At 43.4% G+C, this 113,268-nt stretch overlaps 2 protein-coding genes across 2 annotated transcripts; both read left to right on the top strand.

Annotated features, from left to right (window-relative positions):
* Nucleotides 1-22,892: 22,892 nt before the first annotated feature.
* On the top strand, nucleotides 22,893-83,107 carry DNMT1 (DNA methyltransferase 1). Its single transcript, XM_087710948.1, has 34 exons — nucleotides 22,893-23,005; nucleotides 30,196-30,238; nucleotides 30,912-31,019; nucleotides 33,003-33,279; nucleotides 34,313-34,385; nucleotides 36,464-36,566; nucleotides 38,319-38,359; nucleotides 40,089-40,140; nucleotides 41,942-42,025; nucleotides 42,747-42,856; nucleotides 45,202-45,320; nucleotides 47,942-48,034; nucleotides 48,993-49,144; nucleotides 51,672-51,859; nucleotides 54,085-54,274; nucleotides 55,113-55,210; nucleotides 56,139-56,286; nucleotides 57,154-57,269; nucleotides 58,639-58,843; nucleotides 61,819-61,952; nucleotides 63,083-63,256; nucleotides 64,732-64,953; nucleotides 67,694-67,886; nucleotides 68,896-68,986; nucleotides 69,905-70,039; nucleotides 70,222-70,504; nucleotides 71,188-71,329; nucleotides 74,095-74,261; nucleotides 75,548-75,725; nucleotides 76,808-77,003; nucleotides 78,049-78,212; nucleotides 80,103-80,219; nucleotides 81,523-81,613; nucleotides 82,605-83,107. Exons 1-34 carry the CDS (start codon nucleotides 22,959-22,961, stop codon nucleotides 82,640-82,642), a joined length of 4,572 nt encoding a protein of 1,523 aa, XP_087567074.1. The 5' UTR covers nucleotides 22,893-22,958; the 3' UTR covers nucleotides 82,643-83,107.
* A 5,720-nt stretch (nucleotides 83,108-88,827) lies between these two features.
* On the top strand, nucleotides 88,828-104,801 carry EIF3G (eukaryotic translation initiation factor 3 subunit G). The gene is made up of 11 exons (XM_087710947.1): nucleotides 88,828-88,973; nucleotides 94,047-94,093; nucleotides 95,355-95,459; nucleotides 96,130-96,218; nucleotides 97,935-97,994; nucleotides 99,540-99,644; nucleotides 100,514-100,703; nucleotides 101,020-101,127; nucleotides 101,845-101,981; nucleotides 103,638-103,744; nucleotides 104,689-104,801. The coding sequence occupies exons 1-11, from the start codon at nucleotides 88,954-88,956 to the stop codon at nucleotides 104,702-104,704; spliced, it is 984 nt and encodes a 327-aa protein (XP_087567073.1). The 5' UTR covers nucleotides 88,828-88,953; the 3' UTR covers nucleotides 104,705-104,801.
* Nucleotides 104,802-113,268: the final 8,467 nt, after the last annotated feature.

Below are 113,268 nucleotides of genomic sequence, written 5' to 3'. Positions count from 1 at the left end.
GAGAGGATGGGAGTGAGGGTGAGAAGGGAGGGAGGGAGTGTACCGGGAGAGAGGAGTGGTAGAGGGGGAGGGGAAGTAGGGTAGAGGGGAATGATGGAGGGAGGATAGAAAGTTGGAGGGGTGGTGGAAGAAAGAGGTGTACGGAGAGTGGAAGAGGTATATTGGGTTTCTATTTTGGGGAAGTATTGTTGACAAGAGGAATTGCTGCGATTATTGTTTAATGTTGTATGGCCCCGGCTATGCACAGTATATATGTGACTGTATGAAAATGGAAAATGGAAAATAAAAACATTTTAACAATGGAAAAAAAAGAGAGATAAAAAGAAAGTGCTTTAGTCAGTGGGGTGCGTGCCGGGAGGAGAGGAGAGATTCCTCCCAGCACGAACCCCACTGATTAAAGCCCTTTCTTTCTTTCCGTGCCGGGAGGAGAGGTGAGAATCTCTCCTCCCAGCATGCACCCTACTGATTAAAGCGCTTTCAGTGCGGTGTGTGCCGGGGGGAGAGGAGAGAATCCATATAGACCAAATTTTTAATGAAGAACCACCCCCACCTACCCCATCAATGGTGTCCTGCTTTACCAATGTTAAAATCTGGTCACCTTATGCTGGGAGGCATAGGCCAGGACCCTCTGGTTCCTCCTTTCTCACTCCAAGGCTGTTTTAAAGTGGGGTACTTAAGAACGGGACCCCCATCCTAGTAAGTCATGCAATTCTTTCTTACGGGAGAAAATAATGCTTTGATAAAATGCAGCTGCTTATAGTTCATCTCCATTACTATTGGCTGGGCCCGGGCCTCTCTGTTAATCGTTCTGTAGAGACTTATAAAGGCTATTCATGTGCACATGATTGCACATCCATCAGATATGTCTGTGTCTTTCACATCTGAATTAGAGGCCAGATTCTGAAGAATAACTAGCCTTGTTTCTGCTAAACACATCACGAGTTTCACGGGGTGGGGGCTGTTTCCCCCCCCCCCTGTCTTTTACTGGAGCAGGGAGTGAAATGGGCTTAATTCAAATCTGGATGAGGTCAAAAAAAGAGGAAACCGTTTCCTCCTTTGCCGTATCTAATATGGCCTTTCAAGATTGACTTTTTAATACTTGGAAATGCTGTAAGGCACCATGTATAACTAACAGTATATACCGACTGTTTCTTTTAAATTCTGTGACTTGGTTTTGGACTGTAAATAAGTAAAATAAATACCACACATAAAAGGCATCTATAACAATTGAAACTATGACACATGTGCCATGATGTCATCACTCCAATGTCACAATTATGTAACAACACCTGATGCAGGTGATGAAAGAAATGTCCTTCTGGATTCGGCCGCAAGTGGGGAAAAAGACACTGGAGACACGGAGGCTGCTTGGAAAGATGGTTTATTGGTGGACAGGAACACATGGCTTGAGCCCTGAACAGAAAAGGGGATCACATGCTTCAATGTTGGTGGAGAAGAAGAGAAGGGCCAAGGGAGGGGCTTGCTAGGCTTTTTATAACCTGTTCAGTCCCACCTCTCTGTTTCCTGCTCCTGTGTAAGAAATGTATTCTGATTGGTTGTCAGACTCCCATGGGGCCATGCAGGGGCAACTCTCTAGGCTGCGTTTTGAATCCAGGTTTGGTTGAGTTCTCAGATGCCAATGTGGTGAGTTGGGGCCAATATTATCATGCTTTAATCCCATCCCCCCTGGAGGTGAAGTGGAGAAGTCTTTATTATGTAAAGGGACTACTTGGCCTTCTTAATAGCCCATTGACAAAGTGGGGATGGGCAGGAAGCTACAGGTAGCTATTCTGTCTTTTAAAACATGGTTCTTTCTTTTCACATCCAGAGAAATATTCTGCCTTTTCAATATTTCCTAGGATTATTTCATTTTTCTGGGAGAGGGCTGGGTGATAAACTTCCTACACAGGTGCACAAGTCTCATTCTTTGTATCGCATCAGGATGCATAAGTCACAATTTGCCCCATGAAGACACCCATGCCAGCCATTGGTTTAATATTTTTTTTCAAGTCTTTGGCATCCTCCAGCTGTGTTGGACTACAACTTTCATCACTCCCATGCTATTAGGAGGATGAGTGGGAACTAACACTTGTGGAAAATGGCAGATTAGCTGTCTAGAAATGAGTTCAGATAATTTAGATGAATTAAGTGGAATCAGCAAGAAAAATGAAGCATTGGGCCAGAAAGGTTATAAAAAAGAGATGTGTCGAGCAGGATATCAAGTTTCCCTTCCCTCCCCCTGATTTTAAATTGATTTTACAGCTTTAATTTACACAAAAACATGTAAATAGAAAAGAGAAACAAAAAGAACATTAAACTGTTTTGTTATTCTTTAAATCAATAAACTACTTAAGCTCATTTAAGTTTGATGAAAGGGACATGGTGGCTCAGTGGCTAAGACGCTGAGCTTGTCGATCAGAAAGGCCGACAGTTCGGCGGTTCGAATCCCTAGCACCGCGTAACGGAGTGAGCTCCCGTTACTCGTCCCAGCTTCTGCCGACCTAGCAGTTCGAAAGCATGTAAAAATGCAAGTAGAAAAATTAGGAACCACCTTTGGTGGGAAGGTAACAACGTTCCGTGCACCTTTGACGTATGGTGGGAAGTTAAAGTCATACTGGTCACATGACCACAGAGACATCTTTGGACAATGCTGGCTCTTCGGCTTTGAAACGGAGATGAGCACCGTCCTCCTAGAGTTGGGAACGGCTAGCACATATGTGCGAGGGGAACCTTTAGCTGCAAGTTTGATGAAGGAACAAGAGTGATTTGTGGTTATGGCGGTATCAAGATTCAATTTCAGTTCTGACTCTGAATTAAGAGCCAGAATCAGGATCTTTGCTGGAATTTCCCTTTCGTTCCTGGACATCTTCTCTGACTCACAAATCAAACCAGCAAAAAAAAATGTTTTTGGAGTAGTTTACTAAATGAAGCTTCGCCATGTGAAATGCCTGATCAGAGACTAAAAAGAAGATTTATGTAGTTCAGACAAAGACAAGGGAGTTTCCAGGTGCTTTTTATTTCTGAGAAAAAAAACCCATGATCCCTTTTATCAATGCCAAATTGTACAGCTTCATTCTCTGTCAAGCCAAGATCATGTCGAGCTCATGGTCAGGGATGTGGCCTGAACCGGACATAACGTTCTAAACCAGCACACTCTGGACAAAGAACTCTTCAGAGTGAAATAAACTCTAAAACAACAAAGGGGAAAAATAAGCATAAATAAAATAAAGACTGGAGATAGAAAATGCAACTGATAAGCTCTAGGATGGGAAACACAGCCTAGTTTCTAACTCCCAAACCTGGTATCTTTGGATCAGTGGTGGGATTCAGCCAGTTCGCACCTATTCGCGAGAACCGGTTGGTAACTTTCAAAGCAGTTCGGAGAACCGGTTGTTGGAAGAAATCTCCTTTTGTTTTTTCCCCACTTTACAGAGCTAATCCTGTAAGGAAGGCAGGAAGGAAACATTCTAGTGTTGTTTCTAGCTTAATCTTTGTTGCCCTGCTTACAGAAACTGCCTCTCCAGTTAACCCTTATTACCATTGTAACAGCTAAGGCGAAGCACCCATCGACCTGAGTGACGTTGAGTTGGCCATGCCCACCCAGTCACATGATCGCTGATCCCCACCTACCCAGATGGTCATTAGGGCAGAGAACCGGTTGTTAAATTATTTGAATCCCACCACTGCTTTGGATATATAATGTGGCTTCTCTGGGTTCCATCTGCCAGCCAATGCCGGCTGGCGACCCCCTGGGGGAGAGCCTTCTCTGTTGTTGCTCCGGCCCTCTGGAACGAGCTTCCCGTGGAGATCCGGACCCTTACTACCCTCCCGGCCTTCCGTAAAGCTACTAAGTCCTGGCTGTTCCGGCAGGCTGGGGGCTGTTAAAGCACCCAGCCCCATCTAAATCGTGACTGTTGTGGATTTTAAAATTGTTGTATTGTCTTATTTATTCCCTTCCCTGTTTATTGTGAGCCGCCTGGAGTCCTTCGGGAGTGGGCGGCATACAAAACCAATAAACCTAACCTAACCTTCTCAAGCGGAGGCCAGCCTTCCTGGAATTCCCAACACATCTGATGTTGTCATTTTAGGGAAGGCTAGTTTTAACCCCTGATAAAATTGTCAAAGGCATTAAAGATGAATACCCATTTCTGTGAACCTGTCTAAATGGTTCATCGATGCCCAGTGCATAGTTGTTGATGCAGCTTTGCTGGCTGAGGAACTCTGGGAGTTGAAGTCCACAGGTCTTAAAGTTGCCAAGGCTGGAGATCACTGCATTAGATGACTGATGTTCATAGCATGTCAGCCTCTGATTTGCTGCTGCTTCGGCTGCCATTGAAACGGGGAGGGGGGGCATGGTATTTGGGAGGGGAATACTAATTGTGCTGGAGGAAGATTCTGGAGTTTCTGCTGCCTGTCTTACTGCGCATGCGGAGGAGGTTTCTCGCCAAGGCCAATGGCACCGACATTCCATCTGGGTGATGCCTTTCGAAGTTATCTCACACCTGACACTTGGGAGAATTATGATTGGACTGTAACTGGGATGCCAAGGGGTGGGGAATGGGTTATTCTATATATCATTTGCTTTCGTGCCTCAATAATCAGTCTTCGCTTTGCTACGCTTCTAATCATTTATAATTAGTAAAAGTACACTTGATTTCTATCAATGGAGTCTCGTGGTTTTCTTTCCTAATTATTCAATGGAGGTGTGCTGACATAGCAATTCCTTGAATTGATCTGTTATTGATCTGTTATTCTAGCACGCTTGGTTGTTTTCAAAAATATGTAATAAATAGGGCAGCAGAGGGGGTGGTCAGACAGGGCCATGTCATGCATGTGATGGGAGCTAGGATTAACTGTATTTTTCTGCTTGGGGGTGGGTGGGTTGGCTTTTATCTTTTTAAAAGTGTGCTAAGCCTAGAGTTTACAGAACAGTTGAACGTATTTCCTGTCTCAAAATAGAGGAAATGGATGTTCAGCAATCCAATCAAAAGGATTTCTAGCTGGGGAACATACAAAAATGGGGTTGCGTGTGGCTGAGGCTTTGAGTTGCCCCTTAAGTGTTTTAATTGGAAAAACTACAGTTTGAAAATTCCTCTTAATGGCCATGTGGCGATTTCTCAAAGACAAATGCCAATAGCTGGGAATGCAGGCTCGCTGGCAGTACCTACAGAATCACCCATAGTCCTGGGAGTTAGGCAGCATACAAATTAAATAAATTGTTGTTGTTGTTGTTGTTAGCAACCTTGGCCATTGCCCTATCTCTCAGGAAACAGTCAACTGTGTGAAAGCTCTTATTTTACAAATGATAACCAGGACATTTACATATAGCAAATGAACTTTTGCAAACCTTCCATTCCTAAGACTTGCCCATACAACCATCCAAGTGGGTTTTATAAGAGCAAAAAAAAAAGAAAACAAATCAATGCCAAGAAATTAATATGCTATTTTCTCTAACTCAGATTTCGTGGCTGGTTTCAACAGTAGCAAGCTTCTCTTTGATTTCCTATGCCATTTCTTAGCTCTCGTAAGCATCCTGCTCGGATGGAATTATACAAGGGAATAAAACTCCACGTAGTAAACTCTAAGGTGTTCCTCCCTTCCCCCCCCCAAAACCAGAGTGTTTCTCAAAAGCACATTAGCTCATAACTTTGCTAGAAATTATATGCTGCTTGAATATTTAGCAAGTCAAGGTTTTAAGATCAACTCAATAGCCCCATCTTGTGATGGCAAAGCAGTATTTCAGGTTGTTCCATTCTGGAGCTCAACAAGATGATAATAACATATAAATGCAGCATGCTTATATCAGTAAATGCTTTTATACCGAATGCTGAAAGGGCTCTTGATCCAGCATACTATACAAAGCACAAACTTGCACAATTTCTGCAAAATTTTGCATTCCCCTCACTTCTGACTTTTTAAAAAGTATCTTATGAGAAATCCCCAAATCATGGTGCTAATCATTAAAAGTGGAAGTCTAAAGAAAGATATAAACTCCAAAGTTTAGAAAGAATTCGTATGCTGTTTAATTTATTCCACTTATCTCAGTTTATCCGATAAATAATAATGTTTTGACAATTTTATTAGGGTTTTTTTTTATCCTGCCTTTATTACTTTATAAATAAGTCAAGGCAGAAGGCATACCTAATATTCCTTCCCCCTCTTATTTTCCCCACAATAATTCATAGTTCCATCAACAATGAATGAAATTCTTACTAGGTATATGTACTGACTTTACAGTGGTAGAGACTAAGTTGATTCTGCACCTAATAACGGCAGCAAGACTGTTGGTGGCGCAATATTGGAAGAAGGAAGACTTGCCTACAACTCAAGAATGGACATTGAAAGTCACAAACTTAGCCGAGATGGCTAAAATATCGGCATATCTTAAAGATCACTCAAATGAGAGATATAAACGAGACTGGAAAAAATGGATTGACTATATACAAAATAAATACGGGACCAAGAAATTCCAGTTAGCCTATGCTTAAGATCAGAAATGATTTAAATTGTTTAAAGTTAGTTCAGCAAGAAGAAGCTAAGGTCAATGTAGAATTATTTTCTTTATTTCTTTTTTCTCAATAGATTTTAGACTGTGTTTGTTAAAAATCCATACCGTGTACGGGTTCTGGAAAGTCAGGGGGGAGGAGGAGGGGGGTTGGGGGTGGAGGGAGGGAGGGGTATACATTAGGCTAGAAACTAGAACTATCTTGACATACAAAAAATTGTACTTCGATGTTTTACTGATTGAGGAATGATGAAATGTTTGTTTTAAAAGAAATAAAACTTTTGAACCCCCCTCCCCAAAAAAACAATGAATGAAATGAATAAATCTGTTCCTATCTTTATCCACTAACAAATATTCAAAATGTGGTCCTTTCCCTGCTTCCAATTTAATGTATAGCGTTACCAGCCATTTTGCAAAATTTGAGATCAGGAAATCTGTGCAGGTCATAAAACATGCCTTTAGGAGATACAAACTCTCCTCCTTTCTGCTCATCAACTAGTTTCAGTGATTTCTCTCCCAGCCACCTTTTTTTTAGCTAGATCCCAAGCGTTTCTGGGCATCCCTATTTAAAAAAAACAAACCCTATCCACGTGGATTCTGTGCCATATTATATTGGGTGAAAGCAAGTAGCAGATATATGCAGCCCTGAAAATAATGGCACCAGCCTTAATCTTCCTTTTTGCAGCATCCTGAAAATAGGACAGTGGTGGGTTGCAGGCGGTATGCCCCGGTACGTACCGGAGCCAGCCCGGAGCACCAGATACCGTTCCGGTAGGGTGCTCCAGAGGGCCCACACACCCGTCCAAGCTCCTTACCTGTCTTTTGATAGATTGATTGATTCAGTTTGTATGCCGCCCTATTCCCGAGAGACTCAGGGCGGCTAACAATCAGAAGGGAAGGGGGTACAGAATAAAAATAAAAAGACAAACACATTTAAAAAACAGCAACAGTCATAACTGTTGAAGAGCCGGGGTGGCGCAGTGGTTAGGGTGCAGTACGGCAGGCCACTTCAGCTGACTGTTATCTGCAGTTCAGTGGTTCTAATCTCACCGGCTCAAGGTTGACTCAGCCTTCCATCCTTCCGAGGTGGGTGAAATGAGGACCCAGACTGTGGGGGCGATATGCTGACTCTGTAAACCGCTTAGAGAGGGCTGAAAGCCCTATGAAGCGGTATATAAGTCTAACTGCTATTGCTATTGCTATAACGTCGGATGGGGCTGAAAAATTCAACAGCCCCAGGCCTGCCGGAACAGCCAGGTCTTAATTGCTTTGCGGAAAGCCGGAAGGGCGGTGAGGGTCCAGATCTCAACGGGGAGATTGTTCCAGAGGGCCGGAGCAGCCACAGAGAAGGCCCTCCTGCGGGGAGTTGCCAGTCGACACTGGCTGGCAGATGGAATTCGGAGGAGGCCTCGTCTGTGGGATCTAATAGGCCTTTGGGAGGTAATTGGTAATTTTAAGGCTTCCGCACTTCCACACACGTGCATGGTGTGTACAGCGCCTGCGTGTCACTCGGCTGAGCAGCTGGAGCATCGTGGAGGCTTGCGGAAGCCTTGCTGACAGGTGGGACGCCTGCACACATCGCGCACTTGCGCACGCGCACTGTGGACGTGCATGTGGGTGAGGCTGGAGCCGTTTCAACCGTACCAGTTAGAACAGAATCTGGGACCCACCACTGAAATAGGAAGATGTTCTGACCTCCCCCTTGACGGCTCGTTAACAAACGTAGGTAGGCAACTTAAAAGGAAGGCTTTTCTTTATCAGTTTTCAGTTCAAACTGGCTTCGAGCCCAGAAATAACATAAACATCACTCTCCGATAAGAATTCAAAACAAAAGCTCTTACAAACGCAGCAGTTCTTCCACCCTCTGCACAGATCAGATTTACATGAAATCAGTGACGTGCGGTGAGCTTCATGGCCAGTGAGGCAAGCGTGAAAGCCCTGCTGAAGCCCCAGCGCCGCATCCGCCATAGAGCGGGGCCCTCACCGGCCATGAAGCTCACCGCACGTCACTCGGCAGTTCAAACTCTGCTCTGCAGCCCAAACTTTCTCCTCCCAGCAACTTGGCCTGTTGGACACAGTGGTGACGGGGGAGGAATGGGCTGGGTGGGCTGGCTGGCTGGGGAGGGGGGAGCCCTTTAAAGCCCTGCTGCCGCGCCTTCCCAGCAAGACTTCCTTTCGGCTCGCGGTTTCCCTTGCCTGCCTTAACCAAAGCTTGGCGCCCTGCCTCTGCTTTCGCGCTCTCCCTCTCTCAGCTGTGCAGCAGCTTCGGCGGCAGCTCTCAGCCTACGGCGGCAACATCGCGCAGGCTGTGGAAGGAGGAGGAGGAGGAGGGAACCAAGAAAGGCGTTTAACGGACGTGCGTCCCACAGCCAGGACCGTCATTGTGCCTCAAGCCGCGTTTCTTCCTGCAAAGCCCTTCGGGCATCAGGCGGAGCTCTCGGGTTGCCCTCTCGGGTTGCCCCCGCCTCCCCTGCCTCTAGTGACTGCACGTCCCTGCATGAAATACCAAAGCACTTTTCCAAGTATAACAGGGCATAAATCACGATTAGTAATCAAACAAGGTTTTACCAAACACGGAACAGACGAAGGAACGTTGACTCCAGCGACTGGGACGTGGCAGCATCTCTCCTTTTATCTCCAAACCTCCTCCCACAAGCCCCAGCTGCATACTGAATTTTGTATCCCGAAAAAACTCTCAGCAGAACTGCTGAGTCACAACAGGAAGATATATTTTACTCAAAGCATTGAAGGATTAGAAAAGCCTTAAATTTCACCTGCCACGGTCCACCAAGTACTTTTCTGGATTATGTACCAGCTTCCCTGTTGGGGGTTGCGTTCATGTTTTTGCCCAGTGGTCGTCCTGTTTCATTTAGCTAGATTTTGGGGACAGCAGAAGTATCTCACAGGAGCAGGGCTCTGATATTTTTTCTCTCTCTCCAGTAAGCATGTCCACATGTATCAAAATATACCTGTCCAAATTACAGGTTGTTTGGCTCAAAACCTTATTTAAACACACGCTTATGGTTCAGAGTCATCAGAAGGTGAGACACATGATCTTGTTTAACGATGCCTAATCTGCCCCTTTCTCATTAAATCTCCCTGATGAATAGGTTTTTCCATGCTGGCTGGTTGGGTGACACAGGAGAGGTGGAGACTAAAGCCAGAACTAGGAACCAATGACTATGACAAAAATCACATTTGCAAACAGGATATGTCAATAGCCACAGGATGGGGCTTCGTAATTCACACATTCATTTTATAACCTGGTTTTGACCACATAGAAAGTGGAGCGCGAGTGGAGAGTGCTGCATTAAACCACTGTAGAAATGGCAATAATATTCTTTTCACGTTGTAACTGTTTTAATGCTACATGTTTTAAACTACGGCTCTCCATGACACAACTACCACATAATAAAATGCTTCCTATTGATGAAAGAAATGTCCTTCTGGGTTCGGCTCCAAGTGGGGAAAAAGACACTGGAGACATGGAGGCTGCTTGGAAAGATGGTTTTAATGGTGGACAAGACCACATGGCTTGAGCCCTGAACAGAAAAGGTGATCACATGCTTCAATGTTGGTGGAGAAGAAGAGAAGGGCTGAGGGAGGGGGCTTGCTAGGCTTTTTATAACCTGTTCAGTCCCACCTCTCTGTTTCCTGTTCCTGTGTAAGAAATGTATTCTGATTGGTTGTCAGACTCCCATGGGGCCATGCAGGGGCAACTCTCTAGGCTGTGTTTTGAGTCCAGGTTTGGTTGAGTTCTCAGATGCCATGTGGTCAGTTGGGGCCAATATTATCATGCTTTAATCCCATCCTCCTGGAGCTGAAGTGGAGAGATCTTTATTATGTAAAAGGGACTAGCTTGGCCTTCTTAATGGCCCATTGACAAAGTGGGGATGGGCAGGAAGCTGCAGGCAGCTATTCTGTCTTTTAAAACATGTTTCTTTCTTTTCACATCCAGAGAAATATTCTGCCTTTTCAATATTTCCTAGGATATTTCATTTTTCTTGGAGAGCGCTGGGTGATAAACTTCCTACACTATATAATGCCTTCTAACCCCCCCCCCTTAAGTTTTGTATTTCAAACCATAGGCTTTTCAATCTCTCAGAGCCAGCGGGAAAATTAGGAATTTTGAATTCGTATTCTGGCCATTCTTAAAACGACTCTTGTTGGAGAAAGATACCTAGCTGGACCCAAAATAACTCTTTCTCCTAATCAAAGACTTTCCCCCCTAAACTCAGAGGATGGACTTGAAGTTCAAGTACCTGTTTTACTATCTGAAGGAAAAGATCAACAGGAAAAAGAAAAGGAAGTGACATTGCAGATGATTATGCAAGAAATTCAAAGAACACAAGTAAGAACAGAGAACATTGAAAAGAGAATAGAGAATATTGCACAAAGAACAGGGGGGAAAAAACAGATGGAAAAATCGAAAATATTCACCAAACGATGATGAAACATGAGGACAGGTTTCAAAAAATTGAAGAAAAAGATGAACAAAGAGATAAGAAAATTGGAGATATTGACAGCAGATTGAGCGTGGTTGAAAAAGACAAGAGTGGAATATTGGAATGGGAGATCGACAAACTAGAATTTTACCTCAGATTCCAGAGTATAGAAGAAAAAGGAGGAAACGTGGCAAAAGCAATGATAGAAATTCTGGCAGAAGCATTGGTGAAAATCAAAGGGAAGATGATGGAAGGAATAGATGAGGGATTTCGAGCCTTTACAAGATATGCAGCAAAATACAAGTTGCCAAGAGATGTCCATATAAGATTTACTAAAAAAGCAATTAGAATACAGATACTACAAACGGCAAGAGACAAAGGATTTTACTACTATTGGATGGATACAGGATGATGTAATGAAATGCTACAATAAAAATTAATTTGAATTTATTTAGAATTTAGAACATTTTGCATAAAATGAAGTAATAATAATTATAGTCAAATAAATGATTAACAATGATAATAATGTACACATGTATACTAGATTGGTAATATGAGATTTTATATAATTTGTAAGTGAGGACTATGGAGAGGATGCACAAAAGTTTTGTAACCAAAGATAAACAATTTTATAAAATATGGGACGTATCTTATTAATGGTTAGACGAAAAAAATATATGGAAGTGAAATATGCTAGAGAATTTTATAAACAAGTATTACTACTGGATGGACTTAGGATGATGTAATGAAATGCCATAACATAAATTTATTCAAAATTTAGAATATCTCACATAAAATGAAGTAACAATAGTTATAGTCAAATAAATGTTTAACAATGATAATAATTGTATACATATGCAGCAGGGGTGGGTTTCTCGCCCCGTTCCAACCGGTTCGGTTGGAACGAGGCCAGCGGCGTCCTCGCGCACGCGCGCAGTGCGCACGTGCGTACTAGCATCTGTGCGATGCTCCAGCTGCTCCTGGAGGATCGCACAGGCGCTGTATGCGTCCTGCGCATGTGTGGAAGCGCAGAATTCGGCAAAACCGGGTAAGGGCGCGGGCGCGTGCGGGCACGCGGGCGCGGGGGGGAGCCCTTCGCCGTTCCCGGAAGTTACTTACTTCCGGGTTCGGCGACCAACCGGATCGCAGGGACCACCGCGAACCGGTTGAAACCCACCCCTGATATGCAGTATATTAGATTGATAATACAAGATTCTATATAAATTGTAAGTGAAGACTATGGTGAGGATGGACAAACGTTTTGTAACCAATCGACACACTGTATGAAATTGAAACATGGTTTTTATGTTTTATGTTTGTCTGAGTTTGTTTGTTTAAAAATAATTTTTTTAAAAAAGTACCTATTTCAAAGAGACCCCATGATGTTCAGAGAAATGTAGATAAACATATGTAAAAGATCCATCTATACTACATATCTCTATCAAGACAAATAAAAGCAGGGACACCACAGTGCATCACTCTTACAAATACAGATATATCCTATTTGCCATATATAGAATCCGTGACCCGACAAATGTGCCAAAACGGCGAAGTCGAAAGCGCGCCCACTAAAGCGCGCCCACAAAACCGTGCCCACAAAAGCGCGATTAGGGTTTTTAGGTTAGGATTAGGGTTAGGGTAAGGGTTAGGCTTGTTACTGTTGTTACCGTTGTTTTTGTGTTGTTTTCGATGGCGCGCTTTTGTCGGCGCGCATTTGTCGATGGGCTTTAGTGGGCGCGCTTTCAATTTCGCCATTTTGTCGCAGCGGTTTTGTCGGCACGCATTTGTCGGGCGCGCATTTGTCGGTGAACCATGTAGAATCTAGATAAACCCAGTGTAACAGAAAAAGAGCAAAAGCATATGCCAGATATAGTCAAAATGTACTATGGGAAAAAAACTAAACTGCAAATGTCACTTCGGTTTCCAGGCACTTCCCCTTGAATACATTTTCCAGCATCTTAGGCAGTGGTGGGATTCAAATAATTTAACAACCGGTTCTCTGCTCTAATGACCATCTGGGTAGGTGGGGTTCGGTGGTCATGTGACTGGGTGGGCGTGGCCAACTCAAGGTCACTCAGGTCGATGGGCGCTTCGCCTTAGTTGTTACAATGGTAATAAGGGTTAACTGGAGAGGCAGTTTCTGTAAGCAGGTCAATAAAGATTAGGATAGAAACAACACCAGAATCTTTCCTTCCTGTTTTCTTCCTGCCTTCCTACTTCTGTAAAGTAGGAAAAAACAAAAGGGGATTTCTTCCAACAACCGGTTCTCTGAACTGCTTAGAAAGTTACCAACCGGTTCTCCCGAATAGGTGCGAACCGGCTGAATCCCACCACGGATCTTAGGAAATGGCCTAGTGCCATCTAGATATTATTATATTTTTTTCCTGGGTAGCTGGATAAGCTTCCGAACAAGGGAGTGAGCTTTGCCAGAGTTTTACAAGATATCGGTTAAGTTCACGTAATGTGCTTACTCACTGTTGCTTAATGACAGTTCATGAATAAACCACAATTGGTTGGGCTGAACTTAAAACCAAAGAAACCACATTGTATATTAAGCATTAGGCCAAAATGTTATTTTGAGGGTTTTTTCACCTATGTTCTTCCTCATTGAATCATCTATCAATGTGTCTTTTTTCTACTCTGCTAGCATGAACGGTCAACAAGTAAAATTTCTTGGAATTATATTTTGGTCAGTAATACTTATTAATTGATCCCATCTAATAATTTCAAATATGGAGCCATTCTTTCCGTGGTCCCTTCGTCCATTGTATTAATTGCTTAATGCCTAAATCTCCTTCTGAAGACTATGGCTGCATCTGCCAATATGTGATCCTAAAGACATTCTTGGAAATAAAGTTCAAGCATCATTAATCTGTGATGATGCCATGTTGTCCTAAGCTTCTCCTTGCTTAGTGAAGAGCCTTACAGATACTCACTGGTTACAGCAGTGAGGAGGCCGTTCAAATAAATAACAGGTTTTATAAGGAAACTGCAGAGGGGGGAAAAATGTTACAAGTGGCCCTGAGATATAATAAGAATTTTTAAATAAGTATTTTGGAGAGTCAGTCTGGTGTAGCAATTAAAGCACCAGGAGATCCTGAGTTCTAGATCTGCCTTAGGCACAAAGTCATCTCCGTGACCTTAGACCAGTCACAATCTTCCAGCCCTCAGAAGGAGGCAAGTCACTTCCAAAAATATAGCCAAGAAAACTTCAGGGACTTGTTCAAACAGTTGCCAAGAGTCAGCAGTGACTTGAAGGAAGAAAAATAATTGTTAAAAAGTGTTATATTAATTCCTGACCAGTAGGAGGCACTGCATGATTGGCTTCCTTCTTATAGGGACTGTTCAGGCATAGGAAGCTTCCATACTATATCTTCTATGTCAGGGATGGCTAACCTTTTTCGGATCGCATGCCAAAAGCGGGGGGAGTGCTGGGGGGGGTCGTGTGCAGATGGCCCCACATCCATAATGCTATGCGCGCAACCATCCACCCTCCCCGCACTTTTGGCACACGATGGAGCTGTTTTTCACCCTCCCCAGGCTCTAGAGGCTTTCTAAGAGCCTGGGAAGGGAGAAACCAGCCTCCCCTCCACTCACGGAGACCCTCCAGAGCCTTCAGGAGGCTTCCTTGAAGCCTCCGGAGTACACAAAATGGAATGGTGACTTCCGGTTTGTCCATAAGGCCATTTTTCGCCCTTCAGAGGACAAAAAATGACCCTACAGTAAGGTGACCAGATTTTAACATTGGTAAAGAGGGACACCATTGACCGGGGTGGGGTGGGGGGTTGATTAAATTTTTTTTTAAAAAAATTGGGATTTTTTAAAAACACTGCGGGACGCAGGACAAATTGTTCAAAATTGGGACTGTCCCGCCAAAAGCGGGACGTCTGGTCACCTTACCCTACAGGCAAACCGGAAGTCCATTCCTGAACTTCCGGTTTGCCTGTAAGGCCGTTTTTCATGCTCCGGAGGCTTCAGGGAAGCTTCATTGTTTGCTTGGAGATGTTTCATTACCACACTACATAACAAAATGTCTGCAAGCAATGCTCAGAGCAGCCAAGCTCAGCGAGCACTGAGGGACTCCACAGCAGGGATCCCCATCCCCAGGGCCACAGCCTACTAATAGGTCGTGGCCTGTTCAGAACTGGGCCACGCAAGCAGCTGGAAGGTGCATGTATGCAGCTTGAGTTATGTCAGCGGCAGGCGGGCCCGCACACATGTACATGTGCAACTCGACTTTCACGGGCCAGTTCCCCTCTCCCCCACTTGCCAGGCCACCAAACCATAATAAACGTTGGGGACCGCTGCTCTGTGGGGTAATCCTGAATTGCTTATATTCTGTTCTACTAGTATTAAACAGACACATTTAATTCATCATAGTGTTGAAAGGGAAAAAAATCAGGCTCGTTTCTCCAGCTAGAATGGACGCGAAAAGGAACCACTGTAGCAAGTGAGGACATGAAGCCAGCTGCTAGGAAGCAGCTCCCTTTTATAACTGAATTCAAAAGCGAAGTGACATTCACAGCAATCGGTTCTGGGACAACTGACAAAACAGTCTGGTGAGTGGATGGGTTTTTATGTGGTTTTAGGGCTTTGTAATTTCGATGCCCAGGTTCGTTGTGAAATGTATTTTAATCTGTTTTTGAGTGTGCCCTTTTACTATTCTAATTAATGTTGCCTGGCTCTCATTGTGGTTGGGAGGTCATGCCCTATCTTTGGAGCTGGAGGAGGGAATATAGATTTTAGTTGTCTTTTGTCTATTCTTTTTAATATGATCAATTCCAGTTTTCTATGGAGGTTGTAGCTGAAGGCATTTTGCTTATGAATGGAATAATTTGTCTTGGTGAATGGAAACTATCCATTCACGGCAGTGGTGGGTTTCAAAAAAATTTCGAATCTACTCTGTGGGTGTGGCCTCCTTTGTGGGAGTGGCTTGCAGGCCATGTGACCTGGTGGGAGTGACTTGCCGGCCATGTGTTTTCTTTCTTTCTTTCTTTCTTTCTTTCTTTCTTTCTTTCTTTCTTTCTTTCTTTCTTGCTTTCTTGCTTTCCTTTCTCTCTCTCTCTCTCTTTCCTTCCTTTTGTCTCTCTGTCCCTTTTTCCTTTTTTTCTTTCATCTCTCTCTCACTTTTTCTTTCTTTTTTCTTTTTTTCTTTTTTTCTTTCTTCCTTTCTTTCTCTTTCTCTCTCTGTGTGAGTGAGTGAGTGAATGTGTGTGTGTGTTTGTGTGTGTGTGTGTGTGTCAGTGGTGGGTTTCAAAAATTTTTGGAATCTCTTCTGTAGGTGTGGCCTGCTTTCTGGTGGAACCTCTTCTAACCGGTTCGGTAGATTTGACAAACCGGTTCTTTCGAACTGGTGCAAACTGGTAGGAACCTACCTCTGATTCACAGTGGCCGCCCACTTGAATGATTTTATTTCAGGGAAGCCTTTCCTCTTTTGGGGATGGGGAAGCATTTCTTTGGTAATATGGGGGCTTTCTTATATTAAAAAGGGGGGGAATCTCCCTACAATCCCATTTTGTGCTGCTATTTGTGAAACATATTCGCACAATCCTGTTTAATAGGTGGAAGTTGGTACTTTTTATCCATTTTGTACATCAATAGTGACACCTGCTTGGGGTCTCTTTTTAGTGAAGTGGGAAGGCAGTTTTTCAAGTTGTTTAAGCATGGGGGTATGCATTGACAGGAGCAGCAGAGAAGGATCTCCAAGGTGATGACGGCAGCAGCCCCCAAGAGGAGGCTTAGAAGGATAATTTTTTTTTCAGAATCTAATCTTAACCTCTGAAATTCACTTTAAATATGTTATACAAAAACATGTATAACAATATTCCCCTAATTCTAATTTTTTTAATCTATTTAATCTATTCTAATTCTCAATACAATTATTATTATTATATACTTTATTCATTAAACATGAAACTCAGCCAACTGAACATTCAAAAATGCATTACAAATACCAGTGACTGGTGCTAATGGTTGATACGGTTTGCTGCCAGCGTCCTAGGTATCAACCAAGGACCTTCTTAAAATATAAGATGTTCCGAGTAGCGCAGTTTTTTGCAGTTCCGCTGGTGTTATTGCAGGAAGCTGCAATTTGTTGATGTATCTTGTAAAATTCTTGGACATGGGGCCAAGTGCCCCGATGACAATGGGTATCACTGTTACATGCTTCATCCATAGCCATGTCGTTTCGATAGCAAGGTCGCGATGTTTCATTATTTTTTCTAGTTCTTTTTCTTCGACTCTGGCATCTCCAGGTGGTGGTGGTGGTGGTGGTAGTAGTAGTAGTAGTAGTAGTAGTAGTAGTAGTAGTAGTAGTAGTAGTAGTTTTTGTTTTTGTTGTTATTATTTAAAATGATCCTTTTTATTCATCATCTCTCACCCTTTTGGAAATTTCCCTTCTTCTCTTTTTAACTTGCCTCCCTAATTTCTCCCTTGGATCTTCATCTACATCTTTCATTTTCAATTCAATCATTATTTCCATCTCCACTATTTTCCGCTGCCAGTCCATCCACAGGTCTGCCCAATCCTCTGTCTTTTTTCCAGAAATGTTTTTCAATTTATTGACTTCCATTTTTCTACCACCTAATATATATTCTCCCAATTTTATTTCACCCCACTTTATTGTCTCCTCTTTCTTATTTCCTTGTTCTATTTGTTATGGGTTCTGTTCTATCTCGTTCTCTAAGCTTCCAGTTGTCTCTTCTGTTTCCCGTTATTTCTTTAGCTCGATTCATCATTCCTTGTTGCATATTTTCAGGCTTTTTGGTTATATCATGTAGTAAGTCCTTTATCTCCCTGAGGTTCTTCATCATAGTGTCATAGATGTTGTGCAGTAGCAACGTAGTCTCTTTCTGGAGTAACTCCGATTCTTCCTAAAAATCCATCTTGCTTTGTCTTAAAGAGTCCAAATAATACTCAATGCTCTATCAATAGTCTATCACCACTCTAGAGTCTATTCCTTTTTACTTCTTGAAGCCAGCAGATTCCAAAATCTAAACATTGTTCATCATAAGATACAATAGTTATGGTTCTTTATATCTCACTATTAGTCAATAGGTTCCATTATACAATCCAGGGGTTTTTCCAAATTCCATTAGACATTCTCCAGGTTTTCAAAGTTGAACCACTAGTAACCATAAAATAGATAGGTGTAGAACAGTAAATAATACAGCAAACCTCCAAGTATTGTTCTTCTCTTATGAGAAATTTCCAAGGCTGTTTTTATTATTCTAGGAGTATGACTTAATATACATCCATTCACCAGTAGGTGGCATCTCAGTTTAAAGATCAACGTTAAAAAGCCACTTTAAAGCAATTCCACCAATTATATATTTCAAGTTTATTCAAACAAAATATCCAATAGATCAGGGCTAGTCAACCTTTTTATACCTACCGCTCACTTTTGTATCTCTGTTAGTACTAAATTTTCTAACCGCCCACCGGTTCCACAGAAACGGTGATTTATAAAATAGGGAAGTATCTTTACTTTATAAAATTTATAAAGCAGAGCTACAGCAAACCCCTACCGCCCACCATGAAAGCTAGTGGGCAGTAGGGTTGACTACCACTGCAATAGACAGTCAGCTGTTCAGCGTTTTCAAGTGCCTAATCAGAGTCATGCCAATAGAATTTATACCTCCAGTCTTTTCATATTTTATATCTTGTACTTATTTCCTTTTAGGGTGCAATTTTTCTCTGCCTCTTCTTAATCGCTGCTTACAAATATTCCAGAGAGCCTCTTTTCCCAGATGATTTTTTTTAGAGGGGGGGGTTAATCCTAAACAGAAGTTAAGATTCACTTTACCCAGCTCCAATCACTGTCCACTCTCACCGCTCCAGCACAATCTTAGTTTCTTTGGCAGACCCTGCTTCACGGCAGCCATGATGGCCACCTTGTATAGAGGGAAGAGACCCTGGGTTCAGCTGGAGAGCCACCGCTCTCTGGAATGTGCAGGGAGCCCCTCCTTATTAGCCCCTCCCCTTGGGGGGGGCTCCGACGAAGAAGAATCGGTGTGGGGGTGCAGAGTCCCATTCCCCCATGTCGACCTTGCAGTGACATCTCCGGAATTTGGGGGGGGGGTAGACATTATTATCTCCATTGAGGTAAATTGGAAAGAAGGAAGGAAGGAAGGAAGGAAGGAAGGAAGGAAGGAAAGAAGGAAAGAAAGAAAGAAAGAAAGAAAGAAGAAAGAAAGAAAGAAAGAAAGAAAGAAAGAAAGAAAGAAAGAAAAGAAAAGAAAGCACATTTCTATAGCCCTCTACCTGATCTTATTGGGAGGCAAATGTTATTAGGAGAAAGCAGTTGCACAGATGCCCTGAATCATGAAAAGTTTCAGAGATGGCAACCCACAACTTAAATAGCATCCAGAAGTAATGGTGTTACTGTGTAAAGTACGTGTATAAAGGAGCGCAAGAACGGGTACATTCTGGACCAAGTGTAGCTTGACTCAGTCAACATTGTCTATTGTGTGCTGTTGATTGGACCCAACTTCATTTATATTCTCCTTGCGGGGTGGAGTCTGGCCAGCTGAATTGAGCTGAGTGTTTACTGGTTGGATGCCCTTCCTGTCGCCAAGGCAGAGTTTTGTTCAGCTGATATATCCTCATTGTGCCTGGAGAGAGAAATATTTGCCTCTACCTAGGATTGAACCCACAGCCTCCTGATTGTGAAGCGAGAACTCCACTTCTAGGCCGCTCGTCAGCTTCTCCTTCTAAATAGTTTTATTGTCGGAATTTTAAAGAATGCTTTTTTTATAGTTGGATAACATCCATCTTTATATTACTTTAAGGAAGTTTCCCTGATTTTCTTTTCTAATTGATTTTTTGTGGAGCACAATCGTAAAAAATTACTTGGCCTATATGAAATACATTTCTGAGACTGCAACATATATCCAGTTCATATTTTGTCCTTTGCTTGCTGATGCTGTATACACCAAAAATTATCTTGGTTCATGTGAATTTACATCATTAAGATCATTAAGATCTTAGGGAGGTTCTCTTCAGTTAGCTTTAGTAGCAATCTGAGAATGAAAAAGAAACATGCAGAAGATGGAAAAGAAGGACAACCCACCAAGGAAGAAGATATACAAGTAACTTAAAGATTGGAAAGAATATCAGAAAAGGGAAGGCTATACAGGTTTCATAATAAGGGGTTTAAGTTGCAGGAACAGTTGCCTTAAACACCCTAAAAAAGTCCCCAAACTAGAAATATTTTGACAGTGAAACTGAAATAGCCAGCTCCCTTTCACTGGAGTTGTACAAGTGAAGACTAGACCACCATTTATCTGCATGCTTGAGTTTGGATTCCAGAATGGAACAGGAGGTTGGACTCAGTGGCCTAGTGATCCTTTTCAATGCTTTCTTGTGCTGCTCCATCTGATCAGAGTTAACCCATCCCATATAAACAAACAATTGCTAGTTTAGCATCTTCGGATTAAGTTACTTTTGTTACTTGATCCTTTGTAGGCCATGGAGGTTGGTGGGTAGAGAAATGCTCTTCACATTGAGCACTTGAGTTCTTTTGCCTACGCAATTAGTCTTCAGTTTTGCCTATGGTGACCCTGCTTTTCCTCTGCCAGATGCCACATAAATGGAAGGGTGGGAGAGATACAAAGAGAGGCCTAAAGAAAAATGTAATTGCTGGCAGACCCAGGAAAGCCTTCCGCTCTTCTGTCTTGGGATGACTTGTAAAAGTCAAAATTGCTGTTTGGATTGTATGAAACACTAACTGGGAGCTCATGCCTTGGCAAAGAACAAATTCAGAATGGTGAATTCCGGTCTCACTGCTGATCCAAGGCAGTATCAAATTTTGGGTGCTCTCTGATCTTGGTTTTTCTTTGCACACATTTAATTACCTGATTAGGTAATATCATCAATGCTAGTGAGTGTAGGGTTTGCTCCGTTTATATATAGAAGCTTGGCCTGCCAGTGTGGGCGGTGTGACTGTTGCTTTGGTAGCTCCTTGATTAGGATTGTCTGCTTGACTCTTTGTCTACATGGTAGTTTCTTGATTAGGGTATTGTTTTCTGCCTGGTAGTTTGTCTGGTATTAATCCCTGCTTATCTGGATGTTGGATGCTGGAGAGGATGTGTTCTTATCTTTTGTTTCCTTCTTAGCTTTTATTATCTCTTTTGAATGTTGCATAAGTATAGCTAATCTCTATGTAACTGTTAATGGCTGATTTGTCTGAGTGCCAAATTTTTAGGAATTCCCTAGTATTTAGCTTTGTCTTAGAGGCTGATAAGTTCCCTAGCTGAAACTATGGTTAAGTCTGTCCATGTCTTGTGAAATTTTTATCCTGTCTTCTGACTGCTAGTTGATGTTCATGGATGCATTCAGCTAGTCCTCTGCCTCTCTATCCTACCTAGTGGCTGTTATAGTTCTTAAACTATATGTTGTAAATGGATCACTTTTTTTCTTCTTGAGCTGCTGGGTCTTATGGTTTATTTAAGACTAGTGCTGATAACCTGCTGTTGCCCTGATATTTATTTATAGGGGGGAAATGTCCGGACTAAATGTTCTAATGTTGGATTTTCCCCCTTACCAGAGGGAGCCCCCTTGTGGAGTACAGTGAATCCGTTACCATGGCAACTCCACTGGCTGTACAGTAGAATCCATTTTACGCCAGTATAGTAGAAGCCATTTTAAGGAACAATAGACTGTATCGTAACAGAACACACACGCCGAGGGGTGTTAGAGATGTCTTTCCACCCACAGTATATGTTTCCAGAGATAAGTCATCTGTGTACCAAGATTGGTTGAAATTGCTCGAGGTGTTCGAGTTATGCTGGAACACACACAGAGACAGAGCGCATATATATTCATTCATTCATTCTGAAGGACTTTAGTTGGTTTGTGTGCTATGATGGATTGTTTCTTTCATAATGGAGCACTTGGTTAGCGTGGGTCATTTTTCAATAGCATTTCTCATCTGCTGCCATTTCCTCTACCGATGAGGATATCCATTAAGAGTAGTGTTGTGTTGTCTTTACTTGTGAATTTTATCCCTTTAAAAATGTTGATTGTTCCCTGTGTTTTCTCTAGCTGTTCCTTTTTTATTATGACAAAGATGTCGGATCCATGCGTTTGGTTCTATGCACGGGAATAGTATGATTTCCGGACATTGCATTAGTCTCCGATATGAGTTCCAAGAGCGGTGATCCCAATGAGTTGTTCCTCTTGATTTGTTGGCATATTTTGTCTATCACACTGAAAATAGTGAGGCAAAGATGAGGTCCATAATTCAGGGTATTTTTTTTTTAATCTAGTAATGAAATATCTGCAAATAAATAACCAAGCTAAGAGAGCACCAAAAAAACCCGACAGTTCAGCTCTGAGGTACAGATGCTCTCTTTTATTAGTCAAATGTAGCCCAAATATATATTAAGAATATTAGCACAACGTGAATCACTGAGCCCCAAATAGCTCTTTTCTCGTCAGGAAAAACGCGAATGATCCGAATGTTTGGAACATGTTTGGAATATCCAAATACTGTGGGAAGAAGCTGCGTACGTTATTTGAATTTCCCAGGCGGTGAGGGGAAGCAGAGAAAGCGCCGAACTGAACTGAGGCAGCGAAATTCCCTATGCTATTATTATTATTATTGTTGTTGTTAGCTAAAATCGGGGACGGCATGGTTGGGGGGGAGCCGAAATGTTATTCAACCCCGCGCCCTGCAAGCCTGACTCTCCCTCAGCAGCGCCCAAAAAACTAGAAAAGGCGAAAATAACGAGCGAAGCTCCCGCGCGCGCGCGCGCTCGCCCGTCCCCCCACCCCCTCATCTCACACACACCCCCACCACAAACCGCCGTTTGGTTTCTCCCTCTCCCTGAATGGAGGCTTCATAAGTTCCGCCCTTTCCTCCCCTCCCTCCCTCCCTCCTACTTCTTACCCTCCCCCCCCGCCCGCTTTGCAGGATGGTCTATCCCGAAGCCGCTCCGCCCCCTCCCTCCCCGGTGCGCGCCAAATCGGCTCCCGTCGGATCCTCGCCTGCTGCCCTGCCGGTCCCGATGCCCGCCCAGGCCGCTCCGCTGACCCCGGAGGAGCTGCGCAGGCGGTGAGTCCGTGCCGGCGCTACGAGGGGGTGGGGGGCTCGGCGCGGCGGATCCCCGGCCGAAGGTTATCCGCTTCCCCCCCCCCACTCCCGTCCTGAGGGCACGTTGACCTTACAGCCCCCCCCTGCGGTGTCCGGGGCTGCTCTTCGGCCACCCCGCTAAATCTGAGGGCGGGGAGCGCGGTTACCCCCCCTCCTCATAGTCCCTGTAGCGCCCCCCCCCCAACCTCCGGTTTCGGGACCAGGCGAGCGGGACCCCCCTCGTGCTTCCCACCCCTCTTCCTGTTTGATGGGGAAGCCGCTTCCAAACTGACAATCCCGGGGCTTTTCGATATTGGCGCTTCCTTCCCCCCCCCCCCCCAAACGTGTCCCTGCGGCCGTTTGGGGTTGCGCAGGGAGAAGGAAAAAAGTTCCCGCAAAAGGGGGGGGGGAGAGGTGCGACAAGGAGAGCAAGGAACTCTATGGAGAGAAGTTAAAGGAAAGGGGCTAGGTCTCCCCCCCCCTGCCCCTCCCCTTCCCCAAACTCCCCCTCCCCAAACTCCCCCCCCACTTTTAATAGCCTGCAGTGGATTTCTTGAGTCACTTGGGGGGAGAAGGGGGGCAGACTAGGAGGAAAGCATTTTTCTGGTTCCCCTAGTTTGTAAAAAAAACCAGATATATCCTTAATGGGGGAGTTTCCCCACTTTTTTTGGGGGGGGGAGAGATGACCAGGAGTGCAAGGCCTTTGAAATTCTTTACATAATACTGTATGCTTCCCCCCCCCCCAACTTGGAGGGAGAAGATATTTACTTGGATGTTTCTGGTTCATAGGATTGTTTGGCCACTGCGTTACTTTCCCGCTCCCTCCCCCCCTCCCCACTTGTCAAGTAACAAAAGTTAATCCAATTAGGTTAATTCCTAAAAATCAATTCAGATAATTATCTTATCTGGTTTTTAGATTTCCCCCCCCCCCCCTCCAGGCTTGGGATCTCTTGCATAGAAATTGCAGCTCTCTAACAGCAACTATTAAAAAAGAAAGAAAAGAGGAATCGGAAGTGGGGGGGGGATTGTTAATCTTTACTCAAAACATTCAAAGGTGCCAGCTTCTTTTTGAGTTGGGGGTGGGTGGGGGGGAGTGTAAGGAATATGAATCGCTGCATCAGACGTGAATTAGCCACTGGATATCTCACAAGGACACGGGCCTCATCTTCCTTTTTTTTTTTCTCTCCTTATGCCACCCATTGCCATCTGGGACAGGAAGTGAAAACGCGTTTCTTTTCCAGTTGAAAGCGCAACTTGGCGGGAACATTTGTTTGTGTTTAGGGCAAGGATCAACGCAGGCGCACACACGCAGTTCAGGAAGCATTGGTTAACATGCCCTGACTTCTGCATAAAAATAAAGGGGGGGGTGCTGAAATGGGTTGGGTTGTTGGCAGTCATGAGTCTGCAGGATGAGGAGGTGGCTTTCTGCTCGTTGGCACTTCCAGCAGCGTGCTGCATTTCAAAGGAACCCGGCTCTTTCTGAAGGAGGTGGGTTTTTGTTGTTTTTTGTTGGATCTCTTTCCCTGGGCAGAATTATTAATTGACAATTGCTCCAAATAATCATTGCTGTGCACATTTATCAACGTTGGCTCAAAACAAGTTATCTTTTTCCAAGTCATTTCAGCTTCCTCGCTTTCACTGGAATGGATAGCTCTCCTCCAACCAGAGAAACGTGGGAAAAACACTCTTCCTAATTCGTAATTTAATAAATTTATATGCTGCCCAATCCCATAGGACTCCGGGCGGCTTACACATACAAGAGTAAAATAAAGTAAAATATAGGGGGAAAAACAAAAACAGATTTAAAATAATACATCATGCACTCAAACCTAGATGGGGGCTGGACCTCATTCAAGGGTCAACAGCCCCCAGGCCTGCCGGAACAGCCAGGTTTTAGTGGCTTTTCGGAAGGCCGAGAGGGTGGGAAGGGTCCGGATCTCTGCGGGCAGATCGTTCCACAAGGCTTCCTCTCTTTCTCCAACCCAGCCTCCTCACTCCACTGGTGATGGACATGTCAGTTTTTTTGTACTATGGGAAAGCATTTGAATTTTACCATTCATCAGCTTTAGGTTTTAAATTCTATAAGCCCCCTTAAGGTTGATAGAAAATAGATGATATGTACAACTTTTTTTTTTCTCGGCAGAAAAATAAATTTGGAGACAGAATAAATGTTGGTCTCTCATGCTTCTTTAATTTAGAGCCAAGGTGGCGCAGTGGTTAAAATGCAGCACTGCAGGCTACTGCTAGATCAGCAGGTCAGCGGTTCAAATCTCACCGGCTCAGGGTTGACTCAGCCTTCCATCCTTCCGAGGTGGGTAAAATGAGGACCCAGATTGTTGGGGGCAATATGCTGACTCTCTGTAAACCGCTTAGAGAGGCCTGAAAGGCCTATGAAGCGGTATATAAGTCTACTGCTATTGCTATTGCTATTTAGTATCTGCTAAATCTTTGTGTTCTAGCTCTCGCATCTACTTTAGGTAGTTCTTCGGGCCTGCCTGCAAAATGGAGCCCAAAAATGGGTGCTTATTGGGAATGAGTTGACTTTTGTGTAACCATGGAGAGCTGGGAAGAAGGAAAGTGTTCCTTCTCTTTCTTTTTCAGCTTCTCATTAAATTGCCTGCAAGCTCCTGTGCTCCCTTTAAGGGTATCATATGTAAGCCTTCCTTACTATAACTGTTGTGAGCAAGCACGTTAAGCTTATACCACCTGGTACATCTATTTGGGTATCTCCTTCTGAGAGAGTTTGTGTTGCTGTTGTCTGGAGTCAGCAATGGGTGGGAACTTGCTTACCTGCCCTTCAGACAGAACTTAAGCACTGGGATTTTTCTCAATTCATTTATTCTCTTGCCCCAATTTTCATGACAGTTGTATGTATTGCAGGATTGGTAATGAAATCCCATCTTGAGTTAACATATCTAGCTGAATAAAATTCTTTCGCTTCTTTCTAATTTCTATTATGGAACTGTCACCTTTGGTTTTGACGCGGTTATTTATGTGGTCATAAGAGAAACTTGTAACAGCAAAGTTCTTTAAAAAATTTCCTTGTATCTTGGGGTGCTCACTTCCCCTGTCTTGTATTGACAGTGGGGAGCAATGAGTCCACCATAGAGAAATACAGCCACACAGTAAAACTTTGAACAGCTTTGGTTGAATGTTTTAAAATGAAACCTCAGCTACTTTGCTTTGGCAAGAAATTTACAAATTGCATGATTAACCAAGAAGCAATGTGAGGCTGAAGGTTTTGTGTTACTCTGGCGGGTCAATGGTCCAGAAGGTTTGTTTTCATTTAAAAATATTTTTTGCAAATCTGGAGAAACAGAAAAGTCAGAAAGAAACTTAAGTTTATTTTTTTTATTTTTTTTTTACAATTGCTGCAGTAATTGTTTGTGGCATATTGATTTTGTATTTGTATTTGGTTTATTTGTATGCCGCCCTTCTCCAGGAGGGACTCAGGGCAGCGAACAACTCAGAATGTAGAATGAAAAGGATTCATTTCTGAGAATTATTTAAATAACTTATTTTAACAATGGAGGGATGGTTCAAGGTTTGCCTTCATTATTTTATTTTTTTATAAAGTTCTGCTGACTGACCCTAAACAAATCTTATATTCAGGCTACAACAGTAAAGTAGAGCTTAATTTGGAGTGATCGTTTGTGCAGGTGATCAAGAACATAAACCAACTTTGCGGCAAGTTTAGCCATAGTGGCTGAAGATGAGAGGAAGAGCGTACACAGAGGGATAACTCCATATATTTTTTTTGCAGAAAAAATAAGACACCTGTTGCAATTTTAAAAGCTAGTTCTTTGGTAGTAGTAATAGTTTTAGTACTTGTGGAAACTCTTAGAACTATGGCCCAACTGTCAAAATGCATGAAGCTGAAATATTTTAATTACACATGAGATGAAGGTGGGGATGTTTTTACAAAGTAAAGCAGCATTATGAAGAATATGAATGAAAAGTTAAAAGGTAAACATGTTAATTGGAGTAAGTATGGCCCACTTTAAATGATGATGAATATTGTACTTAAAATGCTGTAATAATAACAGCTGACATCCTTCTTTGATGACCTAGTCTGTATTAGTTCTAGGACATGGTGTTAAATGTGGAAATTCTAACCTGAAACATATCTGGATTCTCCAGAGATATTTTTCTCCATCAGGGCAGTAGGCAAAGAGACCCAATGATGCTCAGAGAAACTCAGTTTTTGAATGAAGAGGTCTTTGTAAAAGAGCAGTATAGCCATATAGCTTGCTAAATTATATAATTGGAATATAAATTAGTACTTGCAGAATATACACGGATATTCCCTGGTATGCCTCCACAGAAAAACGTTTGCCTTCACTGGAGTAGTGGAAATATTTTGCTCTGGTATTGCTGTTGACGTTTTGGCCATGCTTCTGACCATCTTTACTCATGGGAGTAAATGAAATGTAATCCAAAGAGGGTCTTAACACTGTTGTCTCATGGGCACCAATCTCTTGTACGGCTACACAGTTGAATGATAAGATCCAGGAGAAAATATTAATATATTCTTCAATAACTGTTTACCTTTACTAGAAGGAATACCACTGTTTTGTTTTGAAAGAAGATAGGAAATCTTTGGCTCAGAATCTACCCATAATTTCTTTTTACCTGTTTACATGTCATTGTCTCTGGGGCAGTGTGCTCACTCTGAACTGTGAAGTCACTGGACAAAGAGTCCTTTGAGCCAGAAGAAAACTCTCTTCCCATGATACCCATATCTTGTGTTCTGTTTCTCATACTTCTAACTTATAAATACAGCTGTAGGTGAAAGCAGATAGAAAGCTAGGCATTCAGTTTGTCCTGTTTTACTATATTAGTAATCTAGTGGTGGCTCAGTAGCTAAGACACTGAGCTTGTTGATCAGAAAGACCAGCGGTTCGAATCCCTAGCACCACGTAGTGGAGTGAGCTCCCATTACTTGTCCCAGCTTCCGCCAACCTAGCAGTTTGAAAGCACGTAAAAAATGCAAGTAGAAAAATAGGGATCACCTTTGATGTGAAGGTAACAGCATTCCGTGTGCTTTTGGCATTTAGTCATGCCAGCCACATGACCACGGGGACATCTTCGGACCGCGCTGGCTCTTTGGCTTTGAAACAGATGAGCACCGCCCCCTAGAGTCGGGAATGACTAGCACATATGTGCGAGGGGAACCTTTACCTTTAATCTAGTGAAATGGTTATTTTAACTGGTGCTGCAATAAAGAAGGGATCAAAGGAAGTCAGGTAATTACACAAATTCAGTATTTCCTGTAAAAAAAAAGGTTGAAGCCCTAAGGCACGTTTTTCAGTCTATGAATAGATTTTGTGTTTGCGTGTGGAAATCATTACCTGGGCTTTTAATCGCTACCTCTGCCTTTATGTTGGCAGCTATAGATTTCAATCTGAAGTATGAGATGAGGCTTTGGGCTCCATTTCTATACCTCCACTGCATAGAAATTAAGAGAACTATTCTTGGTTGTGGAATTACTGTTGTCAATTTGGAAGCCTCCTCCAAGAAAAAGGGATGAATTGAATATTTCCCTCTATAAATTGAACTTTAATACCATCTTATTTTAGAGAGATATATTAACTGATGTAGATTTTTTTCCCCTCCTTTAATTTTGATTACTCCTATTGGAATGTTAAACTAGCTTTCCCCAATATGGGGGCCTCTAGATAAATTGGATTGCAGCCTCTTTCAAGCCCTTTGATTGCTTGAGGGCATGGAGGGATTTGTAGCCCAAAAGATATCATCAAGTTTAGGAAAGATGGTTTAAATCAAGCTAGTTTTCCCTTTTTTGCCTTGCTTGGCCTTGGGTTAAGCAAGTTACTTTTATTACATTAGCATTTACTGCCAGTTCAACTGCTTTACTCATACTAAGACAATGTGAGCTAAGTGGTTTTTCCAGTCAGCCAGAGAAGGCCTATTACTTTTTGGCACAGGTATTTTCCTTTGGCCTAACCTGAGGGATTTGCAGGTGCTCTGGATAAAGGAAGTTGTGCACATGAATGTAAGGTGTGCCCATTAGAATCTGGTAGAAGCAATATCAGAGGAATAATGTTAACAAATCCTATTGGTTTGTGGGTTTCTTGGATGTCAGGTTGATCAGCCAGCCTATTCTCAATGCAAGAAGTGATTTTTGCCTGACTTTAAAACACAAATTTGAGTTTACTGTGTGTTTTTTTCCCCAAGTGGACAGTTCAAATATTTTAACGGGGAAAAGGAATATATGGATTCCTTGTTTCCCTAGAATGAAGAGTGGGTCACCTATCTTATAGCTGGACCTTTTATCCTTAGCTTATGCCTGACAGGTGGCTGCATACTTCGCATACCTTACACTAGACCTATTGATATATGAGGATTACATTCTCAATCACCAGTTTTAATTATGTCCAGTGCAAGTACTTGAGGTGGTTTATCTTCTAAAAGTGTGACAATTCTTTCCTCAACCAAAACATCATCTAGTTGAACTGCTTTTAGCAAGATGCCCAATCAAAATATGTTTAAATTATGCATGCAGGGATTAAAGTGTAACACAAATACTGTTCCTGACTATCAGATATTTCCATTGATCTTAGTGCTAATGACTTCAAGCTTCATTTACTTTAGAAGCTGCCCCCCATCTAAGCACAACATGACAAATATTGTTGCAGCCCTAAAGGATATTTTTAATATGGATCTTGGATTCTAACAGTGATCCAAAGGAAGCCTTAAGTTTTACATACTCTCTTGCTGTCCTTTCCAGGATGGAAAAGAAGTGCACTGATGGAATGCTAATATCGTCATTTAGTGAAGGATCTCCTTTGATTACCTACAACAGTCTGGTTCACATGCATTGTACTATGCCAAACTGAGGTTTAGCTGTTCATGGATTTGTGTTTTTATGTCTATCAAGCCAACGTATAATCTGCTCAACAAACCATACTTAAACCTGGGCTTAGCACAATATGACAGTGTCAGTGAGTCATTTCTGAATTTGTTCTAGTATATCTTACTGTGATTCATTCTGCGACAAAAGTCACAGAAAATCAAAGGGCTTGTGTATATCTAAATTGGTTGTCGATCCTCTAACTTGGCTTTCATTTCAGAGGTGAAATTTCCCTCCAAAACTCAAGAGGTCAAAACAAAACTAATTTGTGGTGTCTTTGTGTTTTGATTTGAAAAAACAGGCTGAAAGATCTCGAGAGGGATGAAGATGGCCTTGGTGAAAGAGTAAGTCACAAACTTCTCACTGCACCCTTCCCATGATGAATCGTGAAATTCAAGATTGAAGATTTAATGCATTTGTATGCCGCCCAATCCCGAAGGACTCCGGGCGGCTTACATAAAAACAGTTTTTAAAAAATACTAAAAAAATTTAAAATAAAGAGACAAAGCAAGTTAAAAGGACACAACATGCACTCAACTTTAGTGGGGCTGGAACTCAATCAAGGGTCAACAGCCCCAGGCCTGCCGGAATAGCCAGGTCTTAGTAGACTTTCGGAAGGCCAAGAGAGTGGGGAGGGTCCAGAACTCTGGGGGTAGATCGTTCCATAGGGCCGGGGCAGCTACAGAGAAGGCCCTCCCCCGAGGAGCCGCCAGACGACATTGTCTAGTCGACGGCACCCAGAGAAGGCCCATCCTGTGAGATCTTATCGGACGCTGGGAGGTATGTGGCAGGAGACGGTCTCGTAGATATCCAGGTCCTAAGCCATGTAGGGCTTTAAAGGTGATAACCAGCACCTTGAAGCGCGTTCAGAGACCGATAGGGAGCCAGTGCAGCTCGTGGAGGATAGGTGTAACATGGGTGTAAATATCATTCTGCTTCTACAGCTTGGGAAGCTTCTGCAGACCTGGGTTGCTACCTGTGGTACTCACCTACTCTTTCCCCCTTTCTGGCTTTTAGGAATGTGTTAAAGAAAAACTGAGCTTGATACATGGCTTCTTGCAAGTAGATGTTCAAAATCAGTTGAAAGATCTGGAGACTAAGTTGCGCAAAGAGGAACTTTCTGAGGTGGGTAATCAGGATAAACAGATTCATCCCATTGTGTTCAACCGTTGTTTGTTTTGCCTGCCTTACAATTAATGTTCAGAATGCTAACCGTGATTTCAGGATGAGTTGGATACACAGTGGCTGCAAGTCTAATTTTGTTCCTCAAGTTTTTGTTGCATATCTCAACTTGCACGCCTGATCAAGGCACACTGCTAGAGAAAACAAATTATTTTGCTTTGTGATTTAAGCATAACTGAAAATGTATCATATATACCATCTATAATCTAAAGCAGTGGTTCCCAAACTTGGCAACTTTAAGACTTGTGGATTTCAACTCCCAGAATTCTCCAGCCAGCAGAGCTCTGCTGGCTGGAGAATTCTGGGAGTTGAAGTCCACAAGTCTTAAAGTTGCCAAGTTTGGGAACCACTGATCTAAAGGAAGAAAGACATGACCCGAGAATTGCTGTCAATCTATGTAGACATTTTCAAAGTAAATCTGGAAATCAAAATACAGACTTATGCTGCTAATCCATGTATAAGGAGCCCTGTTATAGAAACCTGATCATTCACAACCCCCAGAGCCTCAGTTTTAAAAGAGACTGTTTTTGAGCATCTTAAATTTGCTGGTATTGCTGCATATCTATAAAGTCTCAGTTTACTTCTGAGCATTTCTTTCTGCTCTTTTAGTTGGAAGAACTTCCAAACATGGCATTCTGTTGGCGCGCTTCTGCGCTCATTCATCGGCGTGATTTAGAACTCACAGTTTTGTCACCGCAGTTTCATCGGGCGCGCTTTTGTCGAGAGCGCATTTGCCAGGGAATCGGTTTATTTATCTTAAGTAGTTAGCCTATTTGTGGAATATCAAAGTAAAGATGTCTTTCACAATCTTCACACACAAAGACTGACACCCGATGTTCTTTCTACGTGTGGTGGAGTAAACAAACATGCATATTATCGGCATAGTGAGAACCTGCTCATAAATTTCCTAAACCAATACTTTTATTTGCTAACCCGGTTACCACGTTTGCAGTGGCAAAGTTCTGTGCTGCTGCAATGTCCATAAGAAAAAAATTGGCTACAGAAGTATAGTACCATCTTGTACCAATTATCTGGACATACCTTTAACAATCTTTGGACCATTATGTTATTATCCACTTTTAGTGTCAATACTTTTTAATTATATTTTAATGTTAGTATTTTTTAATATAGTGTAAAAACTAACTTGTATTGCTGGTCTTTGACCGTAATAAAGATTATATATATATTTGCTATTGGCAAACTAACTATTTCCATGAGTCACAGAAATGACTAGCCTTACTTCTTTTTTTGAGTGGAAATATGAACATTCCAGTGGTGGGTTTCAAAAATTGTTCAAACCTACTCTGTGGGTGTGTCCTCCTTTGTGGGAGTGGCTTGGTGCCCATGTGACTGGATGGGAGTGGCTTGCCGCCCATGTGACCGAATATGAAGATGCCAACGACACTTGTCAGAACCACCTTAAATTACCTCACACACAGCACTGGCCTGCATAAGAATATGGTGTAAACATGTTTTTTAAAAGGCATCTTTGGTTTGTGTTAAAACAACTTCAACACACGCAATGTTCTGATTGCACCACAAACGCAGTAGTCATCCTTACCTTTCACAGAGGCACTGAGTTTTATAAATAGGAGCATGATAGTGTAGAATAATCATATCCAAGGACCAGTGGTGGGTTTCAAAAAAGTTTGGAACCTCTTCTGTAGATGTGGCCTGCTTTCCGGGTCCACTGGTGGAACCTCTTCTAACCGGTTCGGTGGATTTGATGAACCGGTTCTACCGAATAGGTGCGAACTGGTAGGAACCCACCTCTGGAACATTCATAACCTAAGGGTTGAAACCTATAGAATTAAAATGGATTATGCTTAAGAGATGATCCTGGTAAGCTAGGAGGCAGCGTCTCATGGAATCACACCCTGATCTATAAACATGTTCAACCTGCTACTCTTTCCCTTCTTACCACAGGAACTCTACCTGGCCAAAGTCAAAGTCCTCCTCCATAGAGAACTCTCTTTAGAAAATGGAGACAACTTGTCATTTGGCCAGAAGCTCAATGGATGCTCAGAAAATGGTGGCTATGGCAGTGATGAAGACCCCGAGAGAGTGGAGAACAAGGGGAAGGAGGAAAGCAACATGGAAGTTGAAGAGGCTGCCTCCTCTTCCTCTTCAACACCGTTATCTTCACCATTTGTTCCAAAAGCTCGGAGAGGCAGGAAGAGCAAGTCCAATAGTGAGAACAGAAGTAAGATATGTGTTATCTACTTAACAGACATTTGCCTGGGGGAGAGAGGGTGGGTCAGTTGTAAATTTGGGCCTTAAAGGGATACCCTCCCAAATTATCTCTAAACAAGAAAGCTTAGCATTTAATACAAATTTGGTTGTTTCCCCCTCTCACACTAGGTCTCAGCTGGCCAACACAATGTTGTGTGAATAAATGGGCTAGTAAGCAACCTTACAGTTGGGTCTTTGAACATAGTTACCAAGCTCAGAACCATTTATATTAAACAAATTGAATGCATTGAAATAGTATATGAGAGCCGAGGAGGCACAGTGGGTAGAGTGCAGTACTGCAGGCCACTTCAGCTGACTGCTATCTGCAGTTCGGCGGTTCAAATCTCACCGGCTCAGGGTTGACTCAGCCTTCCATCCTTCCGAGGTGGGTAAAATGAGGACCCGGATTGTTGTTGGGGGCAATATGCTGACTCTGTAAACCGTTTAGAGAGGGCTGAAAGCCCTATGAAGCGGTATATAAGTCTAACTGCTATTGCTATATGATCATGTTACCATGTTTTGGAGGACTTTTGTCCTGTATTTTTTCTTTGTTTTTACTATCTGGAAATTATGTACTTTTATGGAAGCTTCTGTTTAATTTTAGCATAATTTTACTGCAATTTTCTTAGGTTTCCCTAAGAAGACTTTGTTTTGAAAGGGAATAAACATTTAAATTAATTGAAACACAATAAACATTTAATAATAAATAAGAATCTAAGAGGGGAGGTAGGCAAACATCTCCCATAACAACAAAATTGCTCCTTTTGTGCACCAGTGATCTCTAGATTTTTGCATTCCTTCACATATACATAGCACATAAACTCCTACCGCAGCCTAAACCACCACCACCCCTGCAATATTGCAGTAGACAACCTTCTTATTAGAACGTAATGCATGGAGTTTAGAAGTGTTCCTTTAAATCAGGAGTGCGTAGCCCTCATTAAGCACTTTTAAAACGACAGCCATAATATCTGCCTGGCAACATTTTTAAAATGAATTTGCAGGAACCTCAATTAGCTCCAGAATCACCCGAAGTTCTGGCAAGCAACCAACCATAACGGCTCTGTTTTCCAAAGGGTGAGTAAGTTATGTGAAATCCAGGTATTTTTCTACTTTCATCTGTTTGTGCCTCTTACTCTTATTATTACTGTAATGCGCTCTACATGGGGCTGCCCCTGAAGAGTGTTCGAAGACTGCTGTTGGTCCAGAATGCAGCCGCGCAAGCGATAATGGGTGTACCTAGATACACCCATGTTACACCTATCCTCCACGAGCTGCACTGGCTTCCCATTGGTCTCCAGACACGCTTCAAGGTGCTAGTCGTTACTTTTAAAGCCTTACATGGTATCAGACCTGGCTACCTGAGAGACCGCCTCCTACCACTTACCTCCCAAAGACCGATTAGATCGCACAGATTGGGCCTCCTCCGGGTACCATCGGCGGGTCAATGTCGGCTGGCGACACACACACACACACACACACACCCGGGAGAGGGCCTTCTCTGTTGCTGCCCCGGCCCTATGGAATGATCTCCCCGTAGAGATCCGGACCCTCACTACTCTTCCGGCCTTCCGTAAAGCCACTAAGACCTGGCTGTTCCGGCAGGCCTGGGATGTTGATCAGCATCCAGCCCCATTTTAAGTGTATGTATGTTGTGTAATTTTAAAATGATTATGTCTCTATTTTTAATTTTTTAATTTTTAATTCCCTTGTTGTCTGTAAGCCACCCAGAATCCCCTGGGAGTGGGCGGCATACAAATACCAATAAACTTCAAACTCTTCTGATTCTTTATTGACACCCATAAGTTCCTTTCATATTTTTTTTCTTTGCTCCAATTGTGACATGACTACCTGCATTGAAATGCTTAATGTCAAAGAGCAGGCAGTGATAAATACTGAGATATATTTCCAAAGAGGAATAAAACAGTAGACTGTCCTGGGGCAAAGAGTTAGGAGTCATCTTGCTGGTTCATAATCCGAGATTTCGGTAACAATATTAAGCAGTCCTGATTTAACAGTCGCGATTGGGACTGGCAACGCCGTTGCTAATGAACAATCATGTGACTCTGACTATGCTTACAGTTTTACTTCAGATTTCCTTTTCCCCATTTCTTTGGAATGTTAACCCTGGCACCAGGATAATTAGCAAGAAGGGAATTAATGTTTTTATTTAAGTTCATTGGAGAGGAAGGGATTACAAGAGAGTAAGCAGGCACACAATGGGGAATATACATTGAAAGGATGCATATGCTGGCTGTCTGCCTCGCGCTCACGGCCTTGAGCATGCTAGGCAAATAGCTGGCACTAGCACATTCCTTTCAATGTACATTCCCCATTGTCTGCCTGCTTATTCGTAATCACTTCTTCTCCAATCTCTCCATTTTTGTGAGGTGGGGGGTGGGATGAAAAACTAGTTCAGGCACCAGACAAAATGTACTGGCTGTAATGGTGAACAGGTGATGAGACATGTTGCAAAGTTTGTAAACGAATGTCTTGATTGCAAAGTTATTTTTTCAGCACTATTGTAACTTTAGTCACTGCATGGAACAGTTTTTTTAGGGAAGTCCTCCTGTAGATAATCTGTTCCAAGTACAGTACAATTCTGATTGAAGGCAGGTTTTGTTATGGTATCAAGAACATATTATTACAGATAATATATTAGACCCATACAGGGAGCCAAAGTACAGCATAGAGCCAAGGTGGCGCAGTGGTTAGAGTGCAGTACTGCAGGCCACTTCAGCTGACTGCTATCTGCAGTTCGGCGGTTCAAATCTCACCGGCTCAAGGTTGACTCAGCCTTCCATCCTTCCGAGGTGGGTGAAATGAGGACCCAGACTGTGGGGGCGATATGCTGACTCTGTAAACCGCTTAGAGAGGGCTGAAAGCCCTATGAAGCGGTATATAAGTCTAACTGCTATTGCTATAGCATGCTTTTAGCTATACATTACACTCAGCCGTAAAGAGCCTGAGCCTGATTTTTTTTAGAAAAAGGACTGGTTTGGGGAGAATGCAGCAAAGAAGTTGGGAGAAGGATGGGAACGGATCTCATTTCCCTTAGCTTTGTTTTTCTCTTATTAATATATACCGTACTATGAACAGCAGCTCCTTTGATTAATTTATATTTCATGGGTCCGTTTTATGGTTAATCAAAATAGATCCAATAAACGCAAATCAGATGAGGTGAATGGAGAGCTAAAACAAGAAAATAACGCAGAAAACGAGGAGGAAGAAGAGGAGGAGGAACTGCCAGGAGAAAAGGTATGCTTGCAACTTGGTTTTCTCCTATATGGCATGGGCTGGCTAGAACTTTCAACTTAACCCAGTGGTTCCCAAACTTGGCAACTTTAAGACTTGTGGACTTCAACTCCCAGAATCCTCCAGCCAGCTCTTCTGGCTGGAGAACTCTGGGAGTTGAAGTCCACAAGTCTTTTTTTTTTTTTTTTAAGTTCAAAAGTTTTATTTCTTTTAAAACAAACATTTCATCATTCCTCAATCAGTAAGACATCGAAGTACAATTTTTTGTATGTCAAAATAGTTCTAGTTTACCACCAAATTCTTGTCTAGCCTAATGTATACCCCTCCCTCCCTCCCTCCACCCTCCCCCCCAACCCCCCCTCCTCCCCCCCCCCCCGGACTTCCCAGAACCCGTACACGGTATGGATTTTTAACAAACACGGTCTAAAATCTATTGAGAAAAAAGAAATAAATTAATGACATCTCTACATTGATCTTAGCTTCTTCTTGCTGAGCTAACTTTAAACAATTTAAATCATTTCTGATCTTAAGCATAGGCTAACTGGAATTTCTTGGTCCCGTATTTATTTTGTATATAGTCAATCCATTTTTTCCAGTCTCGTTTATATCTCTCATTTGAGTGATCTTTAAGATATGCCGATATTTTAGCCATCTCGGCTAAGTTTGTAACTTTCAATGTCCATTCTTGAGTTGTAGGCAAGTCTTCCTTCTTCCAGTATTGCGCCACCAACAGTCTTGCTGCCGTTATTAGGTGCAGAATCAAGTTAGTCTCTACCACTGTAAAGTCAGTACATATACCTAGTAAGAATAACTGAGGAGTAAACTTTATCCTTCTTTTAAAAATATTTTGCATAATCCGCCATATTTTTATCCACAAGTCCACAAGTCTTAAAGTTGCCAAGTTTGGGAACCACTGACTTAACCCATCTGACAGTTGAGAAGGCTTATGAAATTCTTTGAAAGTTTAGTTTTCCCGTGCCTCCCCTTCCCCCTAAAAGCACCTGAATACCTCACTGTGAAATATATATCACCCAGGACAAATTAATTTTGGATTGAATATTAACAGAGTTACCCTTTTGTGAGGAAGATTTTTATTGATGCTAATTAGATCTAGCTTCGGCATGCGATTACAGGTAGTCTCAACTTACAACCATAATTGAGCCAAGAATTCCAATCGTACGTTATTGCAGTTGTTAAGTCAGTGTTTCTCAACCTTGGCAACTTGAAGATGTCCGGACTTCAACTCCCAGAATTCCCCAGCCAGCATTTGCTGGCTGGGGAATTCTGGGAGTTGAAGTCCGGACATCTTCAAGTTGCCAAGGTTGAGAAACACTGTGTTAAGTAGATGATCATGTCAACATGCCCAATTTTACAAGCTTCTTGGCGGTGGTCATCAAGTGAACATGGCAGTCATTAAGCAAATGTGGTCGTTAAGTGAAACCTTTTATCCAACGGCCAGTTTTTTTGCTGGAAACCGGAAGTAAATGTCAGAAACCAGCAAAAAAAACCATGATGATTGTGATCATGTGACATTGCAAATGGGTGAACTAATTGCCAAATGCCTAATATGCAGTGGCATGACCATGGGGGGGGAGGGGTTGTGTAGCTGCCATAACTTCAAAATTGGATCATAAGTAACTTTTGGAGAGACTCTGTCATAACTTCAAGTGGTTGCTAAGTGAGGACTACTTGTAATTTTAAAAGTATGTAAACTTTTTACCCTTTTTTTGTTTTGTTTTCCATTTCCCTCTCAAGGAACAAGATGAGAAAAGAATCAAAACCGAAGCCAAAGAAGTGTAAGTACTGTAAACTGGACACTTAAAATCTAAGGTACTTCCCTCTCCACGGCTTAGTAGCAGTTAACTAAAACAATGATCCCAAAGATGAATATGCTTGAAAGCAAGTTGCCTTTTTTATCGAGAGTGAATCATCAGGCAGAATTCAGTGTTAATTCAATGCAGCATCCATGGAAAAAGGGTCAGTGATAAATGGGGGGTCAGAGATTTCCGATTTTGTAAGGCAGGTAGCAATTCAAATATTGCTTGTTCTTCATTCTGTGGATTTCACTGTCTTGTGATCTCTAGGTTTATAAACCCACATTTCCTAGAATTGTTAGTCCTGTTAGAAAGGAATTATTGGCGTTTTAGGCCCAATCTCATTGAGATTCTTGATCACAAAGGCTGTCGCATTTTCTCTTTTTCATATCAAGATGCAAGAGATACATCCTTTTTCTTAGCAACATCAGAAGAGCCAACTCTAATCTTGCAGAACTTGCTGAAGTATGAAGGAGAGTTGGCTGCTCTGGTTTTGTAGCAGAGCCTTCTCCATTTGAATAGAGAGAGGGAAAAGAATAATAAAATCAGTTCTTAACATTTTTTTAAAAAAAAATTGGTAATCTTGACTGAGTAAAAGTGGCCCTTTAGTTATACTTTGGTGTTGTGATCCCCCCCCCTTCATACACCAAATATACTTCAAGGATTTATTAACACACAGACTAGACCTTGGCAGCAATCCAGCCTGCCAAGCTAGCCATGATAGCTTCTCCAGCTCTAGTAAATACGTTGATTCCTGCGAAAGTCATTCCTTTTATAGTCTTGAGAGGAGCCTAATTACCACCAGCTGAGTTCAATTATCTCCTGTAACTGTGTAACTGTTCTTTACGCCTATTAGCCCTCCATTGCCGGGCATCCAGGACCAACTCCCTTGTCTCCTCCCCACTGCTCCAATGCATGACGTCAGGATCACACTCCCTTGTCTCCTCCCCACTGCTCCAAGGCTCAAGCGCCTCCTGGTGGCCAACCAGCCTCTCTGTGCCCTGCTCGGAGTCGGAGCCCTGTCCAGGGTCCTCCACATCCTCCAGAGCCGGCTCATAGCGCCCCTCGCTGTCGGAGTCTGGTGGCAGCTCCAACGGCTCCTGCTGGGCCACAACACTTAGGTTCCATTGTTTATATTGATGTGACACTCCAGGAAGCTAGTTCAGAAAAGGAAATGGAGGGGGGATGGTAGAAAGCACGAGGGGAAAAAAGCATAGAGTTTACAAGGATGAAAGAAAAAGGAATGTTATGTTTCCATCAGAACAGAAATGGCTTCTTCCAAGTTTAATAAAAATTCAGCATTTGCCCAATACTTTATTATGCTTCTGCAGAGATTGAAAGTAATAATTATAAAACTGGAGCAGAACCACAGTCTCTTCTGTTTCCATAATAGTGGAAATTTACTATAATATAGCCAATTATATACATCCTTGGCAAACTTTGTTTTTAATGTGCTTATTTGTACAAAGAAATACTATGCAAGTGCATTTAAATTTATATTCCACCTTTATATTCCACCTAAATTTATATTCCACTAGAATATAGGATTCTAGTAAGCAATTTTGCAATAAAAGGCGCCACGGTAATCATAAATGTGCTACTGTTGGTTATTGGGATCCAAACACTTTACAAAATTATCAAATGTCTTAAACTTGTTATAATAGCCTGTAATATCCCTACTTCTGTCATTATGTATGTCCCTTCTCCCCAGGTCTGAGATAAAAGAAGAAGTAAATCAGATTAAAACTGTAACTCCTGTTAAAGTAAGTAGATACTTTGTTTGTGTGATTTTGTTTGTTTAATGAATAAAAAAACACCATCTTTACTATATTTGCTAAAATGAAGTGTTCAAAGTAATTTGGTGCAGATGAGCCCTTCCCTGTTGGGTGGCAAATCATATTGTGTATATGTACACAATTTGGCTGAGAAACATGTTTTAATTAGCTGTATCTGCTATTGTTTTGGTGAAAGCTAGTAAATATTACAATGGCCAAACATTCTAAACCACCCCATATACATAATAGATAACCTTTATGAGATAATGGTCCTCTCTAGCTACTGACAATTCAGGATCAGAGTTTTTGAATAAGACCAGAAGAAATGTAACAATCACCTGCATGGTTAAGTGGCTGCAGATAATCATGCTGCTGTTTGCTAATGGCTGTTTTATTGTGTGCTTAGCAATGTTCCTTTGTAAGTTACTGTGGAAATGTTTGGCATTACCTCCTGCCTGTCATGGGTAAACATTGAACTCTTTCCAACTTGAAGCCTTTTAACACCTGCAATCCTTCAGCCAACATGAACACGGTAGTGCATTATATCTGAAAAGCATCAATTTGAAAAAATCTGCAGTTAATTGAAACTAAACAATCACATAGGTTATAATGTGGTTTGTTTACATCAAGCAAAACCAGTGCATAAATTCAGCTGTGGTGCTTGTGTACTATAGAACGTGGCTTTAAAAAGCCATAGCTTTACATAATATATAAATCTAGTATCATACATCAAAATGTTATATAAATATAAATGTTCATAAATGAGGGACGAGGTGACTCAGTGGCTAAGACGCTGAGCTTGTTGATCAGGAAATTCAGTGGTTCGAATCCCTAGCGCTGCGTAACGGAGTGAGCTCCCATTACTTTTCCCAGCTTCTGCCAACCTAGCAGTTTGAAAACATGTAAAAATGCAAGTAGAAAAATTTAGGAACCACCTTTGGTGGGAAGGTAACAGCTTTCCATGCGCCTTCGGCGTTTAGTCATGTTAGCCACATGACCACGGAGACATCTTCAGATAGCGCTGGCTCTTCAGCTTTGAAACGGAGATGAGCACCGCCCCCTAGAGTAGGGAATGACTAGCACATATGTGCTAGGGGAACCTTTACCTTTTATGCTTTTAAATATTATTGCTCTTTGCTTGCATGAAGTAATGATTACATACTATTTGAAAATAGCATTATCTTATTATAAAATATCCAGGTTCCTGGTTACCTAAATTTAGTATTCTAGCTATGTACTTTTTCTAGGACATTTTACATAAGGCTCCTTTCAGAATGCTAATACCGCATCTCTAATTCACTTCCTCATGAGCTTTTCAATTAACATGAGACTTTTTTGTAAAATGGTAAACTTCTTTATTTATAAAAGAAGCTGACAGGGCAGCATAGGAATTTGAAAAGCTGTTTCATTTTACTGTCTATTCTTTATATAAATACCTACGGTCCACTTTGATTTGGAGGTGAGCAAAACAGAACAAACTGGCAACTAAATGCATAAATACAATAGCTAAAGTTATCTTGGATTTCTTCATTGAAGCAAGGTTGGAAACACCACATATAGCCCCCTCAAGTGCCATCCTGGACCTGCCACTGAATTTCAGCAGCATGCAAAGACCCACCCCTGAATTAAGAACTGAAAATGCAGAGTTCGTGCCTTCATGATAACTTCAATATGTTGATTCCATATTCCAATGTATTGTTTTCAAAATTAGATTCAGCAGCGATTCCTGCATTAATTACATATTTCTGATGTCTGAGTGCAGTTTTTCTGTCATGCATTTTTCTTCCAGACGACCCCTCCCAAGTGCATGGAATGCAGGCAATACTTGGACGACCCTGATCTGAAGTTCTTTCAAGGGGATCCAGATGATGCAGTAAGTTGGCCCACTTTTGCAGCCGAAAAACTTCCTCATTTGGAGGAAAAAAATAATACTAATTGTAACTGAACATATACTGTACAATGAAAGTGAGGTATTTGGTTATACTAGGTGAAAAATCTGAGATGGTAAATATTATTCGAGAATATGGATGTTAAAACACCTGTAACCAAACGACATGCTGTATGTGATGATGGTTTTTTGTGTGTGTATGTGTGTTTTTTTGTTTTGTTTTCTTTATTGTGTGTATGTGTTGTCTATGTAACAATATATATATATATATATATATATATATATATATATATATATATATATATATATATATATATATATATGAATATACATACAGTATATATGCTAAATGTAATAATATATAATTGGCATTATGTAGAATATGGTGATTGATATACAAACAATATACTGAAATATTGAATAATCAAATAACAAGTTGAATAAGCAATAATGGAAGATCTTAATGTAAGATAAATGTTGGTATTAATATTAGTTATTTGTCTGTTAAATGTAACAAATATGATTGATAATATTTTATTCACATCAAAAGATATGATAATTAAGATAGGGTGATTGGTTCAAAAATAGCATATTGAAATATTGAATAATTGAACAAAAAATAAAATTTAATATTAAGATGGGTTAAAAAAAAACTTCCCTCATTTGAACATTGTCAGGATGAAAACCAAATGTTCTTTACTCCTAGCTGGATGAACCAGAGATGTTGACAGATGAACGCTTGTCCATTTTTGATGCCAACGAAGATGGGTTTGAAAGCTATGATGACCTGCCACAACACAAAGTAACATTTTTTAGGTAAAACTTCATTCTGATTCCTAGTGAAGTGTAAATTGGAAGGTGATCTGATTTGGAGAGATTAAAAACGGTGATTTCTCCGCGGGTCGCCCATGAGACCAATGATGAAGGAAGACTCGGACACAGGTCTTTCTCCAGCATGAGACGACCCAGAGCATAGTCTGGATGACTCTTTTATTGAGCATAAACAAAGAAAGGGTGGAGTCACATGGTCTATGTGGACCAATCATGGTTGTACAAGTCTATGGTATATGGTAACTCATTTACTACCATGTAGACCTCTGAACCTAGAGAATGCCCATAGTCAGCAAATAAATCTTTTACTAGCATGCAAACTTCTGACCCCTAGTTAATACTGCAGAGTCAGCATGCAAACTTCTGACCCCTAGTTAATACTGCAGAGTCAGCAGGTGTAACCTCTGCCCTATTTAGTGCTGAGAGTTAACAAGTTGTAACCTCTGACCTTATGGTAAGTGATTACTGCTGATTCGCATAGTGTTCCAGCATACCTTTGCATGCCTACACTTATGTTACAACAAAAAACCACGTGGATTTTTCTCTTTTTTTATGAAGTAGGCTTCTACCCACAAGTTTGAGTTTCTTAAAAGTAATTTTATTAAAAATTACAATTCACCACAACAAAAACTAATGCAAACTGGAAAAAAAGGAAAAAAGAAAGAAAATAGAAAAAAGAAAGAATATATCAACGAAAGAGAAAATAAATATATAAAGGAGTGACACAAACAAGTATTAACAATTTTAATAAATTACCACCTTATCTTAGAATACAACAAATGATTTCTTTTTCCCATATCATATCTCTTATCTATAAACAAATCCATAAAACCCATCATCTCAATCTTGATGTCAGCAAAAAGTCATTAAGTGAAGTAGTGTGGTGTGTTGATAATTTTGGTTGTCAACTTTCCAGATTTACGACAAGATTTCTGAGGTGTAATAATCAGGAATATGTACAGTATGTAGAGAAATGTGATTGGAATGTATTCTTACTATTCTTATCATATTGGAGGTTTGATATCCTTTTCCCAGTCCTCTTGGACATCTGATTTAATAATGATATTTTTCTTGAGCAAACCCCAATGTGAATTTGGATGGATGGATTTAACCTCGAATACATTAATTTAACTTTGCTTAGATTAAGTTGAACTTGCCTTTTGTTCTCCCTGTTACTATGGATAGGTAACTAATCTTCAAGGTTCCTTTCGGCAGTTCTTCTAAGCCCCTTCTAAGTGCTGAAAATTGGCTGCAGTTTTATTCTCCAAAATCATGTCTAGAAACCCATTTCTTTTTTTTAATATTTGAGATCTGTGAAATTATTCAATGGTACCTTGTTCTGACCCCCCTCATCCTACACCAAAGCAATCAGGACCTTGGCAGCAATCCAGCACAGACAAGACGTTGGCAGCAAGCCAGCACAGACTAACCTTGGCAGCAGTCCAACCTGCCAAGCTAGCCACAAAAGTTCTCCAACTTTAGTGAATACGTTGACTCCTGCAAAGGGGCGTGTGCACAATCATTCCTTTTATAGTCTTGAGAGGAGCCTAATTACCACCAGCTGAGTGCAATTATCTCCTGTAACTGTGTAACTGTTCCTTCCGCCTATTAGCTCTTCGTTGCCGGACATCCAAGAGCAACTCCCTTGTCTCCTCCCCATTGCTCCAAGGCTCAGGTGCCTCCAGGTGGCCGCCCAGCCTCTCTGCGCCCTGCTCGGAGTCGGAACCCTGTCCAGGGTCCTCCACATCCTCCAGAGCCGACTCATAGGGCCCCTCGCTGTCGGAGTCTGGTAGCAGCTCCAACGGCTCCTGCTGGGCCACAACACTACCTGCCCATAAAAATAGCCCAAACTTAAAAGTAATGCAGGAAATGTTTGTAGCCTGAAATTCCCCCTTGTGTTAGCAGCGGCAAATGACGTTTTTCGGGGTGGACCCACTCTGCCAATACAAGTCTGCATTCTTGGAACAAAGCCAGAGTCTATAGCCCAGTCTGGTCTCTACCCAGCTGCCCAGGGTATATTTTTCAAGCTGTTTAGATTTGTTTTGGTGAAAGTGACAAAAGACCTTGTAAACAACAAATACACATAACATGCTATCCTCATGAACGTCATTCACTTTCCCTAACTCACTCCACCGTGGCCTTACTATCAGCGCTTCCTTTTGACTTTTTTCATTGCAAAAGCACAAGTCTTTAAATGTGTATTGCCTTGTTACATGGGAACTGTTCTGTGTATATATTACTCTTAGGCAATAGGTTTGTATTTTGCTGTAATAAATAGCAAGAGTACAATTGGATCGAAAAAATCTACAACCATTACATTTTCTTTTCAGTGTATATGATCGAAAAGGTCATCTATGCCCATTTGATACCGGCCTCATAGAAAGGAATATTGAACTCTACTTCAGTGGTGCTGTGAAGCCAATATATGATGATAACCCCTGCCTGGATGGTAAGAGAAACGGGGGCCTTGCTTAGTGCAAGGCTAAGGGAATTTGAACCCTAGATCTTTATCAGTGATCATTTTCTGCACCCTGTGATTTGTGTAAAACCTGTCTAGAATATTCAGAATGGTGATCAGATAAAGAGTTTCCTTCTGGCTCTACAGTCCTGGGATTCCAGCACTTCCTGCTGGCTTTATGGTCCCGGGATTCCAGAACTTCCTGCTGGCTTTACGGTCCTGGGATTCCAGAACTTCCTGCTGGTTCTACGGTCCTGGGATTCCAGAACTTCCTGCTGGCTTTACGGTCCTGGGATTCCAGAACTTCCTGCTGGCTTTACGGTCCTGGGATTCCAGAACTTCCTGCTGGCTAGTGTTAACAGATGGGGTCTTTTAAGTTATTATATCCAGATCTATTAGAAAATATCTCACATAATAATCTGCATTATTAAAAGAGTGGTGCTGAATACTGCTATTATGAAGTTATTTCTTTGTGTTTACTAAACACTTCTGTGTGCTGCTTGGGGAATCCAATCATGGGTTAACTTTGTCCATTAGCCTAGAGACTGAGTATGTAAATTTTGACCATGCTTCCTCTGACTGGACCTAGGCATTCACCAGGAGTCAACCCTGAATGGGAGGCACCATACCCAAAAAAATCTTTATATATGTATGTATGTATGTATGTATGTATGTATGTATGTGTATATGTATATTCTATTAAATTTTTACAACCCCCGGTATGCCCAAATATGGGAAGAAGATCACTACTTCCATTCTCTGTCCTTCGGCTCGTCACAAGAGACTATCCAGGCAGAAACCCAATATTTTTACTGTTGCCTTTTTGTTACATTTTGTTGTATTTGTGCTGATAAATAAATAAAGGGAGACTAGTATAGATCTATTTCAAGCTATTTAGCTCTCATCAGCTAGCCATACCCTTAACCTCTAATAGATACCTTTCACCCTGGCTTGGCTGATAACGGATAAGAGCCTGTGGCCTAATGGCTAAGATGTCTGCCTAGTATGTAATATAGCCCAGGTTCAAATCCCAGTAAGGGTATGGCTAGCTGATGAGAGCTAAATAGCTTGAAATAGATCTATACTAGTCTCCCTTTATTTATTTATCAGCACAAATACAACATATGTATATTCGTTAACATATAATTTACTATGATACTAATAGTGAAATGATAACCTTAGTTAGGATAAATAACCAGGCCATAGAAATGTTAATGTATACTTTTGGTGATTGATAAGTAGAAATGTTAACAACTCTTAGATTATCTTACATGTTTAACGTTTATTTCCTTAGCACGTAATTAACTAATTTGGGATTGAGGGAAAAGACCTATAAATCTTATTAATAGATCATTGCTTAAAGATGGCTATAAAGGTATAATATTGTGTGAGCCTGTGGAGAGGAGAGGTGAGATAAACAGTAAATAACTTTTAGTCAACTACAATAATAACAAGGAAACGTTAATGGATAATATCTAATGATATATACAGGTGTGTTATCTTACTTAACTGAAGTTGTTTTAGAATATGTCACAAAGGTGTAACGTTATTGGAGATCTATTGAAACTGCAAATGAATGCCAGTAGGTGGTTGTGTCTTTAAATATAAATGATTCTAGATAAAAAACATCTTTAAATAATGGTAATCAAATGAGAATTGTGGTACAGGGATAGTAAAATACACAATTTTTCTTTCTTGACTTAAAATGTACAACTCGATTTGAATGAAGTATATGTAAGGATGGTGGAAGAAACGCACAGAATATATTTGTAAGCAATCGATAACGCTTTCTACAAGGTGTAACGAAAGATGATTCTTTTTTGTCTGTGTGTTTTTGTTTAACTAAAACAATAAAAAACATTTCAAAAAAAAAATCTTCATGCCAACAAGATGTGAAGACATTTTACAAGACATTAAATAATTGGGCCTTTCAGTTTCATAAATACACAATTGGAAAGGAAAGTTAGGAACTTTCAAAGTGACACTTATTGTAATATACATTGCTTATGTTATTTGGGACAGAAATTCAGAAGTTGTTGTTCCACTTAAAACGTGAGATTTCAGACTTTTCAAGAGCCAGAGACAAAGTTCACACTTAAGTCAAGGCCATATTTGGAGACTGAATTGAAAAACTGATTAACTTTCAGGTAGACAAGGAAGTATTTTCAGATTTCTAAAGCAAGTATATGCAATCTCTTTTGAACCAAGGCTATATAGTTGCACTTTGAGTGCTCTTATAGTTCCCTACTCCAAGGAGTGGGCGAGACCAGTCATGAATTTCAACTAGGTACAGTTCACATCATTTCCCATGTGTCTCATCATTTGTACCACATTAAATATTACAGCTTGGTGGCAATTTTGCAACAGTTTCAGGAACCATGCAATGTTAGATTGTGCGCCTTTTTTCCTAAAAAAAGGAAAGGCTGAGAAAATAACACTACACAATGTTGTATTTAGTGATACACATATATCTGGTTTGATAACTAAGTTATAAAAATTCAGAAATGTTACTGATATTCAAGAGATGTGAAATAAATATTAAAACAACAACAATAGTCAGGAAAACCATGGCGATGGGTTAAATCTCCTTTGTATTTCTGTTACTGTTGTAGGGGGTGTCCGAGCCAAAAAAATGGGCCCCATCAACGCTTGGTGGATCACAGGTTTTGATGGAGGGGAGAAAGCTTTAATTGGCTTCACCACAGGTAAGGTCAATTTGGCAGAGATTAATTCTCAGAAGTGTCCATTGTGTTTCTCTTACATGCTGGGTTCAGAGGGCATTAAGATGCAATCAGGTATAAAAAAACGAGTCTGGTTGAACCAAAGTATTCCTTTACATTCTGTTGCCCTTCCCCAACGCACATTCCACACTGAGGTCATTTTAAATGCTATATATTAGAAACCACAAGTCTCCCCAATTCATGATGGTTTTGCCACACTGCACTTGTTTCATCTGATGAAGGTATAGTACAGTGGTGGGTTTCAAAAATTGTTCAAACCTACACTGTGGGTGTGGCCTCCTTTGTGGGAGTGGCTTGCCACCCATGTGACCGGATATGAAATTATGAATTAGTACTTAGGTCGGTCCAAGTAGCTATTCAGAAACTCTGGCATTGAAGCATGCAAGTCTTAAAGCCTTCAAGTTACAAGATCCTTGCACCCCTAACTCTTTAGAAAAAAAAACTAGGGGTCTTCAAACCTGACAGTTTTAAGACTTGTGGACTTCAACTCCCAGAATTCCTCCTCCAGTCACATTGGCTGAGGAACTCTGGCATTGAAGCATGCAAGTCTTAAAGCTGTCAAGTTACAAGATCCTTGCACCCCTAACCCTTTAGCAGTGGTGGGTTTCAAAAAATTTTGGAACCTCTTCTGTAGGGTGGCCTGCTTTCCGGGTCCACTGGTGGAACCTCTTCTAACCGGTCCGGTAGATTTGACGAACCGGTTCTACCGAATAGGTGCGAACTGGTAGGAACCCACCTCTGGTATAGTACATGCTCTACGAGGCATGATAGGTATGTTCTTTGAGAAAGGTTCAAAGCAACTGATTTCAATCCATCATGGTTGCGTGCTTATAATTTAAAAAATAATAGGCTACGTTCCTAGTTATGTTTATGTCCCCACCCAGGTCCCATTAACTGGACATGCATTTGCACTGTCTTCTAGCCTTTGCAGATTACATCCTGATGGAACCCAGTGACGAATATGCCCCCATCTTTGCACTGATGCAAGAGAAGATTTACATGAGCAAGATTGTTGTTGAATTCTTGCAGAACAATCCTGACGTCAGCTATGAGGACCTGTTGAATAAGATAGAGGTTAGTCTGACTAAGCAGGGAAGCTCCATTTTTTTTTAATGCAGTGTAAAAGAAAATGCCAATATATTGCTTGTTCACAGAAGGCATAAACCAAGCTATGGAATTATAGATACTTGTTCTGACCCCCTCCTCCGTCCAGTAACAAATGCCGAGACAAGCTTAACTGGAATGTACTTTAATAGCAAGACACCAAGACCTCGGTGGCTGAAAGCCAAGCAGAACAAACAGATAAGGACCTTGGCAGCAACTCAGGCAGCAATAAACACAGATAAGGCTCAGCAGCAATCCAGCCTGCCAAGCTCCCAGTACTGTCCTCCGACATTCAATCCTGCGTTGACTTCTGCAAAGAGGGCCGTGTGCACAAGTAGCTTTTATAGTCTGGAGAGGAGCCTAATGATCACCAGCTGAGTGCAATCACCTCCTGTAATTGCGTAATTGTTCCTGACACCTAGTAGCTCTTCAATGGCGTGCATCCAGGAACAACTCACTACTGGCCCCCGGCTCACTCTCCCTTGTCTCCTCCCCACTGGTCCAAGGCTCAGGTGCCTCCTGGTGGCCAACCAGCCTCTCTGCACCCTGCTCGGAGTCGGAACCCTGTCCAGGGTCCTCCACCTCCTCCAGAGCCGACTCATAGGGCCCCTCGCTGTCGGAGTCTGGTGGCAGCTCCAACGGCTCCTGCTGGGCCACAACAGATACTATACAAGATTTGGCTTATCAGATTGTTGCTTCCCAAATGTAGAAAGAGAGACCTTGACAGGAATATTAAAGAACTTCTACCTGGCCAAAGAGAGCTAAAGGTTGATGTCAACATCGCTAGGTAAACTTGTCTAGAAAATCAATTCTATAGGAAAACTAAAACTATAATTTATTGCAACAGCCTGTAATAGCAGAATCCTGCAAGTCTGATTGAGGTTTCTCCTAATTATTACATCAGTGAATTGGGGAAACATTTGCCTGAGCCACTTCCAAATATTATTTGGATTCCCATGACTTAAAGGATGTTTCAGCCTCAGATCATGGAATGCTGTGTCATCAATCAGAAAAAAAAGCAAATGAACAGTATACACTCCTTGTTTCAAAACTCTTTCAATAGTCCATAAATCAGAATAGGTAAGTGTTTCTCTTCAGATTTTGCTGAACTACAGCTTCCTGCAGCCTCAGCCTACAAGGAGTGCTTGGAATATGATTTCAGTAATATTTGGCGGGCCTCTGTTCCCTAACAAACTTACAAAAACCGTTTGGTGCAGTTAAGGCACCAACTTAAGCCAAGAGACCATAAATTCTAGTCCTGCTTAGGCACAAATCCAGATGGGTGGCCTTGGGCCAGTCAATCTCTCACCCCTACGAAAAATTAAAGGGCAAAGCACTTCTTAAAATGTTGTCAATAAAACTACATTGTCTTGTCCAATTAGTCAAGAGTACTCAAGATTGACTCAAAGGGACCAAAAAAAAAGTATACATCATAATGACTTGTGGTAGTTCGTTTTTTTTTTTTAATCACTGAATTTTGCTACAATAGTATTCTATTTCTAAAACTTTACATTCATTAAATAGTTGAAGATTCCATTGTGTTGCTAATTGAATTGGGCGGTTGCAAAATGGTATCGAGATTTGTTTCCAGAGTGAGGTGTGCGAGGAGTAACCAATGGGTATTAACCCTGCCCTCTTGCCCTTGGAGTCTGAGGATAATCCTTTGAAGCCACGCCTCTGATCCTCCTCTTGCTCTCCCAGATTAACCTCAGACTCGAGCCCAGAAGGAGTGTTTCTCTGACTCTCCCTCACCTGGAAAGTTTAGGGTTGTTGTTTTTTTTTTGCCTTCAGGTTTTTCTAGGATTGCAGCCTTTTCCCCTGATACTGTAGTTTAAAAGCATAAGTATTTGGGGGTCACAAAGTTACCAAATGCAGATATCCTGCTTTTTCTCTAAAGAATTGAAGACAGTTTATAAGGCAGTTTTTCTGCTTACATCTTACAACATTCCTGTGTGTTGGGCACACCTGAGGGGGAAAAAAAACACCTGGGAAAATGGGGATTTGAACCTGGGTTTTCTCAATCCTGGTTTAATAAAGCATCCCCTGCTCCAAACTGCCTTCCCAAGCGTGACCCGTCAAATGTGCGCTCGACAAAAGCGCGCCGACAAAACCGTGGCAAGAAAACAGCGAAGACGAAATCGCGCCCACAGAAGCGCGCCGATGAAAGCGTGATTAGGGTTAAGGTAAGGGTTAGGGTTATTACGTTGTATTATGTTGTTTGTTGATGGCACGCTTTCGTTGGCGCGCATTTGTTGGCGCGCTTCTGCGGGCACGATTTCGTCTTCGCTGTTTTGTCACGGCGGTTTTGTCGGCGCGCTTTTGTCGAGCGTGCATTTGTCAGTGAACCCTTCCCAAGGCCTTTGAAGATCAGGAACCTTAGAGAATAGATGGGACCTCTGATTGGGGCGGGGAGTGTTGAGGGAGGCAGCTCATGTGTGCCTTTCTTCCTGCATAGCTTATCTGAAAACCATAGTTAACTCCCCTTGATTTTCTCCAGACCACAGTTCCTCCTGCTGGATTGAACTTCAACCGTTTCACGGAAGATTCCCTTCTGCGACATGCCCAGTTTGTAGTGGAGCAAGTGGAGAGCTACGATGAGGCTGGGGATAGCGATGAGCCTCCGGTCCTCATCACGCCTTGCATGAGGGACCTGATTAAGCTGGCGGGAGTCACCTTGGGGAAAAGGTAGGAGGGCAGTTGGGCTCTGTGTGTGTTGGGGGGGGGGGTTCACTGGCTCAAAGGAAACGTCTGTCTTGTAACAAAATACATTCTTTGCATTGGTCTGGCTTTAAGCGATGGCAAATTCTTTACCATGAACTGCAAGGTTTTACTGGTAGTCTTCCAACCATTAGTGACCATTCAGAGTTACAATGGCGCTGAAAAAAAGAGACTTATGACTGTTTTTCATACTTACGACCATTGCGCAATCCCTATGGTTACGTGATCAAAATTCAGACCCTTGGCAACTGACTTCTATTTATGATGGTTCAAGTGTAATCATGCAATCACTTTTTGCAATCTTTTTGACAAGTAAAGTCAATGTTACTAACTTAGCCATTGCAGTGATTCACTTAACAATTGTGGCAAGAAAGGTCATGAAATTGGGCAAAATGGGATTTGGGGTTAAATTGGGGTCATAAGTTGAGGACTAGTTATATTACACTGAAACAATTTACGTAATTTATTCAAAACTAACTCTTGTTTGGGATGAGAAGGAACTCCTCATGGCACCTGGGCCAGGTAAAGATCCAGCTTCCCACTGATCAGCTGTATGGTAGCTGAGAAAATGGCTGGACAATTTGAAGAAAATCCCCCCCCCCCAAAAAAAAAAACATTTTTGCCTTCCTATCCTCAAAATCAAGAGCCAAGGTGGCGCAGTGGTTAAATGCAGCACTGCAGGCTACTGCTAGATCAGCAGTTCAGCGGTTCAAATCTCACCGGCTCAGGGTTGACTCAGCTTTCCATCCTTCCGAGGTGGGTAAAATGAGGACCCAGATTGTTGGGGGCAATATGCTGACTCTCTGTAAACCGCTTAGAGAGGCCTGAAAGGCCTATGAAGCGGTATATAAGTCTACTGCTAAGTCTACTGCTAAAATGGGAGGATAGGATCCAACATGCATATTGGTCAACGTTTGAAAATAGATCATGTCATGAAGTGAACTAATTTATGAAAAGAAAAGCTTATTTCAGAAAAACCTTCAGTTTTCCAAAGTTTGCAAAGAGGATAAAAGTGGGGGGGGAAGTATGGAAAGAAGAGTAATAATAAAGTGTTTTGATTGAGGATAATGCAGTTTGAGCCAGCATTTTGTTATGGAAAAATGCATAAATTGAATTTTGCTTCCTCCGTTCCCTTTTTCAAAATACAAAAAATTATGGCTCTTCGTAGCTATTTCATACTCTACAGCAGTGGTTCTCAACCTTTCCAATGCCAGGACCCTTTAATATATAGTTCCTCATGTTGTGGTGACCCCCAACCATAAAATTGGTGTCTCAGTTCCTAAGACCATCGAAATTACGTGTTTTCTGATGGTCTTAGACGAACCCCTGTGAAAGGGTCGTTCGGCCCCCAAAGGGGTCCCGACCCACCGGTTGACAACCACTGATCTAAAGGATAAAATCCAAAACATGTAATTTCCTTTCCTTTTCTCTATAATGATGATTTTTTTTCCTGTTTTCAGCATAAATCTCTTGCCTTTCTGCTTCGCCTAAGACATAGACAAAAATGAGGAGCCAGCTGTAACTCCTTTTAGTGCAAAATTTGAAATCACTCAACCAATTTTTAGTCCATGGCTTTCAGTGCTAATATTGTGCAGATAGTATGTTTTACTTAATACTCCAAAATACTTTTAACAAGAAAAATTAAACTATATGTAGTATTATCACGTAACAACGCAGTGATAAAATATGCTAACATAACAACGCAGTGATAAAATATGCTAACATTTAAATATTGTTTATCATATATTTTAATATTATTCTAAATATGCATATTTTTAAGAAGTAACACCTTTTCCCTCTTGCTTCAAGATTTCTAGAAATAGCAATAGCAATAGCAATTAGACTTATATACCGCTTCATAGGGCTTTCAGCCCTCTCTAAGCGGTTTGCAGAGTCAGCATATTGCCCCCAACAACAATCCGGGTCCTCATTTTACCCACCTCGGGAGGGTGGAAGGCTGAGTCAACCCTGAGCCGGTGAGATTTGAACAGCCGAACTGCTGAACTGCAGTCAGATGAAATAGCCTGCAGTGCTGCATTTAACCACTGCGCCACCTCGGCTCTCTATGTTGCATGTCCAGTGAGGATTTTTGAAGCAGTGTTTCTAGTTGTTTCATTTCGGCCCAGTGCTGCCCTTACGCTGCTCCCAGGTAAGTCCCGCAAGGACCTAATCCTTTCCGTTTTCTTCTCCAGACGAGCCGCAAGGAGACAGGCTATCAGGCATCCCACCAAAATTGACAAAGACAAAGGTCCTACCAAGGCCACCACAACCAAGCTGGTCTATTTGATCTTTGACACTTTCTTCTCTGAACAAATTGAGAAGAATGAAAAAGAAGAAGACAAGGAGAACGCTGCCAAGCGGAGGCGCTGTGGAGTCTGTGAGGTACGGGGGGGGGGTTAGGTGGAGGAGGCTGGCATTCAGATGAAAAAGACTTTACGTCTTCCACTCCTTTCTGATCCCTTTCTTTTGGTCTATTAAGTACATTCACATTTATTTGTTTATTAATAGAATTTATATGTCGCCCAATCCCGAAGGACTCCGGGCGGCTTACAAAAAGAAGAGGAAGAAAGAAATTATTTAAAAAAAAGACTTAAAAAAGATTTAAAAGCACCACACATGCATTCGTTCTAATCGGGCCTGGACCTCAACAATGAGGTCAACAGCCCCAGGCCTGCCGGAATAGCCAGGTTTTAACAGCTTTCCTGAAGGCCATGAGAGTGGGTAGGGTCCGGATGTCTGGGGGTAGCTCGTTCCAAAGGGTTGGAGCAGCCACAGAGAAGGCTCTCCTCCGGGGAGCCGCCAGCCGACATTGTCTGGCTGACGGCACCTGAAGGAGGCCCAATCTGTGGGATCTCACCGGCCGCTGGGAGGTATGTGGCAGTAGGCGGTCTCGCAGGTACGCTGGCCCTAAGCCGTTTTGGTATCTGATCATTTATATTTTACCGCCGCGTTGCTTCTAGCCAGGATATCCCAAATTGTGCCAGCATCCAGCGGTCACGTTCACAGTATAGACCACAAATTCCGGTAAACTTTTCCGGAATTTTCCTTATGTGTCGTGCGAATTTGAAGCATGATGGTTGCTTTGGATTGTGAGATTTTATCCAGTCCTCAAAGCATGCAGTAGTACTCATTCAACAACAGTTTCCACGTGAAGGTTGATAGGAAGATTTCCTCCGTGATCTAGTTGCACACACACACACACCTTGCTTTTTTCCTGCAGGTTTGCCAGCAGCCAGAGTGTGGTAAATGCAAAGCTTGCCAAGATATGATTAAGTTTGGAGGGAGTGGAAAGTCAAGACAAGCCTGCCTGCATCGGAGGTAATAATTATTTTTATTTTCATCAGCCAATATTGAGGGCAGAGCAGCTGCTAGCTCCTCAGTTTAGGTGTTAACAAGCAAGGGGAAAGGCAGTCTGAGAAGCCTTCCATTAATTGGTTTACGAATAAGTTTGTTTCTGGACTTCATAGTCATAAATACAGGTTCTGGTATGCTGACACCCCCATCCCAGAGAATCCTGTTTACACTGAATCATTGGGGCTTGTAGGAAAACAGAATATATTCTGTTTCTCCAGACATTTATGACTACAAGACTCAGAATGGGGACATTCCTTGCTCATTTAAAGCAATAGCAGTTAGACTTATATACCGCTTCATAGGGCTTTCAGCCCTCTCTAAGTGGTTTACAGAGTCAGCATATTGCCCCCAACAACAATCCAGGTCCTCATTTCACCCACCTCGGAAAGGATGGAAGGCTGAGTCAACCTTGAGCTGGTGAGATTTGAACCGCCGAACTGCAGATAGCAGTCAGCTGAAGTAGCCTGCAGTACTGCACTCTACCCACTGCGCCACCTCGGCTCTCATATACTATTTCAACGCATTCAATTTTTTTAATATAATTGGTTCTGAGCTTGGTAACTATGTTCAAAGACACAACTGTAAGGTTGCTTACTAGCCCATTTATTCACACAACATTGTGTTGGCCAGCTGAGACCTAGTGTGAGAGGGGGAAATAACCAAATTTGCAGATAACAGTCAGCTGAAGTGGCCTGCAGTACTGCACCCTAACCACTGCGCCACCTCGGCTCTTACTAGCAGTGTTCCTCAACCTTGGCAACCTTAAAATGTGTGGACTTTCACTCCCAACCAGCAAACGTATAGAACTTGGTGGCCCTTTGGGGAGAATAGAGGCTAAATTGCTGGGCTCTTTAGTTGCCAAACTTCATATACATTTTTGTCTTAACTTCAGGTGTCCCAACCTAGCTGTGAAAGAGGCCGATGAGGATGAAGAAGTGGATGATAACATTCCTGAAATGCCCTCACCCAAAAAGATGTTGCAGAGCAGGAAGAAAAAGCAAATCAAGAATCGAATTTCCTGGGTGGGAGATATTATCAAGGTATGGTCTCTGCATGAGAAACACCAATTAGAATTCAGTTCAACTTTGAGCTGTACCTTGGGAAAATTCCCTCTTCAGTTTCACAGCTGTTATCCCAGTTTTGTGTAAGTGGATGGAGACGTAGACGACATGTATAAGGAGCCTGATAGTCCTAGATAGTTATCCGCATCGTTTGCAATTGAAGAGCCAATTTTTGCCTTTTTAAAAGGGAGGAGTAGCAGTAGTATTTCCATAAAGGCCAGAGGCCGGCTTCTAGCACAAAATTTTTATCTGAGCAATTCAGAAAAATGAAGGCCTTTACTTCTAGTCAGATTTTTTTTTTTCATTTGTAATACAGTAATACGAAGGCAAACTCATAATTCCTTTTCTGCTGAGATATAGTGACAGTGAGATTTAAGATTTAAGATTTAGTTTATTTGTATGCCGCCCTTCTCCGGGAGGGACTCAGGGCGGCGAACAACTCAAAAGGGGAAACAGGGATACAAACACAATACACGTAATTAAAATACACAAGAGTCATACAGCCATACAAGTCGAGAGGGGAGGGGAACTCATCAACCCCAGGCCTGCCGGCACAGCCAGGTTTTGACGGCTTTCCGGAAGGCCTGGAGAGAGGTGAGGGTCCGGATCTCCGCGTGGAGTTCATTCCAAAGGGCCGGAGCTGCTACAGAGAAGGCCCTCCCCCGGGTGGTAGCCAGATGGCATTGGCTGGTAGACGGAACCCGGAGGAGGCCGACTCTGTGCGATCTAACGGGTCTGTGGGAGGTAATTGGCAGCAGGCGGTCTCTCAAGAGAGAAGAAGTATGGCCGAAGTCTTGCTGTGCTTTCTTTTTCCTGTTATCCCTTTTGGTTTGTCGTTATCTGCAGAGCGATGGCAAGAAAGATTATTACCAGAAAGTGTGCATTGATTCAGAGACTCTGCAAATTGGTGATTGTGTTTCTGTGAGTCCCGATGACCCCACCAAGCCTCTGTATCTTGCAAGGTACAAATAAAGCATTTTACATAGATTTTTTTTAAAAACTGTAGAACGGATTGTATGTTTTGTATTGTACTCCATTGCTTCGTGTCTTTCAAAGATATCGCCTATACTGATTGTTGCATTTTGCTTTTTGATAGTCGGAAAATGATACCTGCTTCATTGTGTAACTGATTGTATACATCATACTAAGCTGTTCTGACCCCCTCCTCCGTCCAGTAACAATCCAGCCTGCCAAGTTAGTTACGTTCTCTTTAGTCAATGCGTTAACTTCTGCAAGAGGGGTGTGTGCACAAGCAGTCTTTTTTATAGTCTGGAGAGGAGCCTAATGACCACCAGCTGAGCGCAATTACCTCCTGTACTTGCGTAACTGTTCCTGATGCCTATTAGCTCTTCGATGGCGTGCATCCAGGAACAACTCACTGCTGACGTCAGGATCACTCTCCCTTGTCTCCTCCCCACTGGTCCAAGGCTCAGGTGCATCCTGGTGGCCAACCAGCCTCTCTGCGCCCTGCTCGGAGTGGGAACCCTGTCCAGGGTCCTCCACATCCTCCAGAGCCGACTCATAGGGCTCCTCGCTGTCGGAGTCTGGTGGCAGCTCCAACGGCTCCTGCTGGGTCACAACACTAAGCCATGGCTTCTTTAAACAGGGGGTTGGAGACTTTGAAGGAGCTACTTGGATTTATACATCACTCTTAAGTCAAAACCAAACCAGTCTTATTGCAGCTTAGTACAGTGGGCAGACCAGGCTTCATATCTGAAACACTTGCAAAGAAGTGGTTGTGAAGCTGAGCAGTAATCCAGAAAGCCTTATATTTCATGCCTCAGTCCTAGGCTCCCTGATGTAAACCCTTCTCTTTCAGCCTCAGCACATGGCAATCCCATTATGGGCCACAGTAGGAGAAGACAGCCCTGTTTCTATACCGCAGTCCAGAAAGAATAATAGGCAGTATGGTATGCCTCCCATGCACAAGCTTAGGTGTTAAGATTCGGAAAGCCTTCTACTCCCCAGGCCTGAGTGCTCTTCCAAGTATTGACAGCCAAACTTTCTAAACAATGGGAAGTCTTTCAAGTAAATGAAAGTAGTAGTGAGCCAAGGTGGCGCAGTGGTTAGAGTGCAGCACTGCAGGCTACTTCAGCTGACTGCAGTTCGGCTGTTCAAATCTCACCGGCTCAGGGTTGACTCAGCCTTCCATCCTTCCGAGGTGGGTGAAATGAGGACCCGGATTGTTGTTGGGGGCAATATGCTGACTCTGTAAACCGCTTAGAGAGGGCTGAATCGGTATATAAGTCTAACTGCTATTGCTATTGCTATAAATTTGGCATTTGTATTCTTCATTGAATTAACATCTTACCCCATCCCCTTCCCCCCTAGAATCACGGCCATGTGGGAAGACCCCAGCGCTGGACCAATGTTCCACGTTCATTGGTTTTGCCGTGGCACCGATACCGTACTGGGAGCAACCTCTGACCCGCTGGAACTTTTCGTGGTAGATGAATGCGAAGATATGCAGCTGTCTTACATCCATGGCAAAGTCAATGTTATTTATAAGGCTCCTCCGGAGAATTGGTCTTTGGAGGTATGTTGAATCATCTCACTACTTGGGCATCTAATTTATTCACAGTGTTTAATTGTTAGGATTATATCCCACCTTTCATACCTCAGTTCAAAGTAACCTATAGAGCACACCCTGCTCCCTTCCCCACCCCCCACCCCTCATAGTAAAACCAGAGGACTGTCTTTCTGAGTTTGTGGTTTTTCTTTGTTTATGTGAGTTGTTGGTTGTTGTTTTTTAAATATACTTTTTTTAATTTTCCATTTTCATAACATATAATCACATGTATACTATTACATAGCCAATATCCTATTGTATTAAGTAGTAATTACATCAGTTCCTCTTGTCATCAACGCCCAGAAAGATAAAAACCCATTGTTAGCTCTTCTGCTCTCCATACACCTCTTTCTTCTACCTCTCTCCTACCTCCTTTCTTCCCTCCATCATCCTTTCCTACTCTACTTCCCCTTCCTTTTTCCTTCTCCTCTCTCTCCATTCCACTCCTCCTTATCCTCTCTCTTCATTCCACTCCTCCTTCTCCTCTCTCTTCATTCCACTCCTCCTTATCCTCCGATCACCTCCCATAGACCGATTCGATCACACAGGTTAGGTCTCCTCCGGATTCCATCTGCCAGCCAATGTCAGCTGGCGACTCCCCGGGGGAGAGCCTTCTCTGTTGCAGCTCCGGCCCTCTGGAACGAGCTCCTCGTGGAGATCCGGACCCTCACTACCCTCCCAGCCTTCCGCAAAGCTGTTAAGTCCTGGCTGCTCCAGCAGGCCGGGGGGGGGCTCAATATATCCAGCCCCCCGGAGATTGTGATTGTTGTATATTTTAATGTTGTTTGTGTATTATTCCCCCTCCCTTGTTTTATTGTAAGCCGCCCGGAGTCCTTCGGGAGTGGGCGGCATACAAATCAATAAAACTATAAACTAAACTATAAACTAACTCATCTTCCCCCCTTACCCTCTCTCCTATCCCTCTCTTCCTATCTTTCTTCTCTCCTCTGTTTCCCACTCTTCCTCTTATTGGTGTATTTCAGCTTCTGAGCAAACTCCATTCTATGTTGATGGTATTTATGCTTCTGTATCAATATACTTAACATATCTTAGTTTTAAAGAAAAAATAAGAGAAGATATTATACATGTGCAATCATATTACTTTAAAATCTAACACCCCTCGTCAAGCCTAATATACATCCCTCCCACCCACCCTTTTTTTTTTGTCAGTTATATGTTGGATGGTGATAATGCTATGCTAGTAGTGGAAGAAACAGATTTCACTTTCCCTTTTCATAAAATCACATTGATGGGCAGAGTAAAGGAAGCATATAAAGGCTTTCTGGAGTTTTCCTGTGTTGCTCCGTTGTTTTCCCCTTCGTCTCTGGAGATTGCACTGTGTTTGATACCCGGGTGCTTAATTCTGATGACTTGATTCAGGAGTTATACTGATAAAACTTCAGAGCAGGGTAGCGATGACGTTTCGGAGACTGCATTTTTCCCTGGTCTGATTCATTAGCAAGTCACAGCCCAAGGAACTGACTGATCTCTTCCATACATTTTTTTTTCTTTAGCCCTGGCTCCAGTCTTTTAAGGCAGAGCTTGGCAGACTTCCTTGGCTTTCAACCCCTGACACCATGGTCATTGCAATTTGAGCCCCCTGTGCCTCTTATGCATGAGTACGGCTGCAGTTACTGCTGCCCCTTTTCTTAGCCCGCAAATTGTCCTTATCCTGTGGCAGTCTTCTGGGAGGATTGCTTCAGGATTAAGTGCAAAATGGACGCAAATGGGAGCTGATAGCAACAGTCAATAAGAGGCCAAAACACTTACGAGTTCACTGGCAGAGAAATCAGATACGGAAGTGGCTTTGGTGAGCTTTGCTGGGCTATGCACCGACTTACTGAGTTGGTTGTTTTGATTCAATGCAGAAGTTGAGTCATTCTAATACAGGCAGCTTTGACATGACTGGTTGTTTAGTGAGCGTTTAAAGTTAGAACAGAACACTCCCAAAAGCATGACCTGACCCCCACCCCACCCCAACAGTGCTCGGTAGCTGACTCACCTTTATAGCTGTTTGCAAGATCCTTTGGTCACAGCGATTTACATTTTCGCTGAAAACCAGCATTACTGCAAAATGCCCCATAGCAAACTGTTCTCACCCCCTCCTCCGTCCAGTAACGACTGCCGAGACAAGCTTAACTGGAATGTACCTTAATAGCAAGACACCAAAACCTCGGTGGCTGAAAGCCAAGCATAACAAACAGATAAGGACCTTGGCAGCAACTCAGACAAACTCAGGCAGCAATAAACACAGATAAGGCTTGGCAGCAATCCAGCCTGCCAAGCTCCCAGTACTGTCCTCCGACATTCAATCCTGCGTTGACTTCTGCAAAGAGGGGCATGTGCACCAGTAGCTTTTTATAGTCTGGAGAGGAGCCTAATGACCACCAGCTAAGTACAGTCACCTCCTGTAATTGCGTAATTGTTCCTGACGCCTAGTAGCTCTTCGATGCTGTGCATCCAGGAACAACTCACTACTGGCTTCCGGCTCACTCTCCCTTGTCTCCTCTCCACTGGTCCAAGGCTCAGGTGCCTCCTAGTGGCCAACCAGCCTCTCTGCGCCCTGTTCGGAGTCGGAACCCTGTCCAGGGTCCTCCAGAGCCGACTCATAGGGCCCCTCACTGTTGGAGTCTGGTGGCAGCTCCAACAGCTCCTGCTGGGCCACAACAGCAAACAATGGGTTTGCTTAATGACCGTGACATTCATTTAAAGACAGTGGGTTCATTTAATGGACATGGTTGATTCACTTAACAACCGCTGGGGGAAAAAAGATTGTAAAATTGGGTGAATCACACAAAGCTCCAGATCTCTTACCTCCCTTCTGGAACTTTTCTCTTAAGTGAGGTAGGTTCTGTGTCTCTGTAATAATTGAATAACCAGTATGTATTTTTTTTCTTTCTTTCTTTCTCCTTCTCCTCCTTCTGTCTCAAATATTCTCATAGGGAGGACTTGATGTGGAAATCAAAATGGTGGAAGATGATGGCAGGACCTATTTTTACCAAATGTGGTACGACCAAGAGTATTCTAGGTTTGAGACGCCGCCAAAGATCCAGCCCACAGAAGACAACAAACACAAGTTAGTGCACACAACTAAGTGGCGCGGGACTTAGATAAAGTAGAAAATCAATAAATGTGCAGATTCTTACCTAATCCTAAATGTACTTGGGACTGTGTCCGCATTAGGCCCAACTCAAAAGAGTTGCAAAAATGGCATGCGCGGGCATTCAGTCTCAAGAACTGTTAATCAGATTACACTCAACTTTCTCCCAAAGATAGCAGGGATGAAGAAATGAGCATTTATATTTTTTGAAAATATACACATGATTCCATTCTGAAGCTCCTTGTAAAACGGAAAACCGGGGGGGGAGGGGGGGAGTAAAACACGGGCAGTTTTGTATGAGATTATTTGAAGTATTAGAAAGCAAAAAAGAGCAATTGGTAGCAAATCAAGTAGCATTATCAAGAGGTTGAGACCAGAGGTGGGTTCCTACCAGTTTGCGCCTATTCGGTAGAACCGGTTCGTCAAATCTACCGAACCGGTTAGAAGAGGTTCCACCAGTGGACCCGGAAAGCAGGCCACACCTACAGAAGAGGTTCCAAACTTTTTTGAAACCCCCCACTGGTCCTTGGATATGATTGTTCTACACTATCACGCTCATATTTATAAAACTCAGTGCCTCTGTGGAAGGTAAGGATGACTACTGCGTTTGTGGTGCAATCAGAACGTTGCGTGTGTTGAAGTTGTTTTAACGCAAACCAAAGACGCCTTTTAAAAAACAAGTTTACATCATATTCTTATGCATGCCAGTGCTGTGTGAGAGGTAATTTAAGGTGGTTCTGACAAGTGTCGTCGGCATCTTCATATCCGGTCACATGGGCGGCAAGCCACTCCCATCCGGTCACATGGGTGCCAAGCCACTCCCATCCGGTCACATGGGCGCCAAGCCACTCCCACAAAAGAGGCCACACCCACAGAGTAGGTTTCGAACAATTTTTGAAACCCACCACTGGGTTGAAGATATATAGGTTTTAAAAATGCTCACGAACTGCACGATATCAGTGGGTGGTGATGCTTCAGATGCTTTGACTTGCTTGCACAGACTCGAATGCAGGGCGAGGGGAGAAGACTGGGAGGTAGCGAGGTGACTCGATGATATTACAGTTTCCCCCCAATCCAAAACAGGCCTCTGCTTCTTCCCTTCAAAGGTTTTGCATGAGTTGCGCCCATTTGGATGAGGCGAGGCAGAAGGAGATCCCCAAAGTCTCTGAGCCTCAGGAGGAATCGGAAGGAAAAATGTTCTACAGCATGGCAACCAAAAACGGGGTGCAGTACCGATTGGGAGACGGGGTCTTCCTCCCACCAGATGCCTTCCATTTCAGGTTGGTTAGTCAATTGATCTCAGCTGGAACCAAGAGGGGTGGGCTCCTTTTAGGCAGGGCTGGGGACACCAAGTCAAGAAAAGGGGTCAGTGATGCCCAAAGAGGCAAACACATTTCAAAATAGTGAATAATTCGGGGCTTAATAGTTCAAATGTTACCCCTCAGTTGTTTTTGCTAGGTATATTTACAGACTGTACAGTTTTAGAGACTAATTTGATTCTGAACTTAATAACGGCAGCAAGACTGTTGGTGGCGCAGTACTGGAAGAAGGAAGAATTGCCTACTATTCAAGAATGGACGTTAAAAGTAGGAAATTTAGCAGAGATGGCCAAAATCTCAGCATATTTAGCAATAGCAATAGCAGTTAGACTTATATACCGCTTCATAGGGCTTTCAGCCCTCTCTAAGCGGTTTACAGAGTCAGCATATTGCCCCCAACAACAATCCGGGTCCTCATTTTACCCACCTCGGAAGGATGGAAGGCTGAGTCAACCCTGAGCCGGTGAGATTTGAACAGCCGAACTGCAGAACTGCAGTCAGCTGAAGTAGCCTGCAGTGCTGCATTTAACCACAGCGCCACCTCGGCTCTTTGAAGGACCATTCATATAAGAAATACAAGTTGGAAGATGGATTGATTACATTCAAAACAAATATCGGACTAAGAAATTTCAATTAGCTTATGAATGAACAAGGAATGTTACAATCTATCTAAACTTAGTTTAATAAAAGGGGAGTTAAAGACAAGAGGGAGGTAGGATGCTATAGTTCGTTAGCCTATGTTAGTGTATGATTGTTAAATATTTATACCCTGTATTTTGCTCTGGGAAGTTGGGGAGAGGGAGGGCTAGAGGGGGGGAAGGTTGGGCGGGAAGGGAAATATTTGTAAAATTTATTAAAATTTGTCAATAAAAAAAAGAAAAAAATAGTTCAAATGTTATGTCATAAGGAGAGTTAAATTTATTTCATGAGAATTAAGTTGATACTCACTTAAGGATCTACAGCAGTGTTTCTCAACCTTGGCAACTTGAAGATGTCTGGACTTGAAGTCCCAGAATTCCCCAGCCAGCATTCGCTGGCTGGGGAATTCTGGGAGTTGAAGTCCAGACATCTTCAAGTTGCCAAGGTTGAGAAACACTGATCTACAGGATATATTTATCAGAAAAGAGAGAATTTTCAGGTAAGTGGGGTAGATATAAGTTTAGGCAATTGAATAGCAAACTGATGGGGGGATGAGATTGGGAAGGTTTTAACTCGGTAGCATTTCCATATTTAAAGTAGTTCAAGAATGCAATTAGCCTGGTTATAGAAGGAGATGATAGAAGAATTGATTCATCAATCAACTCTCTTTGGAAATCAGTTGTCTGCCTTCAAATATATGCATAAATCACGTGATTAGCTATCCATGGCATGAAAGGAAGCAGGAAGCACCTCCGGTTCACAGAATCTTTTCCTTTCTCATTTTTCCCTCTCACTAGCCTCAGGCTGACCAGCCCGACCAAGCGCCAAAAGAAGGAAGCAGTGAACGAAGAGCTTTATCCTGAACATTACCGAAAATATTCCGAGTATATCAAAGGGAGCAACCAAGACGCACCTGAACCATACCGCATTGGCCGAATCAAGGCAATCTACTGCAACATCCGCAGCAGTGGCAGGCCCAACGAAGCTGAAATTAAATTGCAAGTGTACAAACTTTACAGGTAGGTTGCTATTAGAATCTTGTTGGCACCTCACCAGGCACTTTTTATCATATGTGGTGGACGTGCAATGAGGCAAAACATTATTGGAAAATGATTCCAATGCCGCGCGAGCGATTGTGGGTGCACCTCGGTACACCCACGTTACACCTATCCTCCGCGAGCTGCACTGGCTGCCTATTGGTCTCCGGACACGCTTCAAGGTGCTAGTCGTTACTTTTAAAGCCCTTCATGGTATAGGACCTGGGTACTTGAGAGACCGCCTCCTGCCAGTCACCTCCCAAAGACTAGGCCTCCTCCGAATTCCATTTGCCAGCCAATGTCGGCTGGCGACTCCTCGGGGGAGGGCCTTCTCTGTGGCTGCTCCGGCCCTCTGGAACGATCTCCCCGTGGAGATCCGGACCCTCACTACCCTTCCGGCCTTCCGCAAAGCAACTAAGACCTGGCTGTTCCGGCAGGCCTGGGGCAGTTAAATCCTTCAGCCCCACCCGAGGTTACAACTGTTGCTGTATTTTTTAAATTGTTTGTCTTTTTATTTTTTATTTTGTACCCCCTTCCCTTTCTGATTGTTAGCCGCCCTGAGTCTCTCAGGAATAGGGCGGCATACAAACTGAATAAAATCTAAATCTAAATGCAATCATGGTTAGAACAAATGGTGGGAGACCAAATCTTGTTTAAACTGGAAATTTTTCTCCTAGGTATAATACCAGAGGGGTATAAGAAAGATAGACTTTATTTAATTATTTATGTATTGACTGCGGCACGCATATCTTATGCACAATATTGGAAAAAAGAAAATACACCATCAGAGCTAGATATAATCAGAAAAGTGTTGGCCTGTGCGGAAGCAGATAGGCTCACTCTTGAACTTAAATATGAAGGGAAATCAGAATATTTTGAAGTCTGGAATAGATTTTATGACTGGTATAAGACAAGGTGACAAGACTGGAACAAACTGTATATATTGTGATTGGACAGAAGGATAGAAAATGTATTAAGTAGGCTAATTGTCAATAGTTGTGACTAGCTGTATATAATGTGAATGTATAGTCACCCCGACTTCGCGGTACTGCATTGTTTTAAATGTAAAAATAATTTAAAAAATATATTGAAAAAAAAAAAAAGAATCTTGTTGGCACCTGAGTAGAAAATAATTTCCAGTTGACCTCCTTGTGTCAATAATAATACCAGGAAACAGAATGATAAACCTAACTAGATGCATGATGCACACAGAAGCCGAGGTGGGGCAGTGGGTAGGGTGCAGTACTGCAGGCCACTTCAGCTGACTGTCATCTGCAGTTCAGCGGTTCTAATCTCACCGGCTCAAGGTTGACTCAGCCTTCGACCCTTCCGAGGTGGGTGAAATGAGGACCCGGATGGTTGTTGGGGGCGATATGCTGACTCTGTAAACCACTTAGAGAGGGCTGAAAGCCCTATGAAGCGGTATATAAGTCTAACTGCTATTGCTATTGCTAACTGGATTTCTGCATGCATATCACTAGATGGAACTATGAACTGAACTCTTGAATAAACCAAATGGATCACATAGCAGCATACAGATTTTGCTGCTACAATGGTTTGATGGACCAGGGCAGACTAAAAACAGAATAAGTTTGCTCAGGTTTTTTTTTGAAAATATGTTTGAATTTGATGGGTTCCATGAGACTTGAGGGCAAAAAAAAAAAAAAAAAACCCCTTCACACAAACACAGCCAGGTGTATCTATAGCAGTGTTTCTCAACCTTGACAACTTGAAGATGTCTGGACTTCAACTCCCAGAATTTCCCGGCCAGCATTCGCGAATGCTGGCTGGGAAATTCTGGGAGTTGAAGTCCAGACATCTTCAAGTTGCCAAGGTTGAGAAACACTGATCTATAGGAATTTTTCTAAAGTACATTGGAACTAGCAAAGGCTTATCACCTTACATTCAGAAGCCCTCTCTCATGTTTCTGTTCATGACATCATTTTGCTTCATCTTCTGAGAATTTTGAGTGCTGTTTTTTTTTTTTAAATAATAGCTTCCGTGATTACAAACAGTTAGGCAATACACTAGCTAGAATCTAAACAAATGTAATAATACGATATCTTATAGAGGAAAAGTATTACCAAGCATTTTTCCCTCTTTCTCAGTCTGTCTTATTTCAGGAATTTGAACTGGCCTGGGAGAGAATTTAGCTCCACCTATCCAAGTCCTCCCTTTGATTCTAAGCAAACTAATAGACTTATAGCGTGCAGGTATCAGGTCTTCGGCCAACTTCCTTTTTTTGGGGGGGGGGGCTCCAGACTGAGCAGTTACCAAAAAAAACGGGGGTTGTAATTTCCTGCCAGTTGGGTTAATGCATAGATATGTCCTAGAGCCTGTTTTTTTTTTTTAGAGATTGCCTGAAAATTGACTTAATATAATATTTTGAAACAACAGCCATGTGAAATAATTAGCAATGCTGTAACACCCTGTCTTCATTACTTTGCATCGTCACCCTTAATTGGTGTTGCTTTTCAAGACCCACAAATGCTTAAATGAGTTTCAATCTCTTTGTTATATACAAATAGGAGGGGAAATAATCTGAAATGCAATGTATTCTTCAGGGATTATATTTTCTTGAAAGAGGATTTAAGGGTCACGGAAATCTGCGCCCATCACCATCGGTTTATCTGAGGAAAAATTCGTGTCCTTTCCCATTGTGTAGGTGTTCCTGGGTTTGATGCCTTATCTTCCTCAGCGCAAATGTCTCTTGTCTTTGTAGGCCAGAAAACACACACAAATCAGTCAAAGCCAGCTACCATGCAGATATCAACTTGCTCTATTGGAGTGACGAAGAAGCAACGGTGGAGTTTAAAGACGTGCAGGGCCGCTGCACTGTGGTGTACGGGGAGGACTTGACAGGAAACATCCAAGATTACTCTGCCAGCGGCTCTGATCGTTTCTACTTTTTAGAGGTGACTTTTTCCACTATGTCATTGGTCCTGTGCAGTTTTTCACCAATATATTATCCAACACACTATAGGTTTTTATTCTAACCCCTCTCGTCCCACACCAACACACACTCCGAGCCAAAGATAAGTTACGGCATTTAATTAACAGAGAGACAGGTCCTTGGCAGCACACCGGCACAGACAAGCTTGGACAGCAATCCAGCACATAAGCCGTGGCAGCAATCCAGCCTGCCAAGCTCACAATAATGTTCTCCGACATTAGTTCTTGCGTTGACTTCTGCAAAAGGGGTGTGTGCACAAGCAGTCCTTTTATAGTCGGGAGAGGAGCCTAATGACCACCAGATGAGTGCAATTACCTCCTGTAACTGCGTAATTGCTCCTTACGCCTATTAGCTCTCCGGTGCCGAGCATCTAGGAACAACTCACTGCTGGCGTCCGGATCACACTCCCTTGTCTCCTCCCCACTGGTCGAAGGCTCAGGCGCCTCCTGGTGGCCAACCAGCCTCTCTGCGCCCTGCTCGGAGTCGGAACCCTGTCCAGGGTCCTCCAAAGCCGACTCATAGGGCCCCTCGCTGTCGGAGTCTGGTGGCAGCTCCAGCGGCTCCTGCTGGGCCACAACAATTATCCAACACACTATAGGTTTTTAAGAAGAGTTTGGACAACCATTTGTCTGAAATGGTATAGGGTTTCCTGCTTGAGCAGGGGGTTGGGCTAGAAGACCTCCAAGGTCCCTTCCAACTCTGTTATTCACAAGTGGGTGTCGTATCAGCAAGTGCTGCTATAGGTGGGGCTGGCTGATGTTTGAACTTTAGATTACCCCATTCTGCTTTGGAAGAGGGACATTAACGGAAGCCCAGTTGCCCTCTCACAGTTGAAATGAACTCCAGCCTACAGCTCATTCTACAGCTGCTGCCTAGACTTCCCATCAGTGCTTTCTGGAATCGATAAGAAATTATTAGAACTATCTTTGATGTGAATATAGGTGTGTTTTTTTTCCCCTTTTAATTTCCAGGCATATAATGCAAAAACAAAAAGCTTTGAAGACCCACCTTATCATGCCCGTAGTTCTGGAAATAAAGGGAAGGGGAAAGGGAAAGGGAAAGGTAAGTGATTAGTTGTTAAATGGTTTAAATCTTTGGTGGCTGGCAATATCTTTCCTGTAGAGAAAAATAAGGTGCCGAACCAGGTCAGTGCAAATCCTGCACAATAAAGAACTTGATAGGCTTCTGAGCACAGTTCAAGGTGCTCCTTACTTTAGCATTGGGGCTGGGTGTCTGAGGAACCGTCTGTGTTCTGACCCCCCTCGTTCCACGCCAAAGCACACTCCAAGCCAGAGATAAATTACAGCATTTAATTAACAGACAAACAAGTCCTTGGCAGCAACCCAGCACAGACAAGCTTGGGTAGCAATAAACACAGATAAGGCTTGGCAGCAATCCAGCCTGCCAAGCTCACACAAAGTTCTCCGACATTCGATTCTGTGTTGACTTCGGCAAAGAGGGACGTGTGCACAAGTAGCTTTTTATAGTCTGGAGAGGAGCCTAATGACCACCAGCTGAGTGCAATCACCTCCTGTAACTGCGTAATTGTTCCTGACGCCTAGTAGCTCTTCGATGGCGTGCATCCAGGAACAACTCACTGCTGGCATCTGGATCACTCTCCCTTGTCTCCTCCCCACTAGTCCAAGGCTCAGGCGCCTCCTGGTGGCCAACCAGCCTCTCTGCGCCCTGCTCGGAGTCGGAACCCTGTCCAGGGTCCTCCAGAGCCGACTTATAGGGCCCCTCGCTGTCGGAGTCTGGTGGCAGCTCCAACGGCTCCTGCTGGGCCAGAGCAGATAGCTAATATTCTAATAATTACTTTCTTGTTTACCATTAAACTTTCACAGACTAGATATTTAATGGTTTTAAGTAGCACTGAAAAAGATTTTTAAAAATACAATCCTGGCATGCTTACTTTGCAAACAAGGCGGCAATTCTTACTGCAAAAGGCACGTGTAGACATACTTTTTCTTCCTCGTGCAGGTAAGAGCAAAGGGAAATCTTCAGGAGCATCTGAATACAGCGAGTCTGAAGCTGCTGCGATGAAGCCCCCCAAACTTCGAAGTCTGGATGTCTTCTCTGGTTGTGGAGGCTTGTCAGAAGGGTTCCATCAAGCAGGCAAGGCAGTTTCGAAGGATGTTTGAGTGCATGGGAAGGGGGCATGAGCACATGGTTTTTACAGTAGAACCAACGGGGGTTTCCAGCCCTGTTTTATGGGATGGAAAAAATATTTTTGTGTACTTTTGGAAGCCAACCATCTAATATGAATTGTTCTGTTTTCATCATCCTGTTGTCTTCAGGAGTCTCGGACACGCTCTGGGCCATTGAGATGTGGGAACCAGCTGCGCAGGCCTTCCGCCTGAACAATCCAAGCACCACCGTGTTCACTGAGGATTGCAACGTCCTGCTTAAGCTCGTAATGTCGGGTGAGAAGGTTAACTCCCTGGGCCAGAAGCTGCCACAGAAGGGAGATGTGGAGATGCTCTGCGGTGGGCCCCCTTGCCAAGGCTTCAGTGGGATGAACCGCTTCAATTCTCGCACCTACTCCAAGTTCAAGAACTCCCTGGTTGTTTCCTTCCTCAGGTGACTGAAGTCAACGGTTGCGTTTCCCCAACTCTCCTTAGGCCAATCCTTATCCTATTGCACGTCCCCGCCTCCCAGCCTACTCGAGAGAATGTATGAGATCAGATCTATGTTGGGGTAGGGGAAGCCTTGTTGGGATGCGGATCTCTTGGGATAGGGGAAGACTTGTTGGGATACGGACTGGGTCTTTTGCCACAAGTTCTTGAGCAAGGACTGTGTGTCTGCTGTCCGCAAAGCCATTAAAACAGTGTTTCTCAACCTTGGCCACCTGAAGATGCGCGGACTTCAACTCCCAGAATTCCCCCAGCCAGCTCTGCTGGCTGGGGGATTCTGGGAGTTGAAGTCCACGCATCTTTCAGGTGGGCCAAGGTTGAGAAGCACTGCATTAAAACCTGGCTTTTCCGGCAGGCCTGGGGCTGTTGACCCCTTGATGGTGGTCCAGCCCCATCTGATTGCGTGTCTGTTGTGTTCCTTTTTAACTTGTTGTGTCTCATTGTTTTAATAATTCTTTTTTCATTCTGTAAGCCGCCCGGAGTCCTCCGGGATTGGGCGGCATAGAAATTCAATAAATAAATGAATGAATGAATGAATGAATGAATGAATGAATGAATGAATGAATGAATGAATGAATGTTGGGCTCAAGAGAGAGCATAGCTGACCCTCAGTGCTCTTCTCTTCTGCAGTTACTGCGACTACTACAGGCCAAGGTTCTTCCTGCTTGAGAATGTTAGGAACTTTGTCTCCTTCAAGCGTTCCATGGTGCTAAAGCTCACTCTGCGGTGCCTTGTCCGGATGGGTTACCAGTGCACTTTTGGAGTGCTGCAGGTATGATAGTCAGCCTTATTTTTTTATCTGAGGCTGGGATTGCACTGAACCATATTTGTGTGCTTTGCAGATTCACCTGAAGGCAAAGATTCCACTGGGTTTAGAGCTAAAAATTCTCTACCTGTATTTCCTCTGCAATATACTGATTCCTGGGTAGATAAATTTCATGTATCTGGACCAGTGGTGGGTTTCAAAAATTGTTCGAAAATAGGAAAATAGGATAACAAGGACAGGTGTGTAGTGGGAGATAGAGGGGTAATGATTTAGTACTATATAGCTCAAACCCCCAAGACGTCTATAGTTGGTTTCCCTATTTTTTAGAAAGTTAGATTACTGCTGGCATATTTTCAGATCATTGGTGGGTTTCAAAAATTGTTCGAACCTACTCTGTGGGTGTGGCCTCCTTTGTGGGTGTGGCTTGCTGCCCATGTGACCGGATGGGAGTGGCTTGCCGCCCATGTGACCGGATGGGAGTGGCTTGCTGCCCATGTGACGGGATATGAAGATGCCAACGACACTTGTCAGGACCACCTTAAATTACCCCACACACAGCACTGGCATGCATAAGAATATGATGTAAACTTGTTTTTTAAAAGGCATCTTTGGTTTGCGTTAAAACAACTTCAACACACGCAATGTTCTGATTGCACCACAAACACAGTAGTCATCCTTACCTTTCACAGAGGCACTGTGAGTTTTATAAATATGAGCATGATAATGTAGAATAATCATATCCAAGGACCAGTGGTGGGTTTCAAAAAATTTTGGAACCTCTTCTGCAGGTGTGGCCTGCTTTCCGGGTCCACTGGTGGAACCTCTTCTAACCGGTTCGGTAGATTTGACGAACCGGTTCTACCGAATAGGTGCGAACTGGTAGGAACCCACCTCTGATCTGGACAGTGCTAAATTGAGAAAGCTGATCTAGGAACTTTCATGGGGCTGTCATGATTTCTCAAGTCGATCTTGACTCCAGATGACTGCAGGTTCAGACAGTTTTCTTGGCAAAAATGTGGAAGTGTTTGGAGGGATTTTCCCCCAAGATGTTTTTCCACTTTGCAATCTAAAATTGTGAGGGGATGCTGGCCACCCAATTGACTTTTATGTCTAAGGGAGAACTAGAACTATCCCTGCTTCTAATCTAGCATTTTCAACCACTATACAGACTGGCTCTCAAGCAGTTTTTTTAGGGGTTGTTTTACAGACTCTGTGTTCAATTATAACAAGCTGCAAAAGAAAAGCTAAAGAAAGCTGATTCCATTGCCTGGATTATATCTCCCTGTCTCCCCTGGGACACCTGGCTGTTGTCTGTTGCCAGTATTTGGTCTAGTCTGCTCTTTGTCTGAAATGTCTTTCCCCAAGTAGCATGTCTAGCATGTATATCACAGACTTCCAGTGGACTGGAATTTTAGTTATATACTTTTTTATTTTCCATTTTCATAACATACAATCACACGTATACTATACATAGCCAGTATCCTATTGTATTAAGTAGTAATTACATCAGTTCCTTTTGTCATCAACGCCCAGAAAGATTAAAAACCCATTATTAGCTCTTCTGCTCTCCATTCACCTCTTTCTTCTACCTGTCTCCTACCTCCTTTCTTCCCTCCATCATCCTTTCCTACTCTACTTCCCCTTCTTTTCTCCTTCTCCTCTCTCTTCATTCCACTCCTCCTTATCCTCCTCATCTTCCCCCCTTACCCTCTCTCCTATCCCTCTCTTCCCATCTTTCTTCTCCCTTCTATTTCCCACTCTTCCTCTCATTGGTGTATTTCCACTTCCATATCAATATACTTGGCATATCTTAGTTTTAAAGAAAAAGTAAGAGAAGACAGTATACACGTGCAATCATATTACATTAAAATCTAACACCTCTCGTCAAATCTAATATACATCCCCCCCCCCCCAGCCTTCCCTCCCCTGACTTCCCAGAACCCATACCCATTCCAGTGGACTGGAATTTTAACATGTCAGTGTTTTAACGTGCTCTACATGGGGCAGCCCTTGAAGAGCATTCGGAGACTTCAGCTTGTCCAGAATGCAGCCGCGCGAGCGATTGTGGGTGCACCTCGGTTCACCCACGTTACACCTATCCTCCGCGAGCTGCACTGGCTGCCTATTGGTCTTCGGATACGCTTCAAGGTGCTAGTCGTCACTTATAAAGCCCTTCATGGTATTGGACCTGGGTACTTGAGAGACCGCCTGCTGCCAATCACCTCCAATAGACCGATTAGATCCCACAGATTAGGCCTCCTCCGTATTCCATCCGCTGGCCAATGCCGTTTGGCAACCACCCGGAGGAGAGCCTTCTCTGTGGCTGCTCCGGCCCTTTGGAACGAGCTCCCCATGGAGATTTGAACCCTCACCACCCTCCAGCCTTCCGCAAAGCCCTTAAAACCTGGCTATTCCGACAGGCCTGGGGCTAATGAGTCTTGTCCCCCCCCTCGAATGGTATGGTTGTTGTGTGCTTTTAAACTATGATATTGTTTTGTCTGTCTTTTTATTCCTTATTTGTACCCTTCCCCCTTGACTTGGGTTGTGAGCCGCCCTGAGTCCCCTTCGGGGAAAAGGGCGGCATAGAAATTTAATAAATCTAATCTAATCTTCCTTTTTTTAACTAGTATTTTATGGAACTAGGAATAGCGGTTACCATGCTAATTCAGTACAGAATGTTATAAAAGATTGGTTTGTTAAGAGAAAATACATCCTCTTCCTCAAATAACTTATTTTCTTCTCCTCGATTTTTCTCTTCCCCCTTCATCTAGGCTGGGCAGTATGGAGTTGCTCAGACCCGCAGAAGAGCCATTGTCTTGGCTGCAGCTCCTGGAGAGAAACTCCCCTTGTTCCCCGAACCCCTGCATGTCTTCGCTCCCCGAGCCTGCCAGCTCAGCGTGGTGGTGGATGATAAGAAGTTTGTTAGCAATATAACAAGGTAATTGCCAACTCCCAGGTCTTGATGGGGTTGCTTTCCTTGGGGGGCTGGAGAATGGGGCCAACAGTCTTGCAAGAAAGGGAAGCCTTTGCCCAGGTTCGCCTGGTGCGTCAATGGCGGCCCTACTTGGATCGGGGTGCACTTCAAACAGTCACCCACGCCCTCGTCACCTCAAGGCTGGATTATTGCAATGCACTCTACATGGGGCTACCCCTGAAAAGCGTCCGGAGACTACAGCTAGTCCAGAATGCAGCCGCGCGAGCGATATTGGGTGTACCGAGATACACCCATGTTACACCTGTCCTCCGCGAGCTGCACTGGCTGCCCATTGGTCTCCGAACTCAATTCAAGGTGTTGGTCATTACCTTTAAAGCCCTACATGGCTCAGGACCAGCGTATTTGCGAGACCGCCTACTGCCACATACCTCCCAACGGCCGATAAGATCCCACAGGGTGGGCCTCCTTAGGATGCCGTCAGCCGGACAGTGTCGGCTGGCGGAGCCTCGGAGGAGAGCCTTCTCTGTGGCTGCTCCGACCCTGTGGAATCAGCTACCCCCAGAGGTCCGGACCTCACCCACCATCATGGCCTTCAGAAAAGCTGTTAAAACCTGGCTGTTCCGGCAGGCCTGGGGCTGTTGACCTTATTATGTAGGGTCCAGCCCCGATCAGAACGTATGCGTGTTGGGGAATTTTTAAAATTATTTTTATTTTATTTTGTTTTTCTTTTGTTCTTGTAAGCCACCCGGAGTCCTCCGGGATTGGGCGGCCTATAAATCTAAGCAATTGAATTGAATGGCTGGGGGGTCTGTTTTTCATGAGCCAATGAGCCAAGGTGGCGCAGTGGTTAAATGCAGCACTGCAGGCTACTGCTAGATCAGCAGGTCAGCGGTTCAAATCTCACCGGCTCAGGGTTGACTCAGCCTTCCATCCTTCCGAGGTGGGTAAAATGAGGACCCAGATTGTTGGGGGCAATATGCTGACTCTCTGTAAACCGCTTAGAGAGGGCTGAAAGCCCTATGAAGCGGTATATAAGTCTACTGCTATTGCTATTCATACAAATGAAAGATAATGCTGAATAGTTGGGCGTCCCGACCTATCTGGAAAGCTCTTGTAACGTTATGCAGAGTCTGCAGAGCTGGCTAGAGAATTCTGGGAGTTGAAGTCCACAAGTCTTAAAGTTGCCAAGTTTGGGAACCACTGCGTTATGGAATTGCATCGTATTTTAGAAAAAGAGGAGAATCCAGTAACAATCAGCATTTAAGTTAAGTTTTTTCAATGTACTCTAGGACTTATTCGGGCCCATTCCGAACCATCACGGTCCGGGACACCATGTCTGACCTTCCCGAAATCAGGAATGGAGCGTCAGCACTTGAAATCTCCTATAATGGAGAGCCACAATCCTGGTTCCAGAGGCAAATTCGGGGCTCCCAGTATCAACCCATCCTCAGAGATCATATCTGCAAGGTATCTACTCTTACAGAGTTTGTCTGGTTTGAGTGGGTATGAGTTATCTTTAATATAGTGCACTGAAAGCAGAATTTCCTAAAATCAAGGACTGTTTGAAGCAACCGTTATTTGCATCCAGGAAGCCCCCCCCCCCCCCCCAAATTCCAATCTTAGAGTAGTAATGCTACTCCAAAACTGAGAAAATTACATAGAGCGAGATGCCGAGAGTAATGATTGTCTGTCTGGTCAAAACATAAGAAAATTATATTATTGAATAATTCCATATTGGTCTGCAACCCATTACCTGCTGGGTGATAGAAAGATCATTTTTACTCTTAACCTGCAAGAAAAATTGTAGAAAAACTTCCAACGTTTTATCACACAAAAGGAAACAAAATAATAATCGGGCAGTTCCCCCCGCCCTCCAAAAAAAAAAACCCACTACCTGGTATCTTGTGTTCGCCTTCCCTTTTCCCCTCTCCTTAGAAATTTCATCACGTTTGTGCGTACCAAGTTTTCCCGAAAATAAGATAGGGTCTTATTTACTTTTGACCCCCGAAATAAGTGCTTGGTCTTATTTTCGGGGAGGCCTTGTTATTTTTTGACGTGCAGGAGGCGGTGAGCAGAGGTGGTATTGCAATATTTTCGGGGAGTGCTTATTTTAGCGCATGCGCTCAAAAGTCCAATTGGGCTTATTACCCGGGGAGGTCTTATTTTCAGGGAAACAGGGTAGTACATTTAATCGTGACCCGACAAAAGCGCGAACGTCATAAGCGCGCCGACAACACCGCGGCGCTAAAACCGCGATGTCAAAAGCGCGCTGACAACAGCGCGCCGACAGAAGTGCGATTTAAGGTAAGGGTTAGGGTTAGGTTTAGGGTTCTGTTATGGCGCGCTTTTGTCGGCGCGCTTTAGGGCTAATTAGTCACTCATTCGGCGCGCGGTTTTGTCACCGCGCTTTAGTCACCGCGGTTTAGTCAGGCGCGCTTTTGTTGTGCGCGCATTTGTGGTGGAACCACATTTAATATATTGTAGGCTCAACAGAGATAGGAAGGGGGCATCCCCAGCGCTAAGGGTTAACTGTGCTTTGTCTTAACTAGGATATGAGTGCATTGGTAGCTGCAAGGATGCGGCACATCCCACTGGCCCCAGGTTCCGACTGGCGTGATCTGCCCAACATTGAAGTGCGCCTTTCTGATGGCGTAACCACCCGTAAGCTGCGCTATACGCACCACGAGAAGAAAAACGGGCGGAGCAGCACAGGATCTCTGCGGGGGGTCTGCTCCTGCGCTGAAGGTACAACACCTGGCTTTTCTGGTTAGAAAAGGATGGTTTGACGGGTCAGCCAAAGAATATGGCCATTAGCTCTTCAAAATAGAATAATAATACCTTAAACCGCTCTTTAAAAAACCAAAATGGTCAGAATCTCACTGGATCTCTATGTTCTCCCATGCAAACTTCACGAAATTTGCATCTATGGATTCTGCTGACCCCTTTCTAGTCAGCCCAGATTTAGAAGTTGGTTTTCAGCAGGACATCCAGTCCAACAATTTTTTTTTAAAGAGCATACTTTTTGTTGCTAACAAGAATTGCATAGCCAAAATGAAGTAAGTCCTGCTCAGTGAGAAGGGGATTCTTACTTCCCAAATCCCACAGATTAGGCCTCCTCCATATTCCATCTGCCGGCCAATGTCGGCTGGTGACTACACGGAGGAGGGCCTTCTCTGTGGCTGCTCCGGCCCTTTGGAACGAGCTCCCCATGGAGATTCGGACCCTCTCCACCCTTCGGGCCTTCCGGACGGCCGTGAAGACCTGGCTGTCCCAGCAAGCCTGGGGTTGAGTTCCCCCACCCCACCCCCACTCGAATTTGCTGTGTCTGTTGTGCTTTTAAATTGTTCGTATTGTCCGATTGTTTTTGTCTTACTTTTTGTAATTTCCCCTCCCTTGGCTTTTGTTCAGCCGCCCTGAGTCCCTCCGGGGAATAGGGCGGCCTACAAATTGAATAAACTCCAAACTCCAAATACTTACCCTTTCAAGTTCTTGCTACATTCCAATTCGGTTCTGTTTTGTACCTGATCTCGCAAGGCTGGGGAAGTTTTTTGAAGCAACGGAAATCAGCTGGTGTTTTGGCTTAGATTTACCTGGGATTTTTTTAGATTTACCTGGTGTGCAACTATAACCCCCTTTGCTCCTTCCTTTAGCTTGGGTGTGGGAAGGATTCCCCGGTGCTAGTAGTCCTACTCCTGCTTCTGATGGAGCAAAGAGAGAGCAAAATGTCAAAGGAAATCCCCAGCCATGCTTTCAGTGATAAGTAAGCTGAATTCTATTCAAACTCCTCCAGGCAAGGCATGTGACCCTGCAGACCGGCAGTTCAACACCTTGATCCCTTGGTGTTTGCCTCACACGGGGAACCGGCACAACCATTGGGCAGGCTTGTATGGAAGGCTAGAGTGGGACGGATTCTTCAGCACAACGGTCACCAACCCTGAGCCCATGGGGAAACAGGTAAGCGAAGGGAAGGGGCCTGGAACGAGCCCAGTGGCTCATCATCATCATACTGATATTCCAGTGTATTCCCCATCCTATTCCCTTGGTATGTACTTTCTTGCTTGTAACATCTCTGGCTTTATAGGAAGGCTACATTAACAATAGCAATAGCAGTTAGACTTATATACCGCTTCATAGGGCTTTCAGCCCTCTCTAAGCGGTTTACAGAATCAGCATATCGCCCCCACAGTCTGGGTCCTCATTTCACCCACCTCGGAAGGATGGAAGGCTGAGTCAACCTTGAGCCGGTGAGATTAGAACCGCTGAACTGCAGATAGCAGTCAGCTGAAGTGGCCTGCAGTGCTGCACCCTAACCACTGCGCCACCTCGGCTCCATATACATTGAATGCTATTAAGAAAGGCAGAAAACGCAGCGGTGCAGACGGTTTTAGGGGCCCCTAGATCCATCCATGTAGCATCACTGTTGCCTGAACTGCATCGGTTGCCAGTTTGGTTCCAGGTCGAATTCAAGGTGTTGGTTGACACTTTTAAAGTTTTTGGCATGGGTCCAAACTACCTTAGGAACTATCTCACTCCAATGGGATTGACCTACTCCATTTGGCCCGGAAAAAGAGACATGTTCAGATGCCATCGGCCGAGGAATTTTGGCCGGCAAGGTCCAAAAGGACCTTTTCCGCCATGGCGCCCATCCTGTGCAATATCACGCCCCTTGAGATGAGATGGGTGCCCACCCTTTGACCTTCTGAGAGGGCCTGAAAACCTGCTTCTGCCAACTGGCTTGAAGCGCCAATGGGAGTGCCCCATTCTTTTTCGACTCTGGACAGTTTACAGCATAAAACATTAAAATCATAACATAAATATCTCAAAAACAATCCAGGTAGTATATTAGAAAAAGATCCCATCTCTACCCTGCTTACATAGTGGTCCATTTTTATTCAGTTTGTTGTTAATTCTAATGTTTTAACTTTTAATGTTCAATATTTTTAATGCTTTTAATCCTTTCCCCCTGGAAACAGGCAATTGACCACAAGCTGGGCTCTTATGGGCTCTCACCATTATTCTTAATGTCCCTAGGCTTTGAGCAAGCAAAGCAAGTAGTAATCAATAGAATGAGGGACATGGAGTTCCAAGAACTAAATAGGTTGCCTCTCCACAGTAGGGACAGAATCAAACAGGGTGGGTGGGAATCGGCAAGATATCTAAATGACCTGATCTCCCCAAAACAAAGAATCGCTTTCTTCAGAGCCAGATTTAACCTTCTTCCTTCAGCACTCCTCCAGTGGAAGATATTTCACATGTTCTATTACACTGCGAGCTATAGAGTTTGTAGGTCTGCACATGTTCTCCCTTTATTAGAGAGATTGCCAGGGAGGGCAGACCATTTTTATCTAGGCTTCCTCCTCCAGGACACTAACCCGGTTACCACGTATGTAGTGGCAACGTTCTGTGTGGCTGCAATGGCCATAAGAAAAAAAATTGTCTACAGAAGTATAGTACCATCTTGTACCAATTATCTGGACATACCTCTGACAATCTTTGGACCATTATGTTATTATCCACTTTTAATGTCAATACTTTTTAATTATATTTTAATGTTAGTATATTTTAATATAGTATAAAAACTAATGTGTATTGCTGGTCTTTGACCGTAATAAAGATTTTACTTACTTACTTAATGCTTTTAATATTCTAATTGTTTTCTAAAAAACTTGCTTTCCTAGTGGGCTGAGGGCAATTAGAAGATGATATGGTATTTCTGTGCTTGAGGGGGAAAAAAGGCCCATATTTATTGTGGAGGAACCTGGGTGACTCAACCATAGCTCCAAATATAGTAGTTAACTACATCTCAACACAAAGCTGCCAGTGACTCTGCTCTCCTTCTTCCAGGGCCGTGTGCTTCACCCTGAACAGCACAGAGTAGTGAGTGTGCGAGAGTGTGCACGGTCCCAGGGATTCCCCGATACTTACAGGCTCTTTGGAAATGTATTGGACAAGCACAGGCAGGTAAGTAGCTGCCTTCCTAGGGAAGATTTCTATATGTAAAATGTTCACTGGAGTTTTTTTAGAATTTGAACACTCTCTTGTTCTGTTGCTCTATCTCTTAAGAACATTTGAAGAACACTTTCCTCCTGTAGCAATTTTGAAAATGTTTTGCTATTGTTTGTAGTTGTTTGCAAGTCAGCCTTAGAAAATAACCTTGGGGAAATATAATAAAATAAAGGATTTTCTTCTAGGGATAAACTCCATTTCAATTGGCTGAACATAGTATTTTCTTAGACACCTCAAAAACGGGAAAAGATCCTTAGTTTGGATGGTTGCTCTTTATTAAGAGCCACCAACAGCGCAGCCTAAAAACAGAAAAAGTACAAAAGTGGCTTTCAGGAATGTATTGGGATCAATTGACATATGTTTTTTTTATATATATGAAAGAAGCAACTATCAATGTATCACTCAAGGATGAAAATATTTGCCAGGAGAGATGTATAAATTACAGTGTTAACATTTGTGATTAGATGAAGAAGGCTCCCCCATATTTTTGTACTCTTTGATACCAAGGCTAAGACACCTCCGATAAAATGTAGTACATTGTCACATAATGCTGTAAAAGCATCAGTCTGTGGGTTGGTTCCAGAGATGGGTTCCTACCAGTTTGCACCAGTTCGGTAGAACCGGTTCGTCAAATCTACCAAACCGGTTAGAAGAGGTTCCACCAGAAAGCAGGCCACACCTACAGAAGAGGTTCTAAAAAATTTTGAAACCCACCAAACACACACACAGAGAGAGAGAGAGAGAGAGAGAGAGAGAGAGAGAGAGAGAGAGAGAGAGAGAGAGAGAGAGAGAAAAAGAAAGGAAGAAAGAAATAAAGAAAAAAAGAAAGAAAAAGTGAGAGAGAGAGAGATGAAAGAAAAAAAGGAAAAAGGGACAGAGAGATAAAAGGAAGGAAAGAGAGAGAGAGAGAAAGAAAGAAAGTGGCCGGCAAGCCACTCCCGCCAGGTCACATGGGCGGCAAGCCACTCCCACAAAGGAGGCCACACCCACAGAGTAGGTTCGAAAAATTTTTGAAACCCACCACTGGTTGGTTCCCAGATAAAAGTGGGTCTTTGAACATATATCAGGGCTTTGATGCAGTGAAGGGAAGAGAGGTGTTTCTTACCTTCCTTGGGATCAACTTTGTTCACAGTGCAGGATCTTTCCCTTTAGTGGCCCTGCAGCCAGAGTAGGGCTTTGCCATATGAGGCCTCTTGCTTTTCAGGCAGAAACGGTGCGTGTAGCAACTCTTCACCCTTGTTGTGCTTTCTTTGTGCAGGTGGGAAACGCAGTCCCTCCCCCTCTGGCGAAAGCCATTGGGCTAGAAATCAAACTGTGTGTGTTGGCAAAAATGAAAGAGGATGCCACAGGTACGTTATTGGAATGTTGTTGAGCTTATTTGAAAAGGGACATTTGATTTCTGTACTCAAGAGCTCAAGCGGTTTCGCACTTGCTGTGAACCAGGTAGCACAACTCAATCTGGTCTATAAATTAGGATTGTAGTTCTTTTGTGCACCCTATGGAGTCCTCCAGATAGAACAGCTAAGTGAACTTTGTTCAAAGTTTGTTTACTGTTCTGACCCCACTCGTCCCACACCAAAGCACACTCCGAGCCAAAGATAAGTTACGGCATTTAATTAACAGACAGACACGTCCTTGGCAGCAAACCAGCACAGACAAGCTTGGGCAGCAATCCAGCATAAATAAGCTGTGGCAGCAATCCAGCCTGCCAAGCTCACAATAATGTTCTCCAACATTAGTTCCTGCGTTGACTTCTGCAAAAGGGGTGTGTGCACAAACAGTCTTTTTATAGTCTGGAGAGGAGCCTAATGACCACCATCTGAGTGCAATTACCTCCTGTAATTGCGTAATTGTTCCTTACGCCTATTAGCTTTCCAGTGCCGGGCACCTAGGAACAACTCTCTTGGCTCCTCCCCACTGCTGACGTCCGGATCACACTCCCTTTGTCTCCTCCCCACTGGTCCAAGGCTCAGGTGCCTCCTGGTGGCCAACCAGCCTCGAGGGTCCTCCACATCCTCCAAAGCTGACTCATAGGACCCCTCGCTGTCGGAGTCTGGTGGCAGCTCCAATGGCTCCTGCTGGGCCACAACAGTTTACTATCTTAGAGGGGTTGGCATGGAGGCTAGAAACATGGTGGCCCTCATCTGAAATGCTTAATAGTTTGAAAGTACTGTAGATACCGAGATGCACTTGGGAAGCCTGTAGGAAGGAAGCCACTTTCTTTCCAACAAAGAGTGAGAAGCTGATCCGTAGCTTTCAGACAACTCTATTCTCTGTACATGAGAGCTTTAATGTGCATTTGGTTTCCTTGACTATCTAGTTGTTTTTGTTTCTCTACAGATGCCATCAAACAGGAAAAGATGGACACTTCAAATTAATTTGTAAATTGCCCATCTGCTGCACCTGAACACCCAAACAAGCACTGATAATTTTTAATGTTCTTCTGTTATTTTCCCCGGTTTATTTTCTTAACCTCTGGACATACTGAAAAAATTGTTGGAGGTTTTGGTTTGTTCAGGGTTTTGGGTTTTCTTTGTGCGTGTGTGTGTGTTTTGTCTCTCTCTCCTTTCGAAGCCTGTGTTTGTGAACAGTGTGTGTCCACTTGGTTGACATTCTGAAACTGTTTCAATGTTCCCGCTGCCATTCTCAAATGATCAACTGTGCAGTGCCTCTCCATGTGTGTAAGTGCGTGCGTGCGTGCGTGTATGAGTTGGGGGAGTGGAGAATGTTTTTATTATGCATTGTATTGAAAAACTAATCAGCCACTTTATACAAGTGGAAATAATACTTTATGTAGTTTTTATATGTTGTAATATTTCTTCAAATAAATCTCCTATAAATTATTAGAGGGGCCATTGTTGTTGTTTCCCCCCCCCCCAAATGATTGTCCCCTGTTGCATTTGATTTGGCTAATGCATTTGAGCCGAGGTGGCGCAGTGGTTAGGGTGCAGTACTGCAGGCCACTTCAGCTGACTGCAGTTCAGCGGTTCTAATCTCACTGACTCAAGGTTGACTCAGCCTTCCATCCTTCCGAGGTGGGTGAAATGAGGACCCAGACTGTGGGGGCGACATGCTGACTCTGTAAACCGCTTAGAGAGGGCTGAAAGCCCTATGAAGCGGTATACAAGTCTAACTGCTATTGCTATCTCGTTGACCAAACTCTGATCATTAAGTGAGACCTAAAGGGCTGCATCTTACAAATTTCCGTCGACTTCCTCATTTATTTTGCTTGTCGGAAGTTTGTTAGGACAGTTGCAAATGAAGATCATGTGACCCTGGGAAATTCCAACTGCTATAAATATGAGCTGGTTGCCAAATGCCCAGATCACAATCACGTTACCCCAGGGATGCTACGACAATTGTGTGATGACCAGTTGTAAGTCATTATTTCAGTGCTGCTATAAGTTCAAATGGTTATAAGTTGAGAATTACCTATAATGGGTTCAAACTCATGCCGGGGCAACCACTCTGAACCATATCTCAGGCTCAAAGGAAATTGTGCAACTGGAGTCTGAAGAAATCCAAGCACCTTTATCCCACAAGCTTAGCGTTGCAGCCTTGGTGCCCCTTAGAAGAAATTAGGACATTCACGAGCTGTTGCACAACGATCTCTGGATGTAATAAGAGCAGAAAAATAGGAGGGAAGGAGGGAGGGAAGGAAGGGGAGTAGGAGAGAAGAAACGAGGGAAGGAAAGAGGGAGGGAGGGAAGAAGTAGGAATGTTGTAAGATAAGATGGAGTTATGGGATGTCAAGAAAGCAATCTTCAAGTATATTGTCAACTGTAGGGGAAAATTGTTATAAATACATATTAATAACAGTTATGAGATCATATAATTGTGAATGTATATATGAAATTGATAAAATAAAATAATAATAATAAATAATTTTAAAAAAATAAGAGCAGAAAAATATCATTTTAAAACCTAACGGGGTTCATCAGATATATGAGATATACCTATGTAACAGGTCGGTTCACTGACAAATGCACGCTCGACAAAAGCACGGCAACGAAACCGCGGCGACAAAAACCGCGAGTTTGAAATCACGCCGACGAATGAGTGCAGAAGTGTGCCGACAACAGCGCGCCTTCAACGAACAAGTAATAACAACCGAATAACCCGAAACCTAACCCGAAACGGAACCCTGAACCTAACCCTTACCTTAACTGAAATCGCGCTTTTGTGGGCGCGGTTTTGTCGGCGTGTTGTTGTGGGCGCGTGTATGACGCCACGGTTTTTGTCGCCGCGGTTTCATCGGCACGCTTTTGACGTGCGCGCATTTGTCAGGTCACGAACCCTGCCACAAGAAGTGATTGCAGAATTAACAGTGATCAATCACAGCAAGGGATAGATAGTGATATCTCCCACTTACAAATCTAACACTGTTATGAGGGGGGGGAATGTAATGCATGTAATGATTTGGTATAATGGTTAAGGAGCCAACCTAGAAACCAGAAGACATGAGTTCTCATCCAAACGTAGGCACAAAGTCAGCTGGGTGACTTGGGGTTCACTGTCAGCCCTAGGAAGAAGGTAATTGTAGAGGTTATACAAAGGTTACGTACAGACATGCGCAGCAAACTGCCATGATCTCAGTAATCGGTTACCTCAACATCTATGACCTCACCTAATTAGTAGAGCCAGCCAGTACCAGGAACTGTCGTGTTGTTGTGTGAGATTCTACCCTGGCTGGGATGGTCTTAGGGATTGACAAGGAGAATAAGCCAATAAGATGCTGTTGCTACCTATGCTCTTGCTTTGCTTGTTAAAACTGTATAAAAGCCAAATAAACTCTGCGTAAGGCAGAGAGAGATTTTGGACACCTGTGATAGATTTCTGAGACCAACAGGTAATGTCAAACCACTTCTGAAATGATGCCAAGAAAACTTCAAGAGAGTTTTCTTTTTAGATAGATAGATAGATAGATAGATAGATAGATAGATAGATAGATAGATAGATAGATAGATAGATAGATAGATGATAGATAGATAGATAGATAGATAGATAGATAGATAGATAGATAGATAGATAGATGATAGATATAGATATAGATATAAATTTTTATTTTAAACACATAAACACATCAACAAAAACAGACACATGACTTAAAACAACATAGGAACAAGAAGTTCCATCGTATATCATACAGCAGTTCCGTATCAGTTTCTTTACCATTAGTGTTTTCCCTTCTATACATTTCTATCTTGCATTCATGGTCTCCTTATTCGTTATCCATTTTTATGTACTATTCTATATTTATTTATACTTAGCTATTTATAACCAAATATTGTTCACCTATATTGTGCTTTATATTCTTACTGTCATTTATTCTCTTACATACAATTATAGGTGTACATTCACATAGTTATTCTTTTTCTTTGCCATTCTTATACTATACTTATAAAAGGTTATCTTATAAAAGGTTATAAGGTAGTTTGGATTGCTTTGTTTACTATCCCTAGCGCCTGTTGTAACACCACCTTATTTTCTCTTTCTTTTCTCTCTCCCTTCTCTACTTCCTTCCTTCCTCCTCTCCTTCCCCTTCTTTCTTCCCTTACCTCTCCCCTACACCTACCCTCTCTTCCCCTTCCTGCCCTCTCTCCTTCTCTTTCTCTCCCTTCCTCCCTCCTCTCCTTCTCTTTCTCTCCCTTCCACCCACCTCTCCTTACCTCTTTCTTCTTCCCTTACCTCTCCTCCACTCTTCCTCTTCCTTTCCTACGATCTCTCCTTCTTCAAGAGACTTTTCTAAGCAGTCACCAGTAGTCAACACTGACTCAAAGGCAGACACACACACCTCAACATATGTGATCATTATTTTAAATTGGCCCCATAAACTCTCTGGGTTAGGTTCAAGTTTCGGTAGCCATGAACTCCTGAGCCATGGCTGGATTTATGTCCAGAGAAGGCAGATTAAAGTCTTCCACTAGTACTAGTTTGGGAAACTCCATCCTGGAGGAGCTCAGGTAGGAATGTTGCTATAAAATAAGAAGGCCAATATAGTGGCAATAGTCCCATATATTCCCAAGGCATAATCTCATCAATAGATCCTCATAACCAGCTATGTCTAGAGCAGCATTTCTGAAAGTCACCATCCTTTTGGTTGCATCCTCAAAATCCAAAGGTTTCCAAAAGAAGAATCACCCCACTGTACTCTTGGTAATGCACACTAGATCCCCCTCTCACAGCATTGGAGTTAAGCATAGGGAGTTGAAGATGGACATTGGGATTAAGGAAATTTAGTTTATGCATCGTGTTGAGTCAGCTTCATGTTGGCATGCTCATGAAACTACAACTGGCTAGATCTCCACAACATAATGTGGGAAGTTATCATCCAGCCCTCTCCCAGAAAAATGAAATATCCTAGGAAATATTGAAAAGGCAGAATATTTCTCTGGATGTGAAAAGAAAGAAACATGTTTTAAAAGACAGAATAGTTGCCTATAGCTTTCTGCCCATCCCCAGCTAATGGGCCATTAAGATGGCCAGGCTAGCCCACTTTACATAATAAAGACTTCTCCTCACTGCAGCTGTAGGGGGAAGGGATATTACTCAACTGACCACAAGGCAACTGAGAACTCATCACAGCCTAGAGAGTAGTCCCCTGCATGGCACCATGGGAGTCTGAAACCAGTCAGAATACATTTCTTACACAGGAACAGGAAACAGAGAGGTGGGACTAAAAGCCTAGCAAGCCCCTCCCTCAGCCCTTCTCTTCTTCTCCACCAACATTGAAGCATGTGATCCCCTTTTCTGTTCAGGGCTCAAGCCATGTGGCCCTGTCCAACAATAAACCATCTTTCCAAGCAGCCTCCATGTCCCCAGTGTCTTCTTCCCCACTTGGAGCTGAACCCAAAAGGACATTTCTTTCAACAATAGTAAACCCAACCCATGGTTAATATACCAAAGTCACCCATTTGGTTAAACAAAAACTAATTAAAGTGCATTATGGTTAAATTCAGTGTGAATCCACTCACTGTGTGACCACACGTGTTGTGGCCCAGCAGGAGCCATTGGAGCTGCCGATGGCGATGAATCCTATGAGTCGGCTACGGAAGATGTGGAGGACCCTGGGCAGGGTTCAGACTCAGAGCAGGGACTAGAGAGGCTGGTTGGCCCCCAGGAGGCGCCTGAGGCATGGAGCAGTGGGGAAGATCAAAGGGAGTTTGTCCCTGACGACAACGAAGGGCGGAGAAACGGAGGCAGCAGTTATGGAAACAGACTCATAAGAGATAATCAAGCTCAGGTGGTTGTGGCTTGGCTCCTCCCAAGAGAGTATATAAGAAGAGACTTTGGGAGGAGTCCTTTTGCAGGACACAACCGTTCACAGCAAGCTGGAGAAGCTGTTGTTTGTATTGTATCTCTTGTCTCTGGGAGTCTGAGTTGCTGCCAACGTTTTGCCTGTGAGTCGTGTGTGGGCTTTCAGCCAACAGGATTGTAATTGCTGTGAGTAAAGCACGGCTAACAGTAAGCCTTTAAGCCGGACCGGGGGGGGGGGGGGAATCAGAACACATACGTATATTACTCAGGAACCAAAAATGAACGATGAGCAAACGTTAACTCATATAGAGTATTTTGTAGTTCAGTGGTGATGCCAGAATTTTCTATTCATATATTTCAAAGCAGTCCCAGTGGATTTAGTATGTTCTTTCAATCACATGGAGAAAAATAGTATGCGTTGGTTTGAAATAAATAGCATGCAAAAGTATCAATGCAGAGAACTAATATTTTGAGTGATTCTCAGAGAACTGAGATGGTACGTCTTCAGACAGCAAATGGCAACTGCTATTTGGGAGTGATGAAAGAAATGTCCTTCTGGGTTCGGCTCCAAGTGGGGAAAAAGACACTGGAGACACGGAGGCTGCTTGGAAAGATGGTTTATTGGTGGACAGGACCACGTGGCTTGAGCCCTGAACAGAAAAGGTGATCACATGCTTCAATGTTGGTGGAGAGGAAGAGCAGGGCTGAGGGAGGACTTGCTAGGCTTTTTATAACCCGTTCAGTCCCACCTCTCTGTTTCCTGTTCCTGTGTAAGAAATGTATTCCGATTGGTTGTCAGACTCCCATAGGGCCATGCAGGAGCAACTCTCTAGGCTCTGTTTTGAATCCAGGTTTGGTTGAGTTCTCAGATGCCATGTGGTCAGTTGGGGCCAATACTATCATGTTTTAATCCCATCCCCCTGGAGCTGAAGTGGAGAAGCCTTTATCATGTAAAGTGGACTAGCCTGGCCTTCTTAATGGCCCATTGACAAAGTGGGGATGGGCATGAAGCTGCAGGCAGCTATTCTGTCTTTCAAAACATGTTTCTTTCTTTTCGCATCCAGAGAAATATTCTGCCTTTTCAATATTTTCTAGGATACTTCATTTTTTTTTCTGGGAGAGGGCTGGGTGATAAACTTCCTACAGGAGGAAAAAGAGAAGAAATTCGCTGAATGGCTTTTTTTTGGTAAAGAGGATTGGCATCCAAATACGAAGCAAATACGTCCTCCTCTCCTGCCACGCGCCAGGACTACCACGCAGGCGAAGAAGAGGCACAATATCCGTTGACGTCGAGCAGCGGGGACTACATCTCCCAGGATGCCTCGTGTGTCTCTTTGCGGCGCTCTGTCGCGCGTCACTCTCATGCGCTGCGGCGCCCACTTCCTGCCGTGGAGCCAGGCCTGAGTCGCTCCGGTCGTTTCCGTCGGCGACGATGCCAACCGGCGACTACGAGTAAGGAAAGCAAGAGGGGGGGGGCGGGTTGGGGAGGGGGTTGTAACGGGAAGGGGGCGCGTGCTGCGTGGGGCGAGAGGGGGTGGGGGAAAGGCACCCGGGGAAGTCGCACACGTGTCGTCGCCGGTTATCCTGAAAAGGCATGCAGACGGCGCCCAGGAGGGACGCGCGTATCGGGTGTGAATTCACACGTGCGCGCGCGCGCGCGCAAAGCCGGGGTTCGAACTCTCGAGCGAGTCGGCCTTCCGAACTCCTCGGGCGCCATTTGCGCAGCTGTCCCTCGCCTCGTGTTATATTAAACGCTGCGCCCACGCTGAACGTTTCCCCGAACACTTTTTGCGGGTCGTCCTTTCAGTAAACTAAAGACGATTTATTTTTAATTGAAAAGTTTTAATAAATTTTACAGGTGTTTCCCCTTCCCTCCCTCCCTCCCTCTCCAGCCCTGCCCCCCCCTCCAGCCCCTCCCTCCCCCCAAACTTCCCAGAGCAAAATACAGGTTATAAACATTTTAAAACTCATACACTAACATAAGCTAAACTAACTATAGTTCAGTGTTTCTCAACCTTGGCCACTTGAAGATGTCTGGACTTTAACTCCCAGAATTCCCCAGCCAGCGAATGCTGGCTGGGGAATTCTGGGAGTTGAAGTCCAGACATCTTCAAGTGGCCAAGGTTGAGAAACACTGAACTATAGCATCTTACCTCCCTCTTGTACTTTAACTCCCCTTTTATTAAGCTAAATTTAGATAAATTATAACATTCCTCGTCCATTCATAAGCTAATTGAAGTTCCTTAGTCCGATATTTATTTTGAACGTAGTCAATCCATCTTCTCCATTCCAACTTGTAGTTCTCATCTGAATGGTCTTTCCAATATGCTGAAATTTTAGCCATCTCTGCTAAGTTTACTACTTTTAACGTCCGTTCTTGAATAACAAGCAGTTCCTCCTTCTCCCAGCAAACTTGTTGCCCTTGTTAAATTCAGAATCAAATTAGTCTCTTATAACTATACAGTCTGTAATTATACCTAGCAGAAACAGCTGAGGAGTGAAGGTTGTCCTTTTTTTAAAGAGTATTTTATATAATCCACCATATTTTTATCCAAAATGCTTTAGCTTTTTTACAAACCCGTCATACATAATAATACATAGCATCAACACAATCACATTGGACCTGGGTACTTGAGAGACTGCCTGCTGCCAATTACCTCCAATAGACCGATTAGATCCCACAGATTAGGCCTCCTCCGAATTCCATCCGCCGGCCAATGCCGACTGGCGACCACCCGGAGGAGAGCCTTCTCTGTGGCTGCTCCGACCCTCTGGAACGAGCTCCCCGTGGAGATTCGAACCCTCACCACCCTCCAGGCCTTCCGCAAAGCCCTTAAAACCTGGCTGTTCCGACAGGCCTGGGGCTAAAGAGCTTTTGCCCCCCCCCTCGAATGGTATGGTTGTTGTGTGCTTTTAAATTGTGTATTGTTTTGTTCATCTTTTTTATTCCTTATCTGTACCCCTTCCCTTGACTTGGATTGTGAGCCGCCCTGAGTCCCCTTTGGGGAAAAGGGTGGCATATAAATGTAATAAATTCAATTCAATTCATCTCCAACATTTAAATTGTAAATTTGGATACATACAAGGTAACTTTTGGGGATCTAAATACCATCTATTAAACATCTTACTAGAACTCTCTTTATCAATTTTTAAGCTTGCGTAAATTTTACATTTCTTACCCAAATCTTTTCCCATGTTTCCGTCATTATTAAACAAAGTTATCAATACCTTTCTACCATTCTTCCATTTTTGCATCTTTTTTAAAATGTTGGTAAATAAACTAAACACAAATTAAAGGGAGGGAGAAGAAGGTAGCCACGCAAAAGCCTGCCATGAATTCCCACCGATGCGCCCTGGGTAGGAAGGGGAAAGAGGAGGAAGTGGCGTTGGGGAAAGGGGGTGAGGCGCTGTGCCTGACTCCGTTTTCACTGAGGGGAGCCAAGCCTTTGTCTGGGTGGTTCCCATGGCTGTGGGATCACCAGAAAAACGCAGCCACATCCCTGTTCTAATGTAGGAACTAAAGTGGAAGCCTCCTTCCAACCCAATTAGGGTTAGGTTTTTTTTCTTTCTGTACAGGTAAGTCTGATTTGATTTTTGATTTGATTTTATTAATATTTGTAGGCCGCCCTTTTCCCTGAGGGGACTCAGGGCGGCTCACATAAAATCCGGGAGGGGGAATACAGACATTGACATAGAACATATAATAAAATAGTAAAGCAACATACATTCATCATTCGGGAGGGGCGGCTATCCTTGTCCCCAGGCCTGACGGGCTAGCCAGTTCTTAAGGGCTGTGCGGAAGGCCTGGACGGTGGAGAGGGTACGAATCTCCACAGGGAGCTCGTTCCAAAGGGTCGGGGCTACTACTGAGAAGGCCCTCCTCCTTGTAGTTGCCAGCCGGCATTGGCTGGCCGATGGAATACGGAGGAGGCCTAATCTATGTGATCTTATTGGTCGCAGGGAGGTAATTGGCAGTCCTCAACTTACCATCACAATTCAGCCCAAAATGTATGTTGCTAAGTGAGAAATTTGTTAAGTGGCTTCTGTCCCATTTGATGACTTTCCTCCCCCGCATTTCATTTCATTTATTGAATTTCTATGCCGCCCAATCCCGAGAGGCTCCGGGCGGCTTACAGAAATGAAAAAATTAAAAAGAATTTTTAAAAACAATGGGACATAACAAAGTTAAAAAAAAGGAACACAACAAACACCCAATCGAAAGGGGGCTGGACCTCAAATCAAGGGGTCAACAGCCCCAGGCCTGCCGGAAAAGCCAGGTTTTAATGGCTTTGCGGAAGGCCATGAGAGTGGGGAGGGCCCGGATCTCTGGGGGCAGCTCATTCCATAGGGCCGGAGCAGCAACACAGAAGGCCCTACTCCTAGGCATCGCCAGTGGCATTGTCCCGCTGAAGGCACCCGGAGAAGGCCCATCCTGTGCGATCTTATTGGTCTAAGGGAGGTATGTGGCAGGAGACGGTCTCGCAGGTATCCGGGTCCTAGGCCATGTAGGGCTTTAAAGGTGATAACCAGCACCTTGAATCGTGCTCGGAGACCAATGGGCAGCTGAGTCAGTTGTCAGTTGTCAAGCTTCCAAATGTAAATCAGGTGACCATGGGGGTTTGCTGCAATTTTTATAAGCCTGAAAGATCTTCCTATGTCACTTTTTTTCAGTGCCGTTGTAACTTCAGAAAGTCACTCAATGAATTGTTGTAAGTTGAGGACTACCTGTACAATGTTTTACACAATAGCATAATCTCCACATGTAAGTTATAGGTAGCCCATCCCAAATTATGCACTGGACAGTGTTTTTGGACCAGCCCTCGACTTGCAACCGTTGATTTAGGGACCATTCAAACTTGCCACGCCGTTTGAAAAAAAAGTAAATTACGAGCATTTTTCACATTTGCAACCATTTGCAGCATCTCCATGGTCACGTAATCAAAATTCAGACCCTTGGCGACTGGCTCGTATTTATGACGGTTGCAGTGTCCTGGGCTCACGTGATCCCTTTTGTGGCCGTCTGATGAGCAAAGTCAATGAAGAAGCCAATTCACTTAACAGCCGTGTACTAATTGAACAACGGCAGTGATTCACTTAATAACTGTGGCAAGAAAGGTTGCAAAAGGAGAGAAAGTTCACTTAAATCAGTGTTTCTCAAGCTTGTCAACTTGAAGATGTCTGGACTTCAACTCCCAGAATTCCCCAGCCAGCGAATGCTGGCTGGGGAATTCTGGGAGTTGAAGTCCAGACATCTTCAAGTTGACAAGCTTGAGAAACACTGACTTAAATGTTTTGCTTAGCAACTGAAATTTTGGACTCAGTTGTGGTCATAAATCGAGGAATGCCTGTATGGGCATCTGATCTGAATAAGGTGAGTTTTCAGAAGTAAAAAAAACAAGTACAATGTGGATAGAAAACTCGAGTGGTAATTGCGTGAATGAATTGGGGGATATGGAGGCTGGCGTTTCTTTATATTATTGCACTAAGATTTTTATCCCACCTTTTTTGTATATAGGCCAGTGTGGTGAATTCACCTAACACTCCTGTGTCCTATTTTTCCTCAGAACAAAAACCCTGTAAATTGTGTTAGGTTGGGTTGAGAGAGAGAGTGACTAGCCCAAAGTCATCAAACTGGTTTTTATGCATAAATCGGGACTAGAACTCACATTCCTGAGTTCTAGGCTAATGCTTAAACCACTACAGCAAACTGGCTCTCTGTGATGGAATTATAGTTTGAGGACAAAGGAGAAAGGCTTGGGAGGCACAACACATGACTGTGGAATTAGGAAACTTTGGTAGATGGCGGAGGAGGAAATTTAGATGTTTTATGGGCAAAACTTTGGTGTCTTGTCTTGAACATGTAAGCAGATAAACTCACCAGATGGTAAAATTAACCCAGGTTTTTAGCCCTACATTTTGTAACTTAACTATCAGCTTGTTGGCTTCTCCATTAGAAATTATAGAAAAAGGAAAAATAACAGCTGTTCACCCAAATTGATATTTTGATTAAACCGCTAAAAAAAATATTTAAACTATTATTTTACTACAGACTAAAATATGATTGGAAATAAACCTAAATAAACCTTTGGAATCAGCTACCCCCAGAGATCCGGACCATACCCACTCTCATGGCCTTCAGGAAAGCTGTAAAAACCTGGCTGTTCCGGCAGGCCTGGGGCTGTTGACCTCATTGTTGAGGTCCAGCCCCAATTAGAACGAATGTATGTGATTTTGTGATTTTAAACTGTCTTTTTTCTTTTTCTTTTTCTTTCTTTCTTTTGTAAGCCGCCTGGAGTCCTTCGGGATTGGGTGGCATATAAATTTTAATAAATAATAAATATTTCTTGCTATCCAAAGAAGGAAGTGTGCATTTTATGGAATCGAGTTAGAATGGAATCCGGAGCATATTGTAATACTGTGTAACAGAATAAGACCAGTCTTAGAATAATGAAATTGAGGGAGGACACACATATATTTATGGAATTTGACAATAGGTACCTAACATGATATTTTTCTCTCTTTTAGCTCCAAGCCCAGTTGGGCAGATCAAGTGGAAGAAGAAGGAGATGATGGTGAGAGATTTAATGTGCAGCTAATCGGCTCTTTGCTTAGCCAAGCATAGTAACACTTTGTTTACATGCTGGATTTTATCACACAATCTCTCCACCTGTCCCTTTTGAAATCTTATGCCCATATCTCAGGAAGAAGCAATGTCAAGAAAACCTCCCTAAGTATTAATTTTCTTTGAAAGCTGCCTGATTTTGTTTATCAAGTTACATAAATCCCAATCAGTCCTTTATAACTTCAGTTCTCCTTGCATATTTCCATTACTTTGTGGGTGGTTTTCTGTTTTGTACATTTGGATTTTGCATTCGGTGGACAGTTTATATAGACAGTTCTCCTTTATTTTATTCCCTAACAACCTTGTAAGGTTGATATTCTTTCTGGCTAACTTAAATTGACAAACTTAAGGAGAGCCTTCTCTGTGGGAGCGCCTTCCCTCTAGAATAGCAATAGCAATAGCAGTTAGACTTATATACCGCTTCATAGGGCTTTCAGCCGTCTCTAAGCGGTTTACAGAGTCAGCATATCGCCCCCACAGTCTGGGTCCTCATTTTACCCACTTCGGAAGGATGGAAGGCTGAGTCAACCCTGAGCCGGTGAGATTTGAACAGCCGAACTGCAGAACTGCAGTCAGCTGAAGTAGCCTGCAGTGCTGCATTTAAACACTGCGCCACCTCGGCTCTTATCTTGCTATCCAAATGTGAGCTGCCCCCGGAGCTTTGTATAATCCCCAACCTCCGGTCCTTCCGACGCGCCCTAAAAAGTTGGCTTTTCCAGCAAGCCGGCCTGGCCTGAACAAAATAAAAGAAATGATATATTATTGTTAATTTTAATCGATTTTTTAAAATGTTATTGTTAATCTCAATTGGGTTTGTTTTTTGGATATTCTATCGAATTTTCAAAAAAACTTTTGCAATATGTGTTTCTTTTTTAATGTTGTACGCCGCCCTGAGTCCTTTGGGAGAAGGGCGGCATATAAATCCAATAAACCAAACCAACCAAACAGTATCTTTCATTGATAACAGTGAAGGTGAACAGTAGGAAACATCAGTTCAAATACACATGGTTAAATGGCTCTATTTTGGGCTTTTAAAATATTGTAGAACGGTATACTTCTATGCACGTAGAGTATTGTGCTATTTATTTTGAATGAATCTACTTTGCTTCCAAATTGATAAACCTTCAACCATCTAATTTTGCCGTAATTTAGATGGTTGAAGAATTTTGTGTGCATATCACAGCTGGCCTCCCTATGCTTTTCCATCACAGATAAATGCATTACCAGCGACCTACTCAAAGATATTCCCCTGACAGATGTACTGAGCGAACCTGCAGTCGTAACTGCGGTCGTCGAGCCAGAACTTATCAAAGGAGGTAGGAGCTACATTGGTATCTGTTGTGGCCCGGCAGGAGCCGTTGGAGCTGTCACCAGAGTCTGACAGCGAGGGGCCCTCTGAGTCGGCTCTGGAGGATGTGGAGGACCCTGGACAGGGTTCCGACTCTGATCAGGGCGCAGAGAGACTGGTTGGCCACTAGGTGGCGCCTGAGCCTTGGACCAGTGGGGAGGAGACAAGGGAGAGTGATCCAGAAGCCAGCAGTAAGTTGTTCCTGGATGCACGCCATCGAAGAGCTACTAGACGTCAGGAACAGTTGCGCAATTACAGGAGGTGATTGTGCTCAGCTGATGGTCATTAGGCTCCTCTCCAGACTATAAAAAAGACTGCTTGTGACACGCCCCTCTTGCAGAAGTCAACGCATTGACTAAAGAGAACGTAACTAACTTGGCAGGCTGGATTGCTGCCAAGGTTTGTCTGACTTGCTGCCAAGGTCCTTATCTGTTTGTTTGCTTGGCTTTCAGCCACCGAGATTTTGGCTTCTTGCTATTAAAAGTACATTCTAGTTAAGCTTGTCTCGGCTTTTGTTACTGGACGGAGGAGGGGGTCAGAACAGGTAATCTATCTGAATGGCAGGAGGAAGCCGAGCATGAAATGTCTCCAGTTCCCCCAATGCGAATCTTTGTAAATTCCCGTATTCCTTTTTACAGAGCCGCTCCCACCTCCCAAAGAAGTTGTGAATGGAAACATTAAGACGGTGACTGAGTACAGAGAAGAGGAAGATGGCCATAAGGTGAAGGTGAGTGGAAACCAAGATTGAGGGGTGTGTCCAGCTTCCTCACTCAGGGTCTCTTGTCTGGGCCACTCACAGTCCTCTCCTGATCTATTGTTCGCTGTTTAGTAGCAATAGCAATAGCAGTAGACTTATATACCGCTTCATAGGGCTTTCAGCCCTCTCTAAGCGGTTTACAGAGAGTCAGCATATTGCCCCCAACAATCTGGGTCCTCATTTTACCCACCTCGGAAGGATGGAAGGCTGAGTCAACCCTGAGCCGGTGAGATTTGAACCGCTGAACTGCTGATCTAGCAGTAGCCTGCAGTGCTGCATTTAACCACTGCGCCACCTTGGTAGGACCTGTGACAGCGACCCCCATTTTCATTGCTAGTTGCCTTTCTTTAGTGGAGAGGAAAAGTTCTTCCCCATATAGTACATTTCTTTTAAATATACTTTTTTATTTTCCATTTTCATAACATATAATCACATGTATACTATTACATAGCCAGTATCCTATTGTATTAAGTAGTAATTACATCAGTTCCTCTTGTCATCAACGCCCAGAAAGATAAAAACCCATTATTAGCTCTTCTGCTCTCCATACACCTCTTTCTTCTACCTCTCTCCTGCCTCCTTTCTTCCCTCCATCATCCTTTCCTACTCTACTTCCCCTTCCTTTCTCCTTCTCCTCTCTCTTCATTCCACTCCTCCTTATCCTCCTCATCTTCCCCCCTTACCCTCTCTCCTATCCCTCTCTTCCCATCTTTCTTCTCTCCTCTGTTTCCCACTCTTCCTCTTATTGGTGTATTTCAGCTTCTGAGCAAACTCCATTCTATGTTGATGGTATTTATGCTTCCGTATCAATATATACTACATATACTACATTTTTTTGTTGTTAGCTGAAAGTGAACTATCTTCGATTGCTGCTTATTCTCTCCTGGTTTGAAGATTATTATTTTTTTTTGAGAATTTTTTTTATTGTTTTAGTTAAACAAAAACACACGAAAAAAGAATCATCTTTCGTTACATCTTGTAGAAAGTGTATTGATTGGTTACAAATATATTCCGAGCGTTTCTTCCACCATCCTTACATATACTTCATTCAAATCAAGTTGTACATTTTAAGTCAAGAAGGAAAAATTATGTATTTTACTATCCCTGTACCACAATTTTCATTTGATTACCATTATTTAAAGATGTTTTTTTATCTAGAATCATGTATATTTAAAGACACAACCACCTACTGGCATTCATTTGCAGTTTCAATAGATCTCCAATAACGTTACATCTTTATGACATATTCTAAAACAACTTCAGTTAAGTAAGATATCTAAGCATTCCCCCCCCCATAACACACCTGTATATATCATTAGATATTATCCATTAACGTTTCTTTGTTATTATTGTAGTTGACTAAAACTTATTTACTGTTTATCTCACCTCTCCTCTCCACAGGCCCACACAATATTATACCTTTATAGCCATCTTTAAACAATGATCTATTAATAAGATTTATAGGACTTTTCCCTCAATCCCAAATTAGTTAATTACGTGCTAATGTTGACGCTGCTTCACCTCTTTCCTCGTGGTCCTGTTCTGCAGACTCAGAGAAGTAGGCTTTGGGATACAGGCTACTAATAGTTTAAGCTTAGCCATCCTATGGTGAAACGTAAGAAAGTCCTATGCAGAATTACTTATTCCCACCTGAGCACTTTGTGACAAGTTGCTGTCCTTTCACAGATCATCCGCACCTTTAGAATCGAGACTCGAAAGGCCTCCAAGGCTGTGGCAAGGAGAAAGGTGAGTGTCCAACGGGGCCAAGGCCTGAAGTGTGCCAGGCTCAGCCTCAAGCCCAGCACCTACACTTCCGAGTCGGCGTGCAGTCGATATTCGGCAGCCCAAAGGCGACAGCTGGCGAGGTAGCATGGGTGGTGTGGCTCCACCGGTGACCAAATGGGCCCTGGCAGACCAGCGGTGGGAGGAAGCACTCCAGAGGTTGTAGATCTGAACCAGTTCACCCCATGCCAGGTAGGAGCAACCCAGTAGGGTGACCGAGAGCAGCACAGCCAGGCGGGCAAACGGTCCCCGTGAAACCAGCAGGCCCAGCAGCCTGAAAGAGGCATGGGGGGTGCGGGAGTCAATTCCGATGCACCGCGTGGCCTGCTGCATCCCAGCCATGGACAAGCCAAGAGTAGGTGGGCCAGATTGACACCCGGATTAATGGAGGCAGGCTGTTGTGACACGTGGCGGCACCGGCAGCAGGCAAAGGCACGGGATAGTGGAGGCGATCCCTACTGCCACCGGTAGCCTCCCACCATCCAGTGCGATCCCACAGAGTTGGCCTCCTCAGGGTGCTGTCGGCCAGACAGTGTCGGCTAGTGACCCCCAGGGGGAGAGCCTTCTCTGTGGGAGCGCCTTCTCTCTGGAATGAGCTGCCCCCGGAGCTTCGTATAATCCCCGACCTCCGGTCCTTCCGACGTGCCCTTAAAAAGTTGGCTTTTCCAGCAAGCCGGCCTGGCCTGAACAAAACGAAATAAATGATTGATTTAATTGTTAATTTTAATCTAATTTTTAAAATGTTATTGTTAATGTTAATTGAGTTTGTTTTTTGGATACTCTATCTTTTTTTTAACTTTTGTAATATGTATTTATTTTTTAATGTTGTACGCCGCCCTGAATCCTTTGGGAGAAGGGCGGCGTATAAATCCAATGAATAACAATAATAACGTGCCACATGGTTTTTTGCCTTGTTATAACAGCAGCCTGAGCAAGACCTGAGCTTCATGCCTGGCGGAGCATAAACCATGTTAGGGTGATTTACACATGTGTCATTTTACACTCCGTCCCGCCGTCTCTCTGCTTGCCCGAGGCTGCTGTTGGATACCATCCCATGAACTCACGGCCTCCTGTGCTGGCCTCCCCCACGCCCTGCCCAGGCTGATGATGATCTTCACCAGGGCTTATTTTTGGGGGGTAGGGCTTATAATTAGGCACATGCTTAAAAATCAGGCTAGGCTTTATTTTCAAGATAGGTCTTATTTTTGGGGAAGGAAACAGTTTTCCCCCCAACTTTCAGGATCACCAATGAGGGAGAAAATAGCAATAGCAGTTAGACTTATATACCGCTTCATAGGGCTTTCAGCCCTCTAAGCGGTTTACAGAGTCAGCATATCGCCCTCAACAACAATCCGGGTCCTCATTTCACCCACCTCGGAAGGATGGAAGGCTGAGTCAACCTTGAGCCGGTGAGATTTGAACAGCCGAACTGCAGTCAGCTGAAGTAGCCTGCAGTGCTGCATTTAACCACTGCGCCACCTTATTCAACCTTTTTATTCTTCTCCTTAGAACTGGAAGAAATTTGGCAACTCCGAATTTGATGCCCCTGGCCCAAATGTGGCCACTACTACTGTGAGCGACGATGTCTTTATGACTTTCATAACCAGCAAGGAGGTGAGTGGTGGCATGCAGGACATCAATCATTCTGTAATTATCCCCCCCCCCCCCCAAAAAAAAATTCTGGCAGTTGCTGTGATAGTATCTCTTGAGAATGCCAGATTACATTCAAAATTAGTGGATGGATGGTTATGGAAAGGAATGGCATTCCTTTTGCGTTGTTCCACAGAGGTTGTACTAGGTATGCTTGTTCACATTTTTGGCATATGTGAAAAAAGTAAAGGAGACATTTGCATGGATTCAGAAGAGGAAGAGGGAGTTAGATAAGCTTTTACATGGGGCTGTCCCTGAAGAGTGTTCGGAGACTACAGTTGGTCCAGAATGCAGCCGCGTGAGCGATATCGGGGGTACCTAGATACACCCATGTTACACCCATCCTCCGCGAGCTGCACTGGCTCCCTATTGGTCTCCGAACGCGCTTCAAGGTGCTAGTCATTACTTTTAAAGCCCTACCTGGCTATCTGAGAGACCGCCTCCTGCCACATACCTCCCAACGACCAATAAGATCTCACAGGTTGGGCCTCCTTCGGGTGCCGTCGGCCGGACAATGCCGGCTGACGGTCGCTCGAGGGAGGGCCTTCTCTGTAGCTGCTCCGGTCCTGTGGAACGACCTACCCGTAGAGATCCGGACCCTTTCCACTCTCTCAGCCTTCCGAAAAGCCACCAAAACCTGGCTGTCCAGCCCCATCTAGACAGAATGGATGGTGTGTTGTTTTAAAAACTGTTATCTTTTTATTCCTAATTTTTAACTTTTTATCTGTCTCTGTAAGCCGCCCAGAGTCCTACGGGATTGGGCGGCATACAAATTTATTAAATTTCAATTTTTTACTCATTTATCTATGCCTGTCGTCATTTCCCTTTTCCAGGACTTGAATTGCCAGGAGGAGGAGGACCCTATGAACAAGCTTAAAGGGCAGAAGATCGTGTCATGCCGTATCTGCAAGGGCGACCACTGGACCACTCGCTGCCCGTATAAGGACACACTGGGGCCCATGCAGAAGGAGCTAGCGGAGCAGCTGGGTCTTTCCACAGGCGAGAAGGAGAAAGTCCCTGGAGGTGAGGGCTGGAGAAGTCAGGGACAGTGGAAGGCATCTTAGAGCCGAGGTGGCGCAGTGGTTAGGGTGCAGTACTGCAGGCCACTTCAGCTGACTGCTAGCTGCAGTTGGGCGGTTCAAATCTCACCGGCTCAAAGGTTGACTCAGCCTTCCATTCTTCCGAGGTGGGTAAAATGGGGACCCGGATTGTTGTTGGGGGCAATATGCTGACTCTGTAAACCTCTTAGAGAGGGCTGAAAGCCCTATGAAGCGGTATATAAGTCTAACTGCTAACTGCTATTGTTCAACCTTTCGCTTAAGCCACATTTTGTCTCCAGAACCAGAGCCCGTTCAGGCTCAGCAGAGCAAGACGGGGAAGTACGTCCCACCCAGCCTGAGAGATGGAGCCAGTCGCAGAGGGGAATCCATGCAGCCAAATCGCAGAGGTGAGTTTCTGCAGAGGGAAGCTGGCTATCTACATCTGCTGTGGTCTTTAACAGCGGCGTGTTTAGGCATCTGCACCAGCCGAGGTGGCGCAGTGGTTAGGGTGCAGTACCACTGACTGACGATTCCCCCCACCACCACCACTTCTTCTCCCACTGTATATTCCATCATATCATACTTACAAATACCCCAAATGGTCAGAGACACCTCCCTTCCCCCCCCCAAAAAAAAATCTAAGCTATTCTACCTTCAAAGACTCACGTGCAGCATTGGAAAAAAGAGCAATAAAATCAAGGAGACAAGGAAACATAGGAAATAAAGGGCATATTGACTAATAGAATCCCTAAACCTTTTGAGACTTTGGGGAAAATGCAGAAAAGAACAAAGATGATTAGGGGACTGGAGACTAAAAAGAAGAGAAGAGAAGAGCCGAGGTGGCGCAGTGGTTAGGGTGCAGTACTGCAGGCCACTTCAGCTGACTGTTATCTGCAGTTCAGCGGTTCTAATCTCACCGGCTCAAGGCTGACTCAGCCTTCCATCCTTCCGAGGTGGGTGAAATGAGCACCCAGACTGTGGGGGCGATATACTGACTCTGTAAAACCGCTTAGAGAGGGCTGAAAGTCCTATGAAGCGGTATATAAGTCTAACTGCTATTGCTATCCAGTCCTTCAGCTTCTGCCAGCAGCCATCTTTTTTTTCCTTTTCACTTCCACCCGTAGCTGATGACAATGCCACCATCCGCGTCACCAACTTGTCTGAGGACACCCGGGAGACTGACCTTCAAGAGCTCTTCCGTCCTTTCGGATCCATCTCCCGCATTTACCTGGCCAAGGACAAAACTACTGGCCAATCCAAGGTAAGGGATGGATAAGTGGGATGGGAGGGGGAAAAAAACACTTTTTTTTTTTTCAAATAATCTTTATTGGTTATACATTTTTTTAAAAAATAAGACATACAAATACAACTTTAAACATACAACCCACCCACCCACCCCTGCAGTGACAATCATTCACAGCCCAACTTTTTTTTCCCTTCCTCGTTGTTGTTATTATTATTATTATCATTATTATTATTATTAAATCGATTTATAGGCCGCCCAATCCCAGAGGACTCCGGGCGGCTTAGATCGAAAGAAAGAAAAAAGAATAATAAAAAATGACAATAAAAACATGATTAAAAACAACACACATACATTCGTTACGATCGGGCCTGGACCTCAACAACTCGTTTCTGGGGGTAGCTCATATAGTCTCTAACCAGCATCTTCTCATTACAAAGTTCAGGGATCTATTACAATACCCACGTTCACTTTTAGTTCCCACTGTTAACAACTGCTATTTGACTTTCCCTGTTTTAAGTCCCTGCTTGTCGCCCACATATACCACTGGTTCCAGCTAAGATAATGTTCCGTTTCTCCTTTGTCCCTCAGCCAACCCATCATTCTGTCCGTTTCTGCACACTCATAAATCTTTTCAATTATGGCATCTTCCGATGGTATGGTAGTAGATTTCCAAAATTGTGCATAGGTTATTCTTGCGGCCACAATTATATGTAGGCTCAAATGCCATATAGATTTACTCATGTTTTCTGGTTTTATGCTTAGTAAAAAAATTCTCGGGTTTCCATTCCATGCTTGCCCCGGTAACCTCTTTTAGCCAGTTTTGAATCCTTCTCCAGTATTTCGTGGCCTCAGTATAGGACCACCAAATATGGTAGAATGTGCCATTCCTTCTTCCACATTTCCAACACAATGGAGATAACCCAGGGAACATTTTGGCTAACCTCGTTGTGGGGGAAATGCCACCTATAAACCATCTTGTATATATTTTGTTTAAACGCTGTAGATCACGTGAGTTTAATAGTCTTACTCCAACAAGTTTGATGCTGACTCAGATTGCAAAGATGAGAGGGGGAGGCAATCCCTCACTTGTAGCACACTCTTAGTTGTTTAAGGCACTGTTGTGAGAGGCTCTGCAAAGGTAAGCTCTGGGCAGGTGCAAAATTGGTCAGGATATAATTGATTTTTTTCCCGGGTGCTCCTAGATCATCGCTGTCCTGGGTCAAGGCTTGCCAAACGCTGGCACTTGTGGAAGTAAAATTCCAACCTGTTTAAAGTGGGGGGGAAATTAAGCAGATCTCATTGCTTCCAAAGAAGATGGTTGGAAAACACTTTCTGCATTCCCAGGAACTTGGAAAATGTGTGCCAATCCTGTGCTCCAGGTTAATCAATAGTGAAACTTTTTCTGAGCGACCGTGGTGGCAGCTAAACTGATAGTAACAAGATTTCCCAGGGCAGGCTTTACAGGCAGGTTGATCTCAATGCCCCCACTATTTTGGAAGAGTTGGCAAGAGCAATTTTTGTCATAATTGTCCTCTGGCAGATTGAGATGTAGGGGTTTTCTTTGAACGCTGCAGATAAGGAGAAAGTCCCTGGAGGGTGAGAGTTGGAGAGGTGGCCAATGTCCTCCCCCTTGCTTGCTTCTAATTGTTCTTCCTGTTATTTTCTTTTTAGGGCTTTGCCTTCATCAGCTTCCACCGCCGTGAGGATGCTGCCAGGGCTATTGCGGGCGTGTCTGGCTTTGGCTACGATCACCTGATCCTAAATGTGGAATGGGCCAAGTAAGTAAATGCCTTAGTTTTCACTTTCAAAATCTCCCTACAGAGTTAGTTTTTCAAAGTTAGTTACTTTTGATTAGGTTATGCTTGGCCCGGCGGTCCATTACACTTCAAAATTTAGGACAGCAGCCCCACCACCACCACCACCACCAACTCTTTCATTGGGAAATTTCTCTTGCCCAGCTTTTGCAGTGTGCCATGGAAGCTGCTGTGCCACTCCTCAGATTCCCAAGATAGCATCATCTACAGGGCTCTAGAATTACATCAAAATAAATGTTTAAAAATATAACAAAGGTGGAAAGATCAAAATTTCATTCCATTTGAAGTAAGACTGTCCACATTATCTGAATTTTCCGTGACCCGACAAATGCGTGCCCGAAAAATGCGCGCCGACAAAACCACCATGACAAAACGGCGGCGTTGAAAGCGCGTCCACTAAAGTGCGCCGACAAAACCGTGCCCACAAAAGCGTGATTAGGGTTTTTAGGTAAGGGTTAGGGTTGTTAACGTTGTTACCGTTGTTTTCGATGGTGTGCTTTTGTTGACGCGCTTTAGTGGGCGCGCTTTCGACGTCGCCGTTTTGTCACGGCGGTTTTGTCGGCGCGCATTTGTCGGTGAACCGAATTTTCAGTCCTTTTTTTTTTAAAAAGGACAGTGACATCCATATCAACTCTCACTTGTGAATCACAATTTGATCTTAAAATGGGGATTGCAACGCTAAAGTTTTTTTTGTGGGGGGGGGATCCTCTAATTGCATGGATTTTTTTTCTGCAAAATTAATTTGATGCTGCTGTGATCAGCCTCCCCTCTTCTCAGGACATGTTTCTGCCCCGGCCAAAGATAGGAAGTAGTTTTAATTCAATATGTTGAAAATTATTCATCTCAGTGAGTGTTTTCAGGATTTTTTTCATCGGAGACCAAGCTAAAACACTTTTCTTTCCCCACAGACCTTCCACCAACTGAAGTCTTCTGCCCTGATTTTGGTTTTGGCTTTGGAAATAACCAGGTTCTGTTGTTAACTGGAGATAACTAGTCTCTAATAAAAATTCATTGCAGCCTTGTATGTTGTTGTGTCAGTTGTATCATGATGAAGAAAGTCCTGTTAAGTCAGAATATCATTCGTGAATCTCCAGTCTTAATCACCAAAACAGTCCATCACGACAGAAACCCAACATTTTTACTGTTGCCTTTGTTATATTTGTGGGGTTTTTTTATTTGTGCTGATAAATAAATAAAGGGAGGCTAGTATAGATCTATTTCAAGCTAAACAGTAAAAATGTTGGGTTTCTGTCGTGATGGACTCTTGTGACGAGCCGATTGACAGATGATGGAAGCAGTTAGCTTCCTCCCATAATTGGGGCTTACCAGGGGTTGTAAAAATCTAATACATACCTTTCACCCTGGCTTCACTGATAACGGATAAGAGCCTGTGGCCTAATGGCTAAGAAGTCTGCCTAGTATGTAATATAGCCCAGGTTCAAATCCCAGTAAGGGTATGGCTAGCTGTTGAGAGCTAAATAGCTTGAAATAGATCTATACTAGTCTCCCTTTATTTATTTATCAGCACAAATAAAATAAAAAAAACACACACACACAAACATAGATAGATAGATAGATAGATAGATAGATAGATAGATAGATAGATAGATAGATAGATAGATAGATAAATACAGACATATACATATACACATATATATACATACATACATACATATATATCAGCAAAATTAGAGTTACATGGGAGCTTAGCAAATAAAGACTCAAAGACTGCAGTGCTATGTCCTTCTAAAATAATCAATGAACATGTCACCCTGCCTTCCAGGAGACAAAACTAATGATTTCATTGGAGTAAAGATTGAGCAAGGAATAAATTAGTAATAATTGCAATTTAATCAATGCAACACCATCCTATGATGGAAAAGGTACAGATTTTGCAGAAGGTGGAAAGGAAAATAGAAAGTTATTAAAAAAAAGTGCAGTGAAATGAGCGTCTCCACGTTCCATGTGTTCTGCATCAGAATATTGCTATTGAGATGAGTTGCATAAAATAACATTGTGGCCCAGCAGGAGCCGTTGGAGCTGCCACCAGACTCCGACAGCGAGGGGCCCTATGAGTCGGCTCTGGAGGAGGTGGAGGACCCTGGACAGGGTTCCGACTCCGAGCAGGGCGCAGAGAGGCTGGTTGGCCACCAGGAGGTGCCTGAGCCTTGCACCAGTGGGGAGGAGACAAGGGAGAGTGATCCGGAAGCCAGCAGTGAGTTGTTCCTGGATGCCCGGCACCGATGAGCTAATAGGCGTCAGGAACAGTTGTGCAAGTACAGGAGGTAAATGCACTCAGCTGGTGGTCATTAGGCTCCTCTCCAGACTATAAAAAGGACTGCTTGTGCACACACCCCTCTTGCAGAAGTCAACGTAGGAACTAAGGTCGGAGAATAGAATTGTGAGCTTGGCAGGCTGGTTTGCTGCCAAGCCTTAATCTGTGCCAGCTTGCTGCCAAGGACCTATCTGTCTGTTAATAAATTCCGGAAAGTATCTTTGACTCGGAGTGTGTTGGTGTGGGAAGGGGGGGGTCAGAACAGATAATGACCCCATAGGACACACTGATCATATTGCACGACAATCCAAAAGCAAAAACCAATTGGAATGAGCTGTGAGGCCAACAGATGGAGCTGTTGCTCATCAGATTGCTTGCTATGGGATGAGGGTTTTCTTGTATTTTATTTTATTTGTCCCTTTAAGTCAGTGTTGATTTCTGAAGACTTCCTGGACAAAGTCCTTTCAATTTCCTTGGCCAGATTTCAGAAGTGGTTTGTCATTGCCACTAAGGCTGAGTGTGTGGCTGATTTAAGGCTTTGAGCCTAAGAAGGGTTTGTTGGTTTATAATTGGTACCTTAATCGTGATATAAAACTGGCTCTCATTCTTTTAAGACAAAGTTCAGTGTGGAGAAACAGGACCAGAGTTGAGATGGTCATATATCAGAATAACAGAGTTGGAAGGGAACTTGGAGGTCTGCTACTCCAACTCAAGCGGGAAACCCTAGGGTATAAAATGTATAAAACAACAACTTTGGGTGGCTTATGAAAATGAAAACACTACAGAAACTAAATAATAAAACAAATGATGCACATTGTATAATCTTACAAGAAGCTTCCCACCACCCTAATGCAAACCCCAGGAGAGGTGCCATATTTAAAACAACTCTTTAAGTGAGCTCCAAATAGGAGCCATCTGGAAAGAGGTTGTTCCAGCAGGTAGAGACATGCTGACTGACTGTTTTCTGGGTAAGGAAATGTCTTAAGGGACATTATAGACCTAAAGGACAAAAGTAAAAAAAAAAAGTCAGATTCATCCAACCTTTAGGTTTTTTTTCCTTCCTTCCTTCCTTCCTTCCTTCCTTCCTTCCTTCCTTCCTTCCTTCCTTCCTTCCTTCCTTCCTTCCTTCCTTCCTTCCTTCAACTAAAAGTGAAAATGGTATTTTAATAGATCCCTGAATTTTGTAACAAGAAGATGCTGGTTAGAGACTAAACAATGTGGAAGAAAAGAATGTTGGGCTGTGAACGACTGTCGGGGGGAGTGAGGGGAGAGGGTTTGTATGTTTAAAGCTGTATTTGTATGTCCCATTAAAAAAAATGTATAACCAATAAAGATTACTTTAAAAAAAAACTTGTTGTGGCCCAAACCTGGCTCACCTAAGACAACCAAATCACTTCCAAGATAAAGATCACATATATAGATGAAAATGGTAAAACAGTGTTGTGGCCCGGCAGGAGCCGTTGGAGCTGCCACCAGACTCCGACAGCGAGGGGTCTTATGAGTCGGCCCTGGAGGATGTGGAGGACCCTGGACAGGGTTCCGACTCCGAGCAGGGTGCAGAGAGGCTGGTTGGTCCCCAGGTAACAACTGAGCCTTGGATCAGTGGGGAGGAGACAAGAGAGAAGGATACAGAAACCTCCTGTGAGTTGTTTCGGGATGCACGCAGGCGAAGGGCTGATCGGCGTAAAGAACAACTAAGTTCTTACAGGAGGTGATTACGAGCAGCTGTTGCTCGTTAAGATTCCCCTCCTGCTTATAAAAGAGACTGCTGGTGACACGCCCTTCTTGCAGAAGTCAACGTTGTCATTCGCGTCCACAAATCGAGAGAAACCAACTTGAATAAGCGGCTTGATGAGAGAAGCCTGTTTGCAGTGTTTGCAGTGAAGTTATAGGACTTTTGCCAGAGCGATTATCTTTGTTTATTTTGGGCTCGCAGCCAACAAGAGCCTGGACCAGAGGTGGGTTCCTACCAGTTCGCACCTATTCGGTAGAACCGGTTCGTCAAATCTACCGAACCGGTTAGAAGAGGTTCCACCAGTGGACCTGGAAACCAGGCCACACCTACAGAAGAGGTTCCAAATTTTTTTTGAAACCCACCACTCACACACACACACACACACACACACACACACACACACACACACAGACACAGAGAGAGAGAGAAAGAAAGAAAGAAAGGAAGGAAGAAATAAGAAAGAAAGAAAGAAAAAAGAAAGAAAAGTGTGAGAGAGAGAGATGAAAGAAAAAAAGAAAAAAGGGACAGAGAGACAAAAGGAAAGAAAGAGAGAGGGGGGGCTGGCAAGCCACTCCCACCAGGTCACATGGCCGGCAAACCACTCCCACAAAGGAGTCCACAGTAGGTGCCAAAAAATTTTGAAACCCACCACTGGCCTGGACTGATTAAAACATTAGCAATAGCAATAGCAATATAATAGCAATAGCAGTAGACTTATATACCACTTCATAGGCCTTTCAGGCCTCTCTAAGCGGTTTACAGAGTCAGCATATTGCCCCCAACAACAATCTGGGTCCTCATTTTACCCACCTCGGAAGGATGGAAGGCTGAGTCAACCCTGAGCCAGTGAGATTTGAACCGCTGACCTGCTGATCTAGCAGTAGCCTGCAGTGCTGCATTTAACCACTGCGCCACCTTGGCTCTTACATTCTTTTGTACGTCTGTTTTGGCTTTCATTCCTGTTCGGAGAAGGGGTCAGAACAAAACAGTATATACAAAACTCCTAGCAAAGCATTGGCAACTTGCTGAGAGCCTTGTTAGAAAGGAGGAACCACAACTTGTACCCTCTTTGACCTACAACATTTCAAAGACAGGTCAAAAGAGAAAGGCAGACACTGGAAATTACAGCATGACATTGAGCTGTTTTGATAAACCCATCTGGACGAACTTATTATTTATCCCTTCCCACTAAATCATCATGCTAGCCATACCATGACCCCATAGATTTGGTAATGAATGCAGTTTACATGTGTATTGGAGGATGGGGAGGGGACTTTTACCACCATAGAGGACAAATGGTACTTGACTTTTGCCCGTTAGCCAAATGCCATGTTATATCTTTTGATGAGCATGTCAAACATCTGTTCAGTCTTTCCTGGCACAGTATTAAATGTTAACAAGTCTGCTAGGAGGGCCTGCCTTCACATTCCACTAATTGCAGCAGAAATATGCCTCATTAGCTGTGTTTCATGTCCTCAAAATGCCACCTTTGCTCATCTGCAGCCCTCACAGCAGCAGCTCAATTAATCTTTAGCTAGGCCACTTTTCAAATAGCATCTCATGCTTCTCCCAGTACAAACCTTGCTGTAGAATCTGTGATGCCTCATTGATGATGTTAGTGATGATGTACAGAGGTTGGCATCTTCCTTGCTCCCGCTGACTATTTGAGGGTACTGTAGACATGTCCCCTCCTCCCTGGGCATTGCTCTTGCTTCAGCTTTAGATTAGACGAATAACCTGCCTTAGCACCCACCTCAATTATAATGTTGGGATGTAGGGTGGGCAAGATAGCAATAGCCATAGCACTTAGACTTATATACCACTTTACAGTGCTTTACAGCCCTCTCTAAGCAGTTTACAGAGTCAGCATATTGCCCCCCAACAATCTGGATCCTCATTTTGCCCACCTTGGAAGGATGGAAGGCTGAGTTAATCTTGACCCTGGTGAGATTTGAGCTGCCAAATTGCAGGCAGCCAGCAGTCAGCAGAAGTAGCCTGCAGTACTGCACTCTAACCACCACGGCTCAAGATACTCAATATCCCTCCCTAACACATCCATCATGGAGTTGAACAATATATGTTTATAATCAAAAGAGACAGATGGTCAGGTAGAAAGTTCACCCAGAAGAGTTAACCCTAATTTTTAGGAGTAGCCCTTACCCCCTCATAACATAGGGAAATTATCAAAAGTAAATTATTAACCTAACATACTTCTGGAACTGAGGACTCTAATTCATTTAGCTCCATGTCTTGGTAATAGGTCTAGTCATTCTCACAGGACTACAGAGACTGTAGGAGACACGAAAGCCAAAAACATGTTGAACATAAGTATGATCTTTATTGTCATTGTACTTAAATGCAACGAAATTGGTTTTAACCTCACTGGTGCAAAATTAGAACAGAAACGAAAAAAGAAAGAAAAAGAAAGAAAAAACTAGCGTGTGCATGGAGCGATTGTGGTTGTATTTAAAAGTCTCACAGCCCAAGGATAGAAACTATCTTTAAACCTGTTTGTTCGCCTGGCTATGCTTCGATGTCTTCTGCCCGATGGTAGAAGTGCAAAGAGACACTGACCAGGGTGTGAGTCATCTCTGAGTATCTTCCTTACTCTGCTAAAGCAGCGAGGCCTGGCGATGTCATCCAATGGTGTCAGAGGGCAACCAATGGTTTCTTGTGCCGAATTGATCACTCTCTGTAGTGCCTTCCTGTCCGCAGCTGTTAAACCAGCACACCATACTGTAATACAATATGTGAGGACACTTTCTATGGTGGACTGATAGAAAGAGGTCATCAGCCGTTGTTCCACCGGATTTTTTTCACAGGACTCTAAGGAAATGAAGTATCTGTTGGGCCTTTCCAATCACCAGGGATGTGTTGTTTTTCCAGGTGAGATCTTGACTACTAAGCACTCCCAAGAATTTAAAAGAGGAAACCCTCTCCACACAGCCCCTCTCGATATACAGTGGGGCAGGTTCCTCTCTGTGCTTCCGGAAATCTAACACCATCTCCTTTGTCTTACTAGTATTTAGATGTAAGTTGTTTCTTGAGCACCATGCGGATATCTTCTGGACTTCTCCCTTGTATGCTGATTTGTCCCCTCCAGTTATGAGACCCAGCACCGTTGTGTCGTCTGCAAACTTTATTAGGATATTGGATGGATCAGAGGATATGCAGTCATATGTATACAGTGAGTACAGGTATGGGCTGAGCACACAGCCCTGAGGGGAGCCTGTGCTGAGCTTCAGCGTGGAAGATGTAAAGGACCCAACCCTTACTGTTTGTGGACGATCCGTCAGGAAATCTTTGTTCCATTCATAATTGAAGGGAGGGAAATTCAGGTCAATCAACTTTTCAATGAGAATTCCTGGTAAGATGGTGTTAAAGGCCGAGCTATAGTCTGAAGAGACTGCGCCTGCCGGGTGCAGGGGTCTCCCCAACCGGTGGTCCACTTCACGGTTCCAATTCCTGAGACTGCTTCCCAATAAGACACGAAGGCTGCATTCTGGGTGAAGTGGCAATCTCTGTCTTTCCAGAGTGCTTTTTTATTGACATACACAAAGGAAAGGGTGGATTCACATGGTCTATGTGGACCAATCATGGTTGTACAAGTCTATGGTATATGGTAACTCATTTACTTCCATGTAGACCTCTGAACCTAAAGAATGCCCATAGTCAGCAAATAAATCTTTTACCAGCATGCAAACTTCTGATGCTTAATTAATGTTTGAGAGTTAAACAGATGTAACCCCTGATTTAATCAACGCTTAGTTACAAGTCTGTGGTTGCTGATCTGCTTAATGTTAAGGGTACTGATTTAATCAACGCTTGGAGTTGGACAGTTTGTCTTACTGATCTAATCATATGGCCAATTATTGCTTTTAGTTTACTGATTTAATCATATGGTTAATTATTGCTTCTGTTCTATAGTGTTACAGTATGGCTGAATGCATACCTGCACGTATATCGCAACATAGTCTATAAAAACATCCTGACATAATTCCCAGATTTCTCAAGGTGGCTCAGTGCAATATGTAGAGCAATGATGATGGAGTCCCCTGTTGACCTGTTGTTTCTATAAGCAAACCGGTGTTGATCAAAATTTGGTGGAAGGCAGGACCTGAGGTGTTGTAGGAGCAATCTCTCAGAGCACTTCATCGCTATAGACCTCAGTGCAAGAGGCATCCAAGCTTTTTATGGCTGCTTTTTTCGGAACTGGGATAATCGTGGCTGCTTTCAAGCATGATGGGACTCTAGCCTGTTGCAGGGAGAGGTTAAAAATCCTTGTCAGGACCCCTGATAGCAGTGGAGGGACCAGATGGAGAGGAGAGTGTGGGCTTAGAACAGATCTTCAAAACTCTGAATTGGCATCACCCCCCTAAACATCTTTTGATGCGCTTTTAGTCATAGAGCAGAAGTGGGTTTCTGCCGGCTCAGATCGGGCGAACTGGTAGTGGAAGCGGCAGGAAGCTCCGCCCACCCAGACATTTCTGCGCATGTGCAGAAGTGTCGCGCACACGAGCAAACCGGTAGTAGAAAAAAACTGAGGGTATGGACATAGAATGGGGATACTTTTTGTAATGTCTCCGGGTCAGTGTTGATTCCTGGCAATTCTGCAGTTTTCCTTGCAGTTTTCTTGGCAATGTTTTTTCGGAAGTGGCTTGCCATTGCTTCCTTCCTAGGGCTCAGATAGAGGGACTGGCCCGGAATCATGCAGCTCGCTTTGAGCCTAAGTTGGGGGACTAGAATTCAAGGTCCTCTGGTTTCTAGTGGAGCCTTAACCACTACTCCAAACTGGCTGATACTAGGTGAGTTGCAAAGTTATTTGTCCAAATTTGTGGAACAAACCGTTTCTCATCCAGATGCTTTCCAAATGTGTTGGATTATAGGCCCAACAAGTAAGTGTGTGTGTGTGTGTGTGTGTGTGTGTGTGTGTGTGTGTGTGTGTGTGTGTGTTTCCATATACAAGGTAGAGTGGTGAGAAAAAAGTAATACACTATTGTCCATGGTCATTTTTCTGTAATTTAAACAAGACATATGCATGTTGCTATTTCCCATTTCTTTTGTCGAGCCGAGGTGGTGCAGTGGTTAAATGCAGCACTGCAGGCTACTTCAGCTGACTGCAGTTCTGCAGTTCGGCTGTTCAAATCTCACCAGCTCAAGGTTGACTCAGCCTTCCATCCTTCCGAGGTGGGTGAAATGAGGACCCGGATTGTTGTTGGGGGCAATATGCTGACTCTGTAAACCGCTTAGAGAGGGCTGAAAGCCCTATGAAGCGGTATATAAGTCTAACTGCTATTGCTATTGATAGTTTCCTTCGTTCCTTCCTTGTGGTTAGAATGCAGTATTGCAGGCTAACTCTACCCACAGTCTGGAGTTTGATCCTGACCGGCTCAAAGTTGACTCAGCCTTCCATCCTTCCGAGGTGGATAAAATGAGGACCCGGATTGTTGTTGGGGGCGATATGCTGACTCTGTAAAC

The sequence above is a fragment of the Thamnophis sirtalis genome, unplaced genomic scaffold, assembly GCF_051295495.1.
Source record: "Thamnophis sirtalis isolate CommonGarterSnake01/CBP01778 unplaced genomic scaffold, rThaSir2_p1.2 scaffold_3, whole genome shotgun sequence".
In the NCBI taxonomy this organism is placed as follows: Eukaryota; Metazoa; Chordata; class Lepidosauria; order Squamata; family Natricidae; genus Thamnophis; species Thamnophis sirtalis.
The sequence above is the reverse complement of the archived record's forward strand: the minus strand, read 5'-3'. Positions and strand labels throughout refer to the sequence as shown.

What these genes read in the sequence shown, in the direction of transcription:
- DNMT1 (XM_087710948.1), top strand. Translation starts at nt 22,959, where the DNA reads ATGCCCGCCCAGGCCGCTCCGCTGACCCCGGAGGAGCTGCGCAGGCG. An exon ending in CCGGAGGAGCTGCGCAGGCG is followed by an intron (nt 23,006 to 30,195) that starts GTGAGTCCGTGC and finishes TTGAAAAAACAG; the next exon opens with GCTGAAAGATCTCGAGAGGG. An exon ending in ACAGAAGACAACAAACACAA is followed by an intron (nt 61,953 to 63,082) that starts GTTAGTGCACAC and finishes TTCCCTTCAAAG; the next exon opens with GTTTTGCATGAGTTGCGCCC.
- EIF3G (XM_087710947.1), top strand. Translation starts at nt 88,954, where the DNA reads ATGCCAACCGGCGACTACGA. An exon ending in GCCAGAACTTATCAAAGGAG is followed by an intron (nt 95,460 to 96,129) that starts GTAGGAGCTACA and finishes TCCTTTTTACAG; the next exon opens with AGCCGCTCCCACCTCCCAAA. An exon ending in AGGCTGTGGCAAGGAGAAAG is followed by an intron (nt 97,995 to 99,539) that starts GTGAGTGTCCAA and finishes TCTTCTCCTTAG; the next exon opens with AACTGGAAGAAATTTGGCAA.